The sequence below is a fragment of the Danio aesculapii genome, chromosome 16 (assembly GCF_903798145.1).
Source record: "Danio aesculapii chromosome 16, fDanAes4.1, whole genome shotgun sequence".
NCBI lineage: Eukaryota > Metazoa > Chordata > Actinopteri > Cypriniformes > Danionidae > Danio > Danio aesculapii.
Genome location: NC_079450.1, coordinates 32,040,901 through 32,143,757, shown reverse-complemented (window position 1 = coordinate 32,143,757; position 102,857 = coordinate 32,040,901). Strand labels below are relative to the sequence as shown.

Genomic DNA, 102,857 nt, shown 5'->3' with positions numbered 1-102,857 from the left:
GCCATATTTTTATATAAATACATACATACGTGTGTGTGTGTCTATATATATATATATCTCCCCAGCATAATTTCAAACTACAGCTGAAAAAAATCGTTATAAAACAGGTAAGTGACTTTCTAAGTTGATCTCTCTCTTTTATATTTTGTAGGACTGCATTTATACCATAAAAATCTGGAAGTGTTTCCTTTGCTTTGGCTTTTTTGGGGTTAACTGTTGTGACCTCCCAATTGCAACAGAGAAATACTGGAGAATCTCTGTAGACTGATGGCATTTCATGCCGTTCAGCCTAATAATCTTAAAATGTGAGCAGAATCATCTGTTTTGTCATCACTTTAGATATTACGCCAGAGAATCATTCAAATCTCTAAAGTGACGTTTATGAAGTGGCAATTTCTGCTGTTCTGACATCAGCTGCAGATGTGAATGATAATGGCGGAGGAAAGTAGTTCCTCATACTAAAGAAATTTAGACTCTCCTTGTTTGATTTGTTTTTATTTTTATATACATGATTATGCTGTCGAACTGCTGTATAAACACAATATCACACTGCTGCGATATTGCTCATATATATATATATATATATATATATATATATATATATATATATATATATATATATATATATATATATATATATATGGCTAAGAGAATGAGCCTGTGTTAAAATGTTATTATGTCTATGGATGCATCGTTTCTGTTTTCCTAATAAGATGTTGTATATACTTAAAATGGTAAAAAAAAATAAAAAATTCTATTTCCATCTCTATTTCCACTGTAAAAAAGTAAAGGCCAAAATTTTCCATATGTGGCTGCTGTCATTTTGATGTCATTTGAAGCCTTTCTCATCTGCAGGAATTACAATCCACAATCATGACGCAATGCTAAAAGTAAACTTGTTGGAAAAATAAGCATCACAGTAAAAGTTCAAATGATTTGCTAACTAGCTAAAATAGTGAGGAAAATTATTTTTTTTAGCTTGCTCACACATGCTGTTTGTTTGTTCACTTTGAGAAATCTCTTACATTTGGTCCACCAGGTGGCGGTCGAAAAGTTTTTTTTTTTCACCATTCGTGCTTTACACTCGATTTTACATAATTTCTGCAATATTCATTCATTCACTTTCGGCTTTCATCTTTTCGGCTTAGTCCCTTTATTAATCTGGGGTTGTCACAGGGGAATGAACCGCCAACTTATCCAACACATGTTTTAAGCAGTGGATGCACGTAAACGCGAGGAGAACATGCAAACTCCACACAGAAATGTCAACTGACCCAGCCGAGGCTCGACCTTAATTAATTAAAGACCAGCACATCTGAAGTTTAGGCTATGTTATTTCCCTTAAAATAATGTGCAGACATTTTTCATTTTCTTTGGAATAGCAAGCTACATTATTCAAGTAATTCAAAATCAATTATTAATTATTTGTGATAATTTAGAGGTATTGGTTCTTTATTAAAGTTTATTTATTCAATTGAAAATAATTTTAAATAACAAAAAGGCATGGCTACTTGCAGGTCTCTACTATGACATGTTATATTTGAAAAGATATTTTAAACAAAGACAGACAGCGCTCTGTGACTTTTATCTCTGCGCTATAGGACTTTTATTTTGATACGGAAGTTTATTACGTCGCATATGAAGATGTAAATGTGGCGCGCCAGTTCGTCGGGATCTTAGGACAAATAAAGTAACTTCCAGATTTCATAGTAAACACGCGTATTGAAATGTGGAAACTGCAACCAACCGAAGCTGGAGGTAATCTTCTCTGTGTAAAACGACTCGTGTATTTCGCCTTATAGTGGACTGACGTTACTACTTCTGAATCATCCTGTTAAACTGTAAACCATAAGAGCAATAAAAAATGGTCGGGCAATGTTGTCCAGTTTACATAACATGTCTTCCTGTTCACAGAACGATTGAAAACTTAAAACAAACGTTATCGAATATGTCTGACGGTGCGTTATATTATTTAGCTAACGTAAACAATGTTTATACTGTATTTAACTTCACGGATAGGCATAGCACATCATTTTAGTGAAAGGTTTTATTAATGTCATTATTTTCTATGTTATAAAACCAAATGAACTCCTTTAATTTTAACAAGTGTATAAAACTCTTTGAATAGCCATTGAAGCAACCTGTCTGACTATCTGACACTGTCCCCAAAATGTTGATGAGAGTCCTGGTTAGGGACTGAGCAGACTCAGAGACTAACGTTAGTTCACTCACTGCTAATTTTTTGAGTAAGACATGTAACATAGGTTGCCTTTAATTGTGTATCAGTTTCTTAAAGGTGCTCTAAATTTGACACTTTCCTCCAAAATGTCACTACTCTCGTTTACATGTTTTGTGGTCATGATTTATATTAGACTGATACAGACTGTAATATATTGAGGTAAAGTTGGTATTATATTCGCACATTTGTTCATTTTTGAACAGTGACAACTTAACACGACCCCCTATATTGTTTACCATGCTACTTTGAATATTCAGTCTAAAATCGCATGTTATTATGATTTCAAAACAATATTAGGTGACTATTTTATTGACAGTGAACAATGTTGTTCTTTTATAGTCGTTGGCTGCTAATATGATTTGCCTATTAAGAATGAGCCAATAATACTTTTATGAAATAGTAGTATTAAGGATTAAATCTGAATGTGTGAATATAAAACCTCAATCTGTAATATGTACCACTATATGTGCCAGTATTCATTAATACAATATGTTGTGAAAATTCACATGCATTGTTATTATGTGCACTTCAAAATACTTTAATCTTAATAATTATTCACAGGACCAAATACTTGTAGACTTAATACAAAGGGTATTTTTTAATACATAAATTTTTTCACAAGTTAATCTGGCTTATCAGGTACCCATAATATTGATTGAAAACATTTTACAATAGAAAATGCTTTATAACAAGACACTATTTGTTGTTAACATTCGTTAGTTAAACTACACAAATGATACAAACTACCTTGTAAAGTAATCTTAGGTTTTGTTGCTTTCTCAGTAAACGTTACTAACTCATTAAAGTAAAAAGTGTTGGAACTGTTTTATTTAAAGGGATAGTTCACAAAAAAGGAAAATTGAGTAACTGTTGACCTACGCTCCACTTGTTCTAAATCAGTTTGAGCTTTTCTTTTGTTTTGTCGATCCCTAAGGAAGATATTATTAAGAATGCTAAAAAAAAAGCAGCCACTGACTTTATGTAGGATTTTTGTTCCCTCTATGGATGTAAATGGAGTTCAGTTATATGTTTTTAAACTAATATTAATGTAATATTTTATGTCAAATTTTTTCGATTTCTCAGTTGAAAATAGTTAATGCATTAACATCTGTTTACTAAGGAAACGTCGTAAAGTGTCACCTATTTTACTGTAGATTTTTTGCATTATAATTAGTTTTCATTTGTTGTTGAGTTGAAACTTAAATGTACAGTTCCTTCTGTTACTATATCTATTAATGTAACATTTTTGCAGCTTATGACATTATCATGATAAAAGCTTCAGAAATTATCCATTACAGAATTAAGAAAAAATTGACATTGTCATGCTTATACACTCAAAAATTAATTTTTTCCTGCTTGTTCAGACTACTTATTTAAAAACAGCGAAATCAACACAATTCTTGCATTTTTTTGGGACAACTTAATTGTTTAATATTCAATCAACTTAAATTTGTAAAAACAATTGTTAACTTCATTGATTTGTGTTGGGACAACATGAATAAATTGTATGGAACCCAGCATTTTTTTACAGTGTACCTCAGAATTTAGATGTGTTTATTGTTTTTTGGTGCTTTGACTCTTTCATGATCTTTTTGAGTGGCCATGCACAACATGATAATAGTCAATACTGTTTTTTTTTTGATTATTATTATTTTTTGCTTTACAGTAGACAACCTCAACTCTTTTAGACCCCACAAAACTAAAAGTAAATTCTGGTTACAAATGTGATGGCATAATGGTAATTCAACACATTTTGTGCCTGCAATGAAAGAAGACTTTTCAACTTTCTGTTGATTATTTTCTGGGTAGTTTGGGTCATTTTAATTCACTACCGTATGCTCTGTTTTTGTTTCTGAAGGGCAAAGTGTCATTCTGCTGGCTGGTCAGGAGTATGTGGTTGGCCGTAAGAACTGTGAGATCCTGCTGACCAATGATCAGTCCATCAGCCGTGTTCATGCTGTTCTCACTGTCTCTGAGCAGGTGAGAGACTCTCATTGGGAGTGGTAGTTTTATAGCCCTATAGTAACTAATAACTACTATTGGTAACTACTGTAGTAATATAGTTTTGTAGCCATTCCTTGTCATGTCATTTCTTGTGCAGTATTTGAGTTACAAAAACATCTCATTTTGATGTCCACAAATAAAATGTACTTAATGTAAATGTAAATTAAAAGTGATTTTATAGACGTGGAAATCATATTAAAGGGATAGTTCACCCAAAACTGAGAACATTTTTCCATTATTTATTCATCATTTCAGTAGTTTTCTTTCTTCAACAAAGTTTCTTTCTACATTTGAACACACACAAAAAACACTTTGAAAATGCTGAAAACCTGTAACCATTGACTTTAATTGTGTTTGTTTTTCCTGCTATGGAAGGCAATGGTTATTTTTAGCATTCTTCAAAATACCATATTTTGTGCTCATCAGAGGAAAGAAACTCATAAATAATGGTTTGGAACCATAGTGAGTAAGTTTTCGTTTTTTGGTGAAATTTTCCTGTAAATGATAGGGAATGGAGACTTAAATTTTCAACAAAAATTTGTGAAGATAAAATGTAAAATTATGGATGAAATAATTACGTAATGGATCAATTAATGTAAAAGAAAATTATGAAAAAATAAACATTTTGACTTAAAAATAATAAACAGTTCTGTGTGTAAAAATGGGTAAGGCCTAGTGATTTAACGTACAGTAGCAAAGTGAAAATCCATATTAAAAATACAATTAATTGTTATTAATCCAGAAAAACGAACACAAAAGCTCTCAGGGGTAACTCAAATATTTAGTCAGTGCTCTTTGGGTAAGGGATTCATCAAAACAACAACAGGAATCAGTCCAAGGCACTCATGTGAATAAAGGCTTTTTAAATTTTCCACATTTTTCTTGTGCTTTGGACTGATTCCTACAATTAGTTGTTATTTTGAGGCTGCACTGTGGTCCATAAATAGAATCATTAACATGTCATCAGATGATTTTTGTTCTAAATATGCCTGACAGAGATTTCTTTAAGAACTATTGTTACACCGGAGTGTGTCTTCAGGAAATCATGGTATCATTTGTTGTTGTCCCTACCTTCTGCTCACCTCTGTTACTTATAAATGTTATTAAAAAGACATGACAATCTTTAAAGCAATCATACAAAAGGTGATTTCACGTCCTCTTAAAGGCTTTGAGGCATGTTATTATTCTTCTCTCATAAGTTGATTTATTTGTGCAAAATGTTTAGAATAGACCAAATTTCGATTAATTATTTGTCAACTCTGTTATTGTGATTGGGGCTGCACAATATTTGCAGTAGTCACATTTCAGCATGTGCAATGTTGAGTCTGTATTATAATTTATTATTTGTTGTGATTTTGAGACCTGTTACTATGTGAGGATTTTAAAAGCATTCAGACATTGTAAGGTTAATAACATTAATAGCGAATAAATTGATTAAATTATTTATTATCATTATTATTATTATTTTATTTGATTACTATTATTATTGAATTAGTATTATTTTTATTCTTCAATTACTGTACCTGAATACTGTTAGACTCGGAAAAGGATTAAACACAGTTTATTTTTTATTATTGTATTTATCTATGCTTTTAATTTGTTTCTTAGATTTTATGCAGATATACACACCTACAGAATCATCTTAGTCTATCTAAAATTATAAATTCTTTCAAAAATAGAAATGTTCAAATTGTCTATCACAAAATGTATCGCAAACTAAGCAAATATCACAATGTTTAATTTTTTTCCAATATCATGCAGCCCTTATTGTGATTGTTTTACTAAACCCCTCATTCACTTTAAAAACAATGATGTATCAAATCCAGTTTTAGACATGTCATGTGCTACAGTATGGTTTGAGGTTAGCATCTTGAACCAAAGCACAAAATGGTGGAAAATCTGTCAGCTCTGTGTTATTGTCTACTCTGTTAGTGGTTTAAAAGTTTAACATTAAATTAAACAAAAAATAGTAACAGAATCATGTTTCTAATCACTTGAAGTAATTATTTTATATCAATAATTAGTTCATTCATTCATTTTCTTTTTGGCTCAGTCCCTTTATTAATCTGGGGTCACCACAACGGAATGAACCGCCAATTTATCCAGCATATGTTATTTTTATGCAGCCGATGCCCTTCCAGCTGCAACCCATATCTGGGAAAAATCCATACACACTCATTCACACTCATACACTACAGACAATTTAGCCTACCCAATTTACCTGTACCGCATGTCTTTGGACTTGTGGGGGAAACCGGAGCACCCGGAGGAAACATAATCCACGCAAACGCGGGGAGAACATGCAAACTCCACACATAAACGCCAACTGACCCAGCTGAGGCTTGAACCAGTGACCTTCTTGCTGAGGTGACAGCAGCACTACCTTCTGCACCACCGCGTCGCCAATAATGCATTCAGTTTACTATATATATACTGTGTGTATCATTCCAGTTCAAGTAAAATGAATGGAAAATCCTTGAAATGTACCTGCAATTCTGGAATGAGTCATACATAATTATTTAAACGTGCCTTTGACTTTTAGATTGTAACAAAATAATGTTGCAACTTTCTTAACGCATACACGGATCCTCTGAGCTTTCTTTTCCCCTAGGCTTTCATAAATTTCTTGCGCCGCTGCTTAATAAGACCTTCTTTAAGGCAACAATACAGAGAGCAAGTAATCAAATCTTAATTTGCTAATTGTCTTTTTTTGTTTTGCTAATTACTCTGCTGAGCAGTAATCGCGTGCGTCATTAATTCCCTTAGTCACACTTACTGTGAAGCCAGGATGCAATAAATTATATATTTAATTATGTATTTCAGGTAATTATTGAGACAATAAAGTACACTCGCATTGTTGCAAATGGCTCTGACGTTTCATCTAGGTAGATGCAGATTATGTACTCTGCCTCTTTTGTTGTTATAGTTAATAATGGCTTAAGCTTTTAAAGGCATTTTACAGTCTTGTGTACTTATTGTTTGTGGTGTAAAGTTCATGTGAAGGTGAGCTTATACATTCACTGACAAAGTTGAATTTGAGAACCTGGTAAGGTTGATTTGTGTACAGATCAGTTAAAGCAGTGTTTCTCAACAACATTCCTGGAAGACCACCAGCTCTGCATATTGTATATGTCTCTTTGACCAAACACACCTGAGACCGAAAGATCTGTAATGGTTGTGACATACAAAGGAGACATCCAAAACATGCAGTGCTGGTGCTCCTCCAGGGACATGGTTGAGAAACACTGAGTTGAAGGAACCCTCCACTTTTATTTTTTTTATTTTTTTTTTATTTATTATTATTATTATTTTTTTAAAGGCTCATTTCAAGTGTCCTAGAGTCAAACAGATGACTTGAACAGTTGAACATTTTTTATTCCATTCAGCCGATTTCTTGTTTTGGCGAGGTCATTTTTAGCTTAGCTTAGCATAATGAATTAAATCAGATTTGACCATTAGCAAAAAAGTTCCTATTTAAAGTCTTCTCTAGTTACATTATGAAAAAAAAAAAAAACGACGGAAAATGATAAATTGTTATTTTCAAGGCAAATAATAATAGGAACAAGACTCTCATTCTGGCTTAATAATCTCATGTCTTCATTGTTTCAGGGCACCCTTTAAAATAGCCTGCTCTCATGCGCTATGTAAAATCACTCTGCCTGGTGCAGTCATGGTACAGCAGCAGAGTTTCTTGACTATTACGCTAGAATGAGAGAACAGTTTCTAGCAATTTTAACCTAAAAAGTAGTAATATTTCATTTTCTGTCAGTTTTATTACACAGTGTACACTGCCTGACAAAAGTCTTGTTGTAAATCCCATTTGTAAGAGCAAACAATTACAACTTGATTTCTAGTTGATCATTTCGAAAAGTGGCAAAAGGTATTTTTCAGATGAGTCATCTGTTGAACTGCATCCCAATCCTCACAAATAGTGGAGAAGACCTATTGGAACCCGCATGGACCCAAGATTCTCTTAGAAATAAGTCAAGTTTGATGAAGGAAAAATCATGGTTTGGGGTTACATTCGGTATGGGGCATGGAAGAGATCTGCTGAGTGGATAGTAACATGTTACAAACCACAGGAGAGGGCAAATTCTTCAGCAGGATAGTGCTCCTTCTCATACTTCAGCCTCCACATCAAAGTTCCTGAAAGCAAAGAAGGTCGATTTTTCAAGGATTGGCCAGCCCTGTCACCAGACATGAACATTATCGAGCATGACTGGGATAAAATGGAGGAGGCATTGAAGATGAATCTTTATGAACTGTGGAAGTCCTACAAGAACGCTTTCTTTGCCATTCCAGATGACTTTATTAATTATGAGTTATTTGAGTCATTGCAGAGATGTATAAATGCAGTCGTCCAAGCTCATGGGAGTCATACACAATATAATTTTTTTTCCACTGCACCATGACTTTATATTCTATATCGTACATTATTCTGTACATGATTTCTGTTAAGTGACAAGAGTTTTGTCTAAGCAAATTCAGAACTTACTGGCCTAACTAAATTAATAAAAATCAAGGCATGTTCATATTTTATTTTGGGAAAATAAGCGTAATCTAGAGGCCTTTGTCGTTTATATAAGCCACTTCTGACACCAAATGATCAGCTAGAAGTCAAGTTATTATTTGCTGTTCCTAAAACTTGGATAGGTGGCAAGACTTTTGTGAGGTAGTGTATCTACAGAACACTTGAAGTTTAAGTAGGAAAATTATCGTAATGCTTTTATACTGTTTTTGAACAAAATGCTAATAGTCAAATCAGATTCAATTCATTATGCTAAGTTAAAAGTGACCCAGCCAGAACAAGAAATCGGCTGAATGGTTCAAGTCAACTTTAACATCAAGTTTAATTCTGTATCACAATAACACATGGAAAAGACTGGAAAAGATGAACATTTATTATCATAAGCAGCTATTAGAGGCTAAATATTAAAAATGATTACGTTTAATTTCTGAATTTCTTAATTTAGTGCTCTGATAAATGGGTTGGAACTTTTTAAGCAACTTAATGGGCTGTATTTTACATGTTGCACAGTATTATGAACACCACTGCATACACAATGTGAATATTTGTAAAAAACACTGTAAGTTCAAATAATAAATACTTATTCACTGTATTTTGAATTGCCCAGGATGTCAATATTGTACATCCTCATTATCATGATATAGGGAATTATTGAATATTAGCATATTTCTGATAAATACACAAAGCATATAGTCATTTTCAGCCAATAGGTCTCATGTCAGATCTGGAATGTTTTAGCTCCTGTTATGTAAAGATGTAGATATGAAGCAATGTTTAAAAACAAATATTATGTTTTTAGGTATTAGTATTTGGTGTTAACCCCATATATAAAATAGTTTGACTTTTCTGCCAGGCCCAAAAAATTACTCAAAGCAAATTCTAACTGGGCTTTTTTTCTGTTAGCGCCACCTACTGTGAGAAAGTGAATTTGCAATTTTATTGATCTTTGTATTCAGTGCAGTCAGTGTTTATTTAAACTGCTTTATGGGAGAGAAGCTAATGTGTGTTTGTTTAAAAATTTCTTCAAATGTTATGTAAATGGGTGCTTGCAGAAGTCATGCCCTACATGGCCTGTTTCCATTTCTACCATAGTTTGGATGTGTGTGTTTTTTTTTTTAAAGTGGTTTCTGGTCCATTTTGCTGAGTGAATGTTTTGTTGTTTTGATTGTGTTGTCAGGCAGTCACTCTGAAGGACAGCTCTAAATATGGAACTTTTATCAATGGTGAGAAGCTTGAGACTGGCTCCACAAAGACCCTGCAGACGGGACACAAAATCACATTTGGAGTCTTCCAGAGCAAATTCAGGTTTGTGTGTTAGAATTCTTGATTGAGGTGAATTGTTGTGTCAAAGAAAAGTAGCCTCAGGGTGTTTTAAATGCCTGTGACAGTAATTCTGTATTCTACAAATGGGGGACCTTTGAGTTCTGTACTGTTGAGTCTTTTCCATTAACTATAATTAAGGCTGCTCGATTATGGGGAAAATCATAATCATGATTATATTGGTCATACTTGTAATCAAGATTATTCAAAATGATTATCAGTTGAAATCAACATTAAAAGCCCTCCTGTGATTTATTTTATTTTTTTTAATTTTTTAAATTTATTATTATTATTATTTTAATAAATATTTCCCAAATGATGTTTAACAGAGCAAGGAATTTTTCAGAGTATTTCCTATAATAATTTTTCTTCTGGAGAAAGTCTTATTTGTTTAATTTTGTTATTTTGGCTAGAATAAATGCAGGTTTAAATATTTTCCAAACTATTTTAAGATCAATATTATTAGCCCCCTTAAGCAATATATATTTTTTTGATTTTCTGCAGAACAAACCACTGTTATACAATGACTTGCCTGATTATCCTAACTTACCTAGTTGAACTAATTAAACCTTTAAATGTCACTTTAAGCTGTATAGAAGTGTCTCGAAAAATATCTAGTCAAATATTATTTACTGTCATCATGGCAAAGATAAAATAAATCAGTTATTAGAAATGAGTTATTAAAACTATAATGTTTTGAAATGTGTTGAAAAAAATCTGCTCCCCGTTAAACAGAAATTAGGGGAAAAATATAAAGAACCTCTAATAATTCAGGAGGGCTAATAATTCTGACTTCAACTGTATTTATACGGGTATTTTCCTCCCTCTAAATAAGGAAATGGAAATAAATGGAATAAAAATATGAAACAAACTGTGCTTTAAGCATATTCACTGTAAGAAAAAAAAACTTTAATTATAGTGATTTTTGTCCTTTTGTTGTTTAATTAATACTGATAAAACAGTCGCTTTAAGAGCAGTGTGGTTCTGATTTATGGTTTCATTTTCACATGTTATTTGATTGTAAAAGAATTTGGTTTATTTTTTGTTTATTATGATTTATAGTTAGTTTTTTTTACCTAAATTAGGGTTAATATGAAAAATCCCTAAACACTGTGTTTTAACACAAATTTGCATGCATTTGACCATTAAATCGCTCACATTATGATGAATTTAGATGTGTGTGCTCTGCTCGTCTCGGAGGCTGAGCACATACACACAACAGCATGCGATCTTTTTCACGCTTTTAAAAACATAAATGATTAGAATGTACATATATACATAATCCTTTTATCTCGATTAATGTTTTTTCATAATTGTTAGAAGCCAAAATTGAAATCAAAACTGAATTTTGATTAATTGCTCAGCCCTTACTACAATGAATCGCTAATGAAGCTTTTATGCTTCAAAAGGGTCATACAGGTCAAAAATGAACTGAAGTTACTTTTGAGAACCAGATCAGTTTGAGGTCCGGTTTTCACATGATATTAAGATTTAGAAATCCGTTTACAGAACTAACTAACTAACTAACTAACTAACTAACTAACTTAACTCAGTGTTTCCCAACCCTGTTCCTGAAGGCACACCAACAGTACACATTTTCAATGTCTCATCCAAAATATGTACTGTTGGTGTGTCTCCAGGAAAAGGGTTGGGAAACACTGAACTAACTAACTAACTAACTAACTAACTAACTAAATAAATAAATAAATAAATAAATAAATAAATTAATTAATAACTAACTAAATAAATAAATAAATAAATAAATAAATAAATAAATGCTTTATTTTTAGATTAAAATTTATACAACTGTTTTTCAATGCTTCAACTATTTTGATTTGTATTGTCTTTGAAACATTTTATTTACATATTGTGTAATAACTAGGCCCACGTGGATTTTGTGTGCACAAAATACGCATCATTGAGTTTATGTATTTACTTGTGTACATTTATATTTATTCAGATTTTTTATAAATTTCACTAATATTATTATGATATAATAATAGTAATATTAAAATCTTCAAATGATTTATTTACAATACAGCTTGTAAAGCAAGTTTTTCTTTTTGTCTTTTAGTAGATCTATTATATGAGAGACTTGCTTTGTTTACTAAATAAGTGGATCTAATTTGGTTGGCATTGTAAACAGTAAATAAAAGTGAGAAAGATATTAGTTTTTGTTATGACACTTCTAAATTCATTCCACATAAATCTGCAGATTTTTTTTTTTTACAAAATTTTCTGCAGAAATAGCAAAAAATGTTCGCAGATTATGTCTGGCCCTACTAATGACATACATTTACATTACAGCATATTTCGCCATAACATATCTGCTAGCATTGTGTACATAGTAAAGAAGAGAAAAATCAAAACAATAACAAAATGATGGAGCACAATTCCAGCATAATTTGAGAATAAATCTTGTTTTTGTTAATAATTATTGTTGTATAGATTTTTTTGGTCCCACTTTGTATTGAGTGGCTTTAAGTGCTTTGTTTTTGCATTTAAATCAAACATTTATTACAGTGCACTTATTATGTTATGATGATTTTAATTTGCACTTATAACTGAAAAATGATCTGCATGTAATTACATTTATAATACATTTCTGTAATTACATTTAGAACATCCCATACACCTCGACCCACCTTTAAAGCTACCCATATCACCGAACCTGTCTCTAACCTCACCCATATCCCACCTCAGTAGGACCGTAAGAGTTGCAATACAATATCAACACGATAACTACATATTATTTATTTATTTTCTTTAAATGTAAGTTCCTAGTAGTTCAGGCCATATAATGTCAAGTTGGAACAATTTTTTAATAGGATCTAAATCTAAATATAGATTTTTGTAATTAATGGGTAGCATATTTATTATTAGAAATTATTCAAGCCTTAAAATAATAAAAAAATAAATAGAGTAAAAGGGAATATGGGAAAATGTATAATTATTCTGTACTATCTAATAATAAATACTATTTTGTGTGAGTATTTGTCTCAGACAAACCCAGACCATGTTCCTATTGTTTTTTTAATTAATATTGTTAATGGTTTATTCCATTTTGAACAATTGAATACATATTTTATAAGGTCATTAAGAATAATCACTGTATTCTTCCTGGTAGTCTGGAAAAAGAGTGTATTGTGGTTTGCTCCTCGTGTGTGGATAATGAAGGGAAAGTCACCCTCTCTCAAGATGTTCGCTCTGTTGGCGGACGACTTGTCAATTCCTGGACCTCTGACTGCACACATCTCGTCATGCCCACTGTAAAGGTCACCATAAAGGTAAAGAAGCCACTGACATCTTTTATTCTGGATTCATTCAGTTCCCTCATTAACTGTCAATAAAACTTTCAAAGTACAGTTAAACATCCGCTGAATCAACATGCTTCTTTTTCAGACGATCTGTGCGTTGCTGTGCTCTCGCCCCATAGTAACACCTGAGTTCTTCAGTGCGTTTAGCAAAAATGTGCAACAGAAACTGCCACTGCCTAAAGCTGAGAGGTACATGTGACGACTCTTACATTTACATTTAGTGATTTAGATGATGCTTTAGTCAAAAGTGACTTACAATTGAGGAGTAATTCAGCGATTCAACAAGAAGCAATACACATAAAAATTGCTAGTTGTACAAAAGAATGTTGCTCACTTTTGCTCATTATGTTTAATCTAATAATTGAGCTAATGATGACACTATTTGGAATCAGTGTTATCAGTCTTAAAAAGTGTTGATTTGCCATTGCTCAAATTAAGGTCTTAAATACCTTAAATCAGAGCAGTCAGTGGATTAATTGTTCAATAAGTATAAAAAATCTGATAACTTTACTTGACTGGGGATGTTCACAAGACTGTCATGACATCTTTATAATCATGATATGACATCTCAGCAGCAACCTTTCATGACAACATTACCAAGACAACATGACTTGTCATAAATCTGTCATAAACAATTATCTGATCAAATTTTTTTCAATGGAACAAAATTAATTTGTCATTAAAGTTACTCAGTAAAGGTACACTGTCAAATAAAAAAAAAAGTGTCATTAAAATGTTATGACACTTTAATGACAAATTCAATTTGTACCACTGTAGTTGACAAGATTATAAATGACACTTGTAAAATTCATGACACAATTATAATAGCCTCATCACAGTCATGTTTATGACAAATTTTGGTGTCTTTAAAATGTCAAGTGTCATGACAAAGACATCTCAAACAATGTCAACTTTGCATTTAAAATGACATAAATAAACTGTCCCTTTCCATTAAAAATCATTATTGTTGTTTTAATCATTATTTCACTATATAATCATATAATTGAACATTTTAATCAGTATTACAGAAAACAGAACTTACAGTGGGTATAAAAAAGAATCACCCCCCTTCAAAATAATTACATTTTGTTGCATTGTAGCCTATATATACTATACCCACTGTATGTCATTAAACTTGACTTAAAGAGCATATTACTTAAACCTCAAGCTATTTATTAAAAATTACTGGTGATCTGTACTACATCTATTTTTTAACCATCATTATGCTACTCATTTTGTGCATTGCATTAACTCAACATTTAGAGAGCATACAGACAAATGTACAATAATAGGTATTGCTGTGCTTTGTGTTGATCAGATTTAGGCCTCAAATTGATGAGCCCAGCCTGGCTAGAGATAATGTTGATCTGAGCGCACGACCTGAGAGAAAGAGCCTCTTCAAGGGGAAAACGTTCCTGTTTTTGAGCTCTAAACAGGCAAGAAGAATTTTTTTATTATCAAAAATCAAATCATCACTGTAACTTAGAAAACACTTCACATTGGGACAGCCTCCACGTCCTTACAAACACTTAGTGTTTATCACACTTCAAATAGTTTACTGACATTTCTAACATTTTTTTTACATTTTTTTATTAAGAAATGTTTCTTTAATAGTAATATTAAGATTTTTGTTTTGTAGAACATAATTGCGATTTAATTTGTTATTTTAGATTCTCGTGACAGATACCTTTTAAATATATTGTTTGGACAGGACTGTGTGCAGGGATAGTGTGTCCACAGTCATATTGGGGTGATATAAACACAATAAGTCTCTTTTTTTTATTTGCTGACTTTAAAATAGGATCCAAATGCCTCCCATTTTGAGGCCAAACGCAAAGGAGTGCGGTTTCCCTGCCCACCGATTTGATTGACAGCCGCATATTAACATGTCTTCATAGTAACGCCTATAACCATATTAACAAGACAGGATGTGCACAAACCAACTGGGAATGAAAGATCTGTTCAGCTCACTGTGATCATCAATCATCATCAAATGTGATCAAGAATCAGTATTACAAGTACAGTGCGTGTTTGTTGCGATTTTACTACAGCCACACGTCTTCATCACTGCAGCCACGTTTCAGTACAATTATAAAAGAAGACGCTTCAATCCCGGTTTGTGGATGCTAAATCAGGTTTATTTTGTACATTAACATAATGGATATCCATACAGCGGTGGATATTAACATGTATCCTGTCACATTTGCCGTGCAAAAGCAGTGCAAAGTTAAATACATGAGCTGTGTACATGTGTATGTGTGTGAACTTTGTAACGACATTGTGTGTGACTCATCATTGCTGAATGGCTTGAGTTAACTCCACAACAAATACATCAAATAATCATTGGGAAAGTTCTTACTGTAATATTTCTTACAAACGTTACATGAGATCTGCTTCCTTCATGTCTTCAGTGCTGTTTATCTAACGCAGCTGATGCAGAGATTAGCTATGTTTCCATTCAAAAATGCGAATTAACTTTGTGCAAACAGGATTATTGCATATGATTATCGCAAATAAGACGTGCGAATAAAGCAGCGTTTCTATTCAACGAGTCAAATCCAACAAAATCTTCACTTCCTGATTAACTGGTGCTGAATATCAACAGTAAAAACAGAATTTGCCGCAGCAGGAGAAGCTGCGTGAATCTTTACTTTATTTAATAAATGACTTGCACCTCAGAAGGCAATCCTGACACGCAGTGAACGTGCGGTGGCCTTTGAAGGCGAGAGCCACGGAGCACAGACGCTCTTGATTCTGGGTGTAATTAATAATATAATAACACTATTACTGAAATGGTTAAGGCTTTTTAGAATGACCAAAACAACATTTTAGATGTTTTACAATGTGCTCAGGCTGCTGATTTATCCATTCACACACGTTTTTATCATCACATGATCTCTTATAAAAAAAAACACATTACCTTTTTTAATGCGCATACTGGAATTTGTTCGGTAAAAGTGTTTCCATCGCAGTTTATGCGCATCTTTTCTTATCGAATAAAAAGTTGATCCTACTCAGATATGCGCATTTTCTAAATTTATGCGCATCTTGGCGTTTCCATCAACTGTTGTTTTATGCGCATCTCCAAATGCGTAAAAAATAGGTGGATGGAAACATAGCTATTGAGGCACACTCTGACAGTCACATGGGAATGGTGGGCAGGGAGAACTAGCATTAAAGGCACAGGCAACAAAAACAGCTACATTGTGTTCAGAGCTGTAAATTTAAATATTCCAAAAGTATAATAAATAATCTGATGGGTATTTTGAGCTGGAACTTTACAGACACATTCTGGAGACACAAAAGACTTATCTTAAATCTTGAAAAGGGGTAAAACAGGTGCTCTTTAAAGGAATAGGTCACCCAAAAATGAAAATGACCCCACCCTCGAGCCTCCTTGGTGTATACGACTCTTCTTTCAAAAAGTCCTGGTTTTTCCATGATGAATAATGGTGTTGGGTAGTAGCCTTTTTATGAAGCTTTCAAAAGTGCATAAATCCATAACTTTACTTTGAAGTGCATAAATCCACAATAAAACTAACTTTACTGTACACGCCAGGTTTTAACAAGTCTTATGAAGTGGATTAATGAGTTTTTGTCACAAAAATAAATGTAATTTTTCAATTATAAACTCAAATCCCTGACTTCCAGCAGATTTTGTTCCTGACAACTTCTTGGCTGACCTGACTGGATGTATGACTCATGACATAAGACTCTTTTAATCTTCTTCTCCAGAAGTAAAAGTTAGAAATGTATCATGTCATAATTCATAAACTTGTAATATACAAGTGAAAAGGTTGGATGTGGCATAGGAGTTCCTCCCTGCTGTTCTGCATTAATCAGGAGGTGTAAAACAGTGCTGATTAACTCTGAGAAAGAGCAGAGCATATGCAGTTGAACAGCTGGGGTATTCTCTGTAACCAGCAGGTTCGTTTGCGACTGAATACCTGCTGATTGAAACTACAGCTGTGCATTGGGGTCACATGGTCATTTTCATTTCTTAGGAAAAAATTTTAGCCTCTGCAGATCCAAAAAAAAAAAATTCTTAGTGTTTTGAGCAGTGTTGTTACTGATATCTTATTATAATGTTTATTCACATTTTAGAGTAGTTTTTTAATGTTTTCATTTTATTCTTAGCTGTGTCCTTTTATTATGGTGGAAATGTACACCACTGCATGTATGTGAGCAAAAAAAACATGTTTCAAAGTGTTATTGGTTTATTGGCAACATAAAATTATTAGCCCATCTTTAAACATTTTATTCTTTAAGGGATGTTTAACATAGAGACAATAAATCTTAACATCTGATCATAATTGTAACAGTTTTAATAACAAGTTTTTAATACCTATTTTCTGTTCCTTGGCCAAGTTGACAGAACATAATATTTTACTGTTTAATTTGGAAGATGCTAGTATTCAGCTTAATGTGCAATTTAAAGACTTAATTAAGTTGAGTAGGTTAATTTGGCAAGCCAATTGCAGGGTTCGATGCTAAGGATTTTTTCAACTGGCCCGATCAGGCTAATGGTTCAGATTTTTACCTGCCCTGCCAAAATTTTCACTGGCCCCACCAAAAAACCAATAGCTATTTCTTAGCCACATATTTTATATAATGTGTCAAAAGCCAAACATAATTCTATACATACACTTTTACATGACAATTTAAAAAAAATACAATTTTGATGCAACTAAATTTGAAGAAAATAAATAAATAAAATATAATGGAAATTGTGCACTTTAATTTTGACACCCACAGACATCATCACAAAATATAAATCAGAGAGGTTTCTCATACATAGCCTCATTTCAGTTGTCACATTTTGTAAAAAACTATCTATTGAATTAATTGATCTACTTAAAAAAAAAAAAAAAAAAAAAAAAATATTATATATATATATATATATATATATATATATATATATATATATATATATATATATATATATATATATATATATATATATATATATATATTTGACTTGTATTTAGCATTAAAGGCTTAAATTATAGACAGAAATTACAGATGAACCAAGACTGCAGTCAGACCTTGAAGCAGATTAATGTTGATCTTTCTTTTAAGGTGTCAGTGCAGAAATTAACAAAACAATAGATCTAATACAAAATATTATACGATTAAAATATGGAAAAATGATCAGATGGTAATTTTTGTCAATTTTCCTAATGGATAAACAGCACTCAGTAATAGTTCAGCATGCTTTCACTTTCGTATTCCACATGAAATGCGGATCCGAGCGAAATTGCGGAATTCACACATGCCAAACAAACGTTGCTAACTGGGCAAACGAGACATGTTCCAAAGCAAATATCTTGGTGTGAAAACACACTATTTGCATGCAATTGACGAACAGTCGTAGCCAAGTTAAACTTTAGTGATAAGGCAGCATTGGCCCAATCGGTCCAGTAACAATCCGGTCTACTATCCTGAGAGTCTCGCATGCTGGCCCCGGGCCATCGGACAGTTCTTATTGTCCAGCCCAGCATTGGACATTGTTCAATAGGCAATTTTTTAAATTCCAACCAATTTGTTATAAATAAGACATTCTCCAGAAAAATAAATAAAATAGGAAATGCTGTGAAAAATCATGAAGCAATCAATACAAAATTATATTTATTTCCTGTTGAAACAGGAAGTCTGAGTGGGACAAACTGAAGAGTTTTTAATAGCCAACTGACTATTAAATTGACTTTTGCAGTTTAATTGTAATGCAGGACACTGCTGTAATTAGGTTAAATAAAGATTAGTAAAAACATCAATGTGATGTCTCAGATGAATCAGGACATGTGTTTTACAGTTGTTTGGTGCATGTTTTCAGATGAAGCGTTTGAGTGTGGCAGTGAGTTGTGGTGGTGGTGTGAGTCAGCTGCTGGACGAGGGCGCTCTGCCTGTCTCTCTCCTGGAGTCCAGCAGCACGTGTGTGCTCGACATGATCTCAGGAAACTCACAGCCTGTGATTTCGCCAGCCTCCAAGAAGTGGTCGGATTCTGTGGGCCAAATTCTGCACAGGTGTGTTTGTGCTTTGCCCAGTCTATGCTGCCTCATATTAGTGTAGCCCATATCTATACTATTTTTTTTAGTATATTAAGTACAATGATGAAGCTGCTGCTTATTATATGTGTGTTGCATGTAATAAAGTGGTAAATTGCGCCACACTGATCTAAAACTTATCGGTCAAAGGTGTAAAAGGCCTTGTCCACATGAACACATGGGTACTTTCAAACCCGCAGTTTTTTCTAAGCAGTTTGAACATTCGCCCTCATGAAAACACAGTATCAGCTGACTGAAATCAAAACTTTCCGGCTAGAGTGAAGAACTTTTCTAACAGTGTGGAATTTTTGCCTGATGATATCAGTGTGCATTCTGTATTCTCTTCTGAGATTCATTCTGATTGGCCAACACTGCTGTATAGGGCTTTTATTGCCGCCTACTGATTCAGCATGCCCTTGACAGTGCATTTTTGCATTTTTTGTGAACAGAGCTTATTTTTAAAATTAAGGTGGGAAAAATTCTGTTTATATACAGTTGAAGTTAGAATTATTAGCCCCCTCCCCCACCCTTGAATTGTTAACCCCGTTTATTTTTTCCCCCCAATTTCTGTTGAACAGAGAGAAGATTTTTTCAACATATATCCAAACAATAGTTTTAATAACTCATTTCTAATAACTAATTTATTTTATCTTTGCCATGATGACAGTAAATAATATTTTACTAGGTATTTTTCAAGACACTTCTATAAAGCTTAAAGTGACATTTAAAGGCTTAACTAGGTTAATTAGGTTAAATACGCAGGTTAGGGTAATTAGACAAGTTATTGTATAACGATGGTTTTTTCTGTAGACTATCGAAAAAAATAGCTTAAAGGGGCTAATAATTTTAACCTTAATGTTTTTTTACAAATTAAAAACTGCTTTTATACTAGCTGAAATAAAACAAATAAGACTTTCTCCAGAAGAAAAAATATTATCAGACATACTGTGAAAATTTCCTGAATCTGTTAAACATAATTTGGGAAATATTTAAAAAAGAAAAAAAATCAAAGGGGGGCTAATAATTCTGACTTCAACTGTAAATACCCCTCTATGTGTGTACATGGTCATATAATAATTATTTTGAATTAAATTTACCTACAAAAAGTAATTCAGTCTAACAAAAGTTTAAATACAAAAAAAAAACTTTATTAGAACAAGACTCTGACTCTGAAACGAGATAGAAAGACTAGAAAGTTAGAACACTGAGCAGCCCCAAACTACCAAATTACTGCCATTTTTAATCTTTATTTTTTTTGGTCAGTGAACATTGCTAGGTTTTGCTAGCAGGTATTTAATTAACTAAAATATTGTACAATTTAGTATGATCACTTATTATTTTAAATATTTTAATAAGCGAAGGTTAGTGAGGTTAGTTTACGTAAATATATCTGCTATGCTGAATGATGAAGAAACACTGCTTCACAAATATTTGACATTTATGCATGTTTTTTTTTTATATATAAAATCACTTTTTTAACCAAAATGGAACATCTCTGACCCACATGCATGTGTTCTAGTTAATACAAATATGTTATTCTGTTATAAAAATAATGAAAAATATTTAAATAAAATTAATACATTTATAGATTTAATATAAAATTAAATTGTATCTATGTAAGAATGTTAAAAAATATTTTAATAATAAAATAATAAATGAATAATAATACATTTAATTATAATTATTTTTATTTAATTGATGATTTTTTCCATTAATAATATTTTTTTATTTTATAGTTTTTCTTTATAGCTAAGTAATACTGCAAGAATCATATAGTATTATCATTATGTCATATTATATCATTATTATCATTATGTATTAGTATTCTCTCTAATGATTCGTTTTGTTCACACAGAAAAGGTTTGCGCTTTATCACAGAATCTGAGGTTGGATTGGCTGCCATTCATGTCAATAATCAAACATACTGCAATCCCTGCTCTTCTTTGCAATCAGGTGGGTTTGCATACAGTTTACAAACATGTCTGGTGCAGGCAGACTGCTCTAGAGCAGGGTTTCCCAAACTTTTCAGCCCACGACCTCCAAAATAACAATGCCAGTGACTCGCGACCCCCAGATAGTAAAAATATAAATATATAGTAAACATAGCGCACCCAACAATATGCCTATATACACACACGAGCACATTGACAACACAAAGAACAATCAAACAACCATATAATTTTTATAGTCATTAATTTGTTTAATTTAAAATTAACCTCACCTAAAGAGGCTGGTCGGCACAATGTTTTCAGCACAAGTCTATTCTTGGTTTAATTTTGGAGACTGCCACTCAGAGATCATTCTCAATATTCATTTGTAGCCTGTATTTATTTTTATTGTATTTGATTGTCTTAAAGGTGTCTGAAAGCTTAATCTGGTGCTATAAAATCAGTTGATCTGACGCAATTGCTGTGTTGTTACTCTAATGTAAACACACCAATCCTATGAATAAAATAATTGAAAGGCTGATGGCTTTTCATTTGCATGCTGTTGTTTTTATGTAACTATTAACTACTACTTTTATCTTCTGTGGGTTTTGGAAAATTTATTTGACTTTTGGAAATCACCTAGCGACTCCCTGTCATTGTCCCGCGACCCCCCAGGGGGTCCCGACCCCCAATTTGGGAAGCACTGCTCTAGAACATTACTTATTATTAGTAGTAGTGGTTTTAACCTCCAAAACTCTGGTTCGTGACATCATTTACTTTCACATTCTTTAATATTTTAAAGGTCTGCACTGGCCCAATACCCCCATAAGTGGTTCCGTTCTCTCATCAGTTGGAATAGAATAACTTTTGCATAGATTATGATAGAGACATGTTTTACTATGATTACTGACATGTGCAGGAACCACCAAAATTAATAATAGCAACCTCGACCACACAGAACCTAAAAGGTGCCCTTTCAAATTTGAGTTTACAAAAAAAAAGTGCCTCTTTTTTGGAGGGGTTTATTATAACACAGACAACATACACAATTGTTTTAGTCACTTTCAACAGTGTTTCATGAAAATTCAAAGGGTTTTCTTTAAAATGATACCAAGCTTTTGCATTTACACCCCTGCATGTGGATTTGGGAAGCTTTTAAGTTTGGGTAGGCAAAATCCAAGCGGAAACCCCAAAATAGCACTTGACTTTAAGAGGTTAAAATGTTAACAGTGGATGAATAAAAGCTGTCCTTTTTATTGTGTGTATATAGTGCTTACATGGCACTACCTCTGAAAAGTAGATTTTAGTTTGGCTAAAAGGATGGATTTACGCACAAAGCTGACACATCAGTAACAATTTCTCAACATCTCATTTAAAGAATCAGTGAAAACGAAGCCAGTCTTTGCCTCAGCAACACTTTCTCAGAGCACGGCTGTGGATGAGACTGCGCTCGCGGCTCCTTCCCAGAACATCACAGCCTATGTGGTCAACACCGAAATCTCACAGGACCAGAGCAGGTAGCGTATGTGCTCTCAATAACACACAAAACCTCTTTAGTATATTGGACAGACTACATTTTACTTTGTTCTTTTTTTTTTAAATGGACTAGACTGCTACATTTAATTATTGATGTATCTGTTAATTATGTACTGTATTTAATCACATCTCACTAAATTGCGTTGTCGGGAGAAAATAAACAAACAGAAAAGTCACATTGGTGAATAAGTCGTATTTTATCATTTCATTCAGAAGTGATGTAAAATAGGCCACTGGTAGCAAAAAACAAAAAAGTGTACAAACAAATATATGTGATAATAAAAATATAAATAAATGATAATATCTGCTTTGGTTCTCGTCATTTCACAACTATTTAATTTTTAAATGTGAGGATAAAATAATCAGACTCTACAGTGGCATATAATACATTAAAGTTTCAATTTAATGTCAAACATAAGCTAGTTTATTTAAAGGAACGTGCAAATACTCATGTGTCTCTCTCAATGGGAATTTGAGAATTTACACATGTTTTACTTGCCTGATGTTAAGTGCAAAGTGTTGAGTTGCTTTGCAAATTATAAAAAAAAAAGTCACATCGATGAGACAGAATCATGGGCATTTATTATTTCCTAACAAAACTGAATTTTAAAAGGATAGTTCTCCAAAAAAATAATTTTTGCTGTTAGTTTTCTCACCCTTAGCCCATCCATTGTGTAGATCAGTGTTTCCCAACCCTGTTCCTGGAGGCACACCAACAGTACATATTTTGGATGTCTCCGTTATCTGACCCATTAACTTCAGGTTTTGCAGTCTCTTCTGATGTTATGATAAGATGATTCATGTGTGTTTGATTAGGGAGAGGTTGAAAATGTGTACTGTTGGTGTGCCTTCAGGAACAGGGTTGGGAAACACTGGTGTAGATGACTCTTTTTCTTCTCCTGAACATTAATCAACAGGGTGTCTTAAGAAGTCCTAAAATGTCAATTTCAAAAACAAAATTTTAGGCCTTAGAAAGTCTTACATCTTTCCCAGTGATGGGTTGCAGCTGGAAGGGCATCCGCTGCGTAAAACATATGCTGGATAAGTTGGCAATTCATTTCGCTGTGGCGACCCCAGATTAATAAAAGGACTAAGCCAAAAAGAAATGAATGAATGAATGAATGAATGAATGAATGAAGTCTTAAATTCACTGAAGTATTGTGTTGTGGGTCTTAAATCATTTTAAAGAGGTTTTATTTTCATATCCAAGTAAAGCTACCCAATCTGTCACCTATAATCCATCTCAAAACTTTTTTTTATATATTTAAGTTTTTTATTGCAAAGAAATACAATTCACAACAGCTGTTAGACATTTCTACAGCAAATTCTCTGAATTAAGAAGAAAACTAAAGCAACACATCTCTTTACATGATTTTCCATTAATACAAAAAACTATTTACAGAAGTAACCGAGCCATTAGAAAAAACCTGTATATACCTAAGCATAAGTGAAAAGGTTACTCTGGTGACTTTAAGACAGCTAACTCACTTCTTCTATGAATAAATAAATGTCTAAGGTTGGAGAACAGACCACAAATTGCAGATTGGGGTCTGGCCAAACAAGACCCCAAAGGCACAAAGTATATCTTGTTTGGTCTGAACTAAAGGAAGTTCTGCTGTGGACACCACTAAAACAGAGGAGTCTGATGCTCGGGGTAGCTTTCTGTTCTATAGCTGTGGTCAGAATAGAATTTGAGCTTACGAAATTATCTTATGGCACTGCGAAACGGGGTAGGATAAAACAAGATTAGACAACGAAAAAGCGAGTGATTTCTCCATATTTCAAATTTCTGTACAGAGAGGTTATGTTGTGATCTTCTACTGATTTCACACAATCCAGTAATGTGATTTTGCAGATCAGAGGTCACCAAGCTTGTACTTTTGAACGCAGCAACATGCGAAACTTCTGTTTGAAATGGTCTTTTGCATTCGCATGCGTATGAATGGAAGTCTGTGAGGAGAAAAGTTCATTGTTACTGCGGCTTAAAACCATTCGTGTGGTTGCAAAAACATTGTTGCAGATCAAGTACACTCCCTGAGGGAAGAAGGATAATGATCCCTGCGGCCACATTGCTCATATTGTTCAGGGCTGCTTTGAAGAATATGATGAAGAGTTGCCTCCTGAGTGTTGCCTTGGCTATAAATTTATCTCGATATCTCAATCCAGTCGAGCATCTTTGGGATGTGCTAGACTGACATCTTGTATCCAAAGTGGTTCCAGATCTCAGTCAACAGAACTTGAATGATCTGAACTGTAGGGGTTTTGATGAGCACGCTCTCTTGTGGCTTACTGTTCTGGCTCCATGTGTAGGACCAACAGCATGTTTTGACTTATCTGTGTATATAGTGAAAAATACTGTTTGGATTTCAGAAAACAAACATTTTAGCCAAAATTATGATTGATTAATCCTTCTTTTTTTGGGTTATAAATATTTTTTTATTTTACACATATTTCAGGATGGTTACAAGTGGGATCAGTGCAGTTGGAGAGACCCCAGAGAAAACCGATCCCACACAGAAGGCCTCAGCAACCAATAAACCCTCATCCCTCGGTCAGGAACCTTCCTCTACACGCATCGTCAATGAAACAGTGATGTCATCTGAGAGCTTCAGTGTGGTTGAACCTGAACAGAAGATGAAGAAAGGTTCTGCTGTCTCAGCCAGGGGAAGAGTTGAAGGTCCTGTAAAACAGAAAGCGCCTTCCAATGGCAGCACCACATTAAAACATTCTCCCCAGAAACAGACAGCCCTGACCAGCTTCTTCCAGCCTTCCAGCAAGAAAAGGCAAGTCCACATTAAACAGACATTTTTATATTTCTATTTTCTATTTTAACATATCTTATAATGCAATGTATTACTTTGATAGACAGATTTGGTGATGAAGTAGCATTTTAACAATATTTGTCAAAAAATTAGACCTGTTTTAAATTCTATTATTCTGAGTAAAACAATTTACATTAATTAGATTTTTTGTAACATCATAAATATTTTTAATGCATACTTGTTAAATAAAATTATTAATTCCCATAAAAGAAACAAAAAAAAACAACTGACAGATATTTGAGTGATGTTACACACAGAAAAGATACATGTAGCAATAAAATGATTCCCAGGTTACAAGGCCTCAAGTGAAAGCAGGTATAGAGGCTAATGTGTCTAAACCAAGTGGCAACCTACCGCTCTTCCTCTATAAGTAACTAAATCAGCAATCATAGACTTGCCTTTGGGGACTGGCTCCAGGAAATCCAGATGATTTCTGAATGAATGGCAAATAGGCCAATTTTACAGCTGATAAAAACATGTTTACAGCCTGGTACAAAAGATGGCGCATACAGCTAATATTACCCTTCATGACAACTGTGAGGATGGGTGAATTTTTTTATAACTCATTTGTTTAGTTTTTATCAAGTTTTATTAAGTCTGAATAATTAAGGGCGTGGCCACTTCATTCACTGATAAGTCTTGCTGCTCGCTGTCTCGTCACCTCAGCTGATTCCGGCTGTTTAGCTGCTGAACTCGACATATACATTGTATTTTTGCTTTGATTAATGTTCCTTTACACAGTCAATTGCTTTTTGGAGTTATTTCCTGCAATTATTAGATACTATAGCATGCTGTGTGCACTTCATTGTGGTCACAAACCATTTAAGATGCCTCTATTTCCCAGGTGAGCGAAATTATATACTTATATACCATATTTATAAATGTATTTGTTTTATTTAGGATAATTTATCATTTATACTTTTCTTTAGAACTTGAATGCACTCCAGAACCTGACAGATTGATTAGCTGTAGGCTATAAAACAGTCATCTGAAACGTTGTCACACAGTGTTATGCCTGGATTTCGCTAATAGCCTTGCATTTACTAACACAGACTATATTTGAAGTATTTGGGAGTAATAAAAGTACAATGTTTAGTGGCACAAAGTGTTATAACAGTGTTTTTAAAAGATTAAACACTTTATTGCTATAGTATACAACCAAGCACATGGGGTCAGAACACAAACGAGTTGCAGGTAATGAAGCATTAAGCATTTCTCTAAAGAAAAGCCTGTCTATGTAAAATGCTAGTAGGTGTCTGTAGCTCCGCTCACGCTCTGCCTCTTTGCTCTTGTTTAGTATCCCGCAGTCGGTGCGATGACGCGCAAACAAAATGGTGACGGTTGACCCACCCCTACATGTAGCTTTTTTTGCATTATTCAGAAACCTATGGGTGATATCACGGATACTACGTCCATATCTCTTACAGGCTATGGTCAAAACTGACCACTTGTGATACAGTATTTTCAGTAAAAGTTGTAGGGTGTGCTATTGCAGTTAAATTCTTGTTGTTGTTGTTGTTGTTTTCTTGGCAGACCACGTGAAAGCAGTGCCAGTTCTGCCCAGCCTGAGCCCAAATTCTTCAAGAAAGACATTAAAGATAATGAAGATGACATCCAGCAAAGTTCTTCTGTCAATAGATCTCACAAAACCTCATCGGAGGAGACCAGTCTGGGTCAGGCTTGTGGATCTAGTCAAAATTCTAGCAGCAAGAAAAGAAAGGAACCTGAGCAGGACACCCTATTAGGCGCAGAAGAACCAATAGCCGCTGATGATTTAGAAATGTCACTTGAAGAGCTTGAATTCTTAATGTCTGATGAGATGGATGAGCCTCAGCAGACTGCAGCCAATAAAAAACAACGTCTTGAGTCAGGACTGACTAGCACAATCAATAGCAAACAATTACAGAATCAACAAGAGGGCACTGAGTCCAAAAACAGAAAAGGGGTGAATAATCAGCAAAGCAGTTCCAGCAATATTCAGAACCTGCAGTTGGACAGAGCAGGACCAGCTGTAAGAAATCAGGACACACAAACACAGTCAAAGAGGTCTCCTCCAGATCTGGAAGGACATAGTTCTGCAAACAAGGGGCCAGCAAAAAACAAAACACCAGAGCTTGAAGAGGTCAAAGAGGAGGAAGTATCTTTTGTTGTGGTACGAAGGCAGCCATAATTTGATTCAAATATATCTTGTCTGTTTTTTTTATCTACAGAACGGCTTGTTCAGTGTTTTTGTTTTTCAGAATTCAAGGCCCCAAAATGCCATTTCCCAGACCTCTGAGGCTGTTCTCAAAAAGGAAATGCAGGTGAGAGGTTTTAAAGCAGATGCTGTTTGACCTGCACTAGGAACAAATCTGTTCAGTTTCAAATGTGTCATGATCACCATGCTTGCACTGTTTCCTCCAATGTACCCTGTAACATCGGCATGATAACAAGCCATGCTTACAAAAGCAAATAAAAGTAAATTTACATAAACTTTTACGACAGTTCCGAGAAATATTTGCCACGTTTACATGTGAGCTGGTTACATAAGTTTTAACCCCCTAAAAAACCTCAGTTACATAGGTCTCACAAACAGTGCTAATTAGCTAGAAAGGTCTTAAAGCTCAACTCAGAAAGTGCCTAAGTGACGTAAAATAAACACCCAGGTGTGTGTGCATTTTCTGTTCCCATGGCAATATTTGAAAATGGTGACCTGTCTTAGCACATTGCAGTGTCAGATTTTTTTTGTTAGAATTTTTTTTTAACCATGCCACAAATCCTATGCTTGAATAACATATGCTAGATTACATTTAAGATGGTTGTAATACCTTTTTGAACTAACTGATAAAAAACAAGTTATCTAGTTTAACAGCTTAAAACAGAGTTTTTACCAGAGTTTTACCATTTTTGGGTTTATTCAGCTGATCTCTGCGTCTGATCAGATTCAATGATTTATGCTTAGCTAAGCTAAAAGTGCTTCCGGGAGATTGGCTTAATGGATTTAAAAAAGGTACAACTCAACTGTTTATCTCAAGGTGACGTGTTCAATTTATTTCCAAATAAAAGTGGAGTGTTCCATTAAAACAGTGTGAAGGATGCTTTTTGTTGTGGTGCATTTTTCCAATTGGTTAATGTAGTTGTTTAAATAATTTTACTGTTATTTAATTTCTGATGCTCATTCCATAGCTGATTTTAAGAAATGTAAACAAAAAAAGTGTCAATGTTAATGAAATTCTAAATGTAAAAATGTATTTCTGGTTAAACCATATACCTGACAGGGTAGAATTTTGATGTTACAAAAAAGCTGTTCTTAAATAAGTGATGGCTGTAGTTTTTGTCTTCCCAGGAAAGTGATAGTTTTGATTTATGATGTGGAAGTTCCGATAAACTGAATTTCACAAAAAAATAATTAAATAAATGCCTAAAATAATATTACAAAAAGGAATCGTAATGCAAATACAGTTGAGGTCAGAATTATTAGCCCCGCTGAATTATTAGCCCCCCTGTTTATTTTTTTTCCCCCAATTTCTGTTTAATGGAGAGATTTGTTCAACACATTTCTAAACACAATAGTTTTAATAACTCGTTTCTAATAACTGATTTATTTTATCTTTGCCATGATGACAGTCAATAATATTTGACTAGATATTTTTCAAGACACTTCTATACAGCTTAGTGACATTTAAAGGATTAACTAGGTTAATTAGGTTAACTAGGCAGGTTAGGGTAATTAGGAAAGTTATTGTATAGTGATGGTTTGTTCTATAGACTATCGAAAAAATATATAGATTAAAGGGAAGGATAATTTTGACCTTTAAAGTGGTTATTAAAAAATTAAAAACTACTGTTATTATTGCCAAAATAATACAAATAAGGCTTTTCCTAGAAGAATAAATATTATCAGAAATACTGTGAAAATATCCTTGCTCTGATAGTAAACATAATTTGGGAAATATTTAATAAAGAAAGACAAATTTTAAGGGGGGCTAGTAATTCTGACTTCAACTGTATGTAACATTACAGACCTTTTAGAAGGAGGGATTGTATTTTAAAAAGTACTGTCAAAACGTGTCATAAATCCTCCATTGGTCCACGTGTTTTTTATATGGCTCATAATTTTACATTAAGGAGAAATCAGTCCAGATTCTTATGGTTTACTCTTGTATCAAATACTCCACGTTATTTGACTTTTCTTATGTAGTAAACTTGCTTGGAAGCTCACCCGGTACAGCAACTCTGTAAAACTGAGCTTTTGTTACTGCTAACATTTCAGTTTGTTCCTATTCCTAATGTTCTTCATTCAAAGAGATACAAGCAAAACAATATCAGTTTGCAACAATGATATCTGTAAAATGCAGCAAAATAGACACAGTTGTGTAATAAAATCTCTGCTGATTTTCAGGCCTCAGCTTCTAATTCTGGACCAAAGATCGACCCCGATCTGCCCAGGAAGCTCCTGCAGGTTCAGTTTATGTCTCTGACAGTGAACAACTCTTCCAGATCAAGACCAGGCCCATTACAGACACACAACCCAAATGAAAAGAACGTCAAAAAATTCCGCAAGGTCTGACCAAGTGTCTCGTCATCACTCATCTGTAATATTGTGACCAATTTTTTGTCGTGCCTTGTTTATCTGCATTTGAGACATTTTTAAAAGAATGATGTTTAGTGTGTGTGTTTGCACATGTAGAAAAATGTGCCTGGATTTAATGGGCTGCCTAAGATAATCGGAGGCTCGGATCTGGTGGCTCATAATCGCAGTAAGAACTCTGAACTGGAGGAATGGCTGAGACAGGCAGCAGAGGTGAGAGAGCACACAGAAAAACATTTAAAATTATGTGTTAATGTGATATTAATTATTATATATTTAGTCATTTCTCTCTATTTTTGCATTCAGATTTTAATAGTTGTCAAGTAAATGCTGACTTAATGTTATTTTAGTTATTCTAATAATGGTGCATCCCTAATTTGTTTGACCATTAACCAATCAGCAAGGGTTTTTCATGAATTAGAGTTTCATGAACCCTCAAGTGGTTCACAAAAGAAGATATTTTGTAGAATGTTAGACACCGGTAAACCATTGACTTCCAAAGTAGGAATTAATATACAATAAAAAGTCAATGGTTACTGGTTTTCAGCATTTTTCAAACTAACATCTTTTCAAACAGGTTTGGGACAAGTAAGACAAGTAAATGATGACCGAATTTTCAGTTTTGGGTGAACGTTTAATTGAACATTAAAATATAAAATAAATAAACAAATAAGCCAAAAACATTATGCAAACAGGAACTAGATTTCAAATGAAAACAAAATGACAACTAATTCAAACAAAAAGTAGAAATTACAGTAGATATATACAGTAGTAATACTGGAATAGCACTGTCATTATCGAAAAAGGCCTTTTAGCTTTTATGTCATTACAGGACAGCATGTAGGTTTTCAAAACATTTCACTTCAGATTATAGAGTAATTTCGAGTAATCTGCTCTTCGTGGTTTGCTTTGACACCATAACGGGCATCACTTAAGTCTTTTTTCAACACCCCCCTCATGCACAGCTGTACACTTATCTGCAGCCATATTTATGGCCCTTTTATATAGGGGACTTCTACATGGATTTATTTTGTCATGACACTTACTTTCAAAATGGAAATCATTTATTTATCAAATTTATCAAATTAATATATTGTTAATGGGCTTAAAGAGCTTCTTTCAAGAGCATCTAAAATATTGTACGTATATTTAAATGATATATTTAAATAATAAACCGTTTATATATTATTTTCATTTGTAGGTTTGAAATTCTAAAATTATAGTTATAAAAAAGGGTTTGATCTTTTTCATTTATGCTGTAGATTGTTGAATAGTAAAGGGATAGTTCATCCAAATATGAAAATTAGCAGTTAATTTACTTATCTTCAGGAAATCTATGATTTTGGTGATCTTTTTTTTATCAGCTGAACATACAATTTTTTTTCATTTTTTTTTCATAACTATCTTTATTGATTTAATTATTTTTTTTAACATTCAAATACAATGACTTACAAACTCCGACCTACAAACATTTACACAACAATTGACAGTAAAAGATACCATATACAAACAATGCAAAAGTAAAATAATAATAGTAGATAAATACGTTCATTCATTTATTTATTCATTTATTTTCTTTTTGGTTTAATCCCTTAGATAAATACAATAAGTCAATAATAAAATAGAAGAATATACAAAAAATAATAATAAAACAAAATAAAAAAAATAAAATCCTGATCTTTAGGTTTAATTAAAGTTAGACTGATCCTCTTCAATTTAAATTTACTGTGGAATTTATGTCTTTAATATAATCTATGAAAGGTTGCCAGATTTGATAGAATTTGTCTTCTTTTTGTTTAGGGAGAATCTGATTTTCTCCAGTTCAAATGTTTCATTACATCCCTCATTAGATGTATATATGTAGGAGCAGCTTTCTGTTTTCAGTTTAATAATATTAACCTCCGTGCTAGTAGACAGAGGAATGGAACTATATTTTGTTCTGTACTGTTTTTATCTCAAAATCAGTAATGCCTAGAACTGCAATAAGGGGATCTGGATTTATCGGCTTATGACATATTCTTGAGAATGTTCGAAAAATATTTTGCCAGTAAGATGATAATTTGGGCAGCTCCAAAACAGATGAGCCAGTGATCCACTTCTGGAAATATCTTAAGTTTTTGCTTGGACCAATGTAAAGAATACATTTAGACACATACATTTATTTTTAAATTTCATTTTTATATTAATGCAGGCTGCGCTTGATAGAAAAAACATGTACAGGCAAAACAAAAATAATAAGTGTTATAATAAGTTATTTAAAGAAACTTTGATCTCAGCACCAAACTCTGAGTGCAGGTGATTTATATTTGATTAAAATATTACCCATGGCTGCTGATGGTACATCAGCAGTGTTTCCCGATATATTCATAGATCGGGGTGGAACGGTGGCTCAGTGATTAGCACTGTCGACTCACAGCAAGAAGGTCACTGGTTCGAGTCCCGGCTGGACCAGTTGGCATTTCTGTGTGGAGTTTGCATATTATTGCTGTGTTGGTGTGGGTTTCCTCTGGGTGCTCCGTTTTCCCCCAGAGTCCAAAGACACGCTGTATAGGTGAATATGGTAAACAAAACCCAGTTCACCTATAGTGCCTTAGTGTGAGTGTGTGCTTGAATGCAAGAGTGTATGGGTTTTTCCTAGTACTGGGTTGTCACTGTACATACAATTATTAGCCCCCTTTTGAATGTTTTTTTCTTTTTTAAATATTTCCCAAATGATGTTTAACAGAGCAAGAAATTTTTCACAGTATGTCAGATAATATTTTTCTTCTGGAGAAAGTCTTATTTGTTTTATTTCAGCTAGATTAAAAGCAGTTTTTCAGGTTTTTTCATTTTGTTTTTTTAAAAACCATTTTAAGGTCAAAATTATTACTCCCTTTAAGCAATATTTTTTTCGACTGTCTACAGAACAAACCATCATTATACAGTAAATTGCCTAATTATCCTATCCTGCCTAGTTAACCTAATTAACCTAGTTAAGCCTTTAAATGTCACTTTAAGCTAAATATAAATGTTGTGAAAAATATCTAGTCAAATATTATTAGAAATGATTTTTTAAAACTATTGTGTAGATATGTGCTGAAAAAAATCTTCTCTCTATTAAACAGAAATTGGGGGAAAAAATAAACAAGGGGGCTAATAATTCAGGGGGGCTAATAATTCTGACTTTCACTGTATACCAGAATAATTGTTGTTTCATTCTGCTGCTGCGACCCCTGATAAATAAAGGACTAAGCCGAAGGAAAATGAATCAATGAATGAATATGCACATATCGTGCCAGTTTTCAAGGAAGAGACTATTTTAATTCTAGTGAATAAATCAATTCAGAGAAGCAGAGTAATATTCAGTTTTTTTTTAAACTAAACATTCTCTTCATTTATTACATCATTATTGTCTATTATTTTATTATCATCATTTCAGAAAAGGTAAATCTTTCGGATTGAGATTGCACATAATTTAAACACACAACTGTTCAGAGCTGCAGCCCACCAGCAACTGAGTTTGACACACGTGCAGTAGTGGTTTCCATTTAAAGTTGCAAATTTACTTTGTGCAATATTAAATCAGATTGCTGAAAAGAAAATGAACCAGATTCCATCCCATTCATCCCATGCAATGTTATTAACTCGTATGCGTGTAATCTCAATCCGAAAGGTTTACATTTTTGGAAATATTCCAAGTTTGATATATATATTATTATGCAACAGGGGGTTCACACTCTAGCTGGTGAACACACTCAGTGTTGTTCATTTTGTTACCTGTATTCTGTACGTTTTTTTGACTTTTCAAAATGCAGGAGACGATAACTTTTTTTTTTCATCACCAAATACCACGGTTTCTGCAGAAAGTATTCTTTATTATTCTGCTGGGAAGTAAAATTATCTGTAAATTTGATTTAATAATGCAAAATATCTGAATAGCAATACATACAATTACTTTGTTTTTCTGAATTTATACATAATATAGTCATGAACTAATCTTTTAATTGTTTTTTTTCTGAAGAAAAGGCTATTGTCTTGATAAATGATGTTGAAAAATAGACTTATTCAGCAAAATTCTGCTTGTCTGAATTGATTTATACTGTACTGTCTTTCTTGCTAATACTCACATGCTATGGGTTTGCAGACATACATGACTGGAGTAGTTGTGTTCTCACACTTTCTCTCTCGCTTTTAGGAGGAAAAGCAGAATGAACGAGAGGAGACTTTGGGAGACGATTTGTTCAGGTATGCAGTCTATGCAGGCAGTAGGGCAGAAAAGTATGGATAAAGAGCATGGATCTGACTGGGCTGAATCTAGTGGGGCGTCTAGTGACGTCAGCACTTTTAGAGCTCATTTAAACACAGACGGATCTTGTTTGATCCCTGTACAATTCTCATCCTCGTCCAGACACTCGCCACCTGCCTAAACTAACACTACACTGACCTCCGACCCCAGAAAATCAGAGCTCACGAATAACATTTGTGATTGGCACACTGAGAGCTTAGTCTGCCTTGGACAGGCTGAGACCGGTTTAAGCAACGGGATGCTAGTACGCACTGAAGCGGGCAGGACAGGGGGATGTCTGGTTCCCAGTATTGTGCCTCATTTCGAATCCTCTCTCAGATCTTTAGTGGTAGATTTTGGCATAGCAGTGATCTGACTGAAAAGCTTCAGTCAAGAACAGAAAGTTTCTTTCTTCGAGTTCACAATTCATTATTTTTTCTGGTCTTGTACCTTTTTATATACTGAATTGATGAACTCATCAACTGTGTGATTTGGTAATTGATGAGCCACTGGGTCTGATCCACCAGTTTCACCGCATCACGCATGAGTTCTCCAATGGATTTTTTTCTCCTTTTAGCAGATCCTTCATTTTCAGCACACTTGGAAAGTATGACGTCAATGATTTCCCAGCTGCTTTTAAGTCATTGTTCACAGTTGAGGTCACGCTGGGCTGCGAAGACCCGTCGATATTTCTAACAAGCCCCTGCTGTTTAAACACACAGTGATTAAGACCAAAAAAATACAGTGAAGCTTTAAAGGGACAGCACAGAAATCAAATCAGTATTACTTTATTACCTTTTGCCTTTCTTTCTTTTCCATTCCTTAGAAAAAAGCAATGTAGCAGTGCATTAAAAAAGACACAGGAATATCAAATAGTGTATCGGAGTGTATCCAGGTTGAGGGGTGTATGATAGGTTTAGTTTTGTCACCAAATCTAAGTTTAATGTATTATTTAAGAAAAATCTTGACCTTGACTATTCTTGTGGACAACTGTGCAGTCTTAAATCTACTAGTACAACAGTTTAGACTCTACAGGCTTTGACCAGAGACGTTGAAATCAGGATAGAAATACTAAGCTAAAAACATGTTGTTTTTTACATTCATCTGTCAACTACCATTACAGTGCGAAAGAGAGTTACCACTGAGTTCCATTGATATTTGTGTATTGTGTGTAGTGTTTTATTAAGCTTGATTCATGAAACCATGCACTTATTTGCCTTTCTTGAGTGATTTTTCAGTGAACGGATGTGCTAATATGGTTTCATGACCAAGGGCATTGCTAGGGTTGAAAGGGATAAGGATAAAGTCCTCCACCCCCATAAAAAAAAGAATTGAAATGTCATATCTACAAATCTAGTACAATTTACATTTTTCTGAATAATTTGCATGTATTTACATTAATATGATGCACATTTTATTGATTACAGTTATTTATTTCACCAAAATTACACACATTTTATACTGTGAAAACAAATATTAAGCTTCATCAGTAGTTAGAACTATTCAGTTTCGGAAAACAGTTGTATTATTGCCTCATCAGCTTCAGTGATGCAACATATTCCAAAAGATCAGGGGCTTTTAACAATACAACGCCTCTGTTCATGACTAACACAGTCATGCACATGGCAGAGGGTCATGGTCAAAATTAGATTTGTTTAAAAATACAGCATTTTAATTTAGGATTGCTTTTCTGCAAACCCTAAATCCCAAGAACATTTGAAATATTTGGCTATTATCACATGGGACCTTTTTGTCTAAAATCTATTTCATATTTAGAATATATATATTTTATATATATGTGTAGTGTTTAAAGGAGATCCACACTTCTAGATAAAGAAAGAATTAGAAATAAATTTAAATGGTGAAGTGTATTTAAAAATAATTCATTTTAATGATTCAGAAACTGGTTCCTAAAAACTATGTTCATTTAAGAACTGGATGAAGCCTCCAAAATGAGACAGATTCAGAGTTATGAAAATCCACACTAGGTGAATTAAAACAATTTAAATATTACAAACATAAACATTAGCTTATCAGCTACTGTGCATTCACACCAAAGGCGGCAAGACCGTCAAAATTCACTACAATGATCTCATATTTAAAGGGATCGTTGCAGAACATCAACAAATCAGTTACATTCCCACATTAAAACATGCTTTCTAGCATGAAAATGTTGCACACTTTTTATCCACTTCACTTAACTATGGAAGATCAAGTTGTTGTGTGTGGTGTGGCTTTGCTCTATTATCCAATGAGTGTCCATATGTCTTAAATATTACGAAGCAGCAATACTTTTCCGTTTTAGTTACCATAAAATATTCCTTCTTTTTTTAAGAAAAAAAAATATATATAAAATTAACGCACATCAGTAACCTTTTTTTAATGTATGTCCCTGTAAGAAAACATTGTAAATAAATGGAATAATTGCAATAATCAAACTTCTAGGAACAACTGTGGTCGCAACCAATGTTCATAAGACTGTGGGAATCCTCTCAAGCGGTGGCTTCAACATTCCCATTGCTTGCCAATGAACCATGTAATAGCTCATTACCATAAAGTTGACTTGATTTCAACTCTCCTCGATGCCCACACCGGTGACGACCCGTTGTGCCACTCCTCTGCGCTTATCGGCACTGACTCCCATTGAAAATGAAGACTTCCGACTACTTTGATGGTCTTGCCACTTTCAGTGTGAATGCACAGTTACAGTTTATTGCTCAATCTTAAGGCATTTGTGTTAGCAATATGTTAGTTTCATCAATCTGGCAACCTGCATGTGTATGATGTCGGAGAAGGAGGGGCCTGGTGAAAAACCTTATTCAATATTTTGAATTTGGATCGCAATACCTAGTTCAACCAATAGGTGTCAAACCTACATGCTGCATTTTTTTGAGGAATTCAAAATTTTTTTGAGGAATTCCTCTGCGTTTGGTAATCGCCATAACCCACGGTGCGTGCCTTGCATGTTGCCATGAATTTATACTTCTGTTTGTGTTGTGACAATAACATTTTCTAGCTGGCAGTGGAGTGTCTGTCTAGTTTCTTAGCCAGAAACTAGTTTATTGTCTAGTTTATTTACCCCAGAAATACCTGTAATGCTAATTTAGTGTACAAGTAGCTTAAACTTTCTCATTTAGACAAACAGCAAAGGGTATGTGACTGTCCGAACACCATCTGTGTGCACACTCGACTCAGATGTATAAATCAGGCTCTAAAACCAATATTGCAATCTTTTTAAATTAATTATTTAGCTCTAATAAGCCCTGTCAGACTTGTTCAATACAAATAATCAGCACATTTTTCAGCTTTAATGTTTGTAAATTTGTCTTGTGGGCAATGGCGTAGGTTATATCACATACAGTACAACCGTAACATCATTATACTCCTGTGTCTTAGACTCACATCTCCTGTGAGAAAGAAGGGTTAGGCCTCTTCAGGCACGGAATTGTTGCCTGGAGACTGAACCTGTCTAACTGGGGACTTTCAAGTGGTGCCATTTCTCCTGCTAAGCAAAACAACACACACTCGCGCCCTCAAATATACCCAAAGCCACCGCCGTGTGGTTTGTCCAACGAAACTGTTTGATCTCTGAATCTGCTCAGCCAGTCATGCATGGAGTGGGAACATCACACAGAAAATAAAAAAGACTGAAAAGAAAACAGCACCTCTGTTTTTCCAACATCTTCTCCAGCTATCTCCCCTGGGCTAATGAATAGTCCCAGACATGTTTTATGGAGGAGGATGTCTGGTTTGATGACTTTTAAACCATGTCTGATTTTTACAGCGTACCAGTTTGTATCAATTCGCTCCGTTATTCAGTCACTGTTTACTAATTCTCACCGTAGGGTAGGAATTTTAAAAGCCTTTGTGGGAATGATGGTTGGGACTGTAGAAACGCCTTTCTTTTGTGTTGAATCCGTTTTGTTTTTTTCTCTTTTTCTCACAGGTACAACCCTAGGCCTGCAAAGAAACGATAGATCATAAAACTACTAATGTCTGTGGGTTGCAAGACTGCAAAGAAAAATGCATGTCCGTTTTTACGAGATTTATTTGTCTAATAAAAAATACTGTGTACAAAACATATGTATATATATTAAAAGTTGAAGTTTTACAAAACTGAGCAGTCTTAATTCACATCCAGACCAACATTACATCACCGTGCAAAGCAGCTTCAAACAGTCAGTCTTGATCTTAAGAACTTCCTCATTTCTTAGTGCTCAGATTTGTTGGTTTTGGTTCCTTCAAGTGTCAAGTGTACCTTCAAGTCTTTAGATGATATCTACCGTCTAAACTGTCACTCCACACAAAAATGCCCTCAGCAGTCTAAACTTGAATGCTGAGGTTTAAACTTAACAATGCTAGTTGAGAGATTATATAAGTTTTTACTTCTAAGCAATAAAACATTTATTTGGCACAACAGATAAGTATGAAGTAAAACATTTAGCTAAAAGTTTCTATGAAACCCCTTATCCATGAGTAGGCCCACACAGAATCTGCAACACATGTTTTTAGCCTATCATTTAGTCCATGTATTTACTTGTGTAAATTTATATTTATTCAGTTTTTAAATTAATTTCACTAATATTATTGTGATATAATAATAGTAATATTAAAATGTTCATATGATTTATTTACAAAACAGTTTGTAAAGTAATATTTTCACTTTTAGTAGTTTAAAGTACAAATATCAATAGAGTGGCTTCTTAATAACTCAGTGAATGTCCTTAAGTGGTCCAGCCAGAGCCCAGACCTAAATCCTATTGAACATTTCTAGAGAGATCTGAAAATGGCTGTACACTGTCGCTTCCCATCCAACCTGATAGAGCTCGAGAGGTACTGCATAGAGGAATGGGCAATCCCAAAAACATCTGTGCCAAGCTAGTGGAATCATATTTAAAAAGGCTTGAGGCTGTTATTGCTGCCAAAAGTGCATCAACAAAGTATTGAGCAAAGGCTGTCAATACTTCTGTATATGTGATTTTTCGGGGGTTTTTATTTTTTAATAAATTTGCAACAATTTAAAAAAAATCATTTTTCACATTGTGATTATGGGCTATTGTGTGTAGAATTTTGAGGAAATAAATTAATGCATTTTGGAATAAGGCTGTAACATAAAAAAATGTGGGAAAAGTGAAGAGCTAGAAATACTTTTTCATATTTTCATTTTTTAGTTATGATACTTCTAAAATCATTCCGCATAAATCTGCTGATTGTTTTTATCAAATTTTCAGCAGAAATAGCAGAAAATGTCCACAGATTCTGTCTGGCCCTATCCATGAGTCAAAAGCTCTGAAACCTTTCACATTAGAGTCATCCTAATTCTATCAGTTCTAACCTCCATATTTATCAGTTTTACTTAAAAATGACCTTAGTGGGTGACAAGCACCACAGTTACTATAAATAACATAAACGTATTGTTCCAAGGTTTGGCACTTGTTTTGGGTTACAGAGTAAGGCTGGTTTGGATCTTTTCTGATGGGAAAGATACACGTAGTTAAGGAATTACAATTTGGGCTTCTTCCTTTCTTGTCTGAAGTTCAGACTTGTGCAGATCATGAACTCATGGCTCTGTCGCTGTAGTGGCACTACACATTCACTCTTTGATCACTCAAATATGTAGTTATAGAAGCCTTTTATGCAAGTTTTTTTACCAGTGAAGCACTGGTATAAACTATATTGGTTTTCTGTTTAAAGTGCTATGTGTTCTATATCCCAATTCCAAATAGATATATCCAAATAGCCAGAATTGAACTTTTCTTTCTTCAGGATAAGGCCATGTTTGTGTATGGTCAACTTTTTGGTAAGGAAATGCATTAGCTCATTATTAATTGTGTGCATATTAATATACATGAATTGTGCGTTCATTGGTATTTCACAGCAGAAATGTTTGTGCAGTCTGCAACAATCTTTAAGAATCAAACCTTTTGACTACATCATCGCTCTATAGGTATTGCTTTTTTACAGCTTAATGCAAGCATCCTTGACTTCACACTGACAAGATTAAGTCACTAAAGATTTTTTTGTGTCTGAGCTGTAGGCACTCTTACTATCTGCACTCCTATTGATAGTTGCAGCTTTTCTTTGCTCTGCTCAACCTTGACACTTTTCATTCTCAACAGTCTGTTTCTTGTGATGCCAACTCTGAATTATGTTTGGTTACTTAACCACTACAAACTGCTGTCAGTGTGAATGTCCCTTTAGGCACTGCAGTCATGACTGGGAGATATCCTGTCTGTGATGTAATGCAAGAGCGGATACATAATTACAAATAACAAGGCAACTGACAGCATTTGCAACAATATGAAGAACATACTCTGTCTGAACTTCAAATTGACACATCATTTCTGACCAGCAAAACCCCTATTTGTAAAACAATCAACATCAGACACCACTGGGAAGAGAGTAGCTTCATCTAATCTCTTTTAAGTGGTAAAAACATTTACATTTCATTTAGTATTCACTGCATACATATAAAAGTCTCAATACAATTCCTGTCATGAAACACCTTCTCTATGGCTGGGCATACACTGTCAAATTTTGAGCTGAATTCTAACTTATCTTAAAATCGGGGCGAATTTCAGCTTTGTCATGCATCGTTTCATGTGCTGTGTTCATGCAGTGTACATAGGGAACTGAGAGGCGATTAACCTTTTTTGCTTTTCTGATTAGGCAATCAGATGGTCAGATTCTCTGAAATGTCAGAAATTTTGGTCTGCTCTAGTGAGGGAGATACAATTCTGTGTGTAAATATATATATAGCTTCACACTCCTTCCTCTAATGGCCCGTTTCCACTCAGTGGTACGGTACGGTTTGCTTTTATGGCCATTTCCACTGTCAAAATGTACCTAAAAGCGAACCGTATCGTAGCACCTTTTGGGAACCCTTACAAAGGGTACCTAGCACAACAAAAGGGTACCTAAAGGCAGAGTAAGACGCGCAACTGAACGTTATTGGTTTACAGAGATGCGTCACTCGCTCGTGCAACAAGCAAGGAGAATGAAAACAAAGCCGAGGCATTACACTATTATAATATATACATAAATTAACAAGCCATGGTTGACCTGAGCTCAAACAAACCTTGTCATAGTCTTGATAAACAGCCACAAAGCCAAGATGAAGAGCAGAATCTACTCTGTGCCCCTTAGTTTTTTACAAGGCTGTCTAAAGCGCGAGCGGTTTCACTTTCTCGCTTGCACCCGCCCCGCGTCTATATTTGAAATGGCGAACTTATTGAGCTAATATTAACGTGTGGATGATTATTGAAGTGCTTCTGACATCAGATCCTTTCAGAAACGAACAAACGCAAGACTGTTGCGCGACAAAACAAAGCAGCAAATGATTGTTTCAGCAACCTAAAAGATGAACACACTGCCATGTTTAACTATTATCATCGCCTTTTGGACCATTATGAACTGGTAATGACGAAATTACTCTCTAATAAAGACTTGACATTTCCTTTAGCGAGAATGAGGTCGACTAAACCTTTCTGTCATACACCACACCCACCAAAAGAGTACCATTGGTACCCTTTTAGCAGTGGAAACGCAAGACTGATAAAGGTGACCCGTACCAACCTGTACTGTACCCTACTGTACTACTCAGTGGAAACGGACCTTAAGGAGTCGTAAATAAAACATACTCTGGTTTGCCATCCCCCATTAGGTTGCATGTCCAGCAAAGTGTTTTTGAACTGCAAGCATTGCTGTCAATGAAAGCTCCACGTTTTGAAATGTGGCTGCATAGCCAAGTGCTGAGCATGTGTTTTATGTTTTTAAATGCTTTGACATTTTGAGAAGTGCTCACAGCTGTTGCTCAGGTTTTGTAGCACAAAAAATGCTTTGGTGAAGTTTGTGCTGACTTCATATACACTTTATACTTGAGCAGTCAAGTTGCTGCTAAATGATTAGATATAATAGTGTGAGCATATGAGTCCAGAACTTTGGCTTTATATTGCATGCATTCTTTCTGTACAGGGTGAGTGCTCAGATTGCATGGAACTCAGTGTATGCCCGACCTTAGAGACTTACACAAACCCTTCTCCTCCATCCCCACTTACTTCTCTTCCCCATCCTTCACATCCTCCTTCCTCTGCGATCAATTTCCTGTTTTTCTTCATCCTCTGTTTTAGTTTGTTTTGTAAACAGCTAGCAATGCCAAGAGCACCACCCTTCAAGAACCGCACAAAATTGTCACCAATAAGGGGTCCCATGGCAAAGAGCCCAGGTTCAGCGTTGCACTCAAAGGTGTAAGGGTTTATGTCGACAGGATTCTGCCTGCAAGAAATTGGCCTACTAGAATCCAAGCCAAGGTACTGCCCTTGCTCCTTCAAGAAAAATAAGTTAGGATAGGTCCCGATCAGAACTAGTACCATAGAGACTTTGAAGACTTTAAGAACACCACTGGATCCCCTCATCACACAGTGCATATCAGGCTGAAAGGAGAGCACACAGTGCTCAGGAAAACTTATGTAGCTGGGGTACAAACATGAACAAGGAGCTGTGGGACTGGCAATAGGTGATGCTTTGTAACCTTGGGAGCACATCATGTTGTAGACCCTGTGATATTCAGGATAAAGTGTCTTTGGCAACTGTTTGAAGATAAGACCTGGGTCATCAACACGCTTGCGAAATGCATGTAACACGGGGACCCTATGGTTCAGGGCACACAGTACTGCATCAGCTGCACTAAGCCCTGCTCCCACAATCAAAACAGGGTCTGAAGAAGAGCCTAGTTTGCCGTGACAGCTGACAGCAACCCCAAGGTCACGCACGCTGTGAAACACGTAAGGGAGATCCTCTCCTTCAACTCCCAGTCGAGCAGGAGAGTCAGATGCCCCTGTTGCTAAGACAACATTCTCTGCAAATAAACTAAAAGGGACATGAGTGTCCCCTTGGAGCTTTTGGTAACCCCTGACCTCCCAGAGTCCCTGTGACAGCCCTTGGGACACCCCAATTTTCTCTCTTTCTTCATCTCTGCCTTGTTTATCTTCATCACCTTCCTCAATCTCACCATTTCTAGTGCTTTTCTCAGTTCCATTTTGTAACTTCTTACTAAACCCATTTACCACTCCATTCTTGTTCTCTGTGCTGTTCTTATTGCAATTATCAAACCCATTTTTCACTCCGGTGTCTTTTTCATTCTCATGTCTGTTTTCGTGACTGCGGTGAAGTTTTTGAACAGAGGTGACGTAGGTATTGTCAAAAAAGTTTTTTTGGAGACCCATGAGCTTGACATAATTTTTGTAGTAGGAGGAGATCTCCTCTGGAGTTGCTCGATCATTGGATGCTGCCCTGTGAAGAAATCCCAAACACATAAACAAAGGAATCCATCACTATCAGTAAACAAACTCAAGGTATCTTCTTGTTTAACACTACTCTGGATGTGTGTCTCCTGGAGACCCACCTTCCTGCAGAGTATAGCCCCAACCTGTCCAGACAAACCTGCATCAGAGTTTCCAGTAATCCCAAAAACCCTGAAGCCTGCTGGTTTGGGTTTGTTTAATTAGAGTTGGAACTAACTTTGCAGGTATGGCCTTCCAAGTTAGAGGCTTGACACCCCTTTTATCATGTATGAAGTTGTATCCCATAGTGCATACCTTCTTTTGCCTGAGGTTATGTCTCTGTAGTTGACTCCTGGTAACTCCATCCATATGCCAAGGCTAATGGTCAACATTGAACCTTCCATTGCCTTGAAGACCACAAAGAGATTTTGTCAAGAAGGACATTAAGACAAAATTATCTGTATTTTTAGTCCCAACACCCAGTTTCATTCCCATTATGTTAGCTGCCTTGGATACCTGTTAGGGTAAGACATATTTCAAATGTCCTAGGGTTTAGGCAACACATTTAAAAATCTCTCAAAGCTAACCTGCTAGTTTGCTTGTTGTTTCAGCTCAGAAAATTGTAATTGAGAAGTAATATCCCGACTACCCAGATAGTTCACTCACATGCCAAGCACCACCAGGTGTAGCTTTGCCCAGGACCAGATGAGGAATGTGATGGTTCTTTTCAAGTCTCCACTGCAAAACAGAGGGGAACTCGAAACCTAGATCTGCATTTGGATGAAGGAGTGTGTCGAAGAGCACAGCCACGGGGTTCCCTGAACGTCCTTCTAAACCTTCACAAAGATACTCCAAGTCCTAACAAACACACAGGCACCTGGTTTGTTCCAAAGATTTGAACTGTATACAACATTCTAAGATCAAATTTATAGTTGCTGATGTTTTTGTCATCATTTTACCTGTTCAGTGATTGGAAGCTGTTTGGCTTCCTGTAGTTTACGAAAGAGGATGTGGTTTGGGTGCACAGCCTTGGGATCCAAATAAGGAGTATATCCATTAAGCAGGTATGACAGGCATATACCAGATGGACCATTACCTGTGAGGAAAGGAGAGAGGCTTGTGAGTCTGGAATGTTCTTGTGAAGATTCTTTTCATTTGTATATCTATTTAACTCATATCCACACTAATTAATAGCCATTAAGTATTAATGATGATGTAAATATCTATTTCTCAGTAGAATCTGATCTTTGCTTATGACTCACCAATGATAACGACTGGCACAGTTCGGGTACAGTCTCTCGACAAGGAACTTTCCTCCAACAGGGGCATAGTGGTAGCCAGAATTAGAGCTGGCACTGAAAAATACAAAAGAAATGTGGCAGTCACAAAAACTTAATTCTGTCTTACAACATCTTAGCATATTACATTAATGTTGTAGAACTTATGGCGTTATTTAATAAACATGCCATGGTATAGAAACATTTGTATTGCATATTTTTTATTCACACTGATCATCTAAAATATCAATGCACAACAAATACATGGTAACAAATTTTGATAGCCTGTAAATTATTTTAATACATCATCTATAGCATTGTTTCCCAACCCTGTTCCTGAAGGCACACCAACAGTACACATTTTCAACCTCTCCCTAATCAAACACACCTGAATCAACTTATCATAACATCAGAAGACTCCCAACACCTGAAGTTAATGGGTCAGAAAAGGGAGACATCCAAAATGAACTGTTGGTGTGCCTCCAGGAACAGGGTTGGGAAACACTGATCTATAGTGTATTGTGCACAAATATAGAGCATGCATATATTTTTGCTTGTTTGTTTTACTCTGTTGAATTTTAAGCCCTTTTTCTCAACATGTTGTATAATGCAAAATTGAATAACAAGTCACAAACTATATGCAAAAAAAGGCCTTGCTCGGAAACTCAACCCAGCTGAGGTAATGCTAGCATTAGCGCTGCCACTAGTTTCTGACAAAAGCTAATCATAATCTGGTTGTGGCGTGAGGCACTGTTATCTAAGTGAACTTATTGTCTCAACTTGACAGGTGTAAATCACCCCCTGATTACGCCTCAGTTTGGCCCATAATCCATGCAGCCCGTGTTTATGTTTTTCGGAAAAAAAAAGAGGGGTCGGCATGCTGACAGTCGGCACATCACAACCTGTTTTTCTTTGACCACGATTGTTTACTCTTTTCAGAGTGAGTGCGCAGGATTCCAGGCATAATCGGGGGTGAGGATGGCGGGACAGGGGTGTGTAAGGGGCGGAGGGTTCCATTGGCAGGGGTTGAAACTGGCATTTCCACCTCATTGCCCCATTTAACAGTCTCCTGACCACATTCAGAAGGGGTACTCACATGGGCTGACCTACCACTTGTTTTCCACACTCATTTGTCTGTTTTCAAAAACACTCACACATAATGTCTACAATACTTTTGACTGGTCAATAACCAGTCAAGCACCAGTTTTAGCACAATGGTCAGTGCTAAAATATTTCTAAATAATGACCACTGTCTAAGGCAAAATATAAATATTGACCAGTCATCCAGAAAAACAAATGTATCCTACAGAAGTGCTTGTGATATTTTGTAGTATTTTGGGCTATAATGACCTGCTTGTACATTGTACCTCATGTAAAAAAACACTAATGTTGAATGTTAATGCAAAGAAATAATTAATAGAGCTGCTGTTGCTCTGTGAACACTCCATTTCTTTATCACTATATTTAACACAATCAATTGGACATTTCAAAACTTTTTTAGCAAAAATTTTTTGTTTAATAGATGTCTAATTGACACCTAAACTAGGAATGCAACGATTAACCGGTTTCACTATTTAACCACAATTTAATTTGTCGAGGTAAATTAATTGTAAAGGCTTTTCAACACCATGGCATGGAACAAAACTTCTGCAACTAAACAAAGTTATGCCAACTATGCGCGAGTTTAAAGTTCTAAAGAGGCTAACACACACGCACACTGTATTAACTATGGCTGAGGCTATTAATTAAGGGCCGTTCACATATTGCATCTTTTGCACATCTAAGTTCTTTATTTCCAATGAAGGCGCATGGCTTGCGCACGCATATTGGGAGCGACGTGTGCGCGCCGCAACACTCTTGCTTTCCAGGTGCCCCTAGTCGAAAACATCTAAACTTTTCAGAATGCCGTGAGCTCTTATTCATTGTTCTGTCATTTATTTTCAGTGTAAAATTATTACTTTTTTTCACTTATTTAAGCCCAAAGAGAAATGGTCTATTGTTTGTTTTTTATTATTATTATGTGCTGCATTAGTTTGTTACTGAGCAGCAATAAATAACACTTTAATATAAGGAATTTTCATGTGCTTTTTAAAACTAGTAGTGTTTTGAAATCAATAAATCCATAATAATCGTGATAACCGTGAAACCGTGATTATTCCTCCGATGATAATCGTACAACCAAAATCTATAATCGTTGCGTCCCTAATCTAAACGTAGACAGCTTGGCTAAAACATGGCTAAACAGATTAAACAGACTTTATATGTGTAGTCATTCATTAATTTCTGTTTATTTGATGACTTGTCTAGATTTTCAGCCGAAATTTAGCCATGTTTTAGCCAAGACGACTATGTTTAGATGTCTAATAGACATCTTTTAAAAACAACAACAAAAAATGCTTGTTAAAATTAAATAAAAAAATTATCTAAAATTAAAAATAATCTATTTAATAAAACAGTGCCAGTACATCAATTGGGAAAGAGTGAACAGACAGTATTATGTCTGCGTGTTGTCTAGACAGGACTATCAGTGAGTCTGAAGCCCAGACTGGATGGTATGTCAGTATGTACACATAGCCTACATACTCGTGTCCGTGAAAGCACGTGTGTATGCACATTGCGCATAAGGATTACGCCTCCAAAATTGTAGATCTATAGTAGTAGTAGAGAGATAGAGAAAAAACGTAACTAAGGCAGGCAATTTGGTGTTAGAACAGTTCAGATTGCACGTAACGGAGTGACATTTCATACGCATAATGTGCACATCAAGTAGGTTATATCTTCTGATTATATCTTTATGGCCTATGCATATTTATAAACAATAATAAACAGCATACATCTGTGGCAGTTGTTAATGCCACTGGATTGTCAGTTTTTCCAGTCCTCTCTGGTAAAAGCATTAAAAGCCCTGACTAACTTTAAGAATGCTTGTGAAACAAAAAAAGGTTTGGTGATAACGCATTAAAATGTGAGAATTATGTATGATTTTAATCTGCCATAATTTAGATCACATCTATAGTCCAATATGAGTACTGTTTGGATTGGTAATAAATACATTTCTAGAATGGTTTTCTTACCTCCGAACGAGAAATCTTCAAGAATGTCTGTTTTTTTCAGATTCGCGTGTCTCTAGAAGGCTCGGGATGCTGCACGCGGTATAAATAGTCCGTATCCCTAGTGGGAGGTTCCAAGCCGAGTCACAGGATGACATGGACGAGTGGTTTTCTAAAGATGATGCTAACTGTTTTTTTTTTCCTGGGAAGGCGCCGGTTTACCAAAGCCCATCACCAGTGATACAGAACTGAAATTAAATCGACGTAGCACCGAGAAGCTGCGAGGCGTCAGTCTCCATCCAGCATCATCTGCGCCTCGTGCCGCACCGGCAGGCATGTAGTGCGAGCCCAGATCCGCGGAGTCCGCCGCGCGCACATGGAATCACAGAAATAACTGCACGCACTATTTCCCGTTAAACGGAAGGAAACTCAATCGATCATTGCTCGATTCGGGCAAAATCGACACATTAAAGCAGACCTCGTTTTAAATAATGCCATGATGACAGTAAATAATATTTGACTAGATATTTTTCAAGAGACTTCTATACAGCTTAAAGTGACATTTAAAGGCTTATCTAAGTTAATTAGGTTAACTAGGCAGGTTAGGGTAATTAGGCCAGTTATTGTATAACGATGGTTTGTTCTGTCGACTATCGAAAAAACATAGCTTAAAGGAGCTAATAATTTTGACCTGTTTTTTTAAAAATTAAAAACTGCTTTTATTCAAGCCGAAATAAAACAAATAAGACTTTTTTCCTGAAGAAAAAATATTATCAGGCATACTGTGAACTTTCCTTGCTCTGTTAAACATCATTTGGAAAATTTTTAAAAAATAAGAAAAGGGGGGCTAATAATTCTGACTTCAACTGTTTGTTAATGTTTTGGTCATTTCATATGTTTAACAAGTACCACATGAAGTCATTGTTATTTGTGTGTTATGGATTTGGAAACGCTTTACAATGCGGTTTTATTAAAGTATTTACTAACATGAACAACACAGTTATTACATGATTTATCCATCTTTGTTTACAAGATAAATAAAAAAATTAAGTTGTTCATTATAGGATCAGTAGACAAGCACAGAAACTCCATTGAAAATACTGGGGTTAAATAAACTGTCATATTTTAAATACATGGCGGGGGAAATGTAATTGAATTCTTGTCCAGTCTGAGACCCACTTCATATCGTATATCTATCAGACAGTGAAGATCACTGATTTTTTACAGAAAACAGACCTTAAACATGACAATTTTATAAAGGACAGACAGTTCAGCTAAAGCGCTGGGGCTGGCTGGCTGAAATTAAAAGTCTGTGCATATACCCCATTTTCAGTGCATTACTCCAGTCTTCAGTGTCACATGACCCTTCGGAAATTTTAAGATTCTAATATTAAATTTTTAAAATCAGTTTGATGATTTTCCTTGATTAAAAATCTATTTAAAAAAATGTTTTGTATTAGTTTACACAAAAATATGAAGCAGCACAACTGTTTTATAATAATCAGAATATCAGAATGATTTCTTAAGCATCAGCTTACACTGAAAACTACAAATGATGCTGAAAATTCTACTTGGAACCACAGGACTATATTAAATGTACTATAATAGTAATATATAAAAATTAAATTGTTATTGTATTTTGATCAAATAAATTCAGTTTTGATAAGCAGAAAAGATTCACCTTTTAATACAACACTAAATTAATGAAGGAAGGAATACATTGCAATTATTAAATTTGAGAAGGCCTGTCAAGATACAGTAGGCTAACACAAGTGAGAAATAATCATTCATTCGTTTTTTCATTTTCTTTCGGCTTAGTCCCTTCATTCAACTTATCCAGTATATGTTTTACACGGCGGATGTCCAGCTGCAACCCAGTATGGGGAAACACCCATACACTCTCATTCACACACATACACTACGGCCAGTTTAGTTTCTTTAATTCACCAATAGTGCATATCTTTGGACTTTGGGGGAAACCGAAGCACCCGGAAGAAACCCACACCAACACGGGGAGAACATGCAAACTCCACACAGAAATGCCAACTGACCCAGCCAGGTCTTGAACCAGCGACCTTCTTGCTGTGAGGTGACAGTGCTAACCGCTGAGCCTCTGTGTCACCCCAGAAATAATAATTAAACATAATCGTAAGATTTTATATTTATATCTCTGAAACATTTGTGTTTTTATTATTATTAAAATTGGATGGAAGAACATTTTAGTTATCTAAAACACCTCTGCCTTAAATGAGCATGCTGCTCATGATGTACAGTACCATACTTGAGGGTACGAATGAAAGATGAACAAATTAAACTTTCACATGGTCTATGAAGGGAAACATCAATATTTTATGTCTTTATAGAATAATATAAAGATTAATTCTGCTATCTGAACCCGATGGATTAGTAAGTATTAATCAGCTAAATGCATTGATTTTCTTTGCTCAGACTCACTGAAATGAATCATTAGAACTGAGAGAACATGCTAGTAAAATAAAGCATACAGATCTGAGATTTTGAACAAGTTCAACACATGCTGATACACTGTTGCTTACTACCATTCAGAGCTTTGTAATAAAATACTGTACATTTTAACATAGTAGCCTAGTTGCTGATGGAAATTGAGCAGTTGGCACTATAATTGGATGTTGATTTGCTATATTGTAACACTGATTGTGTTTATTGTCTGGGATTGTTGTGGCACTACAGGAATCTGCACAGTATTAATGACTCACTGAACTCAAGGGTCATTGCTCCCTGGGTATGTCAAATTTACTCAACATCCAAATGCATTGTATGTTCTTTAAAAATATTAGACCTTTGGAAATACCATATCACACAATAAATTAGGTCAAAATTATTTAAAGAACGTTCCGATCCTTTTACACACGCATAATAGTGGCCATTAAAAAAAAATCTTTACAAATCACAATTAATTTATAGTAAATACATATGTTAAAAATATAGTTCACCCAGAAATAAACATTTACTCTATTTACTACCCAATATCAAGTAGTTTCAAACCTTTCTACTATTGATCAAAAAATAAGATGTTTTGGAAAACAAATTTGTAAAACAAATACTATGGAAGTCATTGCTTGCAGGTTTTCAGCATTTTTCAAAATATCTTCTTTGAAGAGTAAGCAATTTTGACAGAATTTTTAGTTTTGGGTAAACTATGCCTTTAAGATGATTTTGCAAAAGCACATGTAGCCTATGTACAACATGTTCCTATAAAATATGCTTTAATACATCTCCGACACTGGCGCAACAATAAATGAGCGACATTTATTTCGACAAGATTATTTCGCTGCAGTTTGAGAGAAGATGCCTTCACAAAGAAATATTGAAATACAATCTTTACATCTCGACTGACAAAAACTCGGACACAAGCTAAACTAGATGTCCATCCCTTCCGAATGGTAAGTCAACACTTTGATGATCTCTTGCCTGGACGCCCTCGCCCTTCTGCCCAGTCCGTGCGCGCGTGCCAGCACGCAGTCCACATACTTTTCCCAAAACACCTGCGCGAGCTCCATGAACATGTCTTGTTTTGTTGGTTGATTTGACCCGCTCAAGTATGTCATGAAGTCCCAGAGCCCTGCAACCGAGTCGGCGATGCGCAATTTGCGCCCTTGTATAACCGCTATTGACGACGCGTCCCAGCATTCACGGTTTATCTCGCCCAGGTGCCCGGGAGCCTTGCCGCCCCCTATGCCTTCGGTGTTCAGCGCCTCGAGACTGGGTATGGAGTAGGATGAAGCGCTGGCGAGCAGCAGCAAACACACTGTCAGAAGGCGCCACCACTGGCCGCCGAGGACCCCCATCAAACGTTCCATTGGAACCTTTGGAATCAACAGGTAGATCTGTGTTTGACTTGAAAACTTGCTAAGCAGAGGATGTTTCAGCATTAGCCGTCTTCAGCATTTATATGCAATGCCATGCAAAACAACTATTACATTAGGCTCCTACCGCAGCTAATTATTTTAATGAAATAAAATAATTAACTTACAATATGTCGTTCAGTTTTTCTCTGTCCTGCGACTGATCGGCAGACCCCTTTTCTTTCATACCATTGAGGCGAATAATTGTCTTTGAGCGAGTGTTTTACGACTTATGGAGACTTTAAAAGCCGTGCGCGCCCACGTTTCAAGCGTCATGCTGTTGACTGTAGCTCATTCCACTTTACACTGAAAAGCACCTGACGTGAGGAACGTAATTCAATTACAATCTAAAGAACACAAGTACTCAGAACAGATGATTATAGCCTGCTATTATTTGCCAATTGGTCAGCCATAAATTATTTCACTTAAGTAGGGAGTTTTTAAAAATGGTGATTAATAAATACTAATTGGTAGCCAGCTTAAAATTAAATCGTACACACTTTTTCAAACATCCATTTATTTATTTATTTATTTATTGGTAACTATTAGACCAAATGTATGTTGTTTTTTGACGATTTAAGGCCACAGTGCAATTTGTTTTGCATGTTTTATTATCAATTTGGCGACAAATTGGCTCAAATTGTTTGTAGCTTCATCTTTTGACTTTCTGGATTTTTAATCATGTCTATTGTGTCATGCAATAAAACAGAAATAGGACAGGTGAAACTAAAGTGAAGTCCCTCATAAAGAGTGCTCATACGTTCACTACGATACAACTGTGAGAGGCGGAAACACGAGTGATAGACAGGCCTTGCAGCCAATCATAGCGCACATTGCCATGTTTCCGGAAGCACACACGTGTTTGGCCCTTAACTTCAGCAATGCACAGTCAGTCACGCTGTAGCTCAAAATTATTCAACTCAGTACATTCTCTGCTTTCAAGTGTTGATTTGGGATGGTGTGGACAAGCAGAATTTGTTTCCGGAAGGTTAGTAACGTTGACGAGCTCGTCGAATTGGATTTAATGCTAAGTTAGCTAACGTAACGTTAGCTGCTGGTAGCCCGACCTTCACATGCTCATGTGTCTTATCGTTTACAGACCGTGTAGCAAATTACTGCGTAAATGATATGCAGCGTAATTTTTTTGGTTCATATTTTAAGAGCATTAATCCATTTACTGTTAATGCAATTCTGTGCATTTGTATAAATAGTTAGGTTATATGTAGATTTACATTTCATATATATGTAACTGTACTTTCATAAGTTATTTCAGTTTCATTATAGATTAGCGGTTGCAGAATGACGTGAATAACTATCCATCATCATGTCATTTTTTTTTCCTTTCGTCTGTAATGTTGACGTCTGTTAACCTCAGAGGGCACCGAGTGCACCAATTGATGAAATTGTGTGTATACGACATTGTGCGTCATGTTGAAACGCTTTATTCAGTCTTGTATGTTTCTCATTCTTTTTTTATAAGGGAATAACAGCGGGAATGTGACTATTTGTCATGGACTGTTTCCTATTGTGAAAAGTCCTTGAGCTATGGAAAGTTTACTATTATTCATTTGAAATTATTTTAATTTGCTGATTTTCAGTTCAATATTTTTGTAGTTTTTTGAAGTATTGTGCAGCTTAATATTTTGACAATTTAATAGAATATAAAATTAATATAAAATGTATGTATAATTTAATAAAATACTTAATGTTTGAAAATGTCACAATTTGGGGAATTGAAATCACTTCTATTCCACAAAAACATAATAAAAGGATCAGGTCACAGTAAATCATTTGTAATTTTTTCCAATAAAAATAATTCTTATTCAGTACTTACTCTTGAGCTTTCTGTTCATGACAATGCTACCGAAAGTATGACAATTTACACATACATTTCTGTCTTTTTTATTTCAGTATGGCAATTTTGTGGATAATGTAAGGCTGTATGTCAGAGGTGGTACCGGAGGAATGGGTTTGCCCCGTTTAGGCGGACATGGAGGGGATGGTGGAGATGTATGGGTGGTGGCCAAAAAAGACACTAGATTGAAGCAAATTAAAGACAAGCATCCTGACAAACGGTTTATTGCTGGTGTTGGTTCAAACAGCAGGTGAGTCTTTTAATTCTGATTGATGAGAGACATGGAAGTGCATCTGATATGCAATAGAAATTTCCTGTAAAAAAAACACACATGCATACATGTATATCATTTTGAAAATTAATATTTTTTTCTGTTTCTCAGAGAATATAGGCATTTAAACAAAGCAGATTTATTAAACATGTTTATTAAAATAATATTTTAGTCACCAATCATATTTAGAGATTAAAATATAATACAATTAAATTCAAGCAAAATATTGCAAAAATTTAAAAATTACAACCTACAAAATTTCAACAAAACTTATTTATTATTATATTTTTTGAGCTTTTTCCTGTTTTTTTTTTCAAAATGTGTATTTAATATTTTTCTATAACATATACATTTGTGTGTACTAGTTTTTGGACCATTGTCATAAGTTATTTTGTTAGATAAGCTCCAGATTTAGCTTCAGTACTGACTAATTTAATGTTTATGCACAAATATAATATTGTTTAGCTTCCTATTTAAAATGTGAATGTAAAAAATTGTGAGGCGTGTAATTATATATACTGAGCACTGTACAGATGTTGGACAACAAAACTGAAAGTTGGAAAATTGGCCAATAGCATTGGAGGTTTTTCATAGATTCCTCAAGCAAGGGTAGAGTGTGAAGGTTAAACTAGCGGAGTAATAGCACAGTTCTGCTTAAAATAAAGCCATGCACATAACATTATGGGTGACATATTGGAGTTCAAAAGAGGACAAATTGTTGGTGCTTGTCTCCTTGGTGCATCTGTGACCAAGACAGCAAGTCTTTGTGATGCATGAAGAGCCACAGTATCCAGGGTAATGTCAGCACAATCAAAAAGGACGGACCACATCCAGAAGGATTAACTGTGGACACAAGAGGAAGCTGTCTGAAAAAGATGACCGATACTAACCCAGATTATATCCAAAAAATCGTAAAACCATAGCTGCCTGTTTTGCACTCAACCCCCCCTTATCCACCAAAACTTTTAGTTGGCAGCTCCACATGGTAAATATATATGGTCGGGCTGCTATAGCCAAACCTTTGGTCATTCGTGCCAAAGTCAAACATCGGTTTCAATGGTGCCAGCTGTAAAAATCTTGGGCTTTGGAAAATGTGAAAAGTATTGTTCTCTAATGAGTCCTCCTTCACTGTCTTTCCCATCCACATCTGGGAGAGTTACAGTGTGGAGAAGCCCCTAAGAAGCGTGCCACTCAGACTGTAGCATGCCCAGAGTGAAGCATGGAGGTGGATCAGTAATGTTTTGGGTTGCAATATCATGGGATATCACCCTAGGCCTGATGCTTGTGCTAGATGGACGCGTGTGTCACTGCCAAGGACTACCAAACCATTCTGGAGGACTATGTGCACCCAATGGTTCAAATATTTTATCCTGGGGTGTTTTGGAGGATCGAGTCAAGAAACTTTTTCCTGGAAACTTTTTCCTTTCGCTGTGCAAGACTTGTATCTGTCATTTCCATGACAAATAGATGCTGTATTGGCCACAAAAGGAGGCCCTGCACCATACTAATGAATTATTGTAGTCTACAACCAGGCATTTCAGTTTCATTGTCTAACCCCTCCTATATAGTTTATAAAGATATATTTATTCTTGATGACATCATATAAATTGAGATTTTGCTTTCTTGTAAATTATTTGTATTATTTTTTTAATATACCAGATTATTTGATCTCTCCTTTTGATTGTTTGTGTTGAAGTGAGAACTTTGAAACATGTTGTAGGTGTTATTCCCTTTGTCTGGTGAATCTGATCTATTGATATATTGGAAGCTCACTAGCTTAATGCTTAAATTGTTGCCATGAAATAGCCTATTAAAAATGTAAGACAATGTAAATTTGCACAACAATGTGAATCTGTAAATAAATAGGTAGGTAGGTAGGTACGTAGGCAGGCAGAGATAGATAGATAGATAGATAGGTGGATGGATAGATGGAAAGTACAGTTCATTTACCTTGTTTGAAGTCATTCAATGGCTTTTTGTGAAAAACAGATTGAAAACCTGTTTTTGAACATCTTGCCTTCCACCTGTTCAAATTAAAATATGCAAAAGAATGAATTGTTTGCATGCAGCCAGAAGAACAGCACAAGGAGAACATACTGTGCACAAATGATTTGATCTGTGTGTCTTATCCTATGTAAGGTTAAAATAAGCAAAACTGTGATTTTAGAGAATGTGCTAAAGTCTATGAGACCTTTTATAGTATTAATATAGTTTATTATGGTGACTTTTTTTCACTGCTTCTCGTGTGAACCATTTAATTAAATAAATTATTTGGCTATAGCTAAGCAAATATCATTCAAGGTTGTTAAAAAATATGCAAACTTTCACTGAATCAGGATAAATGGGAGTACATAAAGCATACATATATGCTGCAAAATTGATCAGATGAAAGTATCTCAGTAGACAGTATGTGATACCATTAATAGATCTATATATGCACAGTTGCATTCCTCTTGCCATATGTTGCCAGCAGAATCCTCTTTTCAAGCTTTTAAATGCAGTATTGGTGAACGGTGCACACGCTCCAGCATATTGCACAGTGTCAATCCGTCTTGTTCTGTTTTTCGAATACAGCTTAGGATATTACACATTCACAATCAATCAGTGCTCTGTTTAATTTTATTTGTATTTGTTCTCCAGTTTTGTGAAAGAAAAAAGCAATACCACCTATTTTAATAGCATTGTGTTTTTATTCAATTTTACATTTAGCAGACACTTATCCAAATCAACTTAATTTGCACACACACTGAACAAACACCTGGAGCAGTAGGCTGCAGGGAAGCAGTAGGGGGTTTGGTGTCTTGCTCAAGGAACCTCAGCTTCAGCTTTACTGTTGAGGGTGTTTAACATATAATATTTATTCATTTTAATAGCTGCTTACTGCATCTGGTTTGTTTTGTTTAGCTGATTTTGTAGCATAGAAATTGTAAGTAAAGTGTTTTATTTTATAATTTTTTTTTTTTTTACCAGCATTCAATCTCTGCGAGGCGCTAAAGGAGAAGATATTGAGGTCTTTGCACCCACAGGGATCAGTGTTACATCGGATCATGGGAAAATGCTAGGTTATCTTTATAATATCTAAATCGCCTCTAAATTACCGATTTTTAAACTTTTCTTTTAAACACCATTTGTGTTTCCGGCTTCATTTGATATTGTACTTTGTGTCACTTTGTTTTAGGAGAGCTTAACCGTGAAGGAGACAAGCTTTTGGTGGCGAAAGGTGGTCGTGGTGGCTCTCCACAATCAGGGTTCTTGCCTAATAAAGGCCAAACCAGAAATATCCGGCTGGACCTCAAACTCATTGCAGATCTCGGACTTGTAGGGTAAGAGAATCTATTCTTGGAATGTGCATTGGGATAGGAGGAATTGGCCTCAAACTTAGGGTAATTTTCAAAATAATACTGTAAAAATGAAGTTAAATAATGCATTTAATTGTTTTCTTTGTTTGTTAATGCATATTTTACATGTCAAACCTTTCATAGCTTTACAATTGCGTTATATTGACAGGTTTCCTAATGCAGGCAAATCTTCCTTGCTGACTGCCTTGTCTCATGCTAAACCAAATATCGCCAACTATGCCTGTGAGTATCAGAATTCAACAATACATTATTTAAACTAATGTTGACTAATGAAACTTATTTCTATTGAGATAGTTAATATGTCTGAAAAAGTTAGTAACAAATGAATTAATTGTGTGTATATAATCTTATAATCTAACTATTACATTTATACGTGATTATTCTTTTGACAGTTGTTGTTTTATTCTTTCTTCTTTTTCTTCAGTCACGACGTTAAAACCTGAAATTGGAAAGGTCATGTATGATGACCACAAGCAGGTAGGATGACAGGCTCTTCGAAAGGCCCTGAACCAGCATTATTAATCACAGGAGGATGCTGTCATGTCATGACTTACTGTAGTTATGACAACGGCACGCCTGTTCAGAGGACCACATTATGTGAAGGAGTTTTCGGGCCAGATTTGCTAAACAGTGTAAATCAGCATGACAATGCAATGGCCACTGATGAGACTGGAAAGTTCTGTTGATGATCTGCTCAAACATTGAGGAATTAATGCACACAGAGACTCATTATCATGAGTGGTGCAAATTAAATTGACCACACAAAAACAAACCCGATGATGATAAGAATATGTGGGTAATTAAATTAAATACTGTGCTTTTTCGCTGTTAGATGGCACACATTCACAACCAACAAAAGCGTAGTTTGATGACACCTTGACTGAGTGTGCAATTATGGGAGTTGTCGTCTTCATTACATCCCACAGTACTCTTGCAGAAACCATGTTCATGGACTGGTAATATAATTTATAATAATGGTAGTGTGAAGCAGAGTAAAGCCAAAAGCATTTAAAGCAAAATAAGACCACTAAAGCAATTGCTGGTGAGAGACAAGCACAATGCGGCATGAAAGCATTAGAGATTTATTCCACTTCCAGTTGTGTTAACGTGGGGAAGAAACAATGCTATTTAATATTTGTCAAAATGCTGCTCTGTGCAGTCTAATGAAACGCAACGTATTGGGGACTTTGGTGTTTTCTATAAAACCAAAGTGGAAATCGGTTTTGTGCGTAATGTTATTAGCATGAGGACACAGGACATGGTCTTTGTCACTAAGCTGAAATTGCTTAGTTCTCTCTATTTGAACATTCTTCAAAATATTTGGGATATTGGGAGTAAAAACAGTAGCAAAATCAATAAGACTAAATTAAATTAAAAGATAATCTTTAACAAAAAAGGCACAATATGGTTTAAGACTTTCTTCTTTAGGTTTTAAATAATGCTGCAAACTAGTAAATTTCCAGAGTGAATACCTAGTAAATACCAAATGAATGGTTTATTTCAATACTTGCGTCTGAAAGGCAAACTCTCACAAATGCACACGTGAGTTACAGAGTGAGTTACTGGATTTTGTTTTTCAGGTTTCAGTAGCAGATTTACCAGGACTCATTGAAGGTGCTCATATGAATAAAGGCATGGGACACAAATTTCTCAAGCATGTTGAGAGAACCAAACAGCTCATGTTTGTGGTACTGCATTCTATATGTTCTGTTGAGAACTTGAATACTATGTACTCTCAAAGACATATGGTTAATCATGTTCTGATGTTTCAGGTTGACGTCTGTGGGTTTCAGCTTGCTAGTAATACCCCTTTTAGGTCTGCGTTTGAAACCGTACTGCTTTTATCCAAGGTGAAATAAATACACCATTGTTCAAAATTGTAATATTATTTAACAGTAATACTATTAAAGTTACAGTAAAGATGTGTTTTTGACTTTGTTGCTTAAAAGCTTCTTCATAGGAAAAAAATACATGTATACAATTAAAGAAATTGAATTAAAAAAAAAATCTTTTCTAAATTTTCCACAAGTGTTGTTTATTAGAACTGGGAAATTCTCACAGTATTTACTAATGTATTTGTCTTTTGAAGACTTTTATTTCTTTCAATGTGGCTGGAATAAAAAAATAAATCAAATAAGTCAATATTATCAGCCCCTTTAAGAAATAAGTTTCAATTGGCTACAGAACAAACCACTGTCGTCCAATTATTTGTCTAACCAAATTTGCCTATTAACCTAACAAATCAAGATAAGCCTTTAAGTTGCATTTAAAGTTAATACTATTATTGTGCATAATAGAGTGTGTGTGTGTGTGTGTGTGTGTGTATGTATGTGTGTGTGTGTATGTATATGTATATATATATATATATATATATATATATATATATACACATATACACACACACACACACACACACACACACACACTACCTGACAAAAGTCTTGTCACCTATCCAAGTTTTAGAAACAAAAAATAATAATTTGACTTCTAGTTGATCACTTGGTATCAGAAGTGGCTTATATGAAAGACAAATGTCTCTAGATTGCGCTTATTTTACCAAAATAAAATATGAATATGCCTTGATTTTTAATTATTTAATTAAGACAGCAAGGTCTTGACTTTGCTGAGACAACAGTCTTGTCACTTAACAGAAATGATGTACAGTATAGAATATAAAGTCTTGGTGCAGTGACAAAAAGAATAAATATTGTGTATGACTACCATGAGCTTAGAGGACTGCATCCATATATTTCTGCAATGACTCAAATAACTTATTAATAAAGTCATCTGGAATGGCAAAGAAAATGTTCTTGCAGGAATCCAAGAGTGAATGCACAGCCCCTATACTAAATGTAACCACAAAACAAGATTTTTTTCTTCACCAAACTAGACTGATTTTTGTGAGAATCTTGGGTCCATTCGGGTTCCAATAGGTCTTCTGCAGTATTCGTGATGATTAGGATGCAGGTCAACAGATGACTCATCTGAAAAAATCTACCTTCTGCCACTTTCTCAAATGATCAACTAGAGGTCAAGTTATTATTTGTTGCTTTTACAATTGGGATCGACGACAAGACTTTTGTAAGGCAGTGCAGACTCAAAACACTTATGCTAATATAAATGCATAAATTAATGCAAATATATACTTTACTACTAAAATGCTTTTTTGCACACAGGATGTACTGTATACATTCTCATGACCTTCTTTTTTAAACAGGAGCTGGAGTTGTATAAGGAGGGACTGTTAAGCAAGCCAGCCATCCTGGTCATAAATAAAATGGATCTCCCAGAGGCTCAAAGTCATTTTCAAGAGCTAGAAGCTCACTTGGAGAACAAGGAAGGTAGGTCATAGATTGCATTTAGACATAGCCTTTGTTTTGAGTTACTTTAAGTATATATATCAGAAAAATGCTGTATAACGATGGATTCTTTTAGCGATCAACTGGATTTAATTACTTTTCATACAGGTTTGAATAGCAGTAGAGAAATAGCTGCTTTACACAAATGTATGTTTTGTAGGAGGGTGACCGGGTCAGAGATTTGTACATTTGTTTGCTATTTTACCAGTCTCTATTTTGTACCATGAGTAAATTTAGCTCAAATGTATGTTTCACAAGATCGTTCCATTTACTTTGATTTTTAAGGAGCTTTTGATGGTAGCTTAAGTGCCTTTTTCCTTGGTTGCTAACTTGTAAGTGGTGCTCTGCTTTCCTAGAATCAATCCATCTTTTTGCTGAAGACGTCATCCCTAAAAGCCTAATGCATTTCACTCACATCGTCCCAGTGTCTGCCATGACTGGTCTTGGATTGCCCTTGCTCAAGTCCCTGATCCGCCAGTCGCTTGAGGAGCAGGACACCATAGACACTGAGGCTCAGCGCAATCAGAAGATCTTAGAGCTAAGAAGGGAGATTCCTCCTTCATCCATACCCAGCTGGGGTGTGCCACAACCCACCTGAGCTCACACTTGTACGTTTGTGTATGAAATTCTGGTGATCATTTGTGGACATGGGAAATCTGAAGCATGCGATTGAAGTGCATTAAGTGGATCACAAATGCTTAACAAATCAGTCTATGTTGAATAGATGTTTTACTGTTTCCCTCTGACATCAAAATGTCTATTTTTGGTAAACTTTCAGGTAATGTTCTTGAAGATGGTTTAGGCTTCTTTCAGTCTTATCAGGCTGATTTGACTTGCTGGAGTTAAAGTGGATTTGGAAACAGGTTAGCTGGTATGAATAATTCATTCTGTTAAAGTGAAAATCTTGCCATTGGATTATGGCTGAGAAACAAAACGTGTTTGGCTCTTGAAAAGCTACATATATATAATGAGAAAACCAGAATCCTCAGATTTTTCTTATGTCTTGGAGGTTTTTTGAACTTTGCTAAAAGTGTAGGTATTTAAATATGTGAAGTTTTGAAAAGGTGTATTTTATTTTTATTACATTTTTTTTCTTTTTTTGTATAGTTTTGTAAATAAAACAAAAAAATGACAATTTTAGTTTTTGTCATTACTTATTTTTATGTTTTTCTAGATCTTCATGCAATTAGAGGGAACAGAAACAGAATTTCACCTCTGCTGCTGTCTGCTGATTTTTCATCTGTTTGTGACGTTGGTAGGTTATGCTTCATCATATGATAGTTTAATGAAAGAATATTCTGTAGCAGATGTTGTCAGTGAACGAGTGTCAATGGAATATAGAAGCGAGGGGGGTGGGGGGAGCAAATAGTAAAGGAATTAGACATTCAGATTATATGATGGCAGATTATTCAACACAATCTCACGGCAATTCGTAACTTTTTGATTTAGTGGCTAATTCGTACGAATTCGTACAATCTAATTTGTACAATTTAGTACGATTTGCTCATCCGCCAATGACGGTTGGGTTTAGGGGTGGGGTTAGGTGCCACGCCTCCTTTTTAAAATCGTACAACTTCGTACGACTGAACTCGTACGAATTCCTATGAATTAGCCACTAAACTGTCAAAACGTAAAATACTTACGTTTTCTCGTGAGATCAGGCTGGATTATTCAAATGTCAATTCGTTACACATATTTAGTTTTGTGCAGTAAGGGATTTGTAGACTCATTGACTGTTTGTAATTCTCGGGGTTCTTTTTCTCTCAACTGCAGGATGCAGGAAATTGTTTAGCTTGAATGATAAATGAATTTTTAGTTCATGAAACTGATGAACTGAGCAGCCATAGCAAAGCATGCTCGCTGTGGTCATACTGTGATGGACATGGTCAGCCACAATAATCAGCTTGACTGTAAGGTTTAAATAAGTCTCAACCAACTCTAAGGGCTAATGTTAGCATAACTTGCATTTTAGACACAATGTTGACTGTTTTGGTATGAAAACTGAAGAGTTGTGCATCTCTGAGGAACAGTGTTACCGAAGTTCAGACTTTAATCAAAGCAGGTGATTCAACAATCTTGGATGAATCATGTGTCTGAATAATCAACTTAATGATTGACTCGATGCGTGCATTCAGATGTTATTAAATATCTGCTGTCGCATATACACTCAAAAAGGTTGTTCAAACTTATTTAAAATGAATTGAAACACAATGCTTAGGGTTTCTTTGGAAATAAATTGTTTTATTAACAATATTTGTTTATTAACAGTTATTGTTTTGTTCAATCCTCTTAAATTTGTAAAAACGATAAGTTAACTTAATCGATTTGTGTTAGGAAAACATAAAGAAACTGTGAACAACATATAGAAATGTATAATTTTTTTTACAGTGTACTGCCGCATAATTATTGTTTTGACGTTTCATTGCATTTTTTCCCCAAAAAGTTCATGTTCCTTGATGACACAACAGAAATACCGTGCTTGTACACAGTCATTTTACAATTAAATTGTGATATGTCCTATGTAACTATTTCCCTTTAGTGTTCTCTGAATTTTAGCGATTTGTTAGGTAGAATATACAAAACTGTTAACTTTTCAGGCAACATTGTTTTTCATTTAGATTCTATTTCAGCAGGAATAATAAAATGTTCCTTTAAAATAATTAAGTATGAAGCTGCTTGTTATGCCAGTTTGTAAAGTTAAAATATTATAGAATGGCTCAGTTTTGAGTTTTAATTGGACAACATTTCTAATAGTTAGTATTAGATTTGTATTTTTTCAAATGTATTTCACACTGTAGACTCGACCACACTAATATAAAAGTCAGCTCTTTTTGGACAATTTAATCTTTGTTGTCTGAAAGTTTAGTAGAAAGAAACAAAAGCTTTTCTTTTCACGTTTATATGTAATTTTTAACTGTCAAAAAATGTTTATTTTGACAAAAATAGGCAATCCTTCTATGTAATGTGTTGATAAGAGTGGTCTATTTTCATAAAAAAATATCGCCACATGGTGGAGCTGGGATCTTACTGTGGCTCACCACATGGTGGAGCTGGGATCTTACATTGAACAAAAACTTTTTGAACACAAACGGAGCATAGATGCTATTTTATAACTGCTATAAAGTTAAATGTTATCAGTTTACAAAAAATAAAAAAATAAATAATAATATTGCAACAAAAATCAGTACACTAAAACTTGAATCTCATGACAGAATCTAATCAAAATGACTCCTAGACTGTTTCTTATGTGGGCAATGCTTTGCAACTATAGTCTTTAGATTATTAGACAACTACACAATATTCAATCTAATACCAAAATACTTAATTATACTGGTAAATAGCAATAATACTTTTATGGTGGTTGACGTATAGTTGCCATAAAGGTTATAAATAATGCACATATTAAAGATTTTCTTTGCTTACATCCACTGTGTCCATATCTACACTGTAAAAATGGGCACACTTTATTTTTAATCTACAATGCGCACTAATAAAGCATTAACTGAGACTTTTAGCTCAGTAAACTACTAATTTGGTGCTAATTACTAGTTAGTAAAGTAGTAGTTGAGTTTGGGTATTGGGTAGGATTAGGGATGCGAAATAAAATCATACTTTATAAATACTAAACAGATCTTCAAAATAAGCTAATAGTGGGAAATAGTTGTTAAAGTGTCACCAAAACAGTTTTTTGTTTAAAATCTAATGAACATTTCTAGTCTTTTCAGCTTCATCAAACTGACTAAAATGAAGTTACATTGTTAATAACTCAAAACAAAATGAGTTGAAACCTGATTCACTTATTAAAATAAGTTAAAGTAACATAAGAAACATTTGTTGTCATGACTTTTTGTCATTTCATTTATTTTTTTACTGTACTTCAGTGCGGTTTAAGGTAACAAACACAAAATTCCAAAAGCATAATGTTTATTAACTATTAGGAATCATTTTGATGAAAATAAAAATAGAAAAACAAGCCTCTACATGGTGAATCAGGACTTAAAAATATGTTGCCGTCCTAAAGGTTTAACGATTAAGTAAAATATAATTATTGCTTCTGTCTCACACACACACACACACACTCTCTCACTCCTACATCAGGGTAGGACTCTCATAGACGTATTTATGATGTTTCTACTATACAATTTGTTTATTTTCTGGCCCCAACCCTACACCTAAACCCAACCCTCAGAGGAAACATTTATTTATTATTTAAAAGCATGTTTACTGGTGTCACAAGTCCCTATGAGCCTGAAACACAACAAGTACACACAAAAAACCACGCACATTGTTACATCAACTCAGCTACAACCTAAGTACACAAACAAGTCTATGTATGCCTGCGCTGATCTTTCTTTATCAAAGTATCAGATATGTAATCTGTTCATCAGTGGAGACACTATCATGGCCAACAATAGTCAAACTAACATGTGCTTGCCTGCACAAATTAGCACAATGCCAATCTGTGGATGACGTCTAGACATCTGGCAGTGCAAGACACAGCTTGTTACAAACAAACTGCTTATGTGTTTGTGACGGTAATCTACTCATCCTTGTGAGTGCACTGAGAATGGATAAACGAATGTACGCATGTACATCTTTCTTCGATATTCCCTGCTGCTTTGAGCCAATAGTCAGAAAACCAATAAACAGTCAGCGACTACCATAAACTTTAATCTCCTCACTCCAAATCAAACTGAAAGTGTAAAAGTACTGTAAAAACACATATAAAAAATGAAATAAAACAATTTCATAAAACGGTAAGTTGTTCTTTTTAACATAACTGAGCATTAAAATGATCATTTAAACCTTCTAAATACTAAAATGATAAATTAAACAATAATTTACTGTCAACTTGATTGTACTATGTTTTTTTAATTCCAAACTTACAATATAAAACATGCTGCGTTGTGTTAACCTAATGTTGGGTTCATTTTTAAAACTCATTTTAATTTTTATTTTTAGCTGCGTTTGGGTAATACAACACTGAATGTTTTACGATGTATACACAGCATTTGACAAACTTATCAACTAATTCTTTTTACAGAATTTTACCCATAAGGTAATTCTATTAGTAGCAAACCATGAATAGCCTCTAAAATTGAACTGAATGGGTCTATAGCAGTCGTTATAGCAGTCAGCATTATAACACAAGTGTGAAACATCCCTGTATATTAATCAACCAATAAGCAAGGTAAGCACTCGCTTAGAGCCCTGGGAAATGACAGGGCCTTGACCAATGCCAACAATTGCCTAAATTAATCAAATAGCTCATTTATAAATGCTCCATCAAATCTGTTTATAACCTTTAAGATTTAAAAGTTATTCTTTTCAAACCCGCGGGGACCCCATGAATAGTGGAACGTTCCTTACTTACTGCACATGCAAATATTCAAATCTACTCACAAATATGGCTATTTGACTGTACATATAGTTAGTTTGTGATCTTGTTTTATTTTTGAATTTATTGTATTTAATTTTTACATTTAAGAAGATAAAGGTTCCATTCATTCATTTTCTTTTCGGCTTAGTCCCTTTATTAATCTGGTGTCGCCACAGTGGAATGAACCGCCAACTTATCCAGCATATGTTTTACGCAGCGGATGTCCTTCCAGCTGCAACCCATCACTCGGAAACACCCATACACTTACATTCACACACATACACTATGCACAAGTCTGTCCCTGATAGTAATATGTATCAGGTCTATATTATTCAACACGTTGCATGTTGGGTGTGCTTTTCCTCATTTTGACAGATAAATAGCATTTTTTTAAATTCACTATCTAGGAAGAAGTAAAACATAATTATGGGAAAGATGTGAGATTGAGAGACTGACCTGCTCAAATGTTCATTAATGTAAATCTTTAATTAACCAATTACATGGTGGCAATTCAATCCTTTTAGGAATGCAGATATATTAAGACATTTTGCTTTAGTTCAAACCAAGCATGAGAATGGGGAATGACTTTGAACTTGAAAGCATGTTTGTTGCTGCCAGTTGGTTTGGTTTGAGTTATTCAGAAGCTGCTGATCTACTGGGAGTTTTACACAGATTTTACAGAGATTGTTTTAAAAGCAAGGGAGAAAATAGAGTTAGCAGCAGTTGCTGATGGCAGTACCTCAAATAACCATGCAATACTACAGAGGTCTGCAGAAGAGTATCTCTGAGAAGCACAAGACATCAAACCTTGTCAACACAGGCCTATTGGAAATATCAGCCTAAATTTTTAATAAAACAAAGAATATTTGACTGCAGTTTCTAAGAAAAATGAATGCTACAGGCAGTATGACGCCAACAACATTTGTTCCTTTTCATACTAATGATATTTGTGGAGAAATATTATTGATGAAAAAAGGATTATTTTTGGGAAGTTCTTTGCACCACCATCAAATAAATTCTACAAAACAATGTAATGTCTATGATACATTTGGCTCCATATGGACAACTTTTGTGGTGGTCAGTTTGCTCGCTTCTTTTGGGGCAGTGTTGTACTTGTAATGCAGAGCACTCAGGTTTGAGTTGGTTGGGTTCAGGTGAGCAGTTCGCTAGGTCAGGTGTTCTCAAACTAGGCCATGGAGGTCCGGTTTCCTGTTGATTGGCCTACTTTCCTCAAAACACCGGCAAGGATTTTTCCAATGCCTAGTAAGAGCTTGATTAGCTAGCCCAGGTGTGTCTGATTGGGGTTGGAGCTAAAATCTGCAGGACACCGGACTTCCAGGACCGAGATTGAGAACCCCTGCACTAGATGATTTGTAGAACAGGATGACGCTGATTATCAGTGGTGTAAGGTAACAAATTACAAATACTCAAATTACTGTAATTGAGTAGTCTTTCTCTGGAATTGTAATTTGCTAAGTAGCTTTAAAAATGTGTACTTTTACTTTCCCTTGAGTACGTTTTTACTGCTGTATCGGTACTTTTTCTCCATTACTTTCCCCTCAACCTGCAGTGACTATTTTTTCATGTCTATGGGGATTAGAAAAATCAGTCCTGTGATTCTTGTCCAATCAGATTGCATTTAGAAGGTAAATCGCCTCATAATGAACTACCTCAAGACATGGGTGGTTTATAATTGCAGCAAACTGTTTGGAAGCGTTTTCTAGAAAATGTCCAAAATCTTTATACGCATTGACCCAGAGACTGTTTAAATGCATGTCACTGATGAGAAGATAACGAATGTTTACTGTATGATGATCGAAATGGACTTAAACATCCAGCAGGCACAAGACGTCAACATGACGTCAGATTGACATTGTACCCCAATGTCATAAGGAATTTGCATTTTATTTGGAAATGTAAATCGGGTTGACATCAGAACCCAACGTCAGGCTGACGTCAATGTCCAACGGCTAACCTAAAGTCAACCAAATATCAACGTATAATGATGTTACAGCTTGACGTTGTGTGGATGTAACCACTATGCCGTCTATCAGATGATGGATTTTGGTTGCCATACCTGACAAATTAATGTCAGTTTGATATCAATATGACGTTGTTTTAAGATGCTGGTTTGACATTGGATTTTGGTCACGGTCTAAAACGAATTCATATGAACTACACTCTAAAAATGTTGTTTAGACCAAACAAAATATAACGCAACAGTTTGCATCAATATATTGAAGTTACGACAACATCTAACAAAATTAAGTTAGACAACAAACAAAGATAGACAACAAAATTAAGTTAGACAACAAACTTTATTGTGTTAGCCAAATGACATTTTCCTCTTTAATCAGAGACATTTCAAACTCCATTTTTTGACTACTAAAAAAATTGTTGTTTCAACTAGTTTTTTTTATTTATTAAACTTTAAAATAAATTCAGTGTTATGTACCTAGTTACATAATTATACATGCAAGTTTTCAAGTTTAAGCGTCAAATAAATTAAGTAGCTGAAATTGTTTAAATTCTTGTATGTTTTCAAATTTACTGTTCATTTAGTTGTTTTAAGAAATACAGTCAACAACATTTTTGTTTTCCAGTATTTTTTTATTTATGTTAAACCAGTTTTTCAGTATTTTACAAAACAAAATATGTGTACCGTCTCATAAAAACAGTATGAAAAATAACAAAAAACATCAGTGTGTGGACTTACAAATACAAAACAACATAAAGTATAACATAAAAAGCTAAATCTACTCTGAAATAAGTAAAGACTTCAAAAAATAATTCTCTTGAGATGCATTACTTTTGCACTGGGCTTCAGTCCATCAAGTTCCAAAAACTTCACAAATATATTTAAGTTCATTGAGGTAGCTTAGATTCAGAGCATATATTATGCCCATCAGCAGAGCACCTTGACATATCCATTTAATTTAGGATTCTCATGCCCTCAACCATGATGGTTTCTGTGGTGTGATTCAATTCTAAAGCATACTGATCACCAATGATGGCAATTGTCATCACTTGCCTTTCAAGGTCCTCCTCAAATTCTTGTGTATTCTTGTAAAGCAAGAGAACAGAAGCTACATTTTGCATGTCTTATTTGACACACAAGGATCAGTTCATGGATTTCTGTAAATGAGTTGGTGATCTGAATCAGGTACAGTGCATCCGGAAAGTATTAATATCGCTTCACTTTTTTTCACATTTTTTATGTTACAGCCTTATTCCAAAATTAATTAAATTCATTAATTACTCAAAATTCTAAACACAATACCCCATTATGACAATGTGATTTTTTTTAAATTGTTGCAAATTTATATATATATATATATATATATATATATATATATATATATATATATATATATATATATATATATATATATATATATACATACATACATAAGTATTGACAGCCATTGCTCAATACTTTGTTGATGCACATTTGGCAGCAATTACAGCCTCAAGTCTTTTTTTTAATATGATGCCACAAGCTTGGTACAGCTGTCTTTGGGAATTATTGCCCACTCCTCTTTGTAGTACCTCTCAAGCTCTACCAGGTTGGATGGGAATCGACGGTGTACAGCCATTTTCAGATCTCTCTAGAAAGGTTCAATAGGATTTAGTTCTGGGCTCTGGCTGGGCCACTCAAGGACATTCACAGAATTGTTGTGAAGCCACTCCATTGATATTTTGGCAGTGTGCTTTAGGTCATTGTCATGTTGGAAGATGAACCGTCGCCCCAGTCTGAGGTCATGAGCACTCTGAAGCAGGTTTTCATTCAGGATGTCTTTGTACATTGCTGCATTCATCTTTCCCTCTATCCTGACTAGTATACCAGTTCCTGCTGCTAAAAAACATCCCTACAACATGATGCTGCCACCACCATGCTTCATTGTAGGGATGGTATTAGCCTGGTGATGATCGGTGCCTGATTTTCTCCAAACGTAACACCTGGCATTCACTCCAGAGAGTTTTGTTCCTCATGGTCTGAGAGTTCTTCAGATGCCTTTTGGCAAATTCCAGGTGAGGAGTGCCTTCAGTCTGGCCACTCTACCATACACTGAAAAAAATTATTCAAAGAAGATTCCTTGGATTTACTCAATTTTTTTACGTTGAGTGGTTGTAAACAATTTATTTGGGTTGAATTTAAACAAACAAATTAAGTTGAACATTGCTCAATTTAATTTGTTTGTTTAAATTCAACACAAATAAATTGTTTGCAACAGTTTTGCATGCAACACTTTTTTCAGTGTACAGGCCTGATTGGTGGATTGCTGCACAGATGGTTGTCCTTCTGTAAGGTTCTCCTCTCTCCACAGAAGAACGCTGGAGCTCAGACAGAGTGACCATTGGGTTATTGATCACTTCACTGACTAAGGCCCTTCTCCCCGATCACTCAACTTAGATGGCTGGCCAGCTCTAGGAAGAGTCCTGGTGATTCCAAACATCTTCCGCTTACGGATGATGGAGGCCACTGTGCTCATAGGAACTTTCAGAGCAGCAGATTTTTTTCTGTAACCTTTCCCAGCCTTCTGCCTCATGACTATCCTGTCTCGGAGGTCTACAGACAATTCCTTTGTCTTCATGCTTGGTTTGTGCTTTGACATGCACTGTCAACACTGGGACCTTATATAGACAGGTGTATGCCTTTTCAAATCATGTCCAATCAACTGAATTTACCACAGGTGAACTCTAATAAAGCTGCTGAAACATCTCAAGAATGATCAGTGGAAACAGAATGTACCTGAGCTCAATTTGAGCTTTACACCTAAGGCTGTGAATACTTCTGTACATGTGATTTTTCAGGTTTTTTATTTTTAATAAATTTGCAACAATTTCAAAAAATCTTTTCACATTGTCATTATGGGGTATTGTGTGTGAGAACAACTGAATTGTAGTAACATTTGGACGGTTAAGTCAGAATTGAATCTCTGAAAAATGTTTTCAATAATTAAATCTATGCCATGATTTATTAAGGCAGTTCTGAAGGTAATAGCAAGTTTTAAGTGGCCAGTAAATGTACGCAAACATTAAATACTTAAATGAATACAAAAATAGGGATATAGAAAACAGGCCTGAATGACAAATAAGTTTAGGATAACTTCTCTGTTGTAGTAATAATAATGATAATGATAAAAAGAGCACAAAAATCAGACATTGTGTTTGATAAGAGAGTGACACAGATTGCATGTTGTTGCTCTGAATCCTCAAGGCTACAGTAAATGTTTATGTGTGGAGGAAATCAGATATGCAGTTGAAGTGTTGTAAGTGGACTCTGCCCCTCCACGCTGGCTGGACGACGGGAGAGGTGTGCCTGCCGTTTGGAGGGGCTTGAACAGAAAGTGAATACGAGCCAATTGAACTCAACTATAAAGTCCACACTATGTTAAAACAGCAACTAACACGTGCTAAATAAAGCAGAACACAACTGATCTCGCTAAATGGTGGCATCAAAAGTACACAGAAGATATACTCAATTTACTTTGTTATTGGCAAATGGCAGGTGCGAACTGACACAAGTTGCCCAATTTAGGTCTCCAGTAAGAATTATAGTTTATTTTATAGCTTTTTAACTTTGATACAGTAAATTATGCCCTATTTTACAGATGTTTTTAATAATAATAATTTATTTTTATTGAGCGCCTTTAAAACTGAATTCTCAAAGCGCTTTATACAAAAAAAGATAAAACAGTTTAAAATAACTGTAAAATTGAATCATTCAAGATAAAACATTCAGAATTTTACACTGTAGTTTTAAAATAATAGATTTCTATTTACTCGTACTTGACTTCTGTGAGTCACAAAAAATGTATGTTCATCAAAATTAATTAAATCTGTATTATTGTTATGGAACAAAAATAACCCCCCCAAAACACTTGAAATGACATCAATTTTAATTTTAAAACTTTTTATTTCCCCAACATTTTACTTATCAGAAGAAAAACATAGTTTGTTAAGGAAAATATTAATAATACCTCCATAAATAACAAATTTAATAATACAATAATAATCCTAATCCCTCTATAATAATCCTAATCCCTCCATAATAATACTAATACCTCCATAAATAATAACAATAATACTAAAAAATGGGGTAATTGTCCTTTTCATATATCAACATATCCGACTGTATGATTTTACACTAATATGATGAACATAAAATGTTTTTCTTCCGTTCTTTAGTTGACTTACTAGGTATCAAAAGCAATTAAATAAATAAAGTGAAGGCAGTAAGATAACTGAGCCACATGTGCAAGACAACTGCCCCAATTTACCCTTGGTTGAAAGTTCACATCTCAACCTGAACTAAATATTGTGGAGACACAAAGGTCATAGCTTTAAAATGGTTAACTAAAAATATGAACATTGGGAAAAACTTCAGACAAGTTTCCACCAACTGGATTTTAAAAAAGTCACCAATTTAATAACATGAAACTACTTAAAGTAAATCAATCTTGATAATCAGTAAAGTACACCAAATAAACTGTAAAGATCTAATTCCTTTTGAGCAATATCATTTTTAAAATTGAGATTAACCCTTTAACGTGCACTACTTGGGAAAAAAAAGTTTTTGGCCCACATCTTAGATTAAATAATATACTGAATAATATATTATGATATCCTATTATAATGTCAATCTACGGATAATAGGTCAACCAGGTGGTTACAATGTCTGTTAAAGGGTTAATCCTTGCTGTTATGTATGCCATTTAATACATATTGAGTCTGTGTTTGGAGAAAGTTAAAAATAGTAATATCTCTGACATTAATTTGTGTTGAGCCTCAGTATCAGTCGGTTCAAAGGACAGCATCATGTGACCGCAGGCTGAAAGTGATGGTGGGGGAGCGTCACTGACAACATGGCACTGGAAGCTGGACTTTGATTTTTTCTATGGATTATTCAACCGCATGCACACACATATAAATATAGCCGACGATCCTCACTAAAGCTTACTGGACTAAGCAGTACCTGTGGGACTTGAAGGTAATTGAAGCTTGACAGACTATGACTAAAATGTGACTTGCATAAACAAATGCAACATTTCAGACTTTTAAATGCAAATAATGAAGTTATTTTCTCTTTTTTAGCAAACAACTGTGAAGATGAAACTGTATCTGATACTTGCCTTTGTGGCATTCACAGGTAAATCCTCTTTTTTGTTTTGCTTTTTCATTACATCTACATGTGTGTATATAAAATTATATAAATTAAGATCATATGACTTTATTTTGATGGTGGATTTACTGCATCTAAAGTGCGCATTGGAGCCTTGAAAATTGTTTTAGAAGATTTTTTCAGAGGCTTTTGCATCCTAACACTTCATGTTTATTTGGTGTTACTTTGTTTTAATGGCCCTTTTTGCACATTTTCTGGATTTGAAGTTAAATTGCAATTACATGGCAAATAGTTATCATTAGAATATTAGTAGATTGTAGGGTGAGGGTTAGAATAGGTTACATGTACGTGCAAAGTTTCTTATACAGAGGAGAATGTCTGTTTGTGGAGCAGTGTCAGCAGTTATTAAGCTGTCTGCTAATAGTCTAATGGGAATTGCAAATACTGGTGCACTTTCTTCTTGGGTTCAGCAGTTATATAGATAAAAACTAATTTGAATGGCTATAATTGGTGCAGATTTTGAAATTGATTGGGGAACATAGATTTAATTGTTTGTATTTTTGTACCAGGCTGTCAGGCCAACCTATTCTATTCTGATGAGCCCAAACCACAGCTGGAGCAGCTGACAGATGCATTCTGGAGCTATGTTTCTAAAGCAACACAAACCGCAGAGGAAACCGTCAAGATGATCAGAGAGTCTCAACTGGGTCAAGAAGTCAAGTAAGTCAAGAACATTTACCTGCTGGACATAATTATTTAGAGTATTTCTGAATGAAACTCAAATGTTCTTCTCCACCTCACAGTGAAAGACTGACCCAGAGTGCTGATATGGCCAGTGAATATGCCGTCACCCTCAAGAAACAGGTGGATCCTCTGACTGAAGAGCTGATGAACAAAATCACCAAGGAGACTGAAGTGCTGAGGGAGCGTCTGGGCCAGGACCTGATCAACGTGAGAGAGAAACTCGAGCCCTATGCTGACAACATGAAGAGCCAGATCCAGCAGAGAGTTGAGGAGCTCAGGGCAGCCATGGCTCCATATGCTGACTCCCTGGATTCTGAGACCCTGAAGGCCACTCTGCTCCAGAAGAGTGAGGAGCTGAGAGGAAACCTGGAGCAGAGCGTGAAGGAGCTGCAGGCTCAGCTGGAGCCCTACACTGCTGAACTCAAGGGGAAAGTGGACCAGCATCTGCAGGAGTTCCAGAAAACTGTGAGTCCTCTAGCTGAGGATCTGCAGGTCCAGATTAGAGAGAGAGCCCAGATGGTCCAGCAGAGTCTCACACCCTACGCTGAAGACCTGAAGGAGAAGCTGGACCCCTACGCACAGAACCTGAAGGACCAGCTCACATCTCTGTACGAGTCTTTCACCAAGAGATATTAAATTCTTAAGAGACTTCTTCCTTCTGTATGCCACTAACAGAACTGTTTTTCCTTTCATGAGTTCTTTTGACTCTAAAATCTAACTCTCCAATAACCGTGACCTAAATCACTTCTAAACGACAACAAGATCTTTTTGGGTCCAACACTAATATACATAAAGGAAATTGGGATTGGTTTTGTACTAAAATCCAGTTGTTTACATATTAGCCGTCCCATCAGATGCAGAAATTCCACTCACTTTCTAACTGCTGTGTATTTATTAAGCAACTCTTTATTACTTCAGATGGAAAATGCTTTTTCTTGCAAATGTATAAATGCCAAGTGTATCATTTGTCGTATTTATGCAACAATAAAACACCTGCAATTTATTAACACAATGTTTCTGAACATTATGTCCACTCAATCCACACATGTAATGCATTACAAATTACTTAGAACCATAATACAATTTTAAATATTACTTTTAAATATTAAATTATGTTCTTACACTCAAATCTTACACGTTCTAAAAACGCACAAGGACAACATTACTTTTTTATCCATAAAATACGGCATGACAAGATTACACATTCTTAATAAAAGCACCAAACAAATAAAGTTATGAGAAAGATATATATATATATATATATATATATATATATATATATATATATATATATATATATATATATATATATATATATATATATATATATATATATATATATATATATATATATATATATATATATATATATATATATATATATATATATAAAATAACAAGACGGTTGAATGATTCTCTGCTTGTAAAAAGTATTTTTGTTTTTTTTAATATGTACAGTTGAAATCAGAATTATTAGCCCCCCCCCTTTGATTTATTTATTAATTAGTTTTTTTTTATATTTTGCAAATAATGTTTAACAGAGCAAGGAAATGTTCACAGTAAGTCTGATAATATTTTTTCTTCCGGAGAAAATCTTATTTGTTTCTTTTCGGCTAGAATAATAGCAGCTTTTAATTTTATAAGAAACAATTTAAGGTCAAAATTATTAGCCTCTTTAATCTATAGATTTTTAATCTCTATATATATCTACAGAACAAACCATCGTTATACAATAACTTGCCTAATTACCCTAACCTGCCTAGTTAACCTAATTAACCTAGTTAAGCCTTTAAATGTCACTTTAAACTGTATAGAAGTGTCTTGAAAAATATCTAGTCAAATATTATTTACTGTCATCATGACAAAGATAAAATAAATCAGTTATTAGAAATGAGTTATTATAACTATGTTTAGAAATGTGCTGAAACAATCTCTCTGTTAAACTGAAATTGGGGAAAATAAACAGTGGGGGCTAATAATTCAGGGGGTTTAATAATTCTGACTTCAACTGTATTTGTAGTACTCTCCCATTAACTGTACTCTTAAGTTTACCCAAATAAGACAACCCAGAAATGTCAAAAGGTTCTATCAGGGACTAGATAGCCATTGTAATAGTAATATTTAAGGTTTATAGGATTCAAATATGGCATTAGAAATGTTAAAAACAGTATTTCTGAATGTCTGTACATTTGCCCGAAATATTATTTAAAAGAAACATTATCAAATATAGACTCATGCAGAAATCAAGGTCAACTCAACTGACGCATAATAAAGATTAGATAAGGTTGAGAACTTTCCAAAGGTGGAACTTACAGTCATTTATGGTTGTACTTCTAGTATGACAAATCATAAATTAACATGATGTCTGTCTGTACTTTGTTATCAGTACTGACGCAGATGTTTGGAATAACTCATGCCCATGGTCTTTTCAAATTACGTCCAGATTCCACAAACAAGAATCTGTAGTCCCAACATATCTAGATAGGAGATATTCAAATTTATTCCCAATCCTGTATAAAAGCAGCTATGAAATATCCATCTCCATACTTGCTCTTCACACTGGACAGTGTCAGTTAAATCATACCGACAAAGGTAAGAGGAGACGTTCACTATTAGTTCAAAATATGTTTTAATATGCAATAAGTAATGTGCATTATATTCATGTTATTTTTCAGAATGATCTCCAAAACCATGAAGACTCTTGCAGTACTTGTATTGGCTGTTTTTACAGGTTAGATATGAAATTGGTGAATAATAATAATACAGTTTTTATAAAGTTGTTTTAAAAAGCAAGATTCTAAAGCATATCAAATAGATTTTTTAAATATCTTGCACATAGTTTTGTAAACTTATATACATGATGCCTTTTGTATAATAATTATTTCTGCTAGAAATCCTGCTAACCCTACTCTCATTCCTCCCTGCTCACACTTATTATGTACAAAAAGAAAAATCAATATGAAGAGTTCAGATGCAAAAACCAAAAGTGCCATCTGGAATTTTCTTCTACAGTGAGCTTTTTTCTCAGCCTCTTATGTTTATCTTTGCCATGAAAGTGAAATTACTGAATCAAGACTTGCCTGATAAAATTGCTAATATTAGAAGAAAATTTCAGATGGCACTTTTGCCAGATGTGTTTTTGCATCTGAACTCTTAATATAGTTTTCTTTTTTAGCATCTCCAGTGTTCCACAGGGTTTTGTATTGAGGTAACACTTTATTTTGATGGTCTATTTGAGGATTAATAGACTGTCTGCTAAATATCTGTTGATATTGCTCCTTAGACAATTAACTGACCATAAGAAACTTTGCAAGTACATGTCAACTTACACTTACCCTAACCTCAACCTAACAGTGTTCTTATAATCTAATGAGAAGTTAGTTGGCATGTATATGCAATGCAACTTAAATTCAACAAACAGACCATCAAAATAAAGTGTGACCTGTATTGGCCCCTTTTTTATTTACCATTTACATTGTACTGCTTAGTTAAGTTTTCTAGGGAAGATTGAACTTTGTTTTCATGGCAACCATCTCTACCTAGCCTAATTACATTCTCCCACCACCATTCCTCTGAAATGTTCAAACAAAGTACTGTTATATTCTCATTGTATTCTTAAATTAATAATTATAAAACCTCATATTTTTCTCTGTTTAAAGACTAACATTATTATTTCCATTATTGTTTTATTATAAGTAGACTGTGATTGAAACTTAAAGATACTCCTTTCATATTGTATTAAGAAGCTACATTTCCACAATATAATGTTAAAATTATGCTATTTCAAACCTGAAGTGTCAAAAATGGCACTATGTTGCTCCAAAATGACTGAAATTATCTGATTTATTCAATCCCTAATGCCAGGCTGCCAGGCCAACTCATCTAATTCCAAAGAGCTGCACAATCCTCGTCTGCAACCCTTCATAAATGCATTCTGGACTTATATTTTCCAAACCGTAAACACTTCTGATGAAACTTCCCAAATGACCAGCATGTCCCAGGATGTTGAGTAAGTCGTGTTTACCAGGAATTAAGTTTGAAACAAAATTAGTATTTCCATACATGAATTTAATGATTCCCCTCTACATTAGACAAACACAGGCTCCTGCATCTGAAGACCTGATGACCAAAATCACCAAGGAGGCTGAAATCTTAAGGCAACGTTTGGAACAGGACCTGAACACCATGAGGGAAAAACTGGAGCCCTATGCTGACCATCTAAAGAGCCAGCTCGAGGAGAAAGTGGAGGAGGTCAAGGTGGCCATGGGTCCATATGCAGGCTTCCTGAATACCGAGACTTTGAAAGGAAGCCTGGAGCACAGCATGAAGGACATGCAGGCTCAGCTGGAGCCCTTCACTGCTGAACTCAAGGAGAATGTGCACCAATATATGCAAGACATGAAAGATTCATTTGTTGCTTCAACAGAAGATCTCAAAGCCCATAATTAACCTGAGTGATGTTGGAGTTCTCTTTTATAAATCTGTATTGCATTGCTTTGTTTCTTACATTTGTTTCTGTTAATACAGCAATAAAACATTTACCATTTATGTAGGTTTATGTCTAATATAGAAAACTCATTTTACAAATTATTTATTTGCACTGTTTATTATTCCAGACTGTGCAACAAGGAGTGTAGTCTTTTTGCAAAGCATGCTTATTTTTAGGGCTCAAATGAGGAATTTGAGTATCATTTATATTTTTGTCTGAGGGGAAAAAAGATTTTCATGCATTCTGGCCATTATTTAAACACTAAAATAACAATGCCCACCATTTACTAGTTGTACACCTTTATGAGATTCCTTATTCTGTTGAACACAATAGAATACATTTTATAGTCAGATGTTTCACAGTAATTACACACTTAGAAATCTGTCACTGGTTTGGTACCTTTTTCAAAATGTACACTTTTGTACCATACAGGTGGACATTACTACCTTCAGGGTACACTTTTAAGGCACTATGAGGTATGCATTAAAAAAAACTGTACCTTTTGACATGGTACCACCCCAGTGACAGATTTTGTCTCTTTATTTCTGAGATTGTATAAGAAAAATAGTATGGAAATGGGTACAATCAATTAGCATCAACTTATTTAGTGTTCACCAGAACAAAAAAAAAAGTTAAGGGAAAGTAAATGATTAAAGTGATTTCGTTTTTGGGGTGAACTATGTCTTTAAGGATCACAGTGTAGTCCCAAAATACTAATTCAAAGTCACTTTCGGTTTTAAAACTTTGCTACTACACTGTCAGAAATAAAGGTACGGGGGCTGTCACTGGGGCAGTACCTTTTCAAAAGATACATATTTGTACCTACAGAGTGCAAATTATTACCTCGAGGTGCATATTAGTACACAAATGCCCCTAAAACGTATCTTTGAGGTACCAATATGGACTCTTCAGCTAAAAATATGTCCCTTTTGAAAAGGTACGGTCCCAGTGAAAGCTCTTGTACCTTTATTTCTGATGCTGTGTACCAATTGAAAACAAGTCATTACAGTTGAATCACCTATTCTTTCATACTGTATATTTTAACAAATGCATAGCTTGTATATAGAACACTAACTCATAAGATGAAAAGTAGTGGCATTGCTCTCTAGTGGTGAAAATATGCTTCCATTTTTTTGATAATGTTTAATTATGCTACCTAGCTGTGCTGAAAAGAGAATATAGGATAAAATTATAAATTTCCTTACTGTAGAATAACCAGTCAAAATAAAAAAAATGTTATGAATTATTTAACATTATGTTCTTTTGGTATTATGTTAATGACATTCATGACATTGTTCACATTGAAGTCAAGACAGTCCTGTGGGAAAACTACAGAATTAACCAACCATTGAATATATTACATTCAAAACTACTACTACCATAACATCAGAATCACATCAGAATCAGAATTAACTCTGATTTTAAAGCTGTTTTTATACAAAAGAAAAATGCTAACAGATCTGTCAGTCACTATCTGAACACACATAACATTGCTTGTCTGTTTATTTATTTATTTATTTATTTATTTACTTAAAATAAGATGGATGTTCAATAATAATTTTTTTCCAAATCACTCTTTTTGTGATATATTTGTTAAATTGATGTTTCAATATAATTTAAATCCCTTTAATAACATGTCGTGTCATTTTGAGTGCTGACCCATAAAAACTAAACAGTTCCACTGTTATCAATATCTGCTCTGAATCTAAAAGTCTGTGATGGTTGAAGGTGCAGTTCAGGGCAATATGATGTGGAGTACTGACAGCAAGGCACTACCTATTGGACTTTGGCTTTCCACTACAGCAGTCACCTCCCCATGCTATACTGTATAAATACAGATGTGAAACATCCACTTTTACACTTGTTCCTCAAACAGGACAGCATCAATTAAAGCACACCAGCACAGGTAAGAGGACAGACTTGCATTCTATCAATTCAAAGTACTGCTATGATGATGATGATTTGAAGGAGGAAAAAAAACAATGCCTAAGGAAACATGTCATTTAATTACAGACTAAAGGTGAAGACCATGAAGGTTCTTGTGGTGCTCACACTTGCTGTGGTTACAGGTAAGACACTAAAATTATAATTAAAATTTCAGTCCCTTCAAAATGTTTCTGTCTTGATAAATTTAGAGTTTGTTTACAACAATATTTAATCTATTTAAAATTTTTCAATTAACAGGCTGCCAGGCCAACCTATTCTATGCTGATGAGCCCACACCACAGCTGGAGCAGCTGACAGATGCATTCTGGAGCTATGTTTCTAAAGCAACACAAACCGCAGAGGAATCTATTAAGATGATCAGAGAGTCTCAACTGGGTCAAGAAGTCAAGTAAGTCAAGAACATTTACCTGCAGGACATCATAATTTAGAGTAATTCTGAATGAAACTCAAATGTTCTTCTCCACTTCACAGTGAAAGACTGACCCAGAGTGCTGATATGGCCAGTGAATATGCCGTCAACCTCAAGAAACAGGTGGATCCTCTGACTGAAGAGCTGATGAACAAAATCACCAAGGAGACTGAAGTGCTGAGGGAGCGTCTGGGCCAGGACCTGATCAACGTGAGAGAGAAACTCGAGCCCTATGCTGACAACATGAAGAGCCAGATCCAGCAGAGAGTTGAGGAGCTCAGGGCAGCCATGGCTCCATATGCTGACTCCCTGGATTCTGAAACCCTGAAGGCCACTCTGCTCCAGAAGAGTGAGGAGCTGAGAGGAAACCTGGAGCAGAGCGTGAAGGAGCTGCAGGTTCAGCTGGAGCCCTACACTGCTGAACTCAAGGGGAAAGTGGACCAGCATCTTCAGGAGTTCCAGAAGACCGTGACTCCCCTGACCGAGGATCTGCAGGTCCAGATTAGAGAGAGAGCCCAGATGGTTCAGCAGAGTCTCACACCATATGCTGAAGATGTGAAGGAAAAGCTAGACCCCTATGCACAGAACCTGAAGGATCAGCTCACCTCTCTGTACGAGTCCTTCACCAAGAGAATTTAAATGCGTTAAAGACTTCCCTTTGTTACCAACAGAACTCCTCATGAAATTTGACAAATGCAATTCATGCTTTCCCCCATTCATTTACCCTACTATTCCCTACACTAACTCAAGGAAATAGAGCCTCCTAAATTACTGTATGTAATATTCAATGTTCTTTACATTTGCAAATTTTCTGTGTAAAACAAAAAATAGATATTTATTTACAAGACCTCACTATGTATGGATAATGTGTGTGATGTTCATGATACTTGGAAGTTTACAAATGGCATGATGTCTTAGTTTTGCATAAATAAAAACATTTATTTTTTAAGAATAAGGATTTTTTTTTATTAGACAACCGGTTTTCCACATATTCTCAAAATTAATTTAGCATTTTCATATGGGCTATAAAAAGGTTGCAATCACATTAAATGGAATATGAAAATTCACAATTATTAATGAAAAAGTTTTGGGACAGTAAACAGGAACTCTAATAAGATTCTATGCAAACAACTAAACTTGAAAGGCCATTATTTAATTTAATAAATATAAGCACTGTATGTTGTAAATGTAACATTTCAATTTACAGCAATCTAATGTATAAAAAAACAATAGTCCAAAAATACCATTTAATAGTATTTCTTGTCTATTATAAAAAATAGAATGTGAGAATAAGCTGTGACAAAAAAATCCCATGTAGGACAATTTCATATGAAGTAATTATATCAGTAAGCCACAACACAGTGGATTTTTATTGGATTTTCCAGCCACACTTTATTTTAAAGCACAATCTCACTATTTATAAATCATTACATAAGACTTTTAGTTTAATGAGTTATTAGTTTGCTGCTTATTTAACAGTGTGTAAGATAGTAGTTTGGTTTAGATTTTGTGTTGGATTAGGGATGTAGAATAAGATCTGAATTTATAAGTACTCGCAAACAGCAAATATGTTATTAATAGGCAGGTAATATTCCAGTAGTTAATAGTGGGAATTTGTACGTAAACTAACATGTTACCAGATTTCCTCCTCTTGGGTATCATCTTGCATTGTTGCATCCTCTCCAGTTGCATGCTCTCCAATCAGCATGTCCACTTTGAGAGAACTGTCGCACTCTCTACTCCTCTCTCTCTTTGCTGTCATTTAACATTTGCTTGCTTGAGTAAGAGTAACGTTCTCTGAAGAGAAGACTATAGGGTGTGAAAATGTTAGTGTTCTGCATCATTTAGGACATCTAAAAAGTAATCTTAATTGATACAGTATGTCAAGTATGTTAATTATTTGCTCCCAGAGTTGCACCCATTCTTCACATTGGAACTGCTTTTAGAACCAGTTGCTAACAATGTGACAAAGTTCTAGGTACTCATCCCTACTTGTATTCTAGGAGCACCATATATGGCTGAAGCTTTTTCAATATTACCATCTTCCAGCTATCAGGTTTTTTTTTTTTTTTTTTGGGAACAATGTCAAGGAATTTGCCCAGCAGATCCTATCAGTCCAAAAGCAGACAAAGGCCTTTAAGCACATCATGCCACATTGTGCATCAAATGCCACCAAGCAACTGTAGGCTGGTTCTTTGTTTGCCTTTCAAATAAGGTATACAACTACACTTTTGAAATACATTTATTTCTTTATTTCTACTAAACCACATTGGACAAAGTATGCAGCGGGTACTGCAGCACACTCAGCACCTCTATTTCCTTAAGACGGGCAACCCAGTTAGAGGAAATGCTCTTCCTATGAAGTGGTTTCACCATCTGCTTTCCCAGAGCAGGGCTGAAGTATACAACATTAACTATTTTGTTGAAGAAATCTTGTGACAAACAATCAGGGCCAGCAGGTCCATAGAGGCGACCTAGGCGGCAGAATAGAGAGGGCGGCGTCCACAACACCTCCCTCACCACCCGTGTCCTCCTCAGTTATTTCCGCGACACCTCCCTCAGCACCCGCCTTCTCAGTTATATCCACGCCTAGGGTAGCAGAATAGAGAGGGTGGCGTCCGCGACACCTTCCTGTGTCTGAATGTGTCACCTTCCATGTATCTTGGATAGTAATGAGGGATGGTAACCAGAAGGTAGGCTGATTGTCACACCTTGGAGCGAGAAGAAAGCTCTGCAGACTCAGGAGATGAACTGGGGACTTCTATCAGAGACGATGTCTTCAGGAATGCTGTAGTTCTAAAACACATGGTTGAACAGGATCTCTGTTGTTTCCATGGCATTGCACATTCCCAGCATACTCTCACGTACCTTCTGATGTCTGTGGCCATTCCAGGCCACCGGAAGTTATCTTTAAGCAGTGAGAGGGTTTGATTGGTCCCTGGATGAACAGTACCCAGAGAAGTGTGCGTGAGTAAGAGATTTTCTTTGACTGCAGGGAACTTTATTGTCATTCCGCTACATGTGTGAACATACAGTGGAACAAAATGTCATGGCTCACAGGACCACAGTGCTACATCAATAAACAATTATAAATATGTACATAACACTGGACGTAGGAACTATTTTAAACCTATAGACAACATAACGGAGCAATAATCTAACTATACTAACTACTCTGTATATACTTTATGTACTTAAACTCACTTAACCTAAGGCAGACTATACATGTATTGTTACATAAGACATAAAAATATTGTGCAAGATACAACACAAATGAGGCATTTCAGTTCGATGAAAGTATTGCAACATGATTTGTGGTACATTCATGACACTGTACTACACTTTTGAGAAATCAGTAATGTAACTAATTACCTTTGAAATTTGTGTAATTTGATTACAGTTACTTAAGTCAGTGTAATTACGTTACTTAGGTTACAAATATAGTTTTTGGAAGAAAAAAAATGCTTCTTTTTGTAACACGTGGAGTGAGACAACGTTATGATCCAAGTGCAGGTTTATTCGGTAGTCAGGCAAGCAAGGGTCAACACAGATGCAAACAGATGAATAAAGGCAAATCCAGAATCGTAGTCACTATAACAGGCGAGAGGTCGGAAGGCAGGCAGTGAACAGGGACAAACAGACAAACTTGGCAAAGGCGAAACAAGGCTAAGGAAACCGCGTTGAATTGTCACTTTACAGGTAAACAAGACTAGGCAAGGAAGTGAGTGTGTGTGCTGCTAAAGTAGTGTGTGTAATTAGTCCAGAAGCTGCATCAGCTGTGGGAGTCTAATCAGTGGAGACTTGGAGCAGGTGTATGTGTGTGTGTGGCATGACTGAATATGTAGTCCATAAGTTGTAGTCCATGTGAATGTGTGTGAGATCTAGCGATCTTGGGAGTATGATCGCTGGTGATCGTGACACTTTTAAACTTTTCTGCTGCAATGTCAGTTAATAAGCATGCACTTTTAAATTGCTGGAGAACCCAAACTAAAATGGTTGAGAGTTGCTGCTTCTTCAAGTGGAAATACACACAATACTTTGATTTCATTGAGCGTAAAAACAAAAATATTGCTGTGAAATGCAGTCTAGGTCCATTCCCTAAAGAACATTAGACTGCTTTTGACTCGGCCAGCAACTTGTTCAAGCACTTGAATAGAAAGCATTCTAAAACAATACTCGTCACAAAAGAGGACACCATCGGCTAAATCCATGGCGGCCCAACTCAGCCTAAACAGGCTAAATTGAATTTATTGGAACAAGTGGGTGATGATAAGTTCCGGGTGAACCCTTTTGAATTTGTCAAGCTGCTGTGATTAATCCATTGTAATGTTTTTCAGTGAATATTAAATTAGTGAAAGAGCTGCAGTTTATTTTGTATTTTAGGGGTAAATTTGATATGTTTTAAAAGTAATTTCAAAGTATAGTAATCTTATTACTTTTTACATTAAATAATTAGTAATGTTACCATATTACAATTTTCCAGTAGTAGTCAGTAATTTGTCATCTATTACTTTTCTAAAGTAACTTACCCAACACTGTTCACAAGTAAATAATAGTTTTTCTTATTGAGTTCTTGTAAGGTGAAGTTTAAGTAAAGTGTCAGGTACATATAGAGAGAGTGTTTCTACAGGTGTTTGAATAGACATGGTACACATTGCGTAGCAGTAATGTAGTTTTAAGTCATTTAGTTGACCTTATGTCTAAGATTTATATATACAAGTAACCTGTTAGAGTGTTTTATGCATGGTCCCTTGGTCCATACAATCATGAGTCAACAGAAATAGTTCTAGAGATTTCTAAATGTAATAACTTCCCTTATTTCTGTTAAACTGGGGAAAAGGCACATGCTGATCTACAGCAACATTTACTTTGCCCAAAGCAGTTTTTATGCACAAAACTTACCATAGTCTTATTAAATTCAGAAAACTTTGGTGATAATAGATGAGGTTAAGAGCATTATGATGTGGAGTACTGACAGCAAGGCACTACCTATTGGACTTTGGCTTTCCACTACAGCAGTCACCTCCCCATGCTATACTGTATAAATACAGATGTGAAACATCCACTTTTACACTTGTTCCTCAAACAGGACAGCATCAATTAAAGCACACCAGCACAGGTAAGAGGACAGACTTGCTTTCTATCAATTCAAAGTACTGTTATGATGATGATTTGAAGGAGGAAAAAAACAATGCCTAAGGAAACATGTCATTTAATTACAGTCTAAAGGTGAAGACCATGAAGGTTCTTGTGGTGCTCACACTTGCTGTGGTTACAGGTAAGAAACTAAAATTATAATAAAAATTTCAGTCCCTTCAAAATGTTTCTGTCTTGATAAATTTAGAGTTTGTTTACAACAATATTTAATCTGTTTAAATTTTTTCAAATAACAGGCTGCCAGGCCAACCTATTCTATGCTGATGAGCCCAAACCACAGCTGGAGCAGCTGACAGATGCATTCTGGAGCTATGTTTCTAAAGCAACACAAACTGCAGAAGAATCTATTAAGATGATCAGAGAGTCTCAACTGGGTCAAGAAGTCAAGTAAGTCAAGAACATTTACCTGCAGGACATCATTATTTAGAGTAATTCTGAATGAAACTCAAATGTTCTTCTCCACCTCACAGTGAAAGACTGACCCAGAGTGCTGATATGGCCAGTGAATATGCCGTCACCCTCAAGAAACAGGTGGATCCTCTGACTGAAGAGCTGATGAACAAAATCACCAAGGAGACTGAAGTGCTGAGGGAGCGTCTGGGCCAGGACCTGATCAACGTGAGAGAGAAACTTGAGCCCTATGCTGACAACATGAAGAGCCAGATCCAGCAGAGAGTTGAGGAGCTCAGGGCGGCCATGGCTCCATATGCTGACTCCCTGGATTCTGAGACCCTGAAGGCCACTCTGCTCCAGAAGAGTGAGGAGCTGAGAGGAAACCTGGAGCAGAGCGTGAAGGAGCTGCAGGTTCAGCTGGAGCCCTACACTGCTGAACTCAAGGGGAAAGTGGACCAGCATCTGCAGGAGTTTCAGAAGACCGTGACTCCCCTGACCGAGGATCTGCAGGTCCAGATTAGAGAGAGAGCCCAGATGGTCCAACAGAGTCTTACACCATATGCTGAAGATGTGAAGGAGAAGCTGGACCCCTACGCACAAAACCTGAAGGACCAGCTCACCTCTCTGTACGAGTCTTTCACCAAGAGAAATTAAATGCATTAAAGACTTCCCTTTTGTTACCAAAAGAACTCTTTACAAACTTCAAAATTTGACATATTTGATCCACATTTCTTTTTGTCGATTCATCCTACCATGCCATAAATTAAGTCTAGTCTCCTAAATTACACTGTGCAATATTCAATGTCCTTTACATTTGCAAATGTTCTGTATTAATGTGTGGTGCTGGATATTTATTTAATAAAATATCAAATGTTTCTCAGACAAAATGTGTGTGATGTTTACAAATGCCACATTTGATCATAACGAATCATTCATTTTCTTTTCAGCTTAGTCCCTTTATTAATCTGAGGTCACTTATCCAGCACATGTTTTACGCAGCAGATGTCCTTCCAGCTGCAACCTATCACTGGGAAAAACCCATACACTCCCATTCACACACATACACTGCGAACGATTTAGCCAACCCAATTCACCCATACCACACGTCTTTGGACTTGGAGGAAACCGGACCATCCAAAGAAAACCCACAAGAACACAGGGAGAACATGCAAACTCCACACAGAAATGAGAACATGCAAACTCCACACAGAAATGCCAACTGACCCAGCCGAGGCTCAAACCAGCAACCTTCTTGCTGTGAGGCGATCGTGCTACCCACTGCGCCACCATGATGCCCAACTGCAAATGAATAAAACAATTTATTAACAGAATAGTGATTTTCTTAACAGGTGCATATGCCACAACAAACAACCATCATCTTTTTTTTTTTTTAACCAAAAACGCTCCACAAAAAAATTATTTAGAAAACAATTCTACCAAAACACCATAATTCTAGTTGTGACGCAACACCAAATACAGGGCTGTATTTGTTCTGGTGTCCATTGCTTATAAACACACACTGAGCTTTATGGTTTGCTTTGAACGTGAGGATTTGTTGTGACAAAAAGTCCCAATCGGGACATTTTGATATGGAGTAATCATGAGTCAGACACTACCCACTGGACTTTGGGTCTTCATTGCGACAATCACTTCTCTGTACATATAAATGCAGATTTACAAGTGCTGCTGATTTACATTTTAACTTCAGATGGGACAACTTGAGTTTAAACACACCAACACAGGTAAATTTGAGAACCAAAAACAATCATTTTAATAGGGATTTTTTTACTATTATATTACTTTGATTCTATTTGATTATATCTTAATTTACATCTGTAATTTTCTTCCAGACTAAAACTGAAAATGATGAAGATTCCCCTGGTTATTGCATTGGCAATGTGTACAGGTTAGACACAAGACAAAACAAATTTAGCGAATAGTTTTATGGTGCTTTGAAAAAAGTCTTCACTGTCTTTCATTGTATTATATTCACGCTAATTATATGCATATATTCATATGCATTTTCTTGTGGATAGCAGAATATATATAGAAAATAATATATTATTTGAACATATATTCATGATTGCAGGTTGCCAAGCCAACTTTTTCAATGCTGATGAACCCAAGCCACAACTAAAGTTAGCTGATGTATTCAGGAGCTTCGTTGACCAAACCAGGCGCACTGCAGAGGAAACCATTGAGAAGATTCAGACTTCCCAAGTGGGACAAGAATTTAAGTAGGTCAAGATTTTTATTTATTAATAGAAATCTGCTACTAATATCTTCTAGTAAGATTTCTAATGTCACATATTATGTCAATATTACCAGACAGCACACCACCAACCTGAAGGAAACGATGGATCCTCTGATGACCCAAATCACAGAAGGTGCTGACATGCTGAAGAATCGTATAGAAGAGGAAATGAGTGTCGTGAGGTGTGCACTAAAGCCCTACATTGAAGTTGTCACAGATCCTTTTGAGAAGGCAGCTAATCACATGAGAGAAGCTCTGAAATTTGAGGCCAGAGAAGTAAAGAGCTGAGAGAGAGCCTGGAGAAAAATGGAAGAACTGAAGACTTTAAGCTGCAATAACAATTTACCTTTTTATCAACATGGAGTTGTACTAGAATCTTATTTGTTGTATATTTAGAAAGCAATGACCTGGTGAAATGTGTAATGTAATGTATAAAAATGCCTCTGCTGAACTGCTGTGTGGTAAATTAGTAAGCCCAATAAATCCTCTAGAAAAGTATACCTGAATTCTGATTAAGGTGACCAGATTTCTGAAATTAAAACAAAAAGGTAACACTTTAGTTTAGGTGACAATTATCATGATTAATAAGTGGCTTAGTACCTGCCTAAGATATTGACTGTTTATTTGAACTTATTTTCTGCACAGTCTTTCTACATCCCTAATCCTATCCAATACCTCAACCCAAACACTAACTTTATTACAGTTTCTCAATTGCTAAAACCCATTGGCTGAACTAAGTTCTCAGTTGCCTGACCTCATTTAGATAATTGTGCAGTCTCTTGTCAATACCTTAAACCATTTCAAACACAAATGTGCAGATCTTACTTAGACTTTTCAGCAAAACGTCTCACTCAAAACACATTCTGCACTCCGTCATTCACACAATAACTTGATCTCTGCATTTAAACAGTTTTAGTTATCCTTCAAACATTTTATTATAACAGAAAAATACCCGGTCCAGTTTAGCAGCAGCAGTTTATGAACATCCAGGACCCTTTAAGCAATATGAATGTGTTATTGTAATATCTAATGACATTAGCAACCTCACATTACTTAAAGAGCCCATATTATGGGTTTTTGAAAATGCCCTTCCATGTAGTGTGTACCACAGCTCTAAGTGAAGTGAAATATCCAGCTAAGGCTTAAATCTGTAAGTGTACAGTGTTTAAAACTATTGATTCATCTATAAAAGAGTCGACTCATAGTGCTTCAAACGAGTCGTCTTGATAACGAGTCATTAGGTGTTTCGCGATGACGCAGCCACGAAACACAAGCCTCACCAGTAGTTACACGCGCAAACCAGGGAGATTTGAAACCTGCGGCCCCGCCCACTAACACAGAAAAAACACTAGACACACACACACACAGACGCCGCCGGTCCAATGAAGTCACGCTGTGCTCAGATGGATAATATTGACAGTCTCTACCCAAAGATGAAACTGTGAAGAGTCAGTGGTTGAGGTTTATTCACTAGTGTAAGTAAGTGCGATTAAAATTGTTGCCTCGTTTACTCTAGCTTGCAAATTATGTATTTATTGTGTTTTGTTACTTGTTAACCTGGTACAGTACACGCGGTTACTCTTTATAATCTCTTATCGCATGTAAGCCACGTTAAAAACGCGACGCGTGCCGCTTTGTTTACGGATTTAACGTTAAAGGCTTTTGTGAGCTCGCGTTCCACTGCCGTATGTCGTTGCTATGGCGATCGTAAGCTAGCTGTGTGTGTGTGTGAGAGAGAGAGAGAGAGAGACTCGCGTCGCTTTCCCTAGTTTTTCTGAGGAGCGTTGTGTGTGTGTGTGTGTGTGTGTGTGTGTGTGTGTGTGAGAGAGTGAGTGAGTGAGTGAGTGAGTGAGTGAGTGAGTGAGTGAGTGAGAGAGAGAGAGAGAGAGAGAGAGAGAGAGACTCGCGTCGCTTCCCCCAGTTCTTCTGAGGAGGGTTGTGTGTGTGTGTGTGTGAAAAAAGCCTTACACTATGAAGCGCGTGTGCACTGTGACTACTTTTATATAGTTGATTACCAGCTGGGCATTTCACTCTCGTGCTGAAGCCTGTCACTGTCGACCAATCGCAGCAGGCTGTCATCGGTCCAATCAGCGCAGATTAGCTTCGCGCTGAGGAGGGGGTTGGGAACAAATGAATCGCTGAACGATTCAGATGGGAGTCGTTGGGATAATTAGGTAAAAATAAATGCAGATTATAAGACCATCAAAGTGTTTTATGACCTTGCATGCATATTAGACTGTTGTTGGAGACCCTTACAACCTAAATATGACCCTATTTCATGTATAATATGGGCTCTTTAAGTCTGAATATTTTAACTTGCCTTTTTGCTCAAGGTGAGCAAAAGGCTTTGAATTTTTATAATTCTACTAGGCAACTTTTGCCCAAGAGGCAATTTATGATATTAGGTAACATTGCATCTAAAACAGTGCAATACCATGATGTCAAAGCATAATTAAGCAATTTACATTTCAAATTATATATATATATATATATATATATATATATATATATATATATATATATATATATATATATATATATATATATATATATATATATATATATATATATATATATATATATATTTTTTTTTTTTTTTCATAATAATAATAATAATAATAATAATAATAATAATAATAATAATAATAAGCATTGGAAGAAAAAAAAAAACCAAACACATCACAATTCCGGTCAGTCATAAAGATGACAAGGACGGTTCCTTTTCATCAATTTATTCAAACACAGTGGATTGTTCAACAGGAGAAGCAGGTAAGTGGTATTCTTGGATGGAAAGCAGACTAGTACATTGTTCATAGCGTAAACAAGGATCTTCATGCAACCATCTGAATATAAAGTCACTTCCCTTAATCACAGCATATGTATCCACAGGATTAGGAGAAACATCCACGGGAGAAGGAGAGCCAGGGAGACGGTGAGGTGAACCATCTGACTTCAATTCCAGCCATTGAATGACTGGAAACGGGGAGGCTTTTATAGGGGACTGTGATTGCTGGTGCAGGTGAGTGTAATTAATATTCAGGTGAGAGTGCTCGGGTGTGATGAGAGGTGGCTGGTGAAGGAGAGCGATGATTGGAACTGATTTAATATAATTCTTTTGTGTCTCCAGAATGTGTCTGTAAAGTTTCACCTCAAAACACCAATCAGATTATTTATTATACCTTTCAGAACATTGGAATTTTCTGCCCTGAACACAATGTAGCTGTTTTTGTTGCTAGTTAATGCTAGCTCTCCCCGCCCACTGTTCCACCATGACTGTCAGAGTGTGCCTCAATCTCTGATCAGTAAAATTGTGTAATTTGTTACAAACATGAAATGCACTGTTTTAAAAAACATTTTAAACTTGTAAAACTCATTCTTGATTACTTTTGATGATGATTGATGATCACAGCGAGCTGAACAGATCCTTTAATCATAGTTGCTTTGCGCATGCCATCTTTTGTTGATATGATTAAACAGGTTACTATGGAGACATGTTAATATGCTACTGTCAGTCAATTTGGTGGACAGGGAAACCACACCCCTACGTCACTTTGCTGTGGGCCTCAAAATGGGAGGGATTTGGATCCTATTTTTAACATCAGGAAATTTTCAAAAGGAGGCTTATTGTCTTTATATCACCTAAATATGACTGTGGACACACTATATCTGCACAGAGTTCTGTCCAAACAGCTTCCAAAATTTTTTTATCATAGGTGCCCTTTAATATACATATACACACGATACACTCTATACATATACACACACACGATATACCCTATACATAAACACCCATGATACACTTTATACATATGTACACACGATACACTCTATACCTATACACACACGACAATCTATACATACACACACCATACATTTTACACATATGAACATATGATAAATTATGTACATATACACACACACACGATACACTCCGTACATATGCACACGATACACTTCATACCTATACACACACACACCATACATTTTACACATATACACTCTATACATGCACACATGATACACTCTATAAATACACACACCCCATACATATGCACTGTTATGAACCCCAGTTTTTTAAGGCTTGTCTAGGGAAGGGGTTATCAACCTAAAAGGACACGGAACTTAGAGGTACAATTCTATATTTATTTAGAGACCAGAAAATAAGTGTCCGATCAAATTAAGGTGGCAACAAAAATATAAATAATAAATTAAACAATATTTCTTACATGAAACAATTACTTAAACAAACATACACAAAACAAATAAACCATAAAGAAAGCATAGATAAAGCATAGAGAAAACATAGACCAACAATGAATTAAATAACGGCAACAACACCAAAATGGCTCCTCAGCACCGGCTGCACAAGACGTGCACAGAAGTCTCAGACCTTCATCGGGACAAGATACGTAGAGATTCTCAACAAGTACGGGTCATACTCTCAAGAGAGCAAAGATCGGGAGGACCAGTCAGACACGCGCTGGAAAACAAAGCCACCCCGACACACACTCGGCTTCCGTTTTTAAAGCCGCCAGTCTAAATGAGTTAACCTCAAAGAAAAGAAACATCAATTAATAAACTCAACCAACGCCAACACAACACCAAAGATAATAAAAACAATAATAAGAATAATAATAAAAAGAAAAAGAAGAAATAAAGAATAAACCGTGACAATGGATTGCATCATGTGTGCATATGTATAGAGTGTATCATGTGTGTATATGTATGGAGTGTGTATATATAGAGTGTTTCATGTGTGCATGAGTATGGAATGTATTCTGTGTACATGTGTATGGAATGTAAAGGTGTATGGTGTGTGTATGTATGTATAGTGTCATGTGGGTATAGGTATGAAGTGTATCTTGTGTGTATATTTATAGAATGTGTCATGTGTGTATATGTATAGAGTGTATCATGTGTGTATATCTATAGAGTGTATAATGTGTGTATATCTATAGAGTGTGAATATGTGTCATGTGTTTATATTTATAGAATGTATATGTATGGAGTGTATCATGTGTGCATATGTATGGAGTGAGTCTAGAGTTCAGTAGCTCAGTGGTTCTGTCAATCTCCTCTGCGCCAGAGACCCGGGTTCTATGCCAGACCCTTACAGGAGTGTATAATGTATCATGTGTACAGAGTGTGTATATATTGAGTGTGTAATGTGTACATATGTATAGAGTGTATAATGTGTGTGTATGTATAGTGTCATTTGGGTATAGGTATGAAATGTATCATGTGTGTATATTTATGGAGTGTTTCATGTGTGCATATGTTTAGAGTGTATCATGTGTGTATATCTATAGAGTGTGTATGTGTAAAATGTATGGTGTGTGTATATGTATAGAGTGTCGTGTGTATAGGTATGATGTATGGAGTGTATATGTATAGAGTTTATCATGTGTGCATCATGAGTGTATATTATGTGTATATATATATATGGATAGAGTATGTATATGTATCATGTGGTGTGTGTGTGTGTGTATAGGTAAGAAATGCATCATGTGTACATATGTATGGAGTGTATGTATAGAGTGAATCATGTATGCATGTGTATGGAGTGTGTATATATAGAGTATGTGTATGGTGTGTGTATATATATAGTGTCATGTGGGTATAAGTATGAAGTGTATCGTGTGTATATTTATAGAATGTATCATGTGTGTATGTGTATGGAGTGTATAATGTGTTGTATATGTATGGAATGTATCATGTGCATGTGTGTATATAAATAGAGTGTATCATGTATGGAGTGTGTATATATAGAGTGTACATGTGTATAATGTGTGTGTATGTATGGTGTCATCTGGGTATAGGTATGAAATGTATCATGTGAGTATATTTATAGAATGTACTATGTGTGTATATGTATGGAGTGTATCATGTGTCCAAATGTATGGAGTGTATCATGTGTGAATGTCTATAGACTGTGTATATGTATCAAGAGTGTATATTTATGGAATGTGTCATGTATAGAATGTATAACGTGTTGTATATGTATGAAATGTATCATGTGCATGTGTGTATATGTATCATGTATGGAGTGTGTATATATAGAGTGTACATGTGTATAATGTGTGTGTATGTATGGTGTCATCTGGGTATAGGTATGAAATGTATCATGTGAGTATATTTATAGAATGTATATGTATGGAGTGTTTTTTATGTGTGCATATGCATAGAGTGTATCGTGTGTATATCTATAGAGTGTTTATATGTGTAAAATGTATCATGTGTGTATATGGATAAAGTGTGTAATATGTATCATGTGTGTATATGGATAGAGTGTGTAAAATGTATCATGTGTGTAGATGTATTGGGTGAATAGAGCGCGCTTGTATGAATCAACTTCCTGTGGCTCAGTGGTTCAGTCAATCTCCTTTCATCCCAGAGACCCAGGTTTTATGCCAGACACTGACAGGTGTGTGTGTGTATATATGTATGGAATGTGTCATATATAGAGTGTATCATGTGTTGTGTAAATATGAAATGTATCATGTGTATATGTATGGCGTATATGTATCATGTGTGTAGATGTATAGGGTGAATAAAGCGAGTCTATATTCATCAGCTTCCAGTAACTCAGTGGTTCTGTCAATCTATGCCAGACCACTGACAGAAATGTATCATGTGTGTATATTTATAGAATGTATTTGTATGGATATGTATATGTATAGAGTGTATCATTTGTATATATATAGAGTGTGCATATGTGTATTATGTATGATGTGTGTATATGTATAGAGTGTATCATGTGTGTAGATGTATTGGGTGAACAAAGTGAGTCTAGATTAATCAACTTCCCGTAGCTCAGTATTTCCGACAATCTCCTCTCACACCAGTGAGAGAGTGTACCATTTATAATGTTTACATATGTATGTTGTGTGTGTATGTGTATACTGTTGTGGGTATAGGTATGAAATTTATCACGTGTGTATATTTATAGAATGTATCATGTGTGCATCTGTATGGAGTGTATCATGAGAGTATCTGTATACAGTGTATCATGTGTGTATAGGTATAGAGTGTACATGTATGGAATGCATCGTGTATGCATTATGTGTGTACATGTATAGAGTGTCATATATGTATGGAGTGTATCATGTGTAATATATGTAAGGAGTGTATAGGTGTGTGGTGTACATGTATAGTGTCATGTGGGTATAGGTATGGAATGTTTCATGTGTGTATGTATGGTGTTTCATGTGTGCATTTGTATACAGTGTATCGTGTGTGTATATCTATAGAGTGTGTATATGTATGAAGTGTATCATGTGTGCATCTGTATAGAGAGTATCATGTGTGTAATATATATAGAGTGTACATGTATGGAATGCATCACGTGCATATGTACAGAGTGTGTAATATGTATGATGTGTGTATATGTATAGAGTATCATATATGTATGGAGTGTATCATGTGTGTGGATGTATAGGGTGAATAGAGTGGGTCTAGATTCATCAACTTCTAGTAGCTCAGTGTTTCCGGCCATCTCCTCTCATACCAGAGACTCGGGTTCTATGCCAGACCCTGACAGGAGTGTATAATGTGTGTATATGTATGGAATGTATCATGTATGGAGTGTGTATATATAGATTGTATCATGTGTACACATGTAAGGAGTGTACAGGTGTGTAGTGTATATGTATAGTGTCATGTGGGTATACTGTAGGTATGAAGTGTATCATGTGTGTATATTCATAGAATGTATCATGTGTGTATATGTATGGAACGTTTCATGTGTGTATATGTATAGAGTGAGTCTAGATTCTTCAACTTCCAGTGGTTCAGTGACTCTCCTCTCACGCCAGAGACCCGGGTTCTATGCCAGACCCTGACAGGTGTGTATATGTATAGAGTGTGTCATCTGTGCATATGTATGGAGTGTGTGTATATATATATATAGAGTGTATCATGTGTGCATGTCTAGAGTGTATATGTGTAATGTATGGTGTGTGTATCGGTATGACAAGTGTTGTGTGTATATGTATAGAATGTATCAGATGTTCATATGTATAGTGTTTGTATATGTATAGAGTGTTGTGTGTATATGTATAGAGTGTATCATGTGTGTATATGTATAGAGTGTCATGTGTGTATATGTATAGAGTGTGTAATGGTTTATTTCTTTTTCTTCTTTATTATTATTATTATTATTATCTTGTGCTGGAGTTTATTGATTTATTAATAGACATTTCTTTCCTTTGAGGTTAACTCCGCCTTGCACCTGCGGTTCATTTAGACTAGCGGCTTTGAAAGCTGAAGCCGAGTGTGTGTTGGGGTGGCTCTTTGTTTTCCAGCGTGTGTCTGACTGGTTCTCCCGATATTTGCTCTCTTGAGAGTATGACCCGTACTTGTTGAGAATCTCTACGTATCTTGTCCTGATGAAGGTCTGAGACTTCTGTGCACGTCTTGTGCGGCCTCTGCTAAGGAGCCTTGCTGGTGTTGCTGTTATATAATTCATTGTTTCTCTATGCTTTCTTTATGCTTTCTATATGGTTTATGTTTTTGTGTATGTTTGTTTGTTTAAGTAATTGTTTCATGTAAGAAATATTGTTTAATTTATTATTTATATTTTTGTTGCCACCTTAATTTGATCGGACAATTATTTTCTGGTCTCTAAATAAATTGAGAAATGTACTTCTAAGTTCCGTGTCCTTTTAGGTTGTTAACCCCTTCCCCAGATGAGCCTTAAAAAACTGGGGTTTGTAACACATACATATGTAACCATACATATGCACACATGATACACTCTATACACAGACACTCATGATACATTCCATACAGATGCCCAACATACACATAAACACATGACACTCTACTCATATACACACACACACCATACATTTTACACATATACACACTCTATAGATATACACACATGATACACTCTATACATATGCACACATGATAAACTTCATACCTATACCCACATGACACTATACATATACACTACACACATATGTACACTCTATATAAACACACTCTATACATATACACACATGACACTCTATACATAAACACACCATGTATTTTACACATATACACACTCTATACTTATGTACAAGTTACATTCCTTACATCTACACACACATTATACACTCCTTTTAGGGTCTGGCATAGAATCCGGGTCTCTGGCATGAAAGGAGATTGACGGAACCACTGAGCTACTGGAAGTTGATGAATCTAGACACACTCTATCCACCCTATACATATACACACAAGATACACTCCATACATATACGCTCTATACCGATACACACATATAACACTCTATACATATACACACATGATACATTTCATACCTATACATATACACACTATACACTTTACACATGGTAAACTCTATATATACACACTCCATACAGATACACACATGACACTCTATACATATACACACCATACATTTTAAACATATACACACTCTATAGATATACACACGATACACTCCATACTTATGCACACATGGTACACTCCATACATATACACACATGATACATTTCATACCTATACCCACATGACACTATACATATACACACACACCATACATTCTATATATACACACTCCATACATACACATCATACATTTTACACATGCACAAATGAAACACATAAATATACACACATGATACAGTTCATACCTATACCCACATGACACTATACATATACTAACACCATGCACATGTACACATGATACACTCTATACATACACACACATTATACACTCCTGTCAGGGTCTGGCATAGAACCTGGGTCTCTGGCATAAGAGGAGATTGACGAAACCACTGAGCCACTGTGAGTCGATGAATCTAGCCTCACTCTATTCACCCTATACATCTACACACATGATAACTCCATACACGACACTCTTTACATATACACACATCATACATATTACACACTCTATACTCCATACAAATACACTCTATACATTTACACAAATGATACACTCCATACATATGCACACATGATACATTCCATACATATAGACACATGATACCTTCCATATATATATATATATATACACACACATTGTATATTCCTGACAGGGACTGGCATAGAACCCGGGTCTCTGGCATGAGGCATGCACACATGACAATCTCCATACATATATACACATGATACACTCCATACATATGCACACATGACACACTCTATTCATATGCACACATGACAAACTCCATACATATACACAAATGATACACTCTATGCATATACACACATGACATTCTATGGATATACACCCTATACATATAGACACATGATACATATATATAGACAAGTTAAGGGTCAGGGAGGTTTAATTTCTGTACGATTGGGGGCATAACGGTGAGATTATTATTATTATTGGATTGGATTAAATTAGTATTTCTATGGCGAATATCGTTCATTCAGACTCTGTCTGAGGACTTATTAGACTTATTGACAAAGGACCAATTATTAGAGTTAGTGGTCTAATTGGTGCTAATTGTCTAATCCAATTCAATGATTAGTGCTAAGCTAAGAAAAAGCTGCTCCAACCAGACCCGGAGATAGGCTGAATAGTTTTTAAAATGATAAAACTCAATGGTTATCACTACGTGTTGCCTTTTGCCTCCCATGTACTCTGTAAGTTTTGAAGGTCAGACATTCTTCAGAAGCAGTGGTTCTAGATCAAACATATGCCCTTATCTCCAGGTGTTTAACAGGCATATGTAACCTGGACAGTGTTACATAAATGTTCTCTGACTATGATCATTACTCCTCCTAAGAATCAATTGGGGTCAATTGTTATTATTAAGCCTGGACAGGGTATTTAAAAGAAGCTGACCTACTGCAATCTTTTAAGCATAACTGCAGAATATATATGAAACATCTTAGAGTTCATAGATTTATCCAGAATCAGAAACACATCTCTTTGTGTGATGTGTCAAATCTTATCAGGAAGCGAACAAAGTCTGGTATCATTTGTTACTGTTATTAGTTCAAAGGTTCAAAATCAGCTTCTGTCTGGTTTTATGGATAATGAGTACCTCTGATTTGTTGTTACGTAAATAGATGCTTCCATGACATGTTTTTAACTTTTAAATGAGAGCGTCTGTACTTGGAAATCCTGTATTTAACAAATACACACACACAATTAGATTGTCTTACTATCTTTAGAAACACTCCAAAAAGAGACACTTATTTCTTCCTACCAAGCAAATTTGTGTTTAAGAAGACATCTAACATCACAGTCAGACATTGTGTTTAAGACAGGGCCAAATTTGAGCTGTCAGTGAAAATCTAACAGAAATCTTTGAATTTTCCAAAAATAGACTACATACTGAACATACTGAAATCTGTCTAATTGTTGAATATATATATATATATATATATATATATATAAATTTTTACTGACAGCACATTTTTACAAACTTGTTTAAACCACGATGCTATGCTTGGATGTCTATTACACTTTTTTTTTAAACGCATAAATGCTTGAAAGGTTATATCTTATTACACTAATGTCAACTCTTTCACTCATAGATTTTATTGAATCGTCATTGTTCATATATTCAAAAAATCTATTTGGCATTTACTAGTGCAGTTTATTGTAGTAAAGTAATCTGTATTGAATTTAGGAATCTTTGGTGATAATAGCTGCAGTCTCAGGGCATTATGATGTGGATTAGTGACAGCACGGCACTACCTACTGGACTTTGGGTTTCCACTACAACAGTCACCTCCCCATGCTATATAAATACAAATGTAAAAAACTCACCTTCACACTTGTTCCTCAACAGGACAGCGTCAATTCAAGCAAAGCAGCACAGGTAAGAGGACAAACTTTTAATCAGAAAATCAGATAAATTTACATTTATTTAAAATTAATAAAAGTATTTTATTTACAGACTAGAAACTTAAGTCAACACCATGAAGGTTCTTGTGGTCTTTGCACTTGCTGTATTTACAGGTAATACTGATATTTAAAAAAAATCTGTCTTATTTAAAAAGTTTCAGATTAAGCATGTTTCTTAATTAACAATGTCATTTGATTAATGTAAAATGTTCCATTTACAGGCTGTCAGGCCAATCTATTCTATGCTGATGAGCCCAAACCACAGCTGGAGCAGCTGACAGATGCATTCTGGAGCTATGTTTCTAAAGCAACACAAACCGCAGAGGAAACTGTCAAGATGATTAGAGAGTCTCAACTGGGTCAAGAAGTCAAGTAAGTCAAGAACATTTACCTGCAGGGCATAATTATTTAGAATAATTCTGAATGAAACTCAAATGTTCTTCTTCACCTCACAGTGAAAGACTGACCCAGAGTGCTGATATGGCCAGTGAATATGCCGTCACCCTCAAGAAACAGGTGGATCCTCTGACTGAAGAGCTGATGAACAAAATCACCAAGGAGACTGAAGTGCTGAGGGAGCGTCTGGGCCAGGACCTGATCAACGTGAGAGAGAAACTCGAGCCCTATGCTGACAACATGAAGAGCCAGATCCAGCAGAGAGTTGAGGAGCTCAGGGCGGCCATGGCTCCATATGCTGACTCCCTGGATTCTGAAACCCTGAAGGCCACTCTGCTCCAGAAGAGTGAGGAGCTGAAAGAAAACCTGGAGCAGAGCGTGAAGGAGCTGCAGGTTCAGCTGGAGCCCTACACCGCTGAACTCAGGGGGAAAGTGGACCAGCATCTGCAGGAGTTTCAGAAGACTGTGACCCCCCTGACTGAGGATCTGCAGGTCCAGATTAGAGAGAGAGCCCAGATGGTTCAGCAGAGTCTCACACCCTACGCTGAAGACCTGAAGGAGAAGCTGGACCCCTACGCACAGAACCTGAAGGACCAGCTTACCTCTCTGTATGAGTCTTTCACCAAGAGAAATTAAATGCTACCAACAGACTTTTGAAAACTGCTGCTATTGTAATTAGATCTGAGATTCAGTTCATCAAGAAAGTAGGATTCTATGTGGTACATAGAACATAAATATTACCAGCTCCATCTGACAATGTCCTGATTGAAGTATTTATTCACAGCCATGACAAACACAAAGATCCAGTTAAACATGTTTATCCACATTTATGCAATTATTTCTGAAGCATTACTTTAAGAACTTAAGAATACAAGAAATAAATATTTTGTCAAAGGAAGTGATTGTCAATTGTTTCTTTGCTGGTTAGAACGTTGATAGTCAAATATTACAATTGCAACGTAAATAAAGAACCTCTCTTAGGTTCCATTTTACCTTTATTTATGTGTTTGTTTATTTGCTTGTTTATTTAACAGGGACAATACACTTGCCATTGTTATACAAAGACAACAGATGCAACATAACCTAGGGCATGTAGCATGAAGCTAATTTGCAGCCCTCGTCCCTGGTTAGGCTTTACATAAAAAAACAACAAATAAAAACAATACAACAAACATGTACAGCAGATACAGAGCCACGAACATAAAATGTAAGTCAATCTGCATACTAAAGAGAAATTTAAACCTGACCAACCTGAAAGAAAATGTTAATGTTCACATTGCTGTAAAGATTTCAACCATTCTATAAGCTATACAGAAAAAAAACTGGGAATTCTGATTGCAACTTAAAATCAACAGGCATGGCATTCCATAGATGTGAACCTTTAACTGAAAAGGATGACTGACCCACAGTGGTTCTGCATCTGCGGGTTCTACAATTCCCACTTATTGCCTCTCTAGACCTTGGAACTCTGTAAAGTAAAGGCAGTCTTTTGATTCAGACATCACAAATTTTTCACATGACATCTCTAGTCTTTTACAGAACATCACTAGTCATCACTAAATCACTAATCACTAAAAAGATAAACTATTCACTCTGCCATGTAGCTGTATAATATTCAAAATTCCTGCTGCTGCAGAAAAAAAAATCCCTCAAACCATGACACTTTTCCAATTTTCACTGACTTCTTTATACACTATGAGTTTCCAAAATACCCAAATAATATACACTTGCTTTATTATATTAAGTGACATTTGGACCTGTTCCCTGTCCACACAACATGGTCGTCAGCAAAGGTTAAAAGGTCAATTTATACTTATGAACATTGTAGG

The 102,857-nt window shown here is 35.3% G+C and overlaps 9 protein-coding genes and 1 pseudogene across 9 annotated transcripts; 8 read left to right on the top strand and 2 right to left on the bottom strand.

Annotated features, from left to right (window-relative positions):
* The first annotated feature begins 1,645 nt into the window (after positions 1-1,645).
* On the top strand, positions 1,646-38,689 carry nbn (nibrin). The gene is made up of 16 exons (XM_056475662.1): positions 1,646-1,758; positions 4,098-4,219; positions 9,949-10,076; positions 13,219-13,378; positions 13,494-13,597; positions 14,727-14,844; positions 19,242-19,432; positions 21,309-21,406; positions 22,760-22,898; positions 25,374-25,700; positions 27,273-27,891; positions 27,980-28,042; positions 30,121-30,282; positions 30,409-30,522; positions 34,484-34,533; positions 38,520-38,689. The coding sequence occupies exons 1-16, from the start codon at positions 1,728-1,730 to the stop codon at positions 38,548-38,550; spliced, it is 2,457 nt and encodes an 818-aa protein (XP_056331637.1). The 5' UTR covers positions 1,646-1,727; the 3' UTR covers positions 38,551-38,689.
* Positions 38,690-42,281: 3,592 nt separating this feature from the next.
* On the bottom strand, positions 42,282-48,360 carry osgin2 (oxidative stress induced growth inhibitor family member 2). The gene is given in 7 exon segments (XM_056475781.1): positions 42,282-43,864; positions 44,170-44,261; positions 44,521-44,712; positions 44,814-44,950; positions 45,117-45,209; positions 48,206-48,239; positions 48,241-48,360. Coding segments are annotated over 7 exon segments (1,914 nt in total). The 5' UTR covers positions 48,340-48,360; the 3' UTR covers positions 42,282-42,597.
* A 3,136-nt stretch (positions 48,361-51,496) lies between these two features.
* LOC130243918 (protein FAM237A-like) lies at positions 51,497-52,288 on the bottom strand. The gene is made up of 2 exons (XM_056476227.1): positions 52,194-52,288; positions 51,497-52,026 (listed from the first exon to the last, which is right to left on the bottom strand). The coding sequence occupies exon 2, from the start codon at positions 52,018-52,020 to the stop codon at positions 51,580-51,582; it is 441 nt and encodes a 146-aa protein (XP_056332202.1). The 5' UTR covers positions 52,021-52,026; positions 52,194-52,288; the 3' UTR covers positions 51,497-51,579.
* Positions 52,289-52,926: 638 nt separating this feature from the next.
* Positions 52,927-61,947, top strand: gtpbp10 (GTP-binding protein 10 (putative)). The gene is made up of 10 exons (XM_056475339.1): positions 52,927-53,053; positions 53,977-54,170; positions 57,162-57,253; positions 57,370-57,514; positions 57,699-57,772; positions 57,975-58,027; positions 59,131-59,238; positions 59,323-59,400; positions 60,768-60,891; positions 61,266-61,947. Exons 1-10 carry the CDS (start codon positions 53,021-53,023, stop codon positions 61,505-61,507), a joined length of 1,143 nt encoding a protein of 380 aa, XP_056331314.1. The 5' UTR covers positions 52,927-53,020; the 3' UTR covers positions 61,508-61,947.
* An 11,282-nt stretch (positions 61,948-73,229) lies between these two features.
* On the top strand, positions 73,230-75,171 carry LOC130242998 (apolipoprotein A-I-like). The gene is made up of 4 exons (XM_056475011.1): positions 73,230-73,283; positions 73,388-73,442; positions 73,985-74,135; positions 74,219-75,171. Exons 2-4 carry the CDS (start codon positions 73,403-73,405, stop codon positions 74,793-74,795), a joined length of 768 nt encoding a protein of 255 aa, XP_056330986.1. The 5' UTR covers positions 73,230-73,283; positions 73,388-73,402; the 3' UTR covers positions 74,796-75,171.
* Positions 75,172-75,891: 720 nt separating this feature from the next.
* Positions 75,892-78,711, top strand: LOC130242999 (apolipoprotein Eb). Its single transcript, XM_056475012.1, has 4 exons — positions 75,892-76,751; positions 76,835-76,890; positions 78,024-78,168; positions 78,251-78,711. The coding sequence occupies exons 2-4, from the start codon at positions 76,836-76,838 to the stop codon at positions 78,606-78,608; spliced, it is 558 nt and encodes a 185-aa protein (XP_056330987.1). The 5' UTR covers positions 75,892-76,751; position 76,835; the 3' UTR covers positions 78,609-78,711.
* A 1,667-nt stretch (positions 78,712-80,378) lies between these two features.
* LOC130242997 (apolipoprotein A-I-like) lies at positions 80,379-81,959 on the top strand (annotated as a pseudogene).
* Positions 81,960-86,065: 4,106 nt separating this feature from the next.
* LOC130243947 (apolipoprotein A-I-like) lies at positions 86,066-87,441 on the top strand. Its single transcript, XM_056476261.1, has 4 exons — positions 86,066-86,123; positions 86,227-86,282; positions 86,398-86,548; positions 86,632-87,441. The coding sequence occupies exons 2-4, from the start codon at positions 86,243-86,245 to the stop codon at positions 87,206-87,208; spliced, it is 768 nt and encodes a 255-aa protein (XP_056332236.1). The 5' UTR covers positions 86,066-86,123; positions 86,227-86,242; the 3' UTR covers positions 87,209-87,441.
* Positions 87,442-88,207: 766 nt separating this feature from the next.
* si:dkey-7f3.14 (apolipoprotein A-I-like) lies at positions 88,208-89,306 on the top strand. Its single transcript, XM_056476018.1, has 4 exons — positions 88,208-88,296; positions 88,405-88,460; positions 88,644-88,791; positions 88,883-89,306. The coding sequence occupies exons 2-4, from the start codon at positions 88,418-88,420 to the stop codon at positions 89,094-89,096; spliced, it is 405 nt and encodes a 134-aa protein (XP_056331993.1). The 5' UTR covers positions 88,208-88,296; positions 88,405-88,417; the 3' UTR covers positions 89,097-89,306.
* An 11,233-nt stretch (positions 89,307-100,539) lies between these two features.
* Positions 100,540-102,026, top strand: apoa4b.2 (apolipoprotein A-IV b, tandem duplicate 2). Its single transcript, XM_056476207.1, has 4 exons — positions 100,540-100,606; positions 100,685-100,746; positions 100,854-101,004; positions 101,088-102,026. Exons 2-4 carry the CDS (start codon positions 100,707-100,709, stop codon positions 101,662-101,664), a joined length of 768 nt encoding a protein of 255 aa, XP_056332182.1. The 5' UTR covers positions 100,540-100,606; positions 100,685-100,706; the 3' UTR covers positions 101,665-102,026.
* Positions 102,027-102,857: the final 831 nt, after the last annotated feature.

Coding starts and splice junctions, on each gene's coding strand:
- LOC130243947 (XM_056476261.1), top strand. CDS start 86,243: ATGAAGGTTCTTGTGGTGCTCACACTTGCTGTGGTTACAG. Junction 86,283..86,397: donor CACACTTGCTGTGGTTACAG/GTAAGAAACTAA, acceptor TTCAAATAACAG/GCTGCCAGGCCAACCTATTC. Junction 86,549..86,631: donor CAACTGGGTCAAGAAGTCAA/GTAAGTCAAGAA, acceptor TCCACCTCACAG/TGAAAGACTGACCCAGAGTG.
- gtpbp10 (XM_056475339.1), top strand. CDS start 53,021: ATGGTGTGGACAAGCAGAATTTGTTTCCGGAAG. Junction 57,515..57,698: donor GCAGATCTCGGACTTGTAGG/GTAAGAGAATCT, acceptor TTATATTGACAG/GTTTCCTAATGCAGGCAAAT. Junction 57,773..57,974: donor AAATATCGCCAACTATGCCT/GTGAGTATCAGA, acceptor CTTTTTCTTCAG/TCACGACGTTAAAACCTGAA.
- si:dkey-7f3.14 (XM_056476018.1), top strand. CDS start 88,418: ATGATGAAGATTCCCCTGGTTATTGCATTGGCAATGTGTACAG. Junction 88,461..88,643: donor TGCATTGGCAATGTGTACAG/GTTAGACACAAG, acceptor TCATGATTGCAG/GTTGCCAAGCCAACTTTTTC. Junction 88,792..88,882: donor CAAGTGGGACAAGAATTTAA/GTAGGTCAAGAT, acceptor CAATATTACCAG/ACAGCACACCACCAACCTGA.
- apoa4b.2 (XM_056476207.1), top strand. CDS start 100,707: ATGAAGGTTCTTGTGGTCTTTGCACTTGCTGTATTTACAG. Junction 100,747..100,853: donor TGCACTTGCTGTATTTACAG/GTAATACTGATA, acceptor TTCCATTTACAG/GCTGTCAGGCCAATCTATTC. Junction 101,005..101,087: donor CAACTGGGTCAAGAAGTCAA/GTAAGTCAAGAA, acceptor TTCACCTCACAG/TGAAAGACTGACCCAGAGTG.
- nbn (XM_056475662.1), top strand. CDS start 1,728: ATGTGGAAACTGCAACCAACCGAAGCTGGAG. Junction 13,598..14,726: donor CCACTGCCTAAAGCTGAGAG/GTACATGTGACG, acceptor TGTGTTGATCAG/ATTTAGGCCTCAAATTGATG. Junction 27,892..27,979: donor AGGAAGTATCTTTTGTTGTG/GTACGAAGGCAG, acceptor TTTGTTTTTCAG/AATTCAAGGCCCCAAAATGC.
- LOC130242999 (XM_056475012.1), top strand. CDS start 76,836: ATGATCTCCAAAACCATGAAGACTCTTGCAGTACTTGTATTGGCTGTT. Junction 76,891..78,023: donor TGTATTGGCTGTTTTTACAG/GTTAGATATGAA, acceptor CCCTAATGCCAG/GCTGCCAGGCCAACTCATCT. Junction 78,169..78,250: donor AGCATGTCCCAGGATGTTGA/GTAAGTCGTGTT, acceptor CCTCTACATTAG/ACAAACACAGGCTCCTGCAT.
- LOC130242998 (XM_056475011.1), top strand. CDS start 73,403: ATGAAACTGTATCTGATACTTGCCTTTGTGGCATTCACAG. Junction 73,443..73,984: donor TGCCTTTGTGGCATTCACAG/GTAAATCCTCTT, acceptor TTTTTGTACCAG/GCTGTCAGGCCAACCTATTC. Junction 74,136..74,218: donor CAACTGGGTCAAGAAGTCAA/GTAAGTCAAGAA, acceptor TCCACCTCACAG/TGAAAGACTGACCCAGAGTG.
- LOC130243918 (XM_056476227.1), bottom strand. CDS start 52,020: ATGGAACGTTTGATGGGGGTCCTCGGCGGCCAGTGGTGGCGCCTTCTG.